This window comes from Phocoena sinus, chromosome 8, assembly GCF_008692025.1.
Source record: "Phocoena sinus isolate mPhoSin1 chromosome 8, mPhoSin1.pri, whole genome shotgun sequence".
Taxonomy (NCBI): domain Eukaryota; kingdom Metazoa; phylum Chordata; class Mammalia; order Artiodactyla; family Phocoenidae; genus Phocoena; species Phocoena sinus.
This window is the reverse complement of record NC_045770.1, coordinates 75,708,996-75,829,984: the sequence shown is the minus strand read 5'-3', so window position 1 is coordinate 75,829,984 and position 120,989 is coordinate 75,708,996. Positions and strand designations below refer to the sequence as shown.

Genomic DNA, 120,989 nt, shown 5'->3' with positions numbered 1-120,989 from the left:
CACTTAAGCCAATTGGAGTTGGAGTTTCCATTACTTACGACTCAGAGTATTTTGATTTATCACCTTAAAAGTATTTTATGAATGGATAAATGGATGAATGGAAAAAGGATGGATAGACAAATCCAAGGTTTAGAATATAAATTAAAAGTACTGGAAAGAGGGAAGGGTCATGTAAGAATAATTATAGAACAAAATATTAGAAAGGCAGAACAGGGTAAGACAAAAGGTAGCCTTAAATTTCAAGTTAATTCAATTAAATGTTTATTACCATTGCTAAGTCATAATTACATGCTTTTACTGGATACCAGGGAAGAAGAAATAAATAAGACACGTATCTTGTTCTCAGAGGCCTCAGATTTTAATTAAGAAATTTAGATTTTTTTCTTATGGATAATTGGAAAAAAATTTTTAATCATGAGAAAAGAAATGATTTTATCAAGCACAGTAATGTTCTTAGAATTTTATCAGGCAGCAGTGTGATAAACTGTGTGGAGAGAAGATGAAGGCAAAGGGGTCTCAATTCAGAAACTAGCTACTGTAACAGTCTGTGTGTGAGCCAATAAAATATTTTAAAATAATAGTCTCCTAAAAAAAAAAAATAGTCTCCTTTCCCCTATGATCATCAGACTTTTAAGTCATTCAGGAATTGGGGAAAAATTATCCACAGACATGTAGATAGTACAAAAGAGCCATCACTAGAACACTTGTTTAGATCAGTTTGAAAATTATGGACTCAAATGACATTGGGAGATTGCTTCTGTGAGATAACTTAATTTCTAATAAGTGTATTTTATTTCTCCCTAGCCCACTCTCCTGTTTTCATCACTGGCATGACCCCAGACATTCAAAGAGAAAAATTAGCACATTTTTTTAGTGAGTGGAGAAAAGGAAAATGTCAATGGCAAATGGCATCAATCAACAGCCCTTACTCTTCTACCCTTGGGCCCTTCACCATCTAAAAATTCCTCCTCGGGACAGATGCAGCTAACAATGGATCTGATGGGACTGACTCCTTTTAGACTGAGATGACTCAGGAGCAAATGAAACCCCCATTCTTTGGCCACTTGTATTTTCCTTCTAGGGATAGTCCTCAAGGTTGAAATGAGTCTTGAAACAATATCAGGACGTGCAAATTGTGTGCAAATCAACCCCGATATTTGCATGGATCTCAGCTTTCTTATAGTGCTTCCTATCCTGGAGGCTATAAGATCAGAAGAGGGTAGATGGGGAGAGGAGAGTAATTTTCAATAGTTCATGACTTCATATTCTCGGGAGGCAAAATTTTGGTAATAACAGAAATTAAAGAATTTTCTACCATAGCAAGTAAGACAATACAAACATATCTCTAATGCATTATACATTTTACATTTAGTTTAACTTTTATTTTATCAAAGTGATATATGAAACTAGATTTAGAAGTCAAATTTTTTTTTAACAGCAGCAGTCCTTTGACTCATTTAACCTACTGACAATTCTTGCTACTAAGAGGTACCACTTTTGTGGAGAAGATTAAATGAGTGTGTGTGTGTGTATGTGCATGTGTGTGTTAAAGGATAAGGGAGTTCCTGGCATAGAATAAGCACTATATGTGTCAGCTATTATAATCATTACACTGCTCTTGTCTGATGTTCAATTTTTGACATCTATTGACATCCTCCTTTGAAAGATGAGGAATTAATTTTAATTCTGCTTTACACTTCTCCCTCTCTCTCTCTCTCACACACACACACACACACACACACACACACACACTTGCTATCCCCCATTCTCTCACTAATTTTATTTAAATAAAAATGTAATGTTAATATACCAATCAAAATAATAATGACAAGCAACTCTCACAGGATCACACAGTTTAGTGGCAGAGTTAGAATTCCACCTCAAGCCATCCACCTCTCCCTGCTCACAGCCAAACTATAGGGCTACTTTGCTTTCATTTCCTTTCTGTTTTTTTTTTTTTTTTTTTTTTTTGCAGTATGCGGACCTCTCACTGTTGTGGCCTCTCCCGTCGCGGAGCACAGGCTCCGGACACCCAGGCCCAGCGGCCATGGCTCAACGGGCCCAGCCACTCCGCGGCATGTGGGATCCTCCCAGACCAGGGCACGAACCCGTGTCCCCTAGCATCGGCAGGCGAACTCTCAACCACTGCGCCACCAGGGAAGTCCCTCATTTCCTTTCTTATATACCATTTTCTTTTCCCTAGAGTCCATAACTGTATCCTGCTATGTGTTGATGTTGTTTTATTATGTTTCTATATTCCTGTCATTAATCCATCTCAAAACATACCAAGAGAACTAATTTCTCTTGATATAATCAAACTCATCAGGTAATCCATTAGTTTCTTTTTCTCCCCTGGATACATTTCTCCTGGAGCTTTCTGCCCTTCAGTCTACACTAGATGCTTTCTAGTTCTGTCATATAGATGCCAACCTGGAGTTCTCAGTCACCATCCTTCTGGGGGGCTTTCCATCTCTCTTCTGTGTCACCTCCTTGCTTTCTGGATCCTATATCCTTCCTGGATTACATACTCCCACAGTTTCCTAAACCAGGAGCCTGTTTATGTATATAAACAGGGGCCTGCTATTTATTTATTTATAACAAATCTTGTTATTTGAAACACTGCAAATGTGAAAACTGATTTTTTCTACCTTCACACTTGATTGATAGTTTGCTTCTATGAATTCTAAGTATTGATACAATATTTTTTGATGGTATTATCTCATTGTTTTCCATCTTCTAATGTTGCTATTGGGAAGACTAATACCATTCTGATTCCTGAAGCATTGTGTATGTTTTTTTAAAAAATCCTTCTCTGGAATCATTATGGTACTCTATCTCTAGTGTTCTGAAAATTTAATAAGGGACTTTTTGTTGTCTTTGTGCTTGTCACTAAGAGGCAGAGCCTTGTAAGTCCTTCAAATCAAGAAACATTCTTATTTAATCTTCCTGATAATTTCTCCTCTTCCTGTCTACAGGAGTTCTCCAAGGTTTTTCCTGAAGAAGATTAAACATCTGGTAACCAGCATTCTAGGAGCTGAACTGAGAAAGGAGCTGGGGATAGAGTCTTACTATTCAGTATGAAAACTTTCATTTTTCCTCCTGACTTCAGTAAGGCATCTCATCTCACCCCAGACCTCAGCTACACCTCTGTCCTTGAGGTCTGGGACTATATGATCACCCTGCAGAGATATATTTCCATATTCTTCCATGATAGGTGAGGTCCATTTGCTTGTCTGCTCGTCTGTGTAGGCTGGGGTGGGTCTAACTCCTCTTCATATACAATTGTGGCAAATCATCATTTTTTAACCCTCAGTCAACCATCCTGCTTTCAGAGTTACCTGGTCATTTCAATTTCCAAGCTTTTCTACAGTTAATGCATGAATTAGATGAGTTCCTTTTGGTTTCCACTGAAAGGCGTTTAGAAATCACCCTTCCCCACTCTCTAGGTCACTTTTCATTTTTCTATCAGCTTTCCATCGTCTAAAGGCTGGGTAACATCTTCTAAATATTGTTGCCTGGTGTCCCACTTTTTTTTTTCTTGGGGGTTTATAGCTTTTTAAAAAACTTTTTCACCATCATTTTAGTGAAACGTTTGGAGAAAATGAACACAAACTGTATGTTCAATTATCCAAATTTAACTGGAAATCTGTGTCCATTTTATATTTAAAAGAAAACTCAGCCGAAAACTTATGTCCACACAAAAACCTACACTTGAATGTTTTTAGCAGCTTTATTCATAATTACCAAAACTTGGAAGTAATCAAGATGTCCTTCAGTAGGTGAATGAATAAGCTGTGGAATATTATTTACATACAATGGAATATTATCTAGCGCTAAAAAAACATGAGCTATCAAGCCATGAAAAGACATGGAGGAATATTAAATGAATATTACTAAGTGAAAGAAGTCAGTCTGAAAAGGCTACATACTGTATGATTCCAATTATGTGAAACTATATGACATTCTGGAAAAGGCAAAATTATGAGACAGTAAAAACATCAGTGGTTGCCGTGGGTTATGGGTAGGGGTGGGTTTGTGGGGGAGGGATGAATAACTGAAGCACAGAGGATTTTTAGGACAGTGAAAACATATCATATTGTTGGATACATATAATTATACATTTGTCCAAACCTATAGAATATATAAGACCAAGAATGAACCCTAAAGTAAACCACAGACTTTGGGTGATTATGATGTGCCAATGTAGGTTCATCAATTGTAACAAATGTACCACTCTGGCGGGGGATGTGGATGATGGAGGAGGCTGTGCATGTGTGGAGGCAGGGGGTACATGGGAAATCTATATAATTCTCCTCAATTTTGCTGTGAACCTTAAACTCTTACAAAACGCCTCCATTTTTTTTAAAAAAGAAATCCCTACCTTCACTGTGTAAAACTCAAAAGAGGGCCCATGTTTCTCTCTTTTAGGCATAGATAAAACGTAACATTCATCACAGAAAAAATTCTAATGTCTGAGCCTACACCAGTTTTAAATTTCCTCATTGAGATCAGAGTTAGATGATCTCACGCAGAATGTTAAAGTATCTCCTCTCTAATGAAGCCTACTTCTCCATCTCCATCTTTTTTTTTTTTTTTTTTGCTGTACGCGGCCTCTCACTGCTGTGGCCTCTCCCGTTGCGGAGCACAGGCTCCGGACACGCAGGCTCAGCGGCCATGGCTCATGGGCCCAGCCGCTCCGCGGCATGTGGGGTCTTCCCGGACCGGGGCACGAACCCGTGTCCCTGCATCAGCAGACGGACTCTCAACCACTGTGCCACCAGGGAAGCCCTGCATCTCCATCTTAATGGTTCTCATTCTTGCTCTACACACACGAAGAACACAGCCAAGTGTGAGGGACTTTTCACTGGCTCACTATCATACTATCCTTTAAAATTTTTTCTTTGTTCTAGATCTTAATACTATCTAAAAATATCTTTTCTCCTGCTTATCTGTTTTAGTGTCCTGTTGCTGTGGTAACAAATGAACACAAGCTTAGTGGCTTAAAACAACACAAATAGAGTTCTGTAGGTTAGAAGTTGGACACAGTTCTCATGAAGCTAAAATCAAGATGCCAGCAGGGCTGCATTCTTCTAGATGCTCTAGGAGAGAATCTGGTCCTAGTTTTTTGTTGTTGTATGTTTATTTTAAAGAAACTGATGTTTATTTTCAGTCAATCGTATTCCATTTTTCTGTGGAGGAGCCCGTGGATGAACAGCTTAAGACCACTTAGTGGTCATTCCTCCTACCAATTCAGTGTCCTGACCAGTGGGAGCTGCAGACCAGTCCCCAGTGGCAGGCTGAGCCCTGCAGTCTTCCCTAGGGAACTGGTGAATAGGCACAGAGGGCACCCGTACCTTCAGATGCAGGGTCTGTAACCTCAGATGGAGTGGCAGTAAATTCAGCGGCTGGAGTGTTATAAACACACTTATAAACAGAGTGTTTCTTTTTTAGTGTACTACACATTCCAACAAATTGGAGCACTCTATTGCTAACAAAAGCCCCATTCTCTGTTTTTCTGCCTGTATGTTCACTGTTACTCTCACCCTGAAATTCCTCCTGGGTCACATCCTTTCCAGCAGCAGCCTACACTTCCTTTTCAATCTCTTCAGCATTCTGTACAAATAGAGATAAGGCATGACCTCTCATGGGTGCTCACGTGGTACCACACATGCACAGAACTTCCTGCGCCAGTGTCCACCACGTCCAACCCACTGTCGTTGCAGAGGATGGCATGTCCACATAGTGCAGAGAATGTTACACAGAGCCATGGCAGACAGGTTAGCATAAGACAGTTCTGTAAGAGGCTAGTGATCAGCCTTGGGGTCAATAACCACCAGAAGACGTGGTTCCTGGAAGGCTCCTTGGATCTGATTAAAGAAGGTTCCAGAAGCAAAGTGGCCAGCAATAGAAATGGCTCTGGTAGCAGCAGCAAACTTCAGCCCAGCCCTGTGGCTAGTGTTCCTGGAGGATATGACACTGGTATCAGCCAGATTTTCCATGGCAACAATGGTACAAGCAATCAGAAAAAGCTTCCCCCAGGTCCTCTTCAGATTTATGATGTAGATGTCATCACCTATTTCCTTTGTGGATGTATATTTATATGGAAGTCAACACTGGTGCCACCTAAGTACATTCCTGATGCAAGAAATTTGAGGACATCCTCCTCCTTCATTTGCAGGATAGCAAGGGCTCCAGACATTGTGAAAGTTTTCCTTTAAGTTATGATGTAAAACCAGGACATTTTCATATGAATCCCTGCTTGGGTAGCACAGAAAGGCTCAACAGGTTTTGTTTTGTTTTGTTTTAACATCTTTATTGGAGTATAATTGCTTTACAATGGTTAGTTTCTGTTTTATAAAAAAGTGAATCAGCTATACATAAACATATATCCCCATATCTCCTCACTCTTGCGTCTCCCTCCCACCCTCCCTATCCCACCCCTCTAGGTGGTCACAAAGCACCGAGCAGGTGGGGTTTGGACTACGATTTGTTTTCCGAGGAATGTGAATGGCTTTTGCCCCTCTCTCTTAGACTTTTGGCTCCTAAATGGATCTTTGCTTACCAGTCTGTGCCAGTCTCCAGTCCATTTTTCACACTCCGGTGGGATTCATCTCCGTGAAGCAACAATCGGATCATTCTACTTGCTTTAGCACAATCTTTCTGAACTTCAATCTCTTCAAAGAATAATTTCCCAGTTCTTCCTGACAGTTGTTCAAGGGTCAACAACTGGTCTGAATCTACCATTCCAAATCAGTTTCCCATGTTTCCTTTTTAGTGTACTACACATTTCAACAAATTTGAGCACTCTATCGCTAACAAAAGCCCCATTCTCTGTTTTTCTGCCTTTATGTTCACTGTTACTCTCACCCATAACATCCTTTTTCCTTGCCTTTCGCTCATCAATGCCCAACATTATTCATCATTCAAGACCCAGATCAAACGTATTCTCTTTAACTGAGTTCCTTCCTTTATCATCTCACTGGAAATTGAGATCCAGCCTTGACATTGGCAGAAATGTACAACCTTGAAGAAGGTAATTAGACTTCATCATGCTTCAGTTTCTTTATCTGTTAAATGTAATAAGTTATATCTACCTTTTGCATATTAAATTAAATAGTGTGTGTAAGCCATCACTCACAGTGCCTGTCATATAAATATTTAATATGTGAGAGTGATTATTATTATTAATCTATACTTTTATATGACACTTATCAGTTTCTGCCTTGCAGTCTTTGAAGGTGGATTCCATATTTGCATCATGTGCATTTTTCATGACTCTTGTCAAAATATCTGACAAACAGTATAAACAGCGAATAAAGTTGAATAAATAAATAAATCCTCCTAAACTTTATTACTAGGCTCCCCTGTGTCAAAGTGTACTGTATTATTTCCCTAGGGCTGCCATAACAGGTTACCGTGTACTGGGTGGCTTAAAGTAACAGAAACTGACCCTCTCACAGTGGAGGAGGCTAGCAGTCCAAACTCAAGGTGTCAGCAGGATTGGTTCCTTCTGTGAGGGGGAAATTGTCCCATATTTCTCCTAGTTTCTAGTGTTTGGTGGCAATTTTTATAGTTCCTTAGTGTGTAGATGTGTCCCTCAAATCTCTGCCTGTATCTTTACATTGCTTTTTTCTCTGTGTCTCCGTGTCCTCTCTTATTACAAAAAACTCAGTCATTGGATTTAGGGTTCACCCCAAATCCAGAATGATTTCATCTCAAGGCCCAAATAAGGTCACCTTCCAAAGTCTGGGTAGACAGGTTTTGTGGAAACACTGTTCAACACACAATGATTTCATCTCAAGGCCCAAATAAGGTCACCTTCCAAAGTTTGGGTAGACGAGTTTTGTGGAAACACTGTTCAACACACGACAAGTATGTACAAGGCTCCTTCCCATTTTCAACAAATTGTAATCAAGAACACAAATTCTAGCCTGACTGCTTAAGTCCAGGCCCTGTCCCACCATTACTGGATTGTGGCTTTGGTTACATTACTTAACTATACCCAGTTTCAGTTTCTGCATGAGTGAAATAAGGATAAATAATAATATCTACCTTAAAGAGTTTCTATGTAGATTAAAAGACATAAGCCTTATAAAGGACTTAGTATAGCCCAGTTGTTATTAATCAGTCAATAAGTCTTGGTTTCTTCTTTTATTTATTTATTTATTTTTATTGGGTAGGTCTGTCCACCTGGAAAGCTCACTTCCCCTCCCACTTTTTACTTGACTAACTCCTTCTAAATATTTGTGTCTCGGCTTAAGTGTCATTTCTTCAGGGAGGCATTCTCTGACGTCTCAATAGAATCTAATAGTCCTCAATCCCTTTTCTCATTCCTCATCACAATTGTGTAATGGCTGGTTAATGATTATGATCAAATAGTAATTGAATACACTTTAGCTAATTAACCTTTAGGGTCTGACTCCCCGTGGAGAACTCTCTTTAGTCCTGATACGGACTCAGATTGCCTGGGATTGAATCCTGGCTCCTTCCCTCTTCCTCCTTGGGTGAGTTCCTTAATCTACTCAAGTCTCAGTTTCCTCATATGAAATGGCTGTAATAACATTACTTACATCAAGCAATTGTACGAATCAAATGAGATCCTGTATGTAAAACATACAGCTCACAGTGCCTGGTACATCCAAGTGCTTAAAAATGGCTATTTAGTATTAATAATTTTTTTCAGTTTCTGGCATCTAGTTGAGGAAGTGAATGAATTAATACTGAATGAATGAGCCAAGTTTTTGGCCAAATCTAGGAATACAACCTGTGCAGCAGAATAGTGTGGCAATTTAATATGCTCCTACGACCTTGTCCTCATTAGAGATTTCCTCTAACCACAGGAGCTAGAAAGCCCAATGGAAGAGGTGCCTAACACCTCTGACCCAAATAATTTCCTCTGTTATAACCCTTACAATCCCATTAAAACCAGAATTTAAAACATAAAAGGTCCATAGAATCCAATTTGTTTCTAGCCCTAGGGTGGTCTTTTAGAGATGGACAAATACTTCTGGGAGGGCAGCGAAAAAGATCAGCTAAGGCAAGTCTGGGTCCTAAACAGGTGAAGTGTGTCTGGAGGCAACAATGCTTTAGTATGAGGAGGGATAGAAAGTCATCAGGACTTTGCAGCTTTTAATGTGATTCGCTACAGTCTAGGGGAAAAACAACACAATGCTATATGGACATTGAGAAAAGCAGCTTCAATATTTAAAAGAAAATTATTCACTATCCTAAGAATAAATTGGTGTTCTGGAATAAATATGTCCATTGGAAAGCAAGCAATATTTATTTCTGCATTGTCTACACAGCAGAAGAGACACAGCTTTGCAATCAGAATGAACTGGTTTGAAACTCTGGTGCAAATGTCACTTTCTTTTGAAAATGAGTCATGAATCACACAGGTTTTAAATTTACTTTGGGGTGGGGGGACCTGGCAGTTTGATTGCTGAAGTCATTTATATTTCCTTAAATAGAGGAAACTGAAACAATGACTTTTTTTTTTTTGGTTGAGACACATAATTTTAGAAATTAAAGATTATTTAGTTCAAAGATCTTAATTCACAAATGATAAAACTGAGGAGCAGAGAGATTAGGTGACTTGACTAGGGTCACACAGCAATTTGGTATTTTGGATTCAGAATTCAAAACTAAATCCTGATTCAAAACTAGATTCAAACTGATACCTGATGCCACAGGTTATCAGATCTCTTTCCCCCATGCTTGGCTCACCTACTAGAGGCAGCTGTTCCACTGAAGGATAAGATGCAGCACCATGCAAGTCCTGGACTAGAGGGGCATTGAAGATTTATTTCCTCTGCTCACTGAATTTCAAGTCCACACTTCTATTATCCTCCACAGGAAAGAGTGCAACCTTGGATTTTGTTTATATGGTGACCCAGGAAAGATGGAGTCTCTCTCTCTCTTTCAGTAACAAACTGTGCTTAATAACTGGGAAGGATATGTGAATACAGATAAAAACAATTTCATTTATAAATATACACTATATATTTTTAAATTATTTTTTATTTTTAAAGGATGCCCCTGACTTCCTTTGCTCCACCTCCCTTCTTGCTCCTCCCTCAAAAGAGACTTGATTCCCCAGATGAGATGTAAAACATCAGTTAGTCCACCTGTACTAATGGGTCAGGTGACTAGGTTAAAGCATCAAGCACCTCTTTGTGTTGTCCCTTTTATACCTCTTTCATTAATGCAACTGAGGGAGGATATTAAGGTTTGGCCTTCTTGTCTCTTCTGTTTTTCTTTCTTCATGTGTTTGTACAAAAGTTGGTACAGGGCTTCCCAGGTGGCACAGTGGTTGAGAGTCTGCCTGCCGATGCAGGGGACACGGGTCCGTGCCCCGGTCCGGGAAGATCCCACATGCCGCGGAGCGGCTAGACCCGTGAGCCATAGCCGCTGAGCCTGCGGTCCGGAGCCTGTGCTCCGCAATGGGAGAGGCCACAACAGTGAGAGGCCTGCGTACCGCAAAAAAAAAAAAAAAAAAAAAAAAAAAAAAAGTTGGTACAATTCCAATAACTAGATTGAGAGGAAAGGATAATTTCTCACTTAGTTCACAAGCTCCAGCTGCATGTTCCATCTCAGAGGTCTGCAGGGGTATACTTCTCATAAAACTTATAAGAATAATAAAACACAATAAAACTTATCATAAAGGAGTCTTTTGGTTCCTCTTTGGAATCCTTACATATAAAACCCCTTAGTGAGCTCACAGATGAGGAAAATCATGATCGTTAAGGCAAAATTAGGCATTTTGGGATCCTTCCATATATTTCCATCAAAATTCAACTCATTCATCTGCTCAAAAAATATTTAATAAGCATATGCTATGTATCAGACTATTTCAGACTCTGGGGATAAAGGGATGAACAAGACAATTTTCCATCCTAACGGAGTTTTGATTCTAGTTAGAAAGATAAAAACACATTGATATGCCATCCTACTTTCTAAAAGCATTACATATCATTGACCGTTTATCAAGCTCCAGACATTGTTTGAAATGCTTCATAAATTGTATTTCATTTCATCCTTATTGCAACCCTGTGAAGTAGGTATGTGATGTGATGATACAATATAATATTTCATAGCAGAATAATGCAATATATTGCAGATAGAAAAGTAAAAATACCCAAGGTCCCACCATGCTGAAGTGTTTGAGGTAGAATCTAAACTCAGATTCATCTGAGCAAAGGTACACTTATTTGTACCTATGTTTTTCATCCCTTTATTTACCAATATTATTAATCAATCATAGTGTCTTGGGTGCTATGCTAATGACTAGAAATATAAAGAGGAATAAGACTGTCTTTACCATCAAGAAACATCCAGCTGGTAGAGGAAAGAGACATAAAAATAAACTTCTGTAATGATGAGTTATGGGAACTGAGGCAGAGGACTGTAGAAGAGGCAGCGGGAAACCAAAGAGAGAAAGATCTGTCCCATCCAGACACTGACGTAAGTTTCAGGAGATGGTGTGTGAGCTGCATCCATCACTATGTAGAATTCCCTTTCCCTTTTTCCACTTTTTTTTAGATTCTTTTACCATAAAGGTCATTACAGATTATTGAGTAGAGTTCCCTGTGCTATACAGTAGGCCCTTATTAGTTATCTATTTTATATATAGTAGTGTGTATATGTCAATCCCAATCCTCCAGTTTAATCCCTCCCCCCCTTTCCCCGCTGGTAACCATAAGATTGTTACCATAGCTTATGGTATTTGTTTTTCTCTTTCTGACTTACTCCACTCTGTATGACTCCACTCTGACTCCACTCCACTCTATGACTCTAGGTCCATCCACCTCTCTCAATTTCATTCATCCAACTCAATTTCATTTCTATTTATGGCTGAGTAATATTCCATTGTATATAGGTGCCACATCTTCTTTATCCATTCATCTGTCGATGGACACTTAGATTGCTTCCATGTCCTGGCTATTGTAAATAGTGCTGCAATGAACATTGTGATACATGACTCTTTTTGAATTATGGTTTTCTCAGGATATATGCCCAGTAGTGGGATTGCTGGGTCATATGGTAGTTCTATTTGTAGTTTTTTAAGGAACCTCCATACTGTTCTCCATAGTGGCTGTATCAATTTACATTCCCACCAACAGTGCAAGAGGGTTCCCTTTTCTCCACACCCTCTCCAGCATTTATTGTTTCTAGATTTTTTGATGATGGCCATTCTGACGGGTATGAGGCGATACCTCTTTGTGGTTTTGATTTGCATTTCTCTAATGATTAATGATGTTGAGCATCCTTTCATGTGTTTGTTGGCAATCTGTATATTTTCTTTGGAGAAATGTCTATTTAGGTCTTCCACCCATTTTTGGATTAAATTACCATTTTCTCATTGTAAAATATATCAATCTCTAATACTACATCTTGCCTCACAATCTTCTTTTTCTGATATATGTATAAATCTGTTTTATTTTATTTCATTTACTTTAGTGTTTCCCTGGCATATCTTTTGTCCATTCTGTTACTTTCAACCTTTCTGTGTCCTTATATGGAATGTTTCAAAAGAAAGATCTGGGACTTTACCAGGGCTACTCATTCTTGGCAGAACCTTAACTTAACTATTTTTCCTAAGCCCTAAGTCTGTTGAATGTTCAGCTTAACTTCTTTTCTTTTCAGCTATTATTTTTGCTTTTGGAATCTCCAATTTCCTCAAGAGGAAATAATCACCATAAATGCCTTAACTCCCTCAGGCTGTTTTTTTCTTTCCTAGATACTGGTTCTGTAAGGCAAGTCCCCCTTCGCCTTGAAATTTTCTGAAGTTTTCAATTAATTTTTTAAACATTTTATCCAGCTTTTCTAGCTGTTCTCAGGGTTCAGTGGTCTGAATAAAACCCAGAATTTTATTATGGAAGTGTAATTTCTTGTTGCTGATTAAAAACAGGATGAATCTTACATGTTCCCATTAAGAATAATGTTTTCTGTATGCTTTTCATTAATTTTTCCTCTTAAATTGATTTTTTCTTCCTTTTCCTTTTCTTAAAAAAATTATATTGCTATTCTCTTCTTTTGATGCTTACTGTTTTTCTGTCTTTGTTCTTTTTAAGTAGCCCAATTAAAAGCTATACATTTTCCCTGAAAACCACCCACAAGAAGTATTTAGTGCACCCATAAAATTTCAGCTACACAGTATTTTCAATACCATGTAACTGAAATTATTTTCTAAATTCCATTTTATGATCTATGAGTTATTTCAAAATTTGTAATTTAATTTTCCTAGTTATCTTTTTATTATTGTTTTCTAGTTTCATTTTTATTGTGAACAGAGAAAATTATCTGATCAATTTTCCCCCACTGAAATTGCTGGGGTTTTTGGTTTGTTTGTTTGTTTGTTTGTTCTTAATGGCCTGGTATTTGGTCAGGTTTTGTAAATGTTTAGAATTTGCATGAAAAGAAATTCCTATTCTTCAGTTATTGAGTACAACATTTCATGAAGTTAAATTAAGGTTATTTTTTAATCACATTGTTCAAATGACCAATAGTTTTATTTTTATTTAAATATTTTTGTCCACATGGTAGTTTGTACTCTGTCAACTTGGTGAAGCTGCGTTTACCACCATTTACCAAAAGACCACCAAGTCTTTTCCTTATATGGCATCAGGTTAGAGTTACAAAAGAGGCAGACAGAAGGGAAGCCACAGCTATTTCTTTCTGAGTGTCTTTGAAGCCAGTTTTGGGGAGGGACACACAGAAGGGGGTCCAGTGGGCTCTACTTGTCCATACTCTCTTCCACTCCACATCCAGATCTTTCTGGCCAGGAGTGGCCCTGAGCCCCCGAGTGAAGCTTGGCTGAAAGCTCAGAGCAGTAGCTACACAGGAGCCACAGCTTTCCACAGACTCCTTCCTGAGCTTTCCTCCCTAGTCTCACTACAGCACCTGGATGTTTGTGCACACTCCAATGTGTCCACACATGGTGGTGTTTCAGGAGAGCTAAATGGTACCTTTCTTCTGACCCTCCAAAATCTCCCTCCCAGACCATTACTTCCCAGTTCCTTCCACAATTTCAAAAGGCCTATCTCTATAACAAATCCTCTATTCTACAATATTCACAGTACTTTTGCTGTCCTGATTATATCCTGTCTGAGAATCTATTTGCATTTTTAAAACTTACAATGGGATGCATTTAATTTCTCACCAGTATGCAGTTTTATTTTCCTGAATATATTCGTAAAATATATTTAAAATAAAAATATATTGGTAAATATATTTAAAATAAAATATATTTAATCTTATCTCCCCTCTTTTAAAAAGTATTTTCTGTAGTCATTTTACGTAATTATTTTCTTAACTACACAGGCTTAGGGTTCTGAGGGTGTAAGATTTCAATTACTTCTACACACTGCAGGATTAGAACAGTTTGACAAATTTGGAAATCCTGAGTCTACATATTTCTCTGATAGGTTGGAATGATAAATAAATGTTTGAGAGTTATTCCAAAAAATACTTCTGGCTAGGGAATTTGGCATTTTTATGAAATTCTCATCAGTCTTATATCCCACCCCCCAAAGTAACCCTGAAGATTTTTAAAAGCTCCTCTCCAAGAGACTCTGTTCCTTGGGATATGGGATAGGACCAAGGGATATGCATATCTCACAAGCGGCCCAGATAATTCCAAGGAAGCTGGTTGTGGATTTCTTTTGGGGAAAGGCGGACCTAGAAAAAATTTTGGAAAATAACACACTATTTTTCTCCTTGGGCCTTTTTGTTCATTTTAATCACCTTTCAAAGTAGAAAAGATAAAAAGGCAAAACAACAAAAAATTACCACCTTCTCCATTTTTTCTGGACCATCTAGACTCCTTCTTCAAGGAATGTGCATCTCTAAATGTGACAAATATGTAATTTTGTGAATTAAACATATTATACGTAATGTATTTTAATATTTCTAGACAACAAAAAATGACCTCAAAACCTCTTAGAGCACTCAAATTCAGAAAAAGCAGATCAATATTTTACTGTAAGAATAAGTTGAGCTCATGTCAAAATGTAGTTTAAAATTAAGTATTACTTTATTCATTGTGCATATTTGAATCTCTTGAGATTTATAGAAATTATGTATATGTAACTTAAGAGATACTTTTCTTGTGTACCTGCATACCACCCTCCTTGCATAAAAAAAAAAAAAAAAATGGAAGAAAGAAAGAAAGAGAAGAAAAGCAAGCACTTGTTTTCTTGGTTAACACCATGACACATAATCTTTCATAGGAAAGACACACCTAGTCAAACAGTTTTAGGAGAGGAAAGAATGTATTTAACACACATTGAACCACGTTTTAATATTCTCCTGAATTTTTACATAATCCTGGAATAACTGACATACTTGAATTATTACACATAAAGTAGTGGAGTAAAATACTGTCTAGAAAAAAAAAATAACATAACAGTAATAGGGATTCATGTGAGCAGACATCTAAGCCTGGCCAATGGTACTTCTTGCAATGCTATTTTCCTTAATAACATTCTTTGATAACATAATAACTGGTACTGATTAAAAACAAAAGAGAATATATTGTTCTTTCACAACAATATATTCACCTTTTGAATCAGCAGCACAAATTCCTCAGCCTCAACTGTTGTAATCAACAGAGACCCAGGGCTACACATGGCAGCTGACACTACAAAGTCACTTGGAAATCAAAGTTTTACTTTTGACATATAATAGTGTTCAACTTGAAATTTCTTTGGCTTTTCTCTCACCCTCATTAGATGTTTTAGGAAAGAGACATTCTTCTTAGCATCCACAGCTGCACAATGCACCTCACAACACCTCTCTCCCCATAGGAGAACACACAGGTTCATAAGGAGGGAACTCTTATCTCCTTCCTCTGTCCCTCCTCTTCTTTATCTTCTTTCCTTTTTCTTTTCCTTGATAATTTGCTTGATGGCTTAGTTAAAAGAAGACTGTTAGAGTCAAGAGGAGTCACAATAAGATAGCATTCCATTTAATTAAGACACCCCCCTCTTCTTGATGGGTTCCTCTAAAAGAAATGTTTTGAAGTGGATTCTGCTTCTTTTGTGCAAAGAAAAACTGATGAAGGTGAAAATTTGAGATGACATTTGAAAAGAGGTTTTTTTTTTCCTATGGATTTTATACTTCATATTATTTCAAAGAAAGTCTCAAATGATTTCTGGAACATTTCTGAAAAAAATAACTATGGATTTGATTGAATTATAAAAACATCTGCCATGCTGATAAATATCAACTTACATCTGGCAGTCAGGTGCTCAACTCAGCCCTCTTACAACAACTAATGGGTTTAACTAGACAAGACAAATCCATCTGAAGCGATTTGGCTTTCGGATTTGGTTCATCAAGCTTTTAGGAAAGTGAGAGATACTTGTATTTCCTTTTAAAATGTGAGAAACTTCTTGGTAGAAAACTGAAATGTGAATATAAAGTATCTGTCAACATTTTAAAAGGAAAATATCTACCCATCATAGGAACTATTGACTTATCTTAAAAACTATTTCTTCCCTTGCTAGTTTCTCCGTACATCCTAGAAACCCAACACTTGAGTTGTTTTGTTTTAAGATTGCAGTGTACAGATAACCATGTGAATTAAATTTGTCTTTATTTATCTTACAGTCTAGCTCTATAAACACTGTTAAGCCATAAAAAGTAAACCTTATATCTGAGAAACCATTTTCCATGCTCTTCCTTATTTTTATTAGCTCCCAGGAAGGAAGCAGTATGAGCTGTACAACATCAATAGTAACAGAGTTTGCTTTGACAAGCAAAAATACTGCATCTGTGGCTAATTTCATAGTAACACTAACTGGTTCTCTCAAAGAAAATAAACTCCTCCACATGTGAAATCATTCTTCAATAATGAGATCATTTCAAATTATGCAAAAATGTTCATAAAATCTACCCAGTGGATGATAAATTACTGCTAATACTGGGGTAACTGTCTCATGGTTTTATAAATTCATAATCCTCAGTTCTAAATGCTTAATATTGATCATTAGTTAATACTACCTGCCATACACTTAATACTGGCAATTCTATAAAATCGTATTAGGATCAAATAACGAAACACTACTTTTAAAAAAATCTTGTAATAAAATTTCTTCTTTTGTGTGCAATTAAAAGACACTATTCTTTTGAAAATGAAGTGTAATTTGAAACTAGAGATTCAAATGTTATAAAATTAAACTACATCTCTCTATAGTGTTTAAAATATATATTAAGTATTTTTTAAGGGAAAGAAGAACAAGAATTGGGGTACATGTGCCATAGGCTTAAGTATGAGAGAAATAATTCAACGAATATATTTTTTTTACTTAGCTATCAAATCCATCACCTCATTCTTATTTGGGTGATCCACATTTGGTGTTAAACTCTGTGATTGATGTTAAACTAACAATTTCTCTAAAAGAAGCTCACACCTGAGATGTTACATCACATTAAATCAACAGTACAACCACATCTTGTGGGGCAAAGGCATAGGAGCAAGGCACTGAGCATTGTACAGCAGTGCATCAATAGAAAAAATTGTAAACTCATTACAAGATTTGAGACTGCTTTAAATGAGATAGAATTTCATAAACAACTTGTACCTAACTTATACAAATAGTTAATGCTCAAACAGGCTTCATGATGCAAAATAGGTGTTGTGGAAGAAAAATTATTTTTAAAAATAATTCAATGATTTTTTAGATTGAAGTCAATAAATTAATTGATATACACTATCTTGCATTCATTAACTACTAAGAAGACACACTCACTTCTCTATATCTTTCATTTACTTAAAGACCTGAAACAATCTAAAACCTTCTTAATGCTGTTTCCCAGATAAGACAATCCAGTTTTAAAACTCCTGTTTCTGAAATGTTATATTTAAAGAAATTAGTTGTTAGTCTTTTGCTTAAACCCAAATGTTCAGTCTCTTGAAAAATCAATTTTGTATTTACCTGGAAGGACTATCTGGAATTCTGATGGAAGTTTACCTTATTCAGGATGATTTTGGGAACAAACCCCTGCCATGAGATTTACCCAATATTTTTAATATGTAAGTTTTCTTATCTCATCTGATATTGGTTTTACATCTGCATAGTCTAAAATGGCAGGATATATTTATGGCTCAGTAGACCTCTTCACATCTTTTTGTCCCAATACTTTTCTTGATGGGACAGAGATATAACACAACCCAACAGAATGAAGACCATGAAAATGTGCAGCTGCACTGGAAGGTGATGGGACAGCTCACGTCCAGTGTTTAATTCTAAACTGCAACATCCCATGATCTTCCAATATTCTGATTTCACACATCCATTTAACAATCATTTATAGAACCCCAGAAAACAATATCTGGGGTGGGCCCAGCCAATGAAGCAGACAAGTGGTATTCTTCCAGCCTCCACTAAGTTGGCCTCTATATGAGTGTACAGAAACTTTGAGTTAAGCAAAAAAGAAGAAAGGGTAAAATTGACACATGGCTTCTGGCTTCTGGCCCCAAACCCAGGGAAAACTGTGAAGTCAGACAGGCACCAGCCGCTTACTTGTTATGTTGATTAGGTTGCTGATTTAGCCAGCTGTACTTTGTTTTCCTGAATAATGAGATGCTTGGCAAAATCACTAGAATTCATTCTCAAGTTCTCTTTTAGTTTGTTAAGCTCAAAGTCATGGAGAATCTTGACAGTCATTAACTTTTCTCGCTTGATTCTTTCCACAACATCTTTTGGAACATCAGGGATCATCCACGCCAACAAAAATTTCATTAGAAACACAACATGCTAGAGGAAACAAAAGAAAATCAGACACACTGCTAGAGTTGTCAAATGTTCAGCAGATGTTCATACAAATTGTTTCATTCGTTCAACAAACTGTGCTCGATACAGTAGCTAGAAGGAAAAACAAAGAGATATAGTCCCTGTCCTGGAACTTTCCTACAAAGACCAACATTAAGCAAACAAATATATACTAAAATATGTGATTACAGAGATTCCAGTTGAACGTGGTTATTGAATATACTCTTCATCTACGCTTCCTCCTGAAAACCTAATAAAATATTTGTAAAGAAATTTAAAAATTGTATTGTTCACAAAGACACACAAAAAAGGGAGGAAACAGTGACAACAGACTCGAGACAGTGAAGAAAGCTGGCACTTAAATTTGCAGTTGGTGATACAGTGATGGTAGAAATCAAGACAAAGGCCAATTTTGTTTCAAATCATCAGAAAAGTTCAGAAAAGTTCAACTAAGGACTCTGAAGGTGTAGTGTGGGTGGAGTTAAAAATAAGAGGCTTATTTAAAAATTTGTATAAGGGGCAGATGAATTTTCAGAGCCTCTCTCTCAACCATGTTCAGGAACTACTTCTCTCCAATCCCACCCTGGCAGCAACTGAGTACCTTATTTTCTGCAGAAATTATATTTTCTGCAGAAATTAAGACAGAGAGCTGTGAACTCACAGGCAGCAGAGATTGCGAAAGATGGAGGTGTGGCACCATACTGGAAACAGGGCAACTCAATGCAATTCAGCATTCTGAACCATGAGATCTCTAGTCTCTCCTGCCTTTCTTGGCTCTCAACACAGTCATGAAATAGCTCAACAAACAGGAGGTTGGAGGATTTCTCTCTGGGAAAAATAACTAATCAGAGAAGTTAGAATTATAGATATCAAAATTTTGTAGGTCTCAAATGAAAAGGCCCCTTTATCACCCTACAGTGAAGCCCACCCAAGTGATGTCCTTCCTGTATGCACACAAAGCTTATAATCGGCTTTCCTTGCTTCGCTCTTAAATATGAGCAGATTGCCAAGAACAACCAAATACATAAGAAAGTCTCTAATATGAAAGGGTAAGACTGAAGCACACAAATGGGAACTAAGAGGATACCTAGATAATGATGAGAGCAAGAGAACAGTAGAATAAAAAGGTAAAGATATGAATCTGACTATTTATAGGAGAGAAAATAAATGATAAATATAACAGAATTTCAAAACATTTGTAACACCTGAATAACAGAAGTCCCAGAAAGATAGAACAGAGAAAAGAAGGAAATTATCAAAGAAATAGTACAAGTAGGGCTTCCCTGGTGGCACAGTGGTTGAGAGTCCACCTGCCGATGCAAGGGACACAGGTTCGTGCCCCGGTCTGGGAAGATCCCACATGCCATGGAGCGGCTGGGCCTGTAAGCCATGGCCGCTGAGCCTGCGCATCCGGAGCCTGTGCTCCGCAACGGGAGAGGCCACAACAGTGAGAGGCCTGCGTACCGCAAAAAAAAAAAAAAAAAAATAGTACAAGCAAATTTTCTCAACTTAAAGGGTAATTATATTTGCAGGTCAAAGGGGCTTAGTGAGTGTCCAGAACAATTAATATTAATAGTCCAACATCACATGACTGTCTTGTGAAGTTTCATAAAAGGACTAGTGAGAGAATCCTCAAAGCTTATTGATACATAAAAAATTCATAAACAAAGAATGGGAAATTAGAATGGTATTGTACTTCATAGCAACACTAGAAGCTGACAGAAAATAGAGCAATGTCTTGGAAAATTTCAGGAATACCTAAAAACAGTTGGTTCAAAAATTTTCAGGGAAAATGACTTTTAATCAAATTCTATACCAATTAATTATCTATGTGGAAAAAGAAGAAATTTTAATATTCAAGTTCTCAAAAATTGTCCATTATTTTCATCAGAAAATTAATGAAAGATGTGCTTTATCAAAATAAGCTAGTAATTCAAGAATGGGAGAAAAATAGATGGAAGAAAATATAGTATTCAGTATAAGAGAAGTTGAAGAGAAGTTCCAGAATGATGGTGAGTCGGAGCCTGGGATGATCAAAAAAAATAAACAGAAACAAAAATTCCAAAGAATTCCTTTTGTAATTTACCAGGCTGAAAGATGATCTAAACCGCTGATGGAAAATGTGGGAATGAAAGTGATAAATTCATAAGGAACTGAGAGGGGTGAGGATTTAAATTACTTACATGTATAACCTTGATAAAAATAAAACAAATTAAACAAAAACTGATAGGAATTTGTGTTTTCTTGCATTAGACTTATCTAGTCTATTATTGGCCTTTACTGTCGAGTGAAAAAATGCCTAACATTTATTTATCTCTCCCTTATCGGCCTTCATATCTTATGATTTGTAGCACTCAATTTGTAACTTAGCCAAATACCCCCTCTGTATTGGTTCTTTTGTATTGCATGTCTTATATCCATAATTACCCTAGATTTTCCACAAGGTAGGAAACATAATATAGTGGACAGAGCAGAGGCTTGGCAGTGAGACATCTGGCATTGAAACCCAGCTCGAATATTAGCCGATTATCTTTAAACCAACTAACTAATTTTGCGACTGTTGGATTCATTTGTCAAGGGTGAATAATAAAGCCGAACTTACAAAGTTATTATTATAGCCTCTGCAACCACTATTTATTAATAATAGGTATTCAGTAAAATAAGTGGGTCCTCTGCCCTCTGACTGACCTCAAAGACAGAGGTCTTATTTTTTCTTTTCTGTTACCTTGGTGTCTTCAACAAGAGTAAGTGAGTAATAGGCAATCCACTGTACTTAAAATATTCCTAACTTACTTTTTATGAGAACAAATACTTCCTTCAAAATAGTCTATTGAGATAATGCTAATTTTCTGCGGAACAAATATGCTTAGAAATATATGCCTAAAGGGAGAAAAGACACTAACTGGCATGAAAGTTAATAAAGGCTCACCTCCATAATTATGATGAAGGTCATCTTAGCAGCAAGGACGTGCCAGTACTGCATATTATGAAAATATTTCTCCTCGTGATCAGGAGGATTTCTGTAATCTCTGTACCTGAAAAAAATGGAAGTAAATGCAAAATATAAGCTATAACTTCAAACAAAGAGACCTAGTATAAATTCATATTATTTCTTGTAAGAGACCCTTTCAGTTGACAACAAAATCAAGTCAAAGGAAAATAATTGCTATTATGAAACATTTATCTTTCCTATACAGATAAAAAGAAGAGCCATATGTTACTTTTGTATAGTATATATGTAGCAAGAGACACAAGTGAAACTGCTCTCCTGTCCTTCAGAGACAAATTTCTCTAGAGAGTTATAGCAAAATTTGCTCTTTGCATTCCATTCCCTCTCTTCCTACTCCTTAACACACTTAGTTCTATCATCACTCCACTGACACCAACTGTCTCCTATCATTAAACTGAAGGAACATTTTCATCCAGATCTTATTTGACCTGTGAAGAACAGAACTTGACATTGTTGACCATTCTTATTTTCTTGAAACTCTATTTTCTCAGCTTATATGACACTGCATTATTTTTGTTTTCCTTATTAGCCTTCTGGGGTTTTCTTGGTGTTCAATTTGTGAGTTCATTTTTTTCTGCAAGTGTCTAGATATTAACGTTCAAAGATTTAGTTCAGGTAGGAAGTGATGACATCAAGAAATCTGACAGTTGCCCATGTTATGATTCCTCTCTATATAAATATAGAATATAACAATGCTTTTGTCTACCTGTGTTGCAACATTTTGCTGGATTTTTTTGTTGTTGTTGTTGGAATCCCAGATGAAGCACTTGGTTAAAGGTTTAAAAGACTTGACGTACCATATATATATATATATATATATATATATATATATATATACACACACATACATACATACACACACATACATAAATAAATATATATAACTTTAAATCCTAGAGTAAAAAGATCCTCACAATACGTGAGACACTGAGTGTGAAAGCAGCAGGTTTACAAATCCAAGTTCACACTCCCTACATGAAGAAACCTTTTAAATGGGATGGCTGGTGAACTAATCATATTATTTCTCTCTTCCTTACTCTGCCTCTTTTTGAGGACACATAGTTAAATTCAAGTAGGTTAAATGCACGTAAAATATGACCATGCTGTATGATTATAGATATTGCAACTTGGGACCAAGGAGGTATTTGTTGAAGAAAATTTTTCCAATAAACTTAGAAAATAAGAAACAATTCAAAATTGACATTATCTTTACCCATAATATTGTCTTACTTTTGGGCATTCTACTTTTTCAAATCAGAACCATACAATGTGTGAATTCTAGAATTCATGCACTTTATCCAGGATTTTTACTGCCCCAAGTAAAATTTTTTTTGTAAGACATGAAGGAAATGGAGAACTTAAGAAATACATTTAAAAAACAAAATGAAAACAAGAGAAAACCTGCAAGTGGTGAAGTCTCGTTTTTCCGAAGGCACAGTGTGGTTTGGAAAATCAGCTATCAGGAATATTGACAGGCTGTTATTGACATACCCTTTCATAGGCTGAATGGCATTTTTTGAGTAGGCATAGTAGTAAACTAAACGGGGGATCATGTCCGATGTAAATGCAACAATAAAAGCCTAAAGGACAAAACAAGAGGGAGATCGTGAGCTAACAATGCAGTTTTACAAATGTTTGATTTGTATATCTTTCAGTTCCATATGCCTTATGGATACAAAATGATTAGAATGTTATTATTAATCAAATTAATATATGAGTCTTTGACCTAGAACATAAAATAGCTCATTTACAGTGTATAATCAGTATTCCAAGATTTCATAGCTAGAAAGTGCTACATTGAAAATTTAACCTAAATGTATCTGTCCCCGAAAACACCATGCCTGTGTCTATCTCCTTCCATCATGGCTTGCTATTTCTTACATTTCTTAACCAAATTTACTGGCCTGGACATGTGTGTATGTGTGTGTGTGTGTGTGTGTGTGTGTGTGTGTGTGTGTGTGTGTGTGTAGGGAATGGAGAATGAAGAAATAGAAGACCATACTGGTAAATTTCCCACAGTTCAGTGCAATTAATTTCAGTATTTGATGCCACAGGAATGGTATTTTCCCATCCTTTCCTAAGCTCTGGAATACTATAAATGTCATGTTTCCTTTAGGTAAGATAAGTCAATTTAAAACCATTTGGCCCTGCCATCTACATTTTTAGTGGTAGATTTTTAAAATCTTTTAATATTGCTTCTATAGTTACTGGTCCATTTCATGTTTTATTATCACTTACTGAATATATTTTGGCAGTTTTATTTCTAAAAAAGTGACAATTTCAAATAGATTTAAAAATTATTAGAATAAATGTATACATAACATTCTTATAATTTTCTCACTTGTACCCTGTAATTCTTTTTTTGTTTGAGATCTTCAGTTTTGTTTATCTTTTCAATGAACCAACTCGACTTATTTAGCAATTATATTGCTTTTTGTTTGTTTTCTAATTTATTTCTGTTTATATCTTCATTAATTCTTTCTTACTACTTTCTATTGATTAGTTTTACATTTTTTCTTAGTTTCATAAGTTACATGTTCAGCTCATGGTTTCCTTCTTCTTTTTCAATAATAAAAGCATTTATTGGTATATAGTTTTTATAAATATGGTTCTGGCTGATTCCTAAAATCAGCTAGGAAAATTTTGATAGGCTTTCGTTTTAATTAAGCTTTCCTTATAACTTCAATTTTATTTCATCTTTGTACAATAAGCTTCCTTGGAAGCATGAACGTTAAGTGGTTTAATTTTCTTTTTTGGCTATCTTATTATCAACTTCATTTTTTATACCATTATTGTAGATGATATTCATTGTAAAATTTCTGCTTTTGGGAATTCAGTTTTGTTATCATTTTTAATAAGTGCTCCATAAAAATGACAGGTAAATGTTGTATATTCTGTTTGTAGTATACAATTTTATGTATAATCAAGCTTTAATTGTATTATTAAATCCTTTATATCATTACTTATTTTCTGTCTACTTTGTCACATGCTATGAAAATATATCATGGTATTTTAATAAGCATGTTTTTACAATCTTCCTTGTATATCTAAGAGTTTGCATGTCATAGAGTTGCCTATGTTGTTTAGCACATAAAAGTTTAGGGATGTTTTACCTTTATGGACCATGATGAAATCAATGTAAATAAAGATTGAGTTAAACATCTTTCCCATCTCCCCATCCTCAAGAAAAGAAAAAAAGTACAGTTATTCCACTGAAATAGGTCTACTTACATTAGTTGCAACAGAAAGGACAGCCATTCCATAAAGAATGTCTTGCCAAACACCTATGCTATGAGCCTTAGCAGCTACAGGTCTCCTGTACTGAGTAGTAAGCTTCCAGGCATCCACTCGAATCTCTATTATATTATTCAAGAGAGCAAGAAGAGGAGCCAAAGGAAAAGAGGCCACAAATAATGTAACAAATCCAAACTGGATAACTGCAGGGATAAAAGAAAAATTCACAAACTCATTATTGTGGAGGGGAAAACGGGGAACACTCTGCCTAACTCCTGCTACTTCCCTCATTTTGGAGGGATCTACATCAGCAAAACACTCCAGGTCTCTTTCCAGCTGTCCACATCCTCTTCCCTATAGGAAGCACAGTGACTTATTTGTTGAGCTGGTCATGCACAGCTCAGCTCCATCCCTGCTGTTTCTTTTGAGACCTGCTTGTCTGAAGAAAGCATTTATTCTTGTTAGATAAGATATTGCTATTATTCATAAAACACAGTCTTTTATTATGGTCTATGTTTAGGTCTATGCTACCCCAGCATTTACATGGGTATTGGCACATCAGTGGGGTAATCAAGTTTTCTATTTTGCTAATCTATGTATTTTTTAAGATCAGGGATAATGATCGACTCATTTGTATGTTTGGGGTATATAAAAACACTCAACTATAAGCCTTATGAACGAATGCATTATTTAAGATTTGAAGATGTTAACAGAGGAAAAGGTAGAACAAACAAGATATCTGACAACAAATCAGGAAATGAATCATATAAAGCATCAGAAATATATGTGGGCAAAGGAAATATACATATCCTGGAATGAGGTATTTGTTAAGGTCCTGATCCTCTGTACTAACTTGACATCTTTCTAAATAAGTTTTACTCTCTTTCCTCATTGAGGCTTAACACCTGTGTAAGCTGGCTTCTCTCTCCACTTTTCTTCTTTTGTTTCCATCAGTGCTTGGGGTGAAAGAATCCATGCAGCTGGCAAACTGGGCTTCCCACATGAGTGAAGAAAAAATAAGAAGAGATACAAAAAATGGCTTTCCATTGAAGGAAAAAAGAAGAAAAGAATCTTCCACTAGTCCTCTGTTTTTAGTTAGATCTTGAGTGTTTCTGGATTTCAGCTCTTCTCATAAGATTTCTCATTAGAATCAGTCTTGTCATCTACTAAAACAAGGGAACAAACTGCCTCCTTCCTGACTTCTCTACTGAACCAAGAGATAGAAAGTTAAGACAAAGCATTATGTAGAAACAGCTTGAATTTCTAGGTTCAAATCCCAGATCTTTACCTATAATCTCTGTGGCCCATGGCAAATTACTTAATCTATCCAAGTTTCAGTACCCTCTAAGATAAAATGACTATTTCCGTAGAATGTTTCAAGATTAGAGATAATGTATGTAAAATATCCAGAATAAACTAATTCTTAGTGGTGTCTCAATAAATGGTAGTTAATCTTGTCATGAAACCCTGATTTCATCTTTTAATTTTAGTTATAATCTCTGATACATTTATGTACAAATTCACTTGAAACATAAGCAATTAATTAAAAATTACAGCCTTATCACTCCATAAAGCAAGGACTACCTAATTTTATAACTGGAGACTTCTTCCTATTTGTCCTGATGTACCTATTTTAATCCAGGTATCATATGTATGTGTTACAGTGGAGAATCGGTAACAAATTCAGGTCATCTCCATTATTCTACCATGACTTTTATGGGCCATGAGAATAAGTTGGGAAAACGGTCCTCTTTAATTCCACCAAAGAAGCAGAGAAGGACATCTGAGAGGAAACACCCTGGATAAACTCCACAAGCAGTCCCCATTATTATTTCTCCTAAAATTTCATCTCAAGGTCTCTTCTCTTTTCAATCCTTAGAGTATTTTATGCATTTCTTGCGTTCAATTTGGGTTTCCCTTGCATAACTGCTTTTTGCCTTCTTTTCAGCTTGAAACAAGGGACATACACTAAATGTATGTCAGGCTCTGTAAATGTTTTTCAACATATTCTTTCTATGAGCAGTCACTGAGACAAATGAAAGGAGAAAGCTACTTAAACTAATTTGAGACAGGTATTAAAAACTGATCCTTACTTATAACAGAATTCCAGAGATTAGCCTTACAAAATGCAAGTCTTCATAGTTAACAAAAAGAGACTCAGAAAAGATATGGCAACATTCCCTTTCTCCTGTGGACATGGAGGGAGAGACAGTGTTCTGCCTTACAAAACGAAGCCAAGGGGAATTCCCTGGTGGTCCAGTGGTTAGGACTCTGCCACAAAACAAAACAAAACAAAACAAAAACCTAAGCCAAATAATCTAGTTGGACAAGGTATTAAATTAAGATCTTTATCAAGAATTGATATTGGAGATTTGTATGAATGTTTGTAACTGGCACTCATTTCTTCTGTTTTAGGTTAAAACAAAGCTGCCCTTGTTAAGTGTTATTTGAAGCGGGGGGAGGGTTTCCATTTCCTCCTCCCCCCCCCCCCCACCCCGGCAACCTCCATTCTATCTCTGCTTCTATGTGTTTGGCTATTTTAAGTACTTCATGTGAGTAGGAGTGGAATCACACAGTTGACTGGCTTATTTGATTTAGCATAATGTCCTCAAGGTTCATCCATGTTGTCACGTAGAGCAGGATTTGGTTTTTTTAAGGCTGAATAAAATAAAAATCCATTATATGTATATTTATACCACATTTTTTATCCATTCATCTGTCAATAAATATTTTGATTATTTCCACAAAAAAAAGTGATCCTTACTTTATTTGGTTCAACAGTATTAACATTAAATTGATAGGAAAAATATCTCTGAGATTGGTGTTTTGAAATTAATTTCATTCTGCATTCTATTTGGTGTGAAATAGAAATACTGAACCAATCTTTTCCATACCCACCCATCTATCTTTTCATCCACTAGCCAATGATTTACTGAACACCTACTATGTGCAAGGTAGGAAGAAATATTAAGAGCTGAAAAATACTTATTTTACTCAGCCTATTCCATGTTTCAAGGCAGTGGTTGAAAATTACCTGTTTCCAAGTACTCATAGAATAGCCCGAGAGAACCAAAAGTTTCAAGGTCATGGTCCTGCTCCCATCGACTGTATAGCTTTTCAGAGTTGGTTCGAGCTTTTCGGCGTCTCCACCAATTCAGAACCAAGCTGTTGGAAGTGATAAAAGTAAATACATGAAATAGGGTTTAAAAGAAAGGGGTCAGAGAATCAGTCTTAGATCTAAAAAATGGCGGTAAGGGAGGGTAAGTAAGTTTAGATCACAGAACATGTAGAGGTAAGACTACAGCTAAAGTCCAAGTCAGAACCTTGTGTTCTGTTCACAGTACTTGATGAGGCAAAAGATCTTTACTTGGGTGATTGAGAAAGTAAGACAACCCTGACTCTCTGCAGGGAAGTGTATTTACTCAGAGACAGTTCTGTTAAAGAGCATGTGGAGGAGAGGATCACTACAGGATGGTTTTTATCTATTTAATTCACTATCCTTTATGTTGCCATGATACTCAGAAGGCCACTTGGGGAAATGAGAAGTGGGTTACAATAGAAAATGTATGACTAGGGAACGAAGAGGTTATCTAACACATGAAAATAAATGCAATAATCCTAAATAAAATATTACCTAACTAAATTCTATATACTATATAAAATATATCATGATAATATTGGATTACTTAAGGAACAAAAAGATTATTTTTATCAGAAACACAATCAATGTAAGAGACCATATTAACAAATTTAAGGAGAAAAATATAAAATCATGTTGATTGATGAAGAAAAATGTATTTGATGTATTTCAATCACCTACTAAAACCTATTTATGACTGAAAAGTAGGAAAAGAAGATAATTACCTCAATCTGACCAAAAGCATCTACCAAAATCCTGGGGTTAACATCACTCTTAATAGGGAAAAGTGAGAAGCATTCCCTTTACAATCAAGAACAAAATAAGGGTGTGTATGATCACATTCAAGACTTTATTGGAGATCTTAGCCAGAACAATAAAATGAAAAAGAAAAAGGCAAAAGAATTGGAAATAGAAGAGACATCTATAATTACTAACAGTAATGTGAATGGATTATCTGCATAGAAAACCCCAATGAAGTTAGATAAAAATTATTAGAAATAATAATAGATTTATCAATATATTGCATTCCTATATACCCACAAAACACAGGTAGAAAATATAATTTTTAGAAAGATACCATTTACAATAGCAATTAAAATGAAAAGTACCTAGAAATGGATTTGACCAAAGATTTATAAGACCTGTATGCTGAAGTTTAAATATTTATTTGAAGTCATTAAAGTCCAAACTAAATGTTCATGAATAAAAAGACCTGGCATAATAAAATGTCAGTTGTCTTATTGAAACAACTGGAATGTAATTTCAATCAAAAAAACCAAAATACTTTCCCAAGTGAAATCTGACAAGATGTTTCTAAAATTTACACAGAAAGACAAAAGACAAAGGATAGCCAAGATATTCTATAGATGAGGAATAAGTTGGTAAAACCTGTCCCAGAAAATATGAAGAGTTATAAAGCTGTATTAAGAGAGTGTAGTATTGGTGTAGGGATAGACAAATCCTGGAACAGAATGGAGGCCTAGTAATAGCCTTGTACTTGCTATTTGGCATACATGGTATTGCAGATCATGGAGAGTGGGGAAGAGGGACTTCTCAACAAATGGTAACATGATATATATTATATATATGTAATATATATGTATATATGTATATATGTGTGTGTGTGTGTAAGAAATTAAATTTGACCTTCATATCAAACACAAAAAGCTTTTCCATGTATATTAAGAATTTAAAAGAGAAAGGCAACAATAATGTTAAAATGCTAAAAATATTTAGATGTAATTATATGAGAATAGGTTTTTGATTTTAAGGTAGGAAAGGGTGTATTAAACGAGACTTTAAAAATACTAAACCATAAAAGAAAAGATTGATAAAAATTTTGCTATATTAAAAGTATCTACTTTTGTCCATCTACAGCAGTGGTTCCCAAATGGAAGTGATTTAGCCCACAAGGGGACTTTTGCAGTAACTGGAGGCATTTTTGGCTGTCACAACTGGGGAGAAGGTGGGCTACTGGCATATAGCAGGTAGAGTTCAAGGATGCTGCAAAACACCTTACAACGCAAAGGACAGCACCTCACACCAAACAATTATCTGGTCCAAAAAGATACTAGTAATGGGCTTCCCTGGTGGCACAGTGGTTGAGAGTCTGCCTGCCGATGCAGGGGACACGGGTTTGTGCCCCGGTCTGGGAGGATCCCACATGCTGCGGAGCAGCTAGGCCTGTAGGCCATGGCCGATAAGCCTGCACGTCTGGAGCCTGTGCTCCGCAATGGGAGAGGCCACAGCAGTGAGAGGCCCGCGTACCGCAAGAAAAAAAAAAAAAAAAAAAAAAGATACTATTAAGAAATAAAAAAACAAAAATTGTGCTGGGATAAAATATTTGCAACACATATAACCAAAAAACAAACAAACAAAAACACAGTAACCAGAGTTATACAGTATTTCTACAAATCAGTTAGAAAAAGATAAACATACAAGTAGAAGGATGATTAAACAACACAAATAAGCACTTCATTGAAGAGAAAACACATATGGTCAAAAGAGACTCATTCATTGTTCTTAATCAGGGAAATGAAAAATAAGACCAAAATGAGATATCATTTACACTCTCCAAATTGGCAAAAATTAACAAATAAGACAATATGAAATACTGTAGCAAATGTGTGAATTAAAAGGAAAACATATTCTGCTTATATCGAAACCAAAATACAAAGAAAAAAGGAATGCTAAAAAGGGAAAAGAACACCTGAGATTTTTGAGACAATATCAGAAAGATGGGCATGCATGTAACTGGAATCACAAAGGAAAAGAGACCACCCAGTTCAAGAAGGAGAACTTTGCTAGGAATCACAGAAGCACTTCTATGTGTTCCATTCCAATTACAAACCCCTTGATCCCCACATAGTAACCCTCATGTTGAATTTTGTAATCACTTCCTTGCTTTCTCAAAAAAAAAATGGTTTTATCATCTATGCTCCATTTTGAATTAACTTTTGAACTAACTCATGGAGTTTTGTTATTTTGCATATGGATGTCCAGTTGTTCCAGCACCAGCTATTGAAAAGACTGTTGTTTCTTCAATGAATTATTTCTGCACCTCTGTCAAAAATAAAATGGCCATATTTGTGTGGATTTATTTCTTCAGTCTCTGTTCCACTTGACCTACATGTCTATCCCTTCAACAATCCCATGTTGATTTAAATGGTTTTATAGTAAGTCATAAAATTGAATAGTGTAATTCCTCCAAATTTATTCTTCTTTATCAAATTTGTTTTGACTATTCTAGTTCATTTGCCTTCAATATAAATTTTAGCATCTACTTATCTATATCTACTAAAATCCTACTGATATTTTGATTGGAATAACAAATCTGTTTATCAATTTGGGGGATAATTGGCATCTTTATTAAGTTGAGTCTACCAATCCATCAACACGTTTCTCTCCACTCACATAGATGTAATTTTTCTTTCAACAGGACTTGTAGTTTTCAGCATACAAATCTCATATATTTTAAAGATTTATACCAAAGTACTACATTTTTCTTTGAGCTACCAATTGCTGTACTAACCAATGTTTCTTGCATTACACACTTTCATTTCTTTTTTCAGTAGTTCTTCCAATGAGGGTCTATGAATGTAAACTCTTAGTTTTTTCATGTCTAAAAATGCCTTTATTTCACCTGTACTTTATATAATAGTTAAAATGCTTCTAGAAATCTAAGGTGAACATTTTATTTCACTAAGAATCTTGAAAATACTTTCGCATCTCATGTTATTAGTGAGAAATCTATTGAATGTAGATGGCATTCCTTTTTCTTCTGAAAGATTTTAAGATTATTTATCTCTGATGTTCTATAGATTGACCATAACATATCTGGGTGTGAATTTAATTTTATTTATTTTGCTTCATACTCAGGATCCATTTTCATCTCTGGAACTCATGTTTTTCTTCATTTCTAGAAATTTTTCAGCAATTACCTATTCAAAGGATTTTTTCCACTGTTTACTCAATTTTCTTTTTCTGAAACTACTAGCAGATTAATGTAGAAGCCACTATATAGCCTCCTGTCACTTTAATATTTTTAACCTCATTGTCTCTCTGTTGCACTGTACAATGTGGGAATTTCTCAGTACTATTTTCCAATTAACTAATTCATTTTTCAATTGTGTCTGATCTGTAATTGATACCATCTATTGTTCTGTTTATTTAAAGTATGATTTTACATTTAATAATTCTTTTTCAAATTCATTTGTTCTCTTTTTAAAATTTATTTATTATTTTATTCTATTTATTTTTTTTGGCCATGTTGGGTCTTCGTTGCTGCACGTGGGCTTTTTCTCTGGTTGCGGTGAGCAGGGGTTACTCTTCATTGTGGTGCGCAGGCTTCCCATTGCGGTGGCTTCTCTTGTTGCGGAGCATGGGCTCTAGGCACGCTGACTTCAGTAGTTGTGGCACATGGGCTCAGTAGTCGTGGCTCATGGGCTCTAGAGCGCAGGCTCAGTAGTTGTGGTGCATGGGCTAAGTTGCTTCGCAGCATGTGGGATCTTCCTGGACCAGGGTTCGAACCTGCGTCCCCTGCATTGGCAGGTGGATTCTTAACAACTGCACCACCAGGGAAACCCATATTCATTTGTTCCTGTTTCATTTATATGTTTTAATTTAAATTATTTCCTTATCCTTTTTATTGACAGTATCACCTCCTTTTATGTTTTTAGGCTTTGCCAGAATCTCCTACCTAGAGTAAGTTCACTTTCTAAGAATTGATTTTGTTAGTGGCCTTTGTAGCATTAAATCTTGTAAGATTTTGAATCTTGGTCTGTAGTCTTAAATTTACTTGTTTCTTTTTTCTTTTACTGTCCTGTCTCTTTTCCTCTCTGTGCATATTTATTTATTTTCCCTCTTGTGTTTGGTTTAGGGGTTACCTCCATTCTGCCTCCAGGTTCTCAATCTAGAGCTAGGATTTAAAATAACAGTTTGGTATTATTTCTCTGTGGCAATATTAGGGATGTGGTGTATCAAATACCATTTGAAAGTATACATCTATGTTCTTCCTTTGTCAGCACATGAAACAGCACCCCAGGAATACTATGAAACTGTGGCAGTGGGTGAGAGAGGGGGAGGGTGTTTTCAACCACCTTTCATGAGTAAGTAAGAATACACCCAGTCCCTGGCTTTAAGTACAGTTAAACTGGCTAGTCCCCTGTCTTAAGTGGTGCACTTTTGGTCCACTTCATCCTATAGGTGTTACACCCTGACACTATAATTTCCTAACTCAGAGCCCCACAAGATTACAGGCTTATAATTCTTCCTCTTTTTTTTTTTTTTCCCGGTACGCGGGCCTCTCACTGTTGTGGCCCCTCCCGTTGAGGAGCACAGGCTCCGGACACGCAGGCTCAGCAGCCATGGCTCACGGGCCCAGCCGCTCCGCGGCATGTGGGATCCTCCTGGGGCACGAACCCGTGTCCCCTGCATCGGCAGGCAGCCTCTCAACCACTGCACCACCCGGGAGGCCCCTAATTCTTCCTCTTTTTATACATGGGAATTTTCACCTTATATTTCAGATCTACTGTCATTTTGGTTTTCTTTTTTTATAATGTATTCATTATTGCTATGCTTTGGGGACAGAGAGTGATTCCTTCACGTGCCAGAATTTCATTCATAAACAGTTTCTGTGCCTAGATGTGTAACTGAGAAGGACCCTATGGGGCCTTCCTGGGACAGACTCCTCCGCATATCTTCTGCTTTAGCTCCTCTAGAAAGTAATAGAGAATAGTATCTGATGCACATTTCCTGAGTTGTTTCACAGATGTGAAAACCCCCACCAAATGGAAGATGTTAACTACTTGATGACCATGAGCACATAGGCCCCAGACCTACTAGCACCTAATGTTAACCCCTGTGACCCCCGTTACCTCATCATCAACCAATCAGATATTTGTGCATGAGCTGATCACATACCCTGTACCCCCCACTCCCTCACCTGGACTTTGAAAATGCTTTTCTGAAACCCATCAGGCACTAGCTGTCCCAGACTATTTGTATGGTGAGTTACAATAAACACTGCAATTTCCTTCACCATAACCCGGTGTCAGTAGATTGGATTTACTGCAGGCAGGTGAGTGGACCCGAGTTTGGTTCAGTAACAGATGTGTCCATGACACACAGATATTTTTAAAGAATTCAACTTTTAGTAATTTTGAGAAATAAAATGGAACATGTAGAATAACCAATGGAGCATATAACAGATTTCCCAGTGGAAACTTCACAGGAGACAGAGATAACTACCTTTCCCTAAACTTTCTCAAGCAACAGATGTATATTTAAAAGTCTGTATTACCTTAATATATTCTTTTTAAATTAACTAATTAATTTATTTTTATTTTTTAGCTGCATTGGGTCTTCGTTGCTGAATGCGGGCTTTCTCTAGTTGTGGCAAGTGGGAACTACTCTTTGTTGCGGTGCGCGGGCTTCTCATTGCGGTGACTTCTCATTGCGGTGACTTCTCGTTGCGGAGCACGGGCTTCTAGGCACACAGGCTTCAGTAGTTGCAGCACATGGGCTCAGTAGTTGTGGCTCGTGGGCTCTAGAGCACAAGCTCAGTAGTTTTGGTGCATGGGCTTAGTTGCTCCATGGCATGTGGGATCTTCCCGGACCAGGGATCGAAACTGTATCCCCTGCATTGGCAAGCAGATTCTTAACCACTGTGCCACCAGGGAAGTCCCAATATATTCTTGACTGCTGATTAAAAGTGAAGTTTTTTTGTTGCTGTTGACTTAAACATTAGCTAATAAAGGCACAATGATAATCAAAGAATTCCATTTTTTCCAGAGGAAATCTCTCATGCTTACTTAAAAAAAAGCAAAAACTTGTAAGTCATACATACGGATAAATGGCTTCTTTAATGTTTCCAAAGACCTGTTTCCCAGTCATTATGATGGTCAACTGGGTTGTCAATTCTACTAGACAGCCTCCAGGATCACACTAGTAAGAAGAAAAAGGAGAAAAATAAAGTAAAGGATGAAAGATGGACTTCTGCAACAAAAGAAATCCCAAACCAGAGGGTGAGAATCTGAAGATTTGCATTGGAACAGATATTAAAGAAATATAAATGGATATTTAGTTCCAAGTTCCAAGCTTGATCACCAGTCTAGCTACATTAGATTCAGCTGTGAAATATGTTAAAAACAGATTTCTGGGCCTTAGAAAATTCTGAATCTTTATATCTGGATTAGGGCTGGAAGTTGTTATTTTCTCCATGTGATCTGGATGCACAGCCAGCTTTGGAAAGCACTGAACTGTTCTAACTCTGTACCCGTGGTAGAGCCCTTTTTGCTGTACCTCTAGAAAGTTATTCATCCTTTGATGGAAGTCTTCAGAATACAGAACTTACTTATTCCAGTTCATAGTTCATATTTTATACCAAACAATAGGTACAATATAACTTCTTGCCCAGAACGAACTGGAAAGTCTATCAGACAGCAGGATTCTAAGACCAATATGCTCTGTGGACAGTCAGTGTCTTTGACTTTTCCTGCAGCTTGATAAAATCTGAGTTAGTGCTGGGCACACCTAAAGGTATTTAGTTAACACTGAGTTACTGAAGCCACAAACCTCACCTCTCTAGAGAATTCTTACCTCTTCACTTCTCCACACATTAAACAAATATGTGTATTTTCCAGGATAGCCCACGAACTTCCCTTTAAAGAAAGCTACATAGAAGCAGGACGAGTAAAAATTTACAAACTGAAACAGGAACATTTTCAAGGTAAGACTGCTCTCATACTCCTGGTGAGTCCGAGGAATTTCTGGTAAATAAAAAACACCAAGGTTTAATAATGCACCTTCCTGCTTCTCCTTATTTTTTTTTTACTCCCTGGGATAAGTGGATATCTAGTCATATTATTCTGAGAGTCTGTTGAAATCTTCCCCACTCTGGTCATAACTGACCAATATTAAGTAGCTATGGATGTGCACCAGGCTTTCAATTAGCGACTGTGTATTAATCTAATCAACAGAGAAGGCTGAGAAGCCGTCATTAGTACATTTAGAGGGATGAAGTACTTGCCTGGGGTCACACAGTCACAATATGGAATTCAGGCGCCTATTAGACTGAAGAAGAGCCTCATGCTCATCCCCGTAACACTATATGATGCCCTGTAAACACATCAGATCTCGCGCCTCTGTTTCTAATCAGGTGTAAACAAAGTGAATCTCATGAAGGGCAGAGGATGATTTCAAACTGAATTGTGCTTTCCTCTCATGAATTAACCGGCTTTATCAGTTTTGAAAACAACGTCATGCAAACGGTGGCAGTAATAGTACGTATTTTCCCTCTCCTTTACTTAAAATGCATGATCATGATCTATCATTTTATGAATTCCAAAGATAAGAAAATGTTAGAGCCTCTTCACACCACAGTAAAAAAACGTGAGGCATGAAAGAGTAAGGGGCCATGCTTTTCTGAACTGATGATCTCCCAAGAGCACAAGCTGATCCAGCCAAATCCATGACATTTTCAGCAACACTGAAATAGTGGCACATATTCTAAAGACACAGATAACGCTTCCATTTTACTGAAATTTAGCTGCATTCCTACAAAATCTCTAATGTGAATACAAGAGATTTTTCTCATTGACGAAAGCTGAGATATTTTTTAGGTGCTTTGTTTGTAGGTGCTACTTGCTGTAATTGTTTAGTTTTTGGCTGTTGCTAGCAGAAAAAATAAGTAAAACTGAGAGAGAAGAACTCCAAATTTGAAAATAGATTTAATGACAGCTGCTTGCCAGTGCTTACTCTAGTGCTGAGTAAATACCATGCTGCCTTTTTGGTTACCACTGGGCACACTGTCAGTGTACAGATTTAGGGGAGGGGGGCATGAGCTCCTGTAGAGAGCAGTCCCAGAAGAAGCTGAGGCCTGGAGTTGAGTCTCTGATCTCATCTCCAAATTGCTGGGGGCAAGGCCAGGAGCAACTGTGCTCTGTGCTAGTCTTCCTGACTGAACCTACCACTCCACCTGTGACCCCTTCACCTTCCCTCATGGCTTTAGGAGAAATTTTTAAAAGAACATAATCCAGGTTCTAACACATGACAACTGAAAAGAGAAGCACTAACTTTTAGATTTATTCAGGAGGACCTGATTGTTCTGTTTTCCTCACAATGGTTTTCAAAATCCAATACCTTCTAAATACCATACACATAAAATAAAAATTATCTGTGTCTTCAGAAACGTGTGAGGATTTTATTTAGGCTTCAACTAACCCCATCAAGGAAGGATTAAGGTAAGAATACTCAGAAAGATCTACAGAGTCCTAATTCTTTTTAGTTATTTTTCCTGCTTCCACTATAATAGGCCTGAATGTAGCTGTTAGGGGATTCTGAAGTACCAGGCTATGGGTCTACCTGTAGAGCAAACTGCCTTAAAATGTGCCTTTAAAAAATGAACTCCCAGCGCGCGGAGACCCTCTGCACCCCTGCGAACATGGCGCTGCGAGTGGCGCAGAGCGTGCGGGCCGCGGTCTGCAGCCTGCGTGCCATCTCTGCGCCCAACGCGCCCTGCCCGCTGCAGCCCTGGGGACTGCGGGCGGGCACCGTCCGGGTGCTATCCGGCGCTGCGCACCGGCCCCACTCTGCTGTCAGGTCGTAAATTCACAGACAAACATGAATGGGCAACATCAGAAAATGGTGTTGGAACAGTGGGAATCAGCAATTTTGCACAGGAAGTTTTGGGAGGTGTTGTTTACTGTAGTCTGCCTGAAGTTGGGACAAAATTGAACAAACAAGAGGAATTTGGTGCTTTGGAAAGTGTGAAAGCTGCTAGTGAACTCTATTCTCCTCTATCAGGAGAAGTAACTGAAATTAATGAAGCTCTAACAGAAAATGCAGGACTTGTCAACAAATCTTGTTGTGAAGATGGTTGGCTGATCAAGACGACACTCAGTAACCCTTCAGAACTAGATGAACTAATGAGTGAAGACGCATATGAGAAATACATAAAATCTATTGAGGACTGAAAATGGAACCCCTAAATAAACTAGTTTGAAACAAAAACAAACAAAGAACTCCCTTGGGGATTATCCAGAATGGAGGTATAGCATTGATAGGAACCCTTTTTCAGAGTCATACTAATGATTTGGCCGGCTTACCCATTTTTGTAATCCAGGCAGATATCCTTTCATAAAAGAAATTCAAGATCAAGATGACAATAAAGTTCAAGCACGATCCAGTGAGAGATGTGGTTATCTGGGGAGTGAGGAAACTTCTGACATGCTTTAAGGATGCTTCACTTTCCATGAAGCTAGCAAATGTAGCAAAGACCGATAGGCGGTATACAATCACAGCTACCATACACGCGATGACCAGAGACATCTGGGGAAGGGAAACAAAAACTGGTTACTCTGGTCTCTGAATCCCTGTGATGCATATATATCTGAAACATACTCTTCTCTTCAATTCATATATTAAGTTTAGCTGATCTGACATGGAAAGCAAGCCAAGTCAGTCCCTCTCACCATAGATGGCAGGAAATGAAAACTAGGAACGTAAAAGGGTTAGCAATAAGTGTATGGTAGCAGCTGAGTAAACTGAAAATAGAAAAGTATTCATTGACCATCCTCTAGGTCTATCGTTTAGAATGAGTTGGAAAACTACCAGCAAGCCAGAGTCTGCTTGTGGCCTTACCTGTTCTTGCGTGGCCCTTAAGGTAAGAATATTTTTTGTTTGTTTGTTTGCATTTTTAAAGGTTGTAAAGAAAAATAAAGACAATTATATGTCAGAGACGATTTGTGGCCTACAAAGCCTATAATATATCTTTTACAGCAAATGTTTGGTAACCTCTGCTCTAGGTTGTAGTTAAATGTGTAGTGTGAAGATCACTTACTTTCTGAAGAAAAATACGTTTAAAGATTCGATTTCATTTCCCCTCAGAATACTGCCATTAGTAGTCTGATATGCCTGGTAGTTTAGATATTTGTATAAATTTTATACCTTTACATATTACAAAATCACAAAGATCTTTATATCAATGATTGGAGAATTTTATTGTGAAAGTTGAGGAACTGAATCAAATTGAATGAGTACTAGAAATAAATGACAGTGATCTTTCTGGAACCACACTCTAGAATATTTTTCAAGGAGTGTCCCAAATTGATTATCACCCCCTTTTATTCTATCACCTCTCCTAAAATGATTGTTATATCATCTAGGAAAACACACATTTAAAATAGAAAAGCCAATACCTTTATCAAAAAAGGTTAAAGATAAAATATTATAGGACAATATGGAATGGTGAGGTTAAAATACAGTCTACAACTGCTAATTATTCATACTTCAACAGGCTAACTTCTCAGAGGGTAACCTTGCCTGTTTTCCTAAAACTAAAGGTCAACTGTAAGAGGACATACATTTTGAAAGGGGAGGGCAGGAAATAGATTATGATGATGGAGAAATCTATCGGGTAAAAGGCATGGAAAAAATCTGACTCCCTAACAATGGGATATGCTAATTAAATTCTTCATGTAGAAGATGTAACATTTTCTTCCATTTATCTTGGCAAGAGAACGAACCTTAATGGTATAAAGTTTTTCATTTTGTATAAGTATTTTAAATGGATAAAAGAAGATTAATAATTTTTTTTAAAAAACTAAACAAATAGTCTGTAATCAAATTATTTATTTTACTGTTCTGGTTTCAAGTTATCACCAAATTAACAAAGAGTTGGGGGAGGGAGAGGGACGGGCTTTAAGATAAAGTACCTCTCTCTCCCCCCAACTCTTTATGCAAGGTTTAATCATGGCACATCCATGCAAATTACAGTTTATTCTATATAAGAGCTCCATTCAAGATAAAAAAAATACTGTGGAGTGGGAGGGAAGAGAGGGACTCAAGCCATTGCAGACAAAACTATTGAGGTAATCCCAGTATGATCTTACATCAATAGATGATAATAGTTTTTAAACAATGCTCACCCATAAAGTCACTGTGGCTCCCGATAAAAAGTACCATGGAATACGACTACACAAAGGCAAGTAAGGTTCCACCTCCTGTAATTTTGAAGAAATCACAGCAAAATTCAAAATCTACAAAGTTGGGAATCCAAGCAGTAGTCAAAATCACAAAGGCATGTTAAAGTAGAAACCTCCTCAATGGGTTCACCACAGTTCATGGAATGCTACATTCTAGTAGTGGTTCCTTACGTTTAGGTAGAAACCTTTAGGGCTCCCAGATGAAATATTTTACAAATGATATGAGATATAAAGGATACACATTATTTCCTGAGTGCTGAATTAGAGTTGTATTTAGGGAGAGGGAGACAGGAAAAACAAAGTCAAAACCTGAGGGCTGCTGCTTAAGTGGACATGCCTTAATGATGTTAAAATTTTCTAATTGAGTTAAATTGAATTGAGTTGAATGCACTGCTCTGTAATTGCTCTGTATGATATTAAGTAGGGTGCCTTCTTTATATTTATAGGATTAATTGTCTTCTTCCACACGGTTCAGGGGCCCAGACTTTTCTACAATTATGGTTTTTTAAGTCATTAATGGAAGATATTAATTATACCAGCTGATATTTTTAGCTATATCGAGAGGCAGTTAGATCTTACGGCCAAAATACTGTCATACAGTAAAAAATAGTTGTCAGCAGAAATCTAAATCATGTAATTCTATTTAACATATAAGATTTTACATCTGTACAGTCTCAAGGATTTTTCAGAAAGGACTGAATGCAAACAGAACACAGCAGTCAGGGTAGGCTGCCCAAGAGCTCTATTGAACCCCAGGATGTGTGTGGATACATCTGATTATGTACATGTGTATGCATGTGTGTATCCAATGTGTCAGTGTGTTCGTGTGTGTGTGCATATTTGTGTGTGCACGTGTGTGTCCATTCCTGCATGTATGTGTTCCCAACAGACTCAAATGTAAGAATTCTTGTTGTGCTTAACCACTGAAGAAGCACTGCAATGAAGTAAAAAACAAAACATAACCAAAAAAACCTCTCATTTCCAAAGCCATTAAAGCTAAGTGAAGTAGACGATTCACAGTGAATCAATACATATTGTTTTTCAACTGGTTTCAAATGTAAACATTCAGTACATCTTGCTTTTGGTCAACGGTGTTTGGCAAAGCCAATAGACCTGCTTTTATTTTCTTCTTTATCCCATTAAGTAGGAACAAATACACATCATGTCATTACTATGAAAAAATCTCTTTTAATATATTTTTTATTAATTTCAAATAGCCACCCAAACTGTTAATGTATTTTTCTGAGGTGATTTTTCTCTTCATTCATTTACTGAATATTCTGTAATGTTTCAAGGCAATTTAATAAACGTTTAGTGAATGCCTGTACTAGGAGAAGAATGTTGAGTATTATACGCAAGAACAGTGTCCTGAACAGAGTAGGGAATTCTACTGAAGAGATTTTTAGACACATATTCTATTCTCTCTTTAATAGCATCAGGTAACATGGTGATTATAGATTATGGAAAGGTGGAGACTCTACGAATATGCAGCCAAGAGTCTGCAAAGTATCTTCCGTTTTCAAGTGAAACAAAGATGAGGTACCAAGAAGTCAAATAACTCAGTCAACAACATACAGCCAGTTTGCCAGTTATCCCAAAATCTAGACTCTCCTTTCAGGCACCAGTGCAATGATCTTCCCATTATAATTAATTAGAATGGACTAGGTGAATAACCTTTGGTTGAATAAAGCAATCACTCGTAAGCCCACTACCTTAATACAATACTGTTTTAATTTTCACGCATTAACTTAGCATCATTTCCATGTCTATATATTTATATACAAAGCCCACAGCATGCACACTATTTTCCATTTCCTTTTATTTCACTTAGTATTAAAACTATGTATTTCATGATATGATGACTTGGATTTGCTTCAAAATAATCTAGTGGCAGGGAGGGGTAGGTGTATAAATGAAAAAAGATTGCCCATGAAATAATAATAATTGAAGCTGGGTGATGATTCCATCCCGGGGCTCATTATACTTTACTACCTACTTGTGCATGCGCTCAAAATGTATATTAGAAGTGAGTAAACAAGTTTATATGATTTATATGTTGTAGAGTATTTTAAAGGCAAATTGAAATACACAGCATTACTTGAGAGGCCACCCACAGCTTGGTGTCCATTGGAATATACTGCCTATTTCAGTCTCCTAATATACCTTAGTCACTGCATTCACTTTCCTATGTGTACACATAGCTTCAAATTCAGGTCTCAGCTGGAGCTGCTGTTGCTCCTCCTCAAAGTCCACCAGGTCCCACTCATATTCCAGTCTGGCTTGTCGCTGTTTCCAAAACTCCAAAAACAATGTGACTATGGGCAAAGAAATGCATAAGAACAAATATAATAAAGAGATGGAGGAATAAGTGAATAAGGAGATAATAACTAGATTTTTCTTTACTTTAAAAAATCATTTTGGTTGTATGATGGTTCTTCTGTCGCTGTTTGATGATAAAATTATAAATTTTGGCATAATACTATGTAATAGTATTGAAATAACTCATATATAGAAATACAAATTCGTTTCTTAGACAGCAGTCCATGCAAGAAAAATTTTTTTCAGGCACGCTACTCTCTCTCTCTTCATTCAGGTAATTTGAAATAATATTTAAACTTGACTTTTTACTAACACCTAGATTTTGTTTGCATGTCTTTGACTGAAATCATCCAAGCAATTGTATCACATTCTCAGGCTTAGGGAAATTTAAGGAAAACATAGGAGCCATTTCATAACACAGTATGTCTCTCTCTCTCTCTCTCTGTCTCTCTTTGTCTCTCTCCCTGTCTCTGTCTTTCTCTCTATATATATATGTATGTATAATATATAATATTATATAGTATAATATACAATATATATAATTTTTAAACAAACTTTCCCTTAAAGAATAACATATTTACAGAAAAGTATATAAAACATTACCAACACCCCCAGAAAAACCTTCCTTTATAACCCTTCTAAGGCATAGATGTAACTAGTTTACACATATACACACACACATATATATATAAATACATATATATATATAAACACACACACACCAACACACACACACCAGTTTCTTTACCCATTCATCTGTCAATGGACATTTAGATTGTTTCCACATCTTGGTTAATGTGGAGAGAGTTACAATGAACACAAGAGTGCTAACATCTTTTTGAGATCCTGATTTCAATTATTTTGGGTAAATACCCAGAAGTGGGATTGCTAGATTATATGACAGTTCTATTTTAATTTTTTGAGGCACTTCCACACTGTTTTCTGGTTGTACCATTTAGCATTCCCACCAGTAGTATGCAAGAGTTCATTATAATTCTTCACATCCTCATCATTTTGGTAATAGCCATCCTGACAGGTGTGAGATAACATCTCATTGTGGTCTGATTTGCATTTCTCTGATAACTAATTACATTATGTATTTTTTCATATATCTGTTGGCCATTTGTATAACTTCTTCGGGGAAATGTCTATTCAAGTCCTTTGTCCATTTTTAATCAGGTTAGGTTTTGTTATTTTTTTAAAACTATTGAGCTACAGGTGTTCCTTATATATATTTTGGAGGTTAACCCTTTATCAGATAGATGGTTTGCAAATATTTTCTGCCTTTCAATGGGTTGCCTTTGCACTCTGTTCATTGTTGTCTCTGCTGTGCAGAGCATTTTAGTTTGAGGTAGTCTAGCTTATTTTGTTTGTTTTTGTTGCCTGGGCTTTGGTGCCATCTGCATGAAATCATTGCCAAGACCAATGTCATAAGGATTTTCCTTAGACTCTCTTCTAGGATTTTTACAGTTTCAGGTCTTATGTTTAAGTCTTTAATCCATTTTGAATTGATTTTTGTGATGGTGTAAGATGTGAATGAAAAATGTTGCCTGCCATATCGGTAAACAAAGGATGTTGCAGCCATCAAGCCACTACAGCCCAGATGGTGAGCCCTGAGGGAACCCAAGATGGGAAAGAACAGGATACTGGCCCCAGATAGCTAAGGTGCATATCAAAGGAATGATTTCAATTAGCCCAGATTCTTGCATCTTCCCATACAAAGAAAAGCGCTAATTCATTAACTTAAGGTATCTGGTTTTCTTTAATTAACAGTAATCTTTTGATGTTCTGACTACCTGGTCTTTGTTGCAAAACTCCTATGTATCCTGGCTCCTCCCTTACCTCTTCAGAGCAGATCCTCAGAGCTATCTGAGAGGCTGCCTCCTGGGCTTGAAGTCCTCAGAAAGTCTGCCAAATAAAACATAATTCTCAACTTTCAGGTTGTGGATTTTTTTTCAGTTGACAAAGATAAGGATCCAATTTCATTCTTTTGCATGTCGCCGTCCAGATTTCCACAGCACCATTTGTTGAAGAGACTATCCTTTCCCCATTTTGTTTTCTTGGAAATCCTGTTGAAGATTAATTTACCATATACATGTGGATTTATTTCTAGGCTCTATTCTGTTTCATTGGTCTGCATGTCTATCTTAATGCCAGTACCATACTGTTTTGATTGCTGCAGCAAATAAACAGTTCCTAACTGGTTTTCTCCCCAGGGCTAAAAGTAGAGGCAGCAGACACAAATGCCCATCTTCCAATCTTTCTTTGAAAGAGATCTACTTGCAGACTTTAAAAGCTGCTGCCTGAGGGTCCAGCTTCCAAACAGCCTGCATCTAGGTGCTGACTGAGATCTTCCCATTTGGGATACTGATGGGTTTTGGCACACCCCCCAAATACTGGGAACCACTAAGAACAAAGAAGGCAGCTTGAACAATCACAGGCCACACTTTCAAGGCTGGGAGAGGTAGCTGTTTTACCTAATGAACAGAAATCAACACAGGGAGGCAAGGTAAATGAAGAAACAAAGGAAAATATGTTCCAAATAGAAGAACAAGATAAACTGCAGAAAAAGACCTTAATGAAATGAAAACAAGCAATTTACCTGATAAAGAGCTCAAAATAATGGTCATAAAGATGCTTACTGAGGTCTGGAGAACAATGCATGAATAAAGTGAGAATTTGAACAAAGAGACAGAAAATATAAGAAAGTAATAAACAGAGATCATAGAGCTGAAGAATACAATGATTTTATTGTAAAATTCAATAGAAGGGTTCAGCACATACTACATAAAATGAAGAAAGGATCAGTAAACCCCAAGAAAGGGAAGTGGAATTCATTCAGTCAGAGGAGAAAAAATGAATGAAATGAAAATGAAAAATGAGTGTAAAAAAGTGAAGTCAGCTTAAGGGAGTTATGGGACAATATCAAGCAGACCAACATTTGCATTATAGGGGGTCCCAGAAGGAGAAGAGAGAGAGACAGAGACAGCATATTCAAATAATGGGTAAAAACTTCTCTAACATGGGGATAAAAACAAATATTATATCTAGGAAACCCACTGAGTTCCAAAAAAGATGAAAACAAAGAGAACCACACTGAGACACATTATATTTAAAAGGTCACGAGTTAAAGACAAAGAGAGAATCTTATAAGCAAGAAGAGAAAAACAACTTATGTATAAGGGAACCCTCATAAGACTATCAGCAGATTTTTCAGCAGAAACTGCAGGCCAGAAGGGAGTAGCATATAGTCAAAGTACTGAAAAAAATTTGAGAACCAAGAATACTCTACCTGGAAAGTTTTCCAGACAAGTAAAAGTGGAAAGGGTTTATCACAACTAGAATGGCTTTTCAAGAAATGTTAAAGGGACCTCTTTAAACTGAAATTAAAACATATAAATGTACAAATCTCATTAGTATAGGTAAATGCATAGTTAAATTTAAAATACTCATGTTACAATGGTGGTAGGTAACACACTTGTAAATCTATTATGAAGGTTAAAAGACAAAAGTAGTAAAAATAACTACAATAAAATTGTATAACTATAATAATTGGTTAAAGGATACACAAGCTAAGAAGATATAAACTGTGACATCAAAAACATAAAACATGGGAAGGAAAGTAAAAATATAGAGCGTTAGTATGCATTTGGAATTAATTTGCTTTGCTTGCAATAGAATGTTATAACTATAAGATGTTTTATAAAAGCCTCACTATAATCACAGAGCAAAAACCTATAAAAGACATGCAAAAGATAAAGAAAAAGGAATCTAAGCATACCATTACAGAAAATTATCATACCCCAAAAGAAGGCAAGAGAGGAAGAAAGGAACAAATGAATTACAAAACAATTAACAAAATGGCAATAGTAAGTCCATATCCGTCAATAATTACTTTAATGTAATTAACTAAATTCTCCAATCAAAAGTCACAGAGTGGTTGAATGGATAAAAAAACAAGACTCAACTATGTGCTGCCTACAAGAAACTCACTTCAGCTGAAAGGACACATATATACTAAAAGTGAAAGGATGGAAAAAGATATTCCATACAAACTGAAACCAAAAGAAAGCAATATTAACTATACTTATATAAGACAAAATAGACTTTAAGACAAAGATCACAATAAGGGGAAAAGAAGATCTTTCTATAATGATAGAGAGATCCATCAAAGAAGAAGATATAACACTTATAAATACTTATGCACTCAATAGAGGAGCACCTAAAATATATACAGCAAATGTTAACAGACCTGAAGACAGGAATTGTCAGCAACATAATAATAGTAGGGAACTTCAACACCCCATTTTCAACAATGGATAGATCATCCTGACAGAAAATCAATAAAGAATCATTGGACTTAAACTACATGTTAGAACAGAGGGACTTAAGGGGCATTGACAGCACTTTCCATCTAACAGCAGCAGAATACACATTCTTCTAAGTGCACATGGAATGTTCTCCAGGAAAGGTCATATATTAGCACCACAAAACAAGTCAATAGATTTCAAAAGTTTGAAATCATATCAAGCATCTTTTCTGACCACAATGGTATGAAAATAGAATTACAGGAAAAGTTAAAACTGGAAAATTCACAAATATGTGGAGAATAAAGGACATGCTACTGAACAAACTTAGAAAAATCAACAGAGAAATTAAACAATATCTTGAGACAAATGAAACTGGAAATACAATATACCAAAACTTACGGGATGCAGCAGAAGCAGTTCTAGGAAGGAAGTTCATAGTGATAAATGCCCACATTAAGAACCAAGAAAAAGCTAAAATAAACAACCTAACTTTAGACATTAAGGAACCAGAAAAAGAGCAAAGTAAGCCAAAGGTAGTAGAAGGAAGAAAATAACAAAGATCAGAGGGTAAATAAATAAAAGAGACAAAAAGACAATAGAAAAGATCAACGAAACTATTTTATTTTGAAAAGATAAACAATAGAAAACCTTTAGCCATAATTACCAAGAAAAAAAGATAAGCCTCAAATAAATAAAATTAGAAACTAAATAAGAGACATGACAACTGATAGCACAGAAATACAAAGGATCATGAGACTACTATGAACAATTATGTGCCAACACAGTGGATAACCTAGAAGAAATGGATAAAGTCCTAGAAACATACAACCTACCTAAAGTGAACCATGAAGAAATAGAAAATCTCAACAGACCAATTACCAGTAAGGATATTGAATCAGTAATCAAAAACGTCCCCACCAACAAAAGTCCAGATCAGATAGCTTTACTGGTGAATTCTATCATACATGTAAAGAAGAATTAATCCTTCTCAAACTCTTCCAAAGACTAGAAGAGGAAAGAAAACTTCCAAACTCATTTTATGAGGCCGTCATTATCCTGACACCAAAGTCAGACAAAGACACTACAAGTAAAGAAGTTATACTTGATGAACATAGATGCAAAGAACCTGAACAAAAGAGTAGCAAATCAAATTCAGCAATATATTAAAAGAATTACACACAATGATCAAGTGGGATTTACTAAAGGGATACAAGGATAGTTCAACATCCACAAATCAATCAACATGGTATACCACATTAACAAAATAAATGATAAAAGAAAATCATTTCAACAGATGCAGAAAAAGCATTTAACAGAATTGAACATCCTTCATGATAAAAACTCTCAAAAATATAGGTATAAATGGAATGTATCTCAATATAATAAGAGCTATACATGACAGGCCCATAGCTACCATCATAGTCAGTGGTGAAAAGCTGAAAGCTTTTCCTCTATGATCAGGGACAAGACAAGAATGCCTATTCTTGCCTCTTCTATTCAATAGAGTACTGGACATCCTAGCCAGAGCAATTAGTCAAAAATAAATAAATAAATAAAAGACATATAAATTAGAAAGAAAGAAGGAAAGAAGTAAAACTGTCTCTGTTTGCAAATAACATGAAATTATAAAAAACATCCTGAAGACACCACCAAAAAACTGTTAGAACTAATAAATAAATTTAGTCAAGTTCCAGGATAAAAATAAATATATAGAAGCCCACTGTGTTTCTATATACTACCCACGTACTAACAGAAAGAGAAATTAAGAAAATAATCCCATTTACAATAACATCAAAAAGAACAAAATACCCAGGAATAAATTTAACCAAGGAAATGAAAGATACGTACACTGTATACTACTAGACACTGATGAAAGAAACTGAAGAAGACACAAATAAATGGAAATAAATTTGAGGAATTAATATAAAAATGTCCATACTACCCAAGCAATCTCCAGATTTAATGCAATCCCTATCAAAATTCCAATGCTATTTTTCATAGAAATAGAGAAAACAATCTTAAAATTTGTATGGGGCCACAAAAGACTCCAAATAGCCAAAGCAATCCTGAGAAAGAAGAACAAAGCAGTAGGCATCATATTCCTGATCTCAAACTATATTACAAAGTTATAGTAATCAAAATAGCATGGTACTTTTGACATGGCATAAAGAGAAACACAGAGACCTATGGAACACAATCAAGAGCTCAGAAAATAATCCCATATATTATGGTCAATTAATATTTGACAAAGGAGCCAAGAATACTCAATGGGGAAAGAATAGTTTCTTCTATAAATGGTTTTGGGAAGATTGGATATTCCTTTGCAAAAGAACAAAACTGATAAAAAAGGGAACCCTCGTGCACTGTCAGTGGGAATGTAAATTGGTGTAGCTGTTATGGAAAACAATATGACGGTTCCTTGAGAAATTAAAAATATAAATATAATAGGATGAAGCAATTCCACTTTTAGGTATATATCCAAAGGAAACAAAATCATTATCTTGAAGTGATATCTTTACCCCCATGTTCACTGCAGCTGCTGGGTGTTCTATGCATAATTGCTCCTCTATTTGTTATGACATATAAGGTTAGTGTTGGTGTACAATCTCTGTCAATGGAAAGAATTGAAAACTACTACAATTGTTGTAATTTGTGTACCTATCATCCATTTCTGATTCCAAAAAATGACAGGCAGGATTTGGTAGCCACATAATGAAGAGATGTCCATATACTAACTTAACCAGAGGAGGCTGCTGGAGAATTGTGGGTAAGACTTCTCTGTCTCCCATTCTCTCTTTGAATCTGGCCTTTTCTCTTCAGACCGTAGCAGTCAAGCAGAAGTAACAGAAACCCATAAGAACATCTGCTTCATGTACACACCCCCACAAATGTTGGTGTCCTATTGCCTGAATCAAGCTACCTTGTTCCCTTGGCCAGTATTTTTCTTTTTTTAATTAATTAATTTTTCATTGCGTTGGGTCTCTGTTGTTGCATGCGGGCTTTCTCTAGTTGTGGCGAGCAGGGGCTACTCTTTGTTGTGGTGCGTGGGTTTCTAATTGCGGTGGCTTCTCTTGCTGCAGAGCATGGGCTCTAGGCACAAAGGCTTCAGTAGTTGTGGCACATGGGCTTGCAGGCTCTAGAGCGCAGGCTCAGTAGCTGTGGCGCACAGGCTTAGTTGCTCCGTGGCATGTGGGATCTTCCTGGACCAGGGCTCAAACCCGTGACCCCTGCATTGGCACCTGGATTCTTAACCTCTGTGCCACCAGGGAAGTCCCTCCTTGGCCAGTTTTTAAATGCACACACTTGTGCTTCTTAAAGACTTTTTTTGTTAAATTGGAGAGAAAAAAGTCTATCTTTCACCAGAGTCCCCCAAATTTTTAGACATGCTTTAGAAGTCTTTGGGCCTCCTCTTGCCAAGTTACTCTTACAGAAAATACTTTCCTCACTGATGGTGGGAATAACTTCATAACACTTCTACTTCCCACGTGATACAAAAGAGAAGAGATACTGGGACATTTCCAAAATTAAGGGAAATTCCACCTTACATGGGAGATTTTTACCAAATGGAACTGGAAGCTGGAACTAGAATTTGACACAGGAAATTTAAATTCAAATGCTGAGTATTAGCTCTCAACAATTTTTTTTTTTTTTTTTTCGCGGTATGCGGGCCTCTCACTGTTGCAGCCTCTCCCATTGCGGAGCACAGGCTCCGACGCGCAGGCTCAGCGGCCATGGCTCACAGGCCCAGCCGCTCCGCGGCATGTGGGATCTTCCCGGACCAGGGCACAAACCCATGTCCCCCTGCACTGGCGGGCAGATTCTCAACCACTGCGCCACCAGGGAAGCCCAGCTCTCAACAATTTTTGAGTCTTGTTCCAGTTTGTATCCATGACTCAATATCCTCCAGCCACCAAATACTTATGTTTATTTCTCCTGAATTAAGCACTTACTGAGCCTGTTTTTACCACAGTTCTGACAGTGTAATCTGAATACATATGAAGTTTCAAAAATTATAGTGTTTTTCAGAGAAATTAGCAGATGACTAATAGAGACCTTTCTGGACCAAGGATCAAGACGAATGACCATTGATGTGGACTCCATCAGTGTACTGATGCTAGCAAAGACATAAAGATGTAAAATCACCTTTGGTTTATAAGGTATGCCAAATGTATATGTTATATGAATGGCCATAAAACAGATAACATGGAGAAAGCTGTTTTTATGTAATTATTTACTCACCCCAAATTCCCATGAATATTGCAAAGAACACTGTTGACTCATTGTCAAATAAATGGGAGAACTGTAAAACAATAACAACATCACAAAGACTACTTAGTATCAAATGAGGGAGGGAAATTGCAAGTCTTTTCAACATACCACAATACATACATACCTTTGAAGCCCAACAGGTAGAATTTAGTCTCCAATAGTCACACATTACATCACAGAGTGGGCACATGATAATCTGACCCCCGATCTCAGGGTCACAGATCTCAGTGCTGCAGAGGGAAGAGGAGAGTTTTTGTTTTGTTTTGTTTTGTTTTTGTCTTGTTTTGTTTTGTCCACACGGCATGGCATGTGGGATCTTAGTTCCCCGACCAGGGATGGAACCCATGCCGCCGTAAGTGGAAGTGTGGAGTCCTAACCACTGGACTGCCAGAGATTCCCAAGAGCAAAGTTATATTAAAAGTGACGTGTTTGGGTGAAAGTCCAAAGCTGCTTTTATTGGAACAACTTTATACAGCTTCTTACATATGGCACAAGGGGAAATGAACTAGCAATTTTTGTAGATCAAATCATGCTTTGAGGAACAGAATCTTTAGAGCCCATCATTAAAAACAAATTTTCCATAAAGCACCAGGTGAGGGGTAGCTGCTATGTTTGGGTCTTTTTCAGAAATATCAATTATCTGCTGCCATAGGAAACATTCTGACACAAATTCCAGAAAAATAATAGCAACAGTTTCAGTTAGCATAGATTCTCTATTGGGGCAACTCAGTTGCACTTACCTGCTTGAGTTATCATGCATCGATAATAAGCCGTAAATAAAACAAGCTAAGCCAACTATAGCTGCAAAAAGCAGCATTTCTGTGTAAAATCCGAGAAAGACAAAATAGATGCCAATTTTTTCTCCGTAATAATCCCTATGAAAGAGGGTAAAAAGAGAATCAGAGGTTGTAAGAATGATACAGTCCTGAGAGTCTTGGTTTTGTATTCAGACAAACTTGAATTCTAATTTTGGCTCCATTGCTTTCCAGCTGTGAAATTTTGATAAAGTTACTAAACTTCCTAAACCTTAGTTTCGACATCATAAAATGCAGGATAATGCTTAGCCATAGAATTGGTGTGAGGATTAAAAGAGACAACACATGTAAGTAAGAAGCCAACTGAGTGGAAGTTAAGATTTACTTTTGAAATAATCAGGTAATTTGAAAAGCTTTTAAATTTTAAAGAGAGTTTAAATGTTTTGAAATAAAGTGCAGAACATTCTTCTAGCAATTAACAAATCAAAATCACATTCACAATCTGTGCATGGACTTTTGCTTTATCTCTCTCTAAAATTGAAGAATGTACTCAGACCACAACAGATGAGAGTGGTTGTATGTATGAACTTCCATCTTCCTCTAAATTTGGAGCTCTGATGGATGCTTATAGAATTGTAAGACAAGGAGCAAACCAAGGAATCAAAAATGAGTGTTTAATAAAGTTCCATAAAATATACAGTTCAGCACTTGCTTTACAAAGAGTTAAAAAGTGACAGCATTAGTTGGCATAAATGTTCAAGTCTTATAACCAAGTTTTGGGGTTTTTTTTCTGTTGTTTTTTAAACCGACTCTCTCCTTAAGGAATCTCTCAAAGAACCAGAGAACAAGGTTTTCTCTGCCTCATAAAACCAGGTTTTTTATAAAAACAACACAAAATAGGTTAATCTTCTCCCTTATTCACGTAGAGCTCAGCTCACCAAATCTGTGAAGTCTTACCACAGTTTCCTAGACAGAGATGTAATCCCTTTTGGGCTCTAATAGCATGATATATATAAATCTATTACAGCACTATTTATTAAATTGTAATTTCCACACATGCTCAAAAAACAGGCAAATCTAAACATAAAGGGTTTAAATTTTACATAACATAAACTTATTTAACATAAACTTAATTTCCCAATGAGAAGGTTTTTAATTTTTTTCACTCAATATTAATTTTATTGAATATCCCATTCTTCAGTTTTCAAAATTTCTAATCTTTTCTAATGAAACAGGCATCTCTCTGCTTGTACCATCTTTCATTCTTTCATTTTTTCATTATTTTCAGTGATAATAAACATTTTTACATTGTTGTTTTCCCTTGTTCTGCTTTTCAAATTACTATAAACTTGAAATTAAATTATAATTCCATTGTATTCCCTTGTTAATTTACCATTTACAACTTCCTTAGGTTCACTCACATAGGATGAGTAAACTTGCTTTTTCTCTTTTTTTGTTTTTGCTGAAAAACAGCAATTATTATAATACTGCATAACATCAAAATCTAAAAAAAAGAATAAAAATATTTGATTTGGGAAAATTTTTTTTTTTTTTTGCGGTACGCGGGCCTCTCACTGTTGTGGCCTCTCCCGTTGTGGAGCACAGGCTCTGGACGCGCAGGCTCAGCGGCCATGGCTCACGGGCCCAGCCGCCCCGCGGCACGTGGGATCTTCCCAGACCGGGGCACGAACCCACGTCCCCTGCATCGGCAGGCGGACTCAACCACTGCGCCACCAGGGAAGCCCTGATTTGGGAAAATTTACTATTCATCGTGTCTATTTCCATTTGATGTTTTAAAAATTATAGAATCAATCATTTTTAAGGTAAAACATCAATATTACTGCTATATGCTTAACCAAAAAGTTATTTGGGAATTCATAAAGAAACTGGATATTTCAAAGAACTACATTTTTCTTCCTTTCAAATTTCAAGAATCTTATTCCTTGAGAATTAAAAAAAAAGTCCTCAAGAACTCCAGACCTTTAATTAGTATTTAAAATATTCTCAAAAAGAGAAATTCCCAAATGAACATTTATTATGTATGGAATTATAGAAATAATTTTACTAAACTTTGGATGTGAGGAGCTTAATAATAGATTAACAACTAAACAATCTCTTAAGAATGCAAAAAGCAAGAGACATGTCTTAGATTTGTATTATGGTAAATACGTATATATTATTTACATATTATTGAAATAACGTTTAAGATGTTAAATTCTTATTATTCAAAACAAAGAAAATGAGAAAAAGCCAATAATATGAGATACTCTGTGAAGTATCAAACATAAGGAGAATAAATACTTCTTTTGAGTATTAATTTTTTAGAAAAATTTGCCTTTTATTTACACTTACGGTATTTCTTTTTTTTTTTTTTTTTGCGGTACGCGGGCCTCTCACTGTTGTGGCCTCTCCCGTTGTGGAGAACAGGCTCCGGATGCACAGGGTCAGTGGCCATGGCTCACGGGCCCAGGCGCTCCGCGGCATGTGGGATCTTCCCGGACCGGGGCACGAACCCGTGTCCCCTGCATCGGCAGGCAGACTCTCAACCACTGAGCCACCAGGGAAGCCCCTCTTACGGTATTTCTTAACCTGTCCATTTTACTTGCTAGATTTTGCACTCATCTGTGGCCCCATAACATTTAACAGGGCATCTCATAGGTAGAAGACATTCAATAGTCTTCGTTGTGAGATCTTGTGAGAAGGCACTGGTCTAATTTTGTATTCCCAGGACTTAGTCTGAGACATAGCAAATAATCAAAACAATGATGATGGAACTGAAATAAATATAGGCTTGAGGAATGAATGAACAAAATGCAAACATTTGGTCTAAAGAGATTCATTTTTACCATGAATTCATGGACATCTGAGAAACTTAGCTTAGCGATTACACTATCTTGGCTTTTAATAGCACCATTATAGTCACTGTAAACATATTTGTTCTAACCTATTTGCTATATAGCAGTATATCAATTTTATTTATAAGCATTAAACCATCCCAACAGATGATATCAGAAAAATCATCTGGAGCTCTTAAATTGGAAAGAAAAATTGGGATCAGAAGGCATATAATATTGAAGACTGAAAAACCAATGATGGTAACCTTTGTATTCCCAGTTCTCCCTGAAAAAATATAATCTAATATGACAAAATGATCAGTACCCAAAAGGCAGTAAAAATATTTACAAATATTTGGACATGGAACTTAAGTTTGGTGTAGAGATAACATGAAATATGTGAAATCTAGGAATTCAAATCCTATATTCTAAATCTCTTTCCAGGCACCCCTAGTCATCATTTTTTTTTAACCTTCTATATCCAATCCACTAGGTCCAATAAATTCTGTCATAAAAGTCTTTTTCTTTTTTTTCTTTCTTTCTAATTTTTTTTTTTTTTTTTTTTTTTTGGCTTTATCATGAGGCATGTGGGATCTTAGTTCCTCAACCAGGGATTGAACCTGCAATCCCTGCATTGGAAGCGCAGAGTCTTAACCATTGGGACCACCAGGGAAGTCCCATAAAAGCCTTTTTCTAATCCATAGTCCCCTCTTTCCTGTTACCAGTGCCTTGGATATGACCTTCAATATCTCTTACTGGAAAATTTTTTTTTTTTTTTTTTTGTGGTACGCGGGCCTCTCACTGTTGTGGCCTCTCCCGCTGCGGAGCACAGGCTCCGGACGCGCAGGCTCAGCGGCCATGGCTCACGGGCCCAGCTGCTCCGTGGCATGTGGGATCTTCCCGGACCGGGGCACGAACCCGCGTCCCCTGCATCAGCAGGCGGACTCTCAACCACTGCCCCACAAGGGAAGCCCTATTACTGGAAAATTTTAACAGCCTCCTTACTTCCCTGACTTCAGTCTTGCATCCTTCTACTATCTGTCCTGTTTCCAAGAGAGTAATGTTTCTAAAGCACAAGATTAAACAATGACCGTTTCCTCCTTTAAAGGTTTTCTCCTTTCATCTTAGCAGTGTTCTTCATGATTTTTTACTGATAAACATTCAAATCTTACCAGCCACGCCTCCTAAATGAAGAACTAAATGCACAATGCTCTTCTTTAGCCCAGTGCTCTGTACTGGTTCTCTCTACCTGGGATATTCTTAACTAACTTGTTTACCTAGCAACCTGCTACTTCTCTCAAGACACACTCAAGAATAATCACTGTGAAACTTTCCCTGAGGTTGTCATAAAGGTAGGTGCTCTTTCCTCTGTGCTCTGTTCTTTCATGAGAATCACTCTGCTGTAATTATTATGCACTTGTGTGCCTTCCTGCAAATATCTTTGTGTTAGGAAACCACGTTCTGATTACCTTTATAGCCCTAGCCTCTTGCTGATATCTAGCGATGCTAAATAAATGCTCATTAAAGGAATGTGGGCATTGTAATTATGCATCTATAGACAATTCCTTTCTACTTTTTTTTTTTTTTTTTTTTTTTTTTTTTTTTTTTTTTTTTGCGTTACGCGGGCCTCTCAATGTTGTGGCCTCTCCCGTTGCGGAGCACAGGCTCCGGACGCGCAGGCTCAGCGGCCATGGCTCACGGGCCTAGCCACTCCGCGGCATGTGGGATCTTCCCGGACCGGGGCACGAACCCGTGTCCCCTGCATCGGCAGGCGGACTCTCAACCACTGCGCCACCAGGGAAGCCCTCTACTTTTAAGGATATTTTTATTTTTAACAAGTCTTCCCATAAAAAACTTTCATAAAACCATAAAATCAACAGGGAGAGGAAATAAAACCATACCTGATATAGGCCTTCAAGCATCATGACAGAGAACACCATGATCTTCAAATTACTCGTAAGTAAAGAAATAAACCCAGTTCCAACTGAGTACCTATTACCAGCTGCCATACCTGAGGTACAGAGAGCAGTGAAGAAGATGCTTAAGAAATTCTAGGGAAAACATGTAAAGTAGGGTGGGACATTAGACAAACACAGACAAAATAATCCCTGGGAAAAAGTCTAACTAAATGCCATAATACTGAACACATGTTGGGACTTGGTAATTCGTAGTACTAGCTAAAAGAAAGGGATCTGAAAATGAGTAAGCCTGGAAGTGGCAGCCTCAGAAAAGCAATGTTTCTGGGGAAGAATCAGATATAAAGTGTGGTACTTCTTAAAAGTGGCAGAAAAGAGAGAGAGTTAGGATTCTATAGAAATGAAAGAAAAGGCGCATGACAAGCACAGGATATCATCCATGAAAGAAACTGCATGGAATAGGAAAAAAAACTAACAGAAGAGTGTACTCTAATGCTAGAAACTCCATGAATTAAACACAAACAGAAAAAAGCAGAGCATACTATACAAAATTATGTTTAAAAAACCCTGAAAATGTGAAACAAAGAGCTTCAGCTAATGAAAATTCTCCCAAAAGAACATGAGGAACACTGTAAAAAAGAAGTACAAACTGAATTAAGTATTCTCAAATAAATAACTGGAAATGTAAGAAAATATCAGAAATATAAAAATAAGAAGTGGGAAAAAACAGGAACAAATAAAACAAGAGATGAAGGAAACCAAAAAACAGAGGAAAGAGAAGAACCCTATAAGATCATGTCAGAACTGATGATGAAATTATGAGGTATTCAAGAGAATAAATGGATACCAAGTGAAAATCTAGTAAAAGATGATAAGAAAAACAGGATACCTATCAAAAGAATGAAAATGACATAGAGAAGTAAAAAGGGTCTCAGGAAAATTGTTTGATATGAAGACAGGCTAAAAAGACCAAACATACAGATAACTGGAGTCCAAAGAAAATAATCAAAGCACTGGAAAATAATTATATTTTAAAACTATAACGCAAGAACACTTTCCAGAAAAACAAACAAACAAAAAAAAAACAAACAAAATAAAAGATACATAGTTAAAGAATCCACCAGGAACAGGGAAAACTGACTTAGAACAACCAATTCCAAGACATAATGTGTTAAAACAATCAGATTTTAAAACAAACAAACAAGCAAACAAAACTCTCCAAGGCCCCAGGCAAGATGATAAATTAATGTACAAAGGCAAAGAACTTCCTACTAAATGAGGACACACCAGAGGCATTTCCAGTAAGATCAGGAACAAGGCAAAGACACCAACTATTATTCAATATTGTTCTGTAATTATCAGCCAATTAATTGAATAAAAGAAAATAATTATAGACATAAGAATTGGTAAAGAAAAGTAAAATATTTCTATTTAAAGATTACATGATAATATACCTCGATAGCCTTAATGAATCAATAAAACTAATTCAATAAAGAATTCATCAGGGCATTAGAATATAAAACTAACACTCAGAAGACAATAACATATAACATGTAAGTAAATACATAATTTATAATAGCAACAAAAATATAAAATACTTAGGATTAAACTTAAGAAAGTTTTATAACTCTATAGCACTCCTGAAAAACCCCAAAGTAGGCTTAAACTAAGACATACATTTCCCTTGACAACTTTTCCTTGATTAGAATGTCTCATCATCAAAATACCAGCCTAGGGCTTCCCTGGTGGCGCAGTGGTTGAGAGTCCGCCTGCCGATGCAGGGCACACGGGACTGGGACATGATGCCCCAGTCCAGAAAGATCCCACTTGCTGCAGAGCGGCTGGGCCCGTGAGCCATGGCCTCTGAGCCTGTGCGACCGGAGCCTGTGCTCCGCAACGGGAGAGGCCACAACAGTGAGAGGCCCGCGTACCGCAAAAAATACAACAACAACAAAAAGTACCAGCCTACCTAAGTTAATTTATAAACTTAATTTGATACCTATAAAAATATCAACCATCTTTTTTAGTAACAAGCTAGACAAGTTGATACTAAAGTTTATATGGAAGAATAAACATGTAGAATGTACAAGGAAACACTGAGAGTAAGAGCTATGATGAGGTATTAGCCCAACTAGATATTAAAACATACTAGAGGTAAGCCACTACAATTAAAAGAGCCTTCTGAATCACTTTGCTGCACACGTGAAACTAACACAACATTGCAAATCAACTATACTCTAATATAAAATAAAAATTAAATTAAATAAATAGCCTGCATGGATAGTTAGCTAGATCAACAGAATAGGCAGAACATCCAGAAAGCAACTCAACTGCATATAGAAATCTAGCATATGATAAAGGTGGTACCTCAAATCACTGAGGCAATGATAAACATTTTAATAATAGATTTGGGACAAGTAGAATAGAAAGTGCATATTTAACTTTATAAGAGACTGTCAAAGTTGTTTTTTTAAAGTTGCTATACCATTTTGCATTCCCACCACCAATGTTTGAGATTTCAAGTTGTTCCATATCCCTGATAGCACTTATTGTTGCCAATCTTTTAGATTTTAGCTATTCTAGTGTGTGTGTGGTGGCATCTTAATGAAATTTTAATTTTTATCCCCTTAGTGAATAAAGATGTTGTACATCTTTTGATGTACTTATTGGCAATCCATAATTATATTCCTTTGGTGATGAATCTTTTATCTTTTGTCCATTTTAAATTTTGTCTTATTATTGAGTTGCAAAATTCCTTAAATAAAAGTCCTTTATTGATATGTGTGTTGCAAATATTTTCTCCAGTCTGTGTTTTGCCTTTTTATTTTTGTAACTGTCTTTTAAAGAGCATACATTTTTAATTTTAATGAAGTTAAATTTATACATTTTTTTAAATTGTGCTTTTTGCATTTGATCTGAAAAGTCCATGCCTAACTCCAAACCACATACGATTTTCTCCTATATGTTCTCCTAGAAGTTTTATAGTTGTAACGCTTACAATTAGTTCTCTCATCCATTACAAGTTAGTTTAAATTTTTGTACAGGAAAGAAGCAAGATTCACATTTTTCATGTAGAGAGCCACTTGTTCTAGCATCATATGTTGAAAGGACTATCCTTTCCCCAATGAATGACCAGGCACTGTTGTTGAAAATCAATTGACTATATATATGTGGATCTATTTCTGGACTCTCCTTTTATTAAAGATTTTTCTTTGGAATAATTTCAAATATATAAAAAATTTACAAGAATAATTCAAATAATACCCATATATCCTTTAATTCTTTTATTGTAAAAATATTGCTGCATTTGCATTTTATCTCACTTCATATATTATATTTCCCCATATATACATGCCTTTTTCTGAACCACTTGCAAGTAAGTTGGTTGAATATGTACATCATGGTCCTTTACCCTTAAAAACTTTATTGTCTATTACTAATAATAAGGATATTATCCTACATAATCACTGAGAAGAAACCTTAGGAATAAGAGCTGTTTTCTGCAGTTCCTCCCTCTGTGATAATATAGTGTTTTCTTTCTTGTCTTTTCGATTACCTAGTTAAAAATTTTACACCTAGCTATCAATTCTTTACATTAAATTGTGTTAAAAATTTAAGTTTATTTAAAAACTTATTTCATTACTGAAATGGAAAAGCAGTATAATTTGCTATAAATGAAAAGTTATAATAATAGGATGAAAAGGTTTAAAATGTTATTAAATTTAAGCTAGATACTGCCATCTGATGGAAAAATCTGAGCTTCCACTTTGTTGTAAAAGAAAATCAGCAAGTGCTAACAAGGTACTGACCTGAGGTGTAATGCATTTGTCTAGATCAAGGGTTATAAGTACAAACCTTTGGGGAATATTTATAGCAGAAACATCTGTAGACAGCCAAATACTCTCAATATATTTTGAACAATGTAAAATATGTAAACCTCATTCTGACAACTTTGCTTTTTTGAAAACATACCATGAAAATATTCTCCAAGGGCACTAATTGTAATAGTGAAAAGTTTGAAACAGCCTAATCTTTTTCAATAGAAGAATAGACAAATAAGTTATGCAAAATTTATAATATGGTACCCTGTGTTGTGTTAAAAAGCACAAGATAGATCTGTGTGTACTCAAAGGGAAGTATGCCAATAATATACTATTTAGTGATAAAAGAAAATCTTAGCAAAAAAGTAAATAAAGATTCCATTGCTCCAGGAAAAAAAAAAAAGTGTATGTATTTTACTTCACATGCACATAAAAATAAGACTGAATGGCTATTACCAAATAGCCATAGTTACTTCTGTGGAATTCAATGGAGGTGTAATTTCACTTAAAACTTTGCACATCTCTTTATTGCTTGGAATTTTTTAGATACATGTCCTACTTTTATAATTAAAAAAATTAAATGGCCATTAATCAGAACAATTAAAATATCCATCCAATCAAGAGTTTATATAAAGATTTACGGAAACCACAGTTTATATGCTAGTTGCCTTCTATTTATTCTTAAAAATGTCGCCTCTCATTTGCCTTAAATGAAACTGTTGGAATAACATTTCACTTGGTTTGGATGTAGACATCAAAATCAGTCTCATAAAAAGGAGGCTGTGATGCTGTGCAAGCAGAGCAGTAAAAGCATACCTCACTGAGTAAAAATACTGCTACTAGCAACCAGGGGTCTGTAATCTGATTGTTTCTTTATTGAAATCATAGCAGGAGTCTCCTAACATCCTGTATGCATGTAATATTGTCATGGTTCAAAGCAAGAACCTGCAACCATAGTCTTCTTGCATAGCTAATGAAACTGTCTAAAGAATTGAGATAATAGAACAATTGCCTTCACAGCTTTCTGAGATCAACACACACACAAACATCCATACATGACCTTTCTGCTATCCTCTAAATTCCTAGATGCAGAGGAAAACAAACAAACAAAAAATTACTGTGTTAAACACTAAGTGCTAACCCCATGCTAAGAAAATATACATATCATTTAATTATCAAATAACCCCATAAGGAAAGTACTATTGCTATTCCTATTTTACAGATATAAGTCTCATAGAGGTTAAATAACCTGACCATATTTATATGCTTCTAAGAGAAAGAGCTTGGATTTGAACCCCATGTACCTAAATGCTAAGGCCCAACTTCTGAACCATCAAGCTATCTCTGCACTGTGGTTAAGACCATTCTGACAACAGCATTTTGCTCACAAATGAATGACTAAATGGTAGCATAGATACAAAACTGGGAAGATGGGAAATGTAGTGGGTGAGAATAGTAGTAAAAAGAATGGAATACGATGCCATTGTGAATAAAAACCACGTAATCAAGTTTTAATCAGTTTGATTCTGTGTAAGAAACTTACCTAATCAAATTAAAAGGCTGCTCCTTGTAAAAATAGGAAAACCGAGCCCAGTTCTGGCAAAGTGTGTACCTTTCATTGACAGGATTCGGAGGTTCTGATGGCTTCCAATATTGACCCTACAGACACGCAAGAAGAAATTACTGAATGACAAAGCAAAAGACAAGGGTGAATAAAGGAACACTGCTTTTATAAAAAGCCTAGTGAATGAAGCAAATGTTTTCTTTCACTTTTCGATTTGGATTTTCATATTCTATTGATGTAAATTACTAAATCATTTAGTGTATTGTAGAGTGTAGTACATTTGCTACACTCTACAATAAATGAAAATAATAGTGCTTTATTTATTAAATTTTCACAGCCAGCTATCTAAAAACACAAGTTAAAGTCTGAGACTTTGGCTTTACTCAAGCTGCTCCTTTGACCTGGAGTCCTCCTTTCATCTCTACTCAAATTCCAACAGTCACAGCTCAGGGATTCCCACAACTGTATAACTGGCTGGGACTTTGGAAATAGGCTGACATTTTTATATTATAGATGGAAAAACTGAACCCCAAGCAAAATTAAGTGAATGATCCAAAGTCACACAGCTATGACTGGAATCTCCTCTAGGCAACCTGTCTTGTCCTCACTGGCCATCGCTGATATGTTTCCCAAAGGACTTAAAATATACAACAGACTTTAGCACTTAAAAGCCTCAATATTGTTTCACGTGTAAGTTCCTTCCCCATTTTTAATATAAAGTTAATTAGGGCCTAGCAGAGCACTGTCTACACATAGCTGTTCCATATTTTCTCTTGAACTGTTTGCCTAGACAAGTAAACTACTGAAGACAACACTGAGCAAACACCCAATCTAAACTTAAGCACATATGAAAATCTCTGTATGACAAGGTATAAGATTTTATATCATCCAGATTCCAAATTTTGTCTTCTTCTATAGGTTGTCCAACTGAATCTTGAGAAATGAAATAGAAAAAAAGAAAAATGCTGCCTATTTGCGTATCTTTAAAAAAAAAAAAAAAGGTTCTTTAAAGTACATAAGAGAAAAATCCAGTACCTAAATCTGTATTCAGGAGAGAAGAAAGGAAAAAAGGTAAAATTAATAGTAAATGATAGTTCTCTGTAGGAAGAGCTCAGTAACACTGATTTTCTAGTGACCGTGGAGGACTCTGCTGGAAGGCTAGATATATGGAATAAAATTGCTGGTGACTGAGGACAGTTTGGCTTTATGACCTGGTGAGAGTAAGAAAAGAATCAATGCCCTAAAAATAAACAAACAAACAAAATAATCCTCAAAATCTTCAAAAGAAGAATGAGCCCTTTTGTGAAGAATGATTAACAAAGAATGTGTTGCAAAGTGTTTATTAACCTGCTATAGATCTCTCTACTTGATCAAACGCTGTGGCATTATTTAGAATCCATAATCCCCTAGAAGTTCTTTTGCCCCAGGGAAAAGTGTGTGTATGTGTGTATGCGGGGTGGGGTAGTTTCTCTAACACAAGTTAAATTCACCTGAATTGATACTAGTGTTGAGAACTGCCACTCATTTTGAAAAATTCCGCTAACATACCAAAGATAATCAACTAACCAATGTTGAACAGACCTAGAGTCAACAGTTAACATACTGTTGAATAAATATTGACAGAGGAAAGCTGGAAAAGAGAGAGATTGGCTTTGGGCTGTTGGAAACCATGACAGCAACATCATTTTCAAAAACATGGGCAGGACTTCCCTGGTGGCACAGTGGTTAAGAATCCACCTGCCAATGCAGGGGACACAGGTTCGATCCGTGGTCTGGGAAAATCCCACGTGCAGAGGAGCAACTAAGCCTGTGTGCCAGAACTACTGAGCCTGCACTCTAGAGCCGGGAGCCACAACTACTGAGCCTGTGTACTGCAACTACTGAAGCCTGCACGCCTAGAAACCCGTGCTCCACAAGAAGAAGCCACCGCAATGAGAAACCTACACACTGCAATGAAGAGTAGCCCCTGCTTGCTATAACTAGAGGAAGCCCACGCGCATCAGTGAAGACCCAATGCAGCCAATAAGTAAATAATAAAATAAAAATTAAAATTAAAAAAAGGGCAATGATTTAGATGCTACTTGTTTAAATAGAAATACCTAGTTCTTTTATATTCCAAAGGAATGTGTTTCTCGAAAAGAGGTCATCATCAAAAAGTCTTTACAAGTATAGCAGAGTTAAACAGGAAAAAAGGAAACCAAGGTTCCAGGAGATGATCCAAACTAGTTTATATGTGTTCAACAGGTGATGAAATTTAAACACTGAATATCCAAAAGGAAAGGTTTCTCTCAGAAACCCCCAGAAACTAGGCTATCTCAGTTGACAAGCCAAGTTTTAGGTTTGGTTGAATGGGTGCACCTTATAAAATGTCACTTCTTTGTTGAACTCAGTATTTTTGTACATGATCTGCCAGCCTCAATCCTACTCCAGAATCTCGGTTGTTTGTCTGAATCTTTCTTATGGACTGAAGTCTTTAGCTTTTTTTGCAGTTGTACTTATGCTTTATTTCCCAGAAATTCCTAGTCTGTGAGCTTGGATTCATAGTTGTGTTCCAGTAATACCTAACAGAATACTTTACATATAATTAAAACCAACTATACATTTGACGAATGAATACATGAATGCATGCAATTTAAGTCCTTTACAACTTAACTTTATAAATAAGAAAAGATTTGATGGATAGAAATTTCCAAAAGTTATGTCCTAAAATGTTCTTTTAATATAACTGCTATTTTCAATATGTGTTCTAAAGAAAATTCATGTGCAAATGTAATAATTTTTAAATGAATTTCCACCGAAATCTCAATGTAGAGAGGTAATAACTATGTGTTTCAGCATAGTTCTCAGCTTGGACCTAGGGAGTCTGTGGGGATTTTCCCAACATGAGCGAGATTAAGCAACCCGTCATAAAACAGGAAGCAAATGGAAGATTCCTTCTCCCAACAAGGCAGCCTCTGAATGTGGGAAAGGGAAAATGGGCTCAGTATTTCAAGACCAAGCACATACTTACATCATGGAGTGGAAAGGCAGATGAATAAGTGTGAGAATTTAGCAGTCTTTCAATCCCAAACCTTTTCTTCCCATCCTCTATGCCAAAAGGACACCGTGAGAGAATATAATAAACCTATAAGGTAAGCATAAAGAAACACACATTTCAGAACTTTATGCTTTCTATAGTTTTTTCAAGTCACAATTTAACAGAGTCTACTTTGCCTCAGTACAGGCTCTGATTATGGAAGGAACCTTCCCCTTTCTGTTTGGGGGAAGATGTAGAGGTTGGGGTTGTATGGAGTCACAGGTATTTCACCTCCTGGGTATGAGAGCTCCTTATTCCCTTGGGGAGAGGGGGAATGGGTCATATAAGTTATTTTTCTTCTCCTGTCCCAAGCTCCCCTGCGAGTCCTTTGTACCAGAATTCATACTATAATCAGGGTTTCAAGTTAGAGTCCAATACCACTGCTACTAATAGTTCAGGTAGGATAATATGGAGTAGAATTGACACTTGGCCAAGCTGTCTTGAATACTTTTCATTAATTACTCTGATGTTTTGAATAGGGCCTTTTCTTGATATCAGAATTTATTAACTCAAGATTATCACACCTCTGCAACTACTTTGCAATCATTTACATATCTTTATCAGTTTTTTCCTCCATATAATTTGGGCTTTGTGTCCTCTGCTTTTGTATATTTCTCAATTCAATCTCATCTGTTTTTTGTCTTGCAGGAACTTTCCAGTATTTCTGCTTTTCTGACTGCTGACTTTGGCCATTTTAGCACTGTTCTATTTTTTTTCTATTTTTTTTAATCTCAAAAAAAAAGTTTATTTCTACGGCAGGAGAGAATAGAGGTTAAAAGAATCTTCCCAAGCTGACCATAACTTTTTTTTTTTTTTACATTTTTGGTTCCATAAACTTTATTTTTCCTTTTTTAAAAATATCTTTATTGGAGTATAATTGCCCCACAATGTTGTTAGATTCTGCGTATAACAAAGTGAGTCAGCCATACATACACATATATCCCCATATCCCTTCCCTCTTGCATCTCCCTCCCACCCTCCCCATCCCACCCCTCTGGGTGGTCACAAAGTACTGAGCTGATCTCCCTGTGTCATAGGCTGCTTCCCACTAGCTATCTAGTCTACATTTGTATATATGTAAATGCCACTCTCTCACTTCTTCTCAGCTTACCCTTCCCCCACCCCGTGTCCTCAAGTCCACTCTCTATGTCCATGTCTTTATTCCTGTCCTGCCCCTAGACTCCTCAGAAAAATTTTTTTTCTTTTAGATTCCATATATATGTGTTAGCATATGGTATTTGTTTTTCTTTCTGAATTATTCACTCTGTAGGACAGACTGTAGGTCCATCCACCTCACTATAAATAACTCAATTTCGTTTCTCTTTATGACTTAGTAATATTCCATTGTATATATGTGCCACATTTCTTTATCCATTCATCTGTCAATGGACACTTAGGTTGCTTCCATGTCCTGGCTATTGTAAATAGAGCTGCAGTGAACATTGTGGTACATGAATCTTTTTGAATTATGGTTTTCTCAGGGTATATGCCCAGTAGTGGGATTGCTGGGTCATATGGTAGTTGTATTTTTAGTTTTTTAAGGAACCTCCATACTGTTCTCCACAGTGGCTGTATCAATTTACATTCTCACCAACAGTGCAAGAGGGTTCCCTTTTCTCCACAGCCTCTCTAGCATTTGTTGCTTGTAGATTTTTTGATGATGGCCATTCTGACCTGTGTGAGGTGATACCTCATTGTGGTTTTAATTTGTACTCCTCTAATGATTAGTGATGTTCAGCATCCTTTCATGTGTTTGTTGGCAATCTGTATATTTTCTTTGGAGAAATGTCTATTTAGGTCTTCTGCCCATTTTTGGATTGCATTGTTTGTTTTATTGATATTGAGCAGCATGAGCTGTTTGTATATTTTGGAGATTAATCCTTTGTCAGTTGCTTCATTAGCAATTATTTTCTCCCATTCTGAGGGTTGTATTTTTGTCTTGTTTATGGCTTGCTTTGCTGTGCAAAAGATTTTAAGTTTCATTAGGTCCCATTCGTTTACTTTTGTTTTTATTTCCATTTCTCTAGAAGGTGTGTCCAAAAGGATATTGCTGTGATTTATGTCATAGAGTGTTCGGCCTATGTTTTCCTGTAAGAGTTTTAGTGTCTCGCCTTAAATTTAGGTCTTTAATACATTTTGAGTTTATTTTTTTGTATGGTGTTAAGGAGTGTTCTAATTTCATTCTCTTACATGTAGCTGTCCAGTTTTCCCAGCAACATTTATTGAAGAGGCTGTCTTTTCTCCATTGTATATTCTTGCCTCCTTTATCAAAGATAAGGGGACCATATGTGTGTGAGTTCATCTCCAGGCTTTCTATCCTGTTCCATTGATCTATATTTCTGTTTTTGTGCCAGTACCATACTGTCTTGACTACTGTAGCTTTGTAGTATAGTCTGAAGTCCAGGAGCCTGATTCATCCAGCTCCGTTTTTCGTTCTCAACATTGCTTTAGCTATTCGGGGTCTTTTGTGTTTCCATACAAATTGTGAAATTTTTTGTTATAGTTCTGTGAAAAATGAAATTGGTAGCTTGATAGGGATTGCACTGAATCTGCAGATTGGTTTGGGTTTTTTTCACAATGTTGATTCTTCCAATCCAAGAACATGGTATATCTCTCCACCTGTTTGTATCATCTTTCTTTCATCAGTGTCATAGTTTTCTGCATACAGGTCTTTTGTCTCCTTAGGTACGTTTATTCCTAGGTATTTTATTCTTTTTGTTGCAATGGTAAATGGCAGCATTTCCTTAATTTCTCTTTCAGATTTTTCATCATTAGTGTATAGGAATGCAAGAGATTTCTGTGCATTAATTTTGTATCCTGCTACTTTACAAAATTCATTGATTAGATCTAGTGGTTTTCTGGTAGCATCTTTAGGATTCAGTATACATACTATCAAGTCATCTGAAAACAGTGACATTTTAACTACTTCTTTTCCGATTTGGATTCCTTTTACTTCTTTTTCTTCTCTGACTGCTGTGGCTAAAACTTCCAAAACTATGTGGAAAAATAGTGGTGAGAGTGGGCAACCTTGTCTTGTTCCTGCTCTTAGTGGAAATGGTTTCAATTTTTCACCATTGAGAACAATGTTGGCTGTGGGTTTGTCATATATGGCCTTTACTATGTTGAGGTAAGTTCTCTCTATGCCTACTTTCTGGAGAGTTTTTATAATAAATGGGTGTTGAATCTTGTTGAAAACTTTTCTGCATCAATTAAGATTATCATATGGCTTTTATCCTTCAGTTGGTTTATATGGTGTATCATTTTGATTGATTTGTGTATATTGAAGAATCCTTGCATTCCTGGGATAAACCCCACCTGATCATGGTGTATGATCCTTTTAATGTGCTGTTGCATTCTGTTTGTTAGTATTTTGTTGAAGATTTTTGCATTTATGTTCATCAGGGATATTGGCCTGTAGTCTTCTTTTTTTGCCACATCTTTGTCTGGTTTTGGTATCAGGGTGATGGTGGCCTCACAGAATGAGTTTGGGAGTGTTCCTCCCTCTGCTATATTTCGGAAGAGTTTGAGGATAGGTGTAGCTCTTCTCTAAATGTTTGATAGAATTCGCCTGTGAAGCCATCTTGTCCTGGGCTTTTGTTTGTTGGAAGATTATTAATCACAGTTTCAATTTCAGTGCTTGTGATTGGTCTGTTTATATTTTCTATTTCTTCCTGGTTCAGTCACAGAAGGTTGTGCTTTTCTAAGAATTTGTCCATTTCTTCCAGGTTGTCCATTTTATTGGCATATAGTTGCTTGTAGTAATCTCTCAGGATCCTTTGTATTTCTTCAGTGTCAGTTGTTACGTCTCCTTTTCCATTTCTAATTCTATTGATTTGAGTCTTCCTTTTTTCTTGATGAGTCTGGCTAATGGTTATCAATTTTGTTTATCTTCTCAAAGAATCAGATTTTAGTTTTATTGATCTTTGCTATTGTTTCCTTCATTTCTTTTTCATTTATTTCTGATACGATCTTTATGATTTCTTTCCATCTGCTAACTTTGGAGGTTTTTTGTTCTTCTTTCTCTAATTGCTTTAGGTGTAAGGTTAGGTTGTTTATTTGAGATGTTTCTTGTCTCTTGAGGTAGCATTGTATTGCTATAAACCTCCCTCTTAGAACTGCTTTTGCTGCATCCCATAGGTTTTGGGTTGTCATGTCATGTTTTCATTGTCATTTGTTTCTAGGTATTTTGATTTCCTCTTTGATTTCTTCAGTGATCTCTTGGTTATTTAGTAGCTTTTTTCCTGTAATTGATATCGAGTCTCATAGCATTGTGGTCAGAAAAGATACTTGATACAATTTCAATTTTCTTAAATTTACCAAGGCTTGATTTGTGACCCAAGATATGATCTATCCTGGAGAATGTTCCATGAGCACTTGAGAAGTAAGTGTATTCTGTTGTTTTTGGATGGAATGTCCTATAAATATCATTTAAGTCCGTCTTGTTTAATGTGTCATTTAAATTTTGTGTTTCCTTATTTATTTTCATTTTGGATGATCTGTTCATTGGTGAAAGTGGGGTGTTAAAGTCCCCTACTATGATTGTGTTACTGTCGATTTCCCCTTTTATGACTGTTAGCACTTGCCTTATGTATTGAGGTGCTCCTATTTGGGTGCATAAATATTTACAATTGTTATATCTTCTTCTTGGATTGATCCTTTGATCATTATGTAGTGTCCTTCTTTGTCTCTTGTAATAGTCTTTATTTTAAAGTCATTTATGTCTGATATGAGAATTGCTACTGCAGCTTTCTTATGATTTCCATTTGCATGGAATACCTTTTTCCATCCCCACACTTTCAGTTTCTATGTGTCCCTAGGTCTGAAGTGAGTCTCTTGTAGACAGCATATATATGGGTCTTGTTTTTATATCCATTCAGCCAGTCTATGTCTTTTGGCTGGAGCATTTAATCCATTTACATTTAAGATAATTATCAATATGCATGTTCCTATTACCATTTTCTTAATTGTTTTGGGTTTGTTATTGTAGGTCTTTTCCTTGTCCTGTGTCTCCTGCCTAGAGAATCTCCTTTAGCATTTGTTGTAAAGCTGGTTTGGTGGTGTTGAATTCTCTTAGATTTTGCTTGTCTGTAAAGGTTTTAATTTCTCCTTTGAATCTGAATGAGTTCCTTGCAGGGTAGATGAATCTTGGTTGTAGTTTTTTCCCTTTCACCACTTTAAATATGTCCTGCCACTCCCTTCTGGCTTGCAGAGTTTCTGCTGAAAGATCAGCTGTTAACCTTATGGGGATTCCCTTGTGTGTTATTTGTTGCTTTTCCCTTGCTGCTTTTAATATTTTTCCTTTGTATTTAATTTTTGATAGTTTGATTAATATGTGTCTTGGTGTGTTTCTCCTTGGTTTTATCCTGTATGGGACTCTCTGTGCTTCCTGGACTTGACTGAGTATTTCCTTTCCCATATTAGGGAAGTTTTCAACTATAATCTCTTCAAATATTTTCTCAGTCCCTTTCTTTTTGTCTTCTTCTTCTGGGACCCCTATAATTCGAATGTTGTTGTGTTTAATGTTGTCCCAGAGGTTTCTGAAACTCTCCTCAATTCTTTTCATTCTGTTTGTTTATTCTGCTCTGCAGTAGCTATTTCCACTATTTTATCTTCCAGGTCACTTATCCATTCTTCTGCCTCAGTTATTCTGCTATTGATTTCTTCTAGAGAATTTTTTTTTTTTTTTTTGGCTGCATTGGGTCTTTGTTGCTGTGCACACGTTTTCTCTAGTTGCAGTGAGTGGGGACTACTCTTCGTTGCGGTGCATGGGTTTCTCATTACGGTGGCTTCTCTTGTTGTGGAGCATGGGCTCCAGACGCGCGGGCTTCAGTAGTTGCAGCAAACGGGCTCAGTAGTTGTGGCTCGCGGGCTCTAGAGCACAGGCTCAGTAGTTGTGGCGCACTGGCTTAGTTGCTCCGCGGCATGTGGGATCTTCCCGGACCAGGGCTCGAACCCGTGTCCCCTACATTGGCAGGCGGATTCTTAACCACTGTGCCACCAGGGAAGCCCCCCTTCTAGAGAAATTTTTATTTCATTTATTGTGTTGTTCATCATTGTTTGTTTGCTCTCTAGTTCTTCTAGGTCCTTGTCAAACATTTCTTGTATTTTCTCCATTCTATTTCCAAGATTTTGGATCATCTTTACTATCATTACTCTGAATTCTTCTTCAGGTAGACTGCCTATATCCTCTTCATTTGTTTGGTTTGATAGGTTCTTATCTTGCTCCTTCATCTGCTGTGTGCTTCTCTGTCTTCTGATTTTGCTTAACTTACTGTGTTTGGGGTTTCTTTTTTGCAGGCTGCAGGTTTGTAGTTCCCATTATTTTTGGTGTCTGCCCGGAGGGGACTGGTGCATGCGTTCTGGTGGATGAGGCTGGATCTTGTCTTTCTGGTGGGCAGGACTGTGTCCAGTGGTGTTTTGGAGTGTCTGTGAACTTATTATTTTAGGCAGCCTCTCTGCTTATGGGTGGGGTTGTGTTCCTGTCTTGCTCGTTGTTTGGCGTGCAGTGTCCAGCACTGGAGCTTGCTCATCATTGAGTGGAGTTAGGTCTTAGCGTTGAAACAGAGATCTCTGGGACATGTCTCGCCAATTGATATTATGAGGTCTCTGGTGGTCCAATGTCCTGCACTCGGCTCTCCCACCTCAGAGTCTCAGGCCTGACACCCGGCCAGAGTACCAAGACCCTGTCAGCCACACGGCCAGGTACATGTAGAGTTTCATGCCTTTTGGAAAGTCTGAGGTCTTCTGCCAGTGTTCAGTAGGTGTTCTGTAGGAGCTGTTCCACATGTAGATGTGTTTGATGTATTTGTGGGGAGGACGGTGATCTCCACATCTTACTCCTCCACCATCTTGAAGGTCCTTCTTCTTAGCACTGTTTTAGGTATACTTCTCTTCACCCCTCCTTTTAAATATTTTATTGTTTAAGGAATTGTTGATTGCAATGTTTGTCACCCTTGACAAACATTAGATAATCATCATTATTTAATCTGGTTATTCATTTTAAGGGCAGTTTAATATTATGTCTTGGCAAATAAATGATACTTTATGCAAAATCGTTTTGATTTTTATAAATAATGTGATAAATATTAACTATTTTACATACTTTGGATTATTTCTCTAGGAAAGATTCACCAAAAAGATTCTCCAAAAATAACTCTGCACTGGGGAGCTAACAAAGTGGAAAATTTTACTCTTCCAAATATTAAGACTTATTATAAAGCTATGGTAATAAATACAGCATGGTGTTGTCAAACAAAAACAAATCCAAACTTAGGAAAGATTTTAACGATTACTGCAAGAGGATGAGGGGGACTGTTGCAATAGAGAGATCTGGGAACATCTGAAAAGCCAAGCATAAAATGACTTCTTTTATAGGGAGAAGTAAGCCAAGTTCAGGAAGTGTCTTTCTTTGTGTTAAGGAAGGGCTAGTCTACATGCCAACATTGGCTACGGTTGAGGGTGCAGCAAAGTTTAGGGTCTTTTGGGGAAGTAAGTTCAACTGAATTTTGGTTAATTTACCTAACAGTCCTTTGTTTCAAGGGATCAATGAGGATACATAGTTCAGCTAACCATTTATGAAACAAAGAATGGGAATGTGTCTAACGTTTATCACTATAAAGTAATAACGAAAGGAAGAAATTGTAAGGGTAAATATAGATCTAAAATACTACTCAGCCACAAAAAAAGAAGTCAATTTTGCCATTCACAACAACATGGATGGACCTGGGGGTTATTATTCTTAGTGAAATAAGTCAGAGAAAGACAAATACTGTAAGTTATCACTTACAGTAGAATGTGATATGTAGAAACTAAAAAATAAAATAAATGAATGAACATAACAAAACAGAAACAGATTCACAAAGATAGAGAACAAACTAGTGGTTACCAGTGCGGAGAGGGATGGAGGGAGGGGTGAGATAGGGATAGGGAATAAGAGGTACAAACTACTATGAATAAAATAAATAGGATACATGGATATATTGTACAGCACAGGGACTATAGCCAGTATTTTATAACTTTAAATGGAGCATAATCTGCAAAATTATTGAATCACTATGTTGTACAAAAAAAAATGCCTAGTACATAGTAAGTGCTATTTAAGTGTTTGCTATTATTAACAGTAAGGGTATTTTAAGTGATCTCAAAATTATTTTGCACATTTGCAGGGTCACTGGATTAAGTATATACTTCCAAATATGATTACTTTAAGATGAATACAAATTTGGATACATGGGTTTGGTATATGTTATAATATATCAATAAGAAAGAAAGAAAGAAAGAAAGAGAGAGAAAGAAAGAAAGAAAGAAAGAGAGAGAGAGAGAGGGAGGGAGGGAGGGAGGAAGGAAAGAAGGAAGGAAGGGAGAAAGAGAAAGAAGAAAGAGAGTAAAGAAAGATGGAGGGACGGAGGAAGGAAGGAAAGAACTGAAATTTCCCTGGTGCCAAACCTTAGAGCATTTCCTTTAGAGAACTTGTAATTATAAATTCTTTTTCTCTTCTCTTTGAGATGTATGTAAATATTTTTAAAAGCTAAATAAGCCTCTTGCCAGTTTCATAACTCAGGAGTGTTTTTCTTAAGTTTTCCAGGAACCATCTCTTTTAAATGTAAACATCAAGAAAGATAACATCCCTGTTTCCTTGGCTCTATGGGAGTGTGGTCTAGGCACCTGGTTCTAAGCTGTAACTACCTGCTCCACATAGATATATGAGAAGTTTTTATTTTTATTATTATTATTTGGGATAGAGACAACTAATACTGATGAACACTTCAATTAGCAGATGAATTTAGAATAAATTATGTGGCAAACAGTGCTGTCAAGTCAAACAGGGGGGTTATCTATGAATATTCTTTAAGTCATATAGGGAAGGGTGGTTCTTTGCAGTAAGCGGTTTTACAGAACAAGAAGAGTGGGAGATTTTTTTAAATTGTCCCGATTTTCTGGGAACAGAACTCAGTCAAAGTTCAACATTGTCGGTATGGATACAAAAACAGACATAGGTCAAAGGAGCAGAATAAAATCCAGAAGTGGATCTATGAATATCTAGACACATGAGTTATGACAAAGAGGGAACTGTAAAACAATATGAAAAGTTGAATGTTTTCAATAATTGGTGTAAGTCAAATGACTATACATATGGGGGAGAAAAGGCCTCTATTTTGTACCATGAAGAAAAATTAATTCCAAATGGACAGTAGTTCTCAATGTGAAGAGTAAAATAATACAACTTCTAGAATACAGGAAATAACTTCATGATCTTGGTGGTAGTTAAAGGTTAACAGCTTTATTCATAAAGTAAAGGCTCAAGAACGTAGACTACAGTTGACCCTTGAACAACATTGGGGTAGGGGCACTGACCCTTTGGGCAGCCAAAAATGTGAGTATAATATATAGTTTGCCTTCTGTACACAAGGTCCCTCCATATCTGCGGTTCCACATCTAAGAATTCAACCAACCATGGATCATGTAGTAGTGTAGTATTTACTATTGAAAAAAATCCATGCATAAGTGGACGCTTGCATTTCAAACCCATGTTGTTCAAGAGTCAAGTGTGCATTAAAATTAAAAACATCTGTTTATGAAAAGAAACCATAAAAAGGATGAAAAAGGAAGGACAAAGTAAGAAAATATCAGTAAAATATATAATGAATAAAGGGTTCAAATAAAGAATATATAAACTGTTCCTACAAATCAACAAGGGAAGACCTAACTGAAAAACAAAATCAAGAGACATTAGCAGGGACTTAACAAAAGTGCATATCTAGGGCTTCCCTGGTGGTGCAGTGGTTGAGAGTCTGCCTGCCGATGCAGGGTACACGGGTTCGTGCCCCGGTCCGGGAAGATCCCACATGCCACGGAGCGGCTGGGCCCATGAGCCATGGCCACTGAGCCTGCGCATCCGGAGCCTGTGCTCCACAACGGGAGAGGCCACAACAGTGAGAGGCCCGCGTACCGCAAAAAAAAAAAAAAAAAGTGCATATCTAAATGCCCAATAAACATAAACAAGGAGCTAAATCTCATTTGATATTGTAAATTAAACCATAATGATACATACACAAATAAGTTTCCATAGAAAGTAATGAAAATTAATGAATAAAATTAACCAATCACAGCTAATTTAATCAACCAGATAAATGTTGAGCCAAAGAAGCCAGACTCAAAAGAACACATACCGTATGACTCCATTTTTTATAAATTTTATAAAAAAACAGATTATGTTAATCTCTGCTGTTAAAAGTGAAACTCTACCTCTGCTGAGAGGGACAGGAATAGTGACTGGAAGGAGGCACTAGGGCTTCTGGAGGGCTAGGAAAGTTTTCTCTTTTGATCTGGGTGGTGGTTACATAGCTGTGTTCATTTTGTGATTGAATTCAAAGAGCAGTGCACACTTGTGTGCCTATCTCTATTTATGTTATGCTACAGTTTAAAAAGAAAGAAAAAGAAAGATTGATACTTTTTAGTGTTGAGAAAGATATGTGGAAAACAGCATTCTCCTATGTTGTTAATAGGACTCTAAATTAGTACAAAATTTTGTAAAGGGTGATAGTGTAACACATACACATTTTTTTTTCCTTGTCAATGGGAAGTTTCAAGACCCTAGGAGTACAAATGGAGAGGAAATATTATTATTCAAAAGACTGAAAACACAAATTAAAAAAAAAATTAAAAAAAAGAAAGACTGAAAACAGTTTTAAATGGAAGGAAAAAGTTCTGATGTTTCTCAAATGCTATCTATTGTGAACAAAGTAATATGGCACCTGCCATGTCAGTAAACAAGGAATATTGCCTGCCACCAAGCCGTCAGCCACTGTAGCCTCCCCACAACAGGGAATTCAGGATGGAGAAAAACAGGATACACGTCCTACATAGTTAAGAGGCATATCAAAGGAATAATTTCGATGAGCCCAGACTCTTGTATCTTCCCATGCATAGAAAAGCACTAAAATCATTAACTTGAGATATCTGGTTTTTGTGATTAGCAGTAATCTTTTAATGTCCCACTACATGTATTTTTTCCAGCAACAAGTCCTATGTACCCTGGCTCCTCCCTTACCTGTTATAACAGTTCCTCAGAGTTCGCAGTAATGTCCTTGAATAAAACATAATTCTCAACTTTTAGGTTGTGTATTTTTTTCAGTCAACACCATATACAAAGAAATTAAAACATTCCATTTCCAGTTGGAATGACCAATATTCTTTCTGCTATGCACTGAATTTATAAAACCTAACTATAAGTTTATAAAACCATTTTACAAAAATCTTACAAAACCGAAGTCCTCTGGCTCTCAATTAAGTGATTTCCCCAATATTGCAAGAGGCCTCTCTTTGCTGTGTCCACACTGTCAACCACTCATTTTTAAACGACAGCTGGAGAAGTAGGGAGGTTAACAGCGTTAAGCGGTCCAAGTAGCCTTTCAAACCTGCCCAGTACCACCGAACACTTATCAAAATTTAAACAGAAACATCTTGTAGACATAGTATCACACATGCACACATATAAAAGCACACACAGGCACACATCCCTTACGCCAAGGGATGTGCCCAAAGGTCTTCTCTACCTACAATTCTGTTTCTTGATGAGGATGGAAAGAAGCTTGACTCATCTTCAATGAGGAAGAGCTCCTGCCGATGTCTGGTGAATTGGGCAGTGAAATATTCAGCATGAGGATGCTTCACATTCCTTGGGAGCTTCAGAGGTCCAAGCATACAGCTAAAAGGGGTTTTGTCAGCTCGAGGAATATCACTCTCCTTAATAGGCATTTTGATTCCCAACACTTCAGCGTAAGTAACTAATACCTCCCAAGGGGCATGGATCTTGACAAAATAAGTTTTCCCATCTTCGGAGTTCTGTATAAGATGGAGGCAAAATAACAGAAAGATTACTGAGTTGATTAAAGAAAGAAAATTTTACAAAATCTCAAACAAATTAAAGACATCAAGTATTTTCAATTTATTGAAAAATTTCAGCAAAACTTTGCAAATGCTCAAAACAGTTATATATATTATACTTACATATATATGTATATATGTGTATACTATATGTGTGTGTGTGTGTGTGTGTGTGACAGAGAGACATAGAGACAGACAGAGACAAAGAATACTTTAAAAAATATATTTCAGGGTCAATGTACACTAGTCTGAAGTCCATAGAAACACATGTGGTTCTGGGAAATCTCTTAAGTTTTTAGCAACTAGCTATAAGCTTAGAACTGTGTTTAGGGTATATGAGAAATACATACAAAGTATAAGATATACTCCCTCTTCTTACCCAGTTTTGATGTATCACCTACACCTAAAGGAGGAACTTTAGGTAATAAGGGTTCATTACACAGGAGAATAATTAAGTTACACATAGAATATGTGGTATAATTCATATTTACTAGTTCAGTAAAATACAGGGATAAATAAGAAGTAGAGACTATTAATTTAGAAGTAGAGAGTATTAGAGTTTCATGGACAGGGTGGGATCTGAAATAGGTCTTTAAAAGTAATTTTGAAGAAAATTCTAGAAAACCAGTAAATGGTAGGAGGTTAAAAAAAAAAAACTTGGCATATTCATAAGCACAAAAAATGTCTTGGCTTAACTAGAAGGTTGTGTTGCAAGATAGCCAGGTTAACTAGTTAGGGTGCTAGATTATAGGCTGCCTTCAACATGACACAGATGTGAAACAAAAACCATGTCTTTACTTTCTCTGGATACTGAGTAGAACTATTTATGCCTATTTTTAAAGTGTTCCACTCATCCCTTATCATCTCAAATTCAGAGCACTGACCTACTTATTTACCTGGAAGACCACAGGCCCTACCATCCTCAGTTACATGTCAGTAGCCAAAAAAGCTATTGTTTTACTCCCAAACACAAAGTCTAGCCAGTCAAAGGTCAGAGGAGAAGAAAACAAAACTAAAAAAACTAAGACTCTGATATAGATTAACAATTACATTTACCATTTTATCTTCAATTTCCAACTCAAGACCTGTTTTTCTGAGATTTTGTTCAAACTCTTTTCTTCTTTCCTATGGAAAAACAAATTAGTAGTATTATGTAAAACCCTTTTATTTTCCCAGTGATAAACAGACTTGTTACACAATGACTGTGCCTCCAGATGGTCCCTTGGTTGTATAAAAAAGTACTCTATGTATCACCCCCATCTGACTGCCATGGCCTGCTTTTCACCTATATTATAAATCACAGTATAACTATAAAAATCCAATACATCTAGGAATAATCTCCAGGAAATATGCAGGACCTCTATCTGAAAAAAATGCAGAAAACTATCCTAATTAACATAAAAAATTTGATAAACAGAGAGACATATTATACTCCTAGTTGGGAAGATTCAGTACTACAAAGATATTAGTATTCTTCAAATAAAGGACATATTTAATGCAATTTTAAGCCAAAATATCATCATGACTTTTTAATCATGAAGAATAATTTCACTTAGAAAAAGTAAAATTAAATTTAATTCAATTAAATGCAAATAATCATTACTGAGGGCTTTAAAACAATGATTGTCAAAAAATCTTTTGGCTTTATGATTTAAGTGTGAAAAAATTGTAACAGTGATTCAAGTATGATTTAACTCTTATGTAAGTGTGAAAAAGTGTAAATGTGACTTAAGTGTGAAAAACTGTAAATGTGACTTAAATGTAAAAAATTATGATTTAAGTGTGAAAAATAGTAACTGAAATTTTAAAAGGTTTCACTAGGATGTTACAGGACACATCTTCAAATGGATATGTCCACCTTGAGAGATCTTCAAACTTTACAAGGAATAAAATATAATTTTAATGGGTTCTTTTTCTCCATTTCCAAAGTTTACTACATGTGAGAATATGTCTATGAATAATTCTCCTCTCTCTGATACCCTTTCACAATTGCCCTTCTCCTAGGTTACCAAAGAAAAGGCAGGCTGTGAACATCCAGGAAGGCAAAAACAAAACAAAACAACAAGGGGCAGAGAGGGACATTCAAAATATTGTTATCAGTATTAAAAAAAAGTGAATCTTCTCACTGTAGTAACAAATGGTTTTGCAAGTCATGTGGACACCAATTCTCTGAGCTCAGTAAAACTGAAGGCTGAGCTAAGAGGATTATTAGGTGACAGACCATTAAACATTACTTTTATGATAAATCACTTTGTAATTTGGGACTATAATTCAGGAGCTCAAAAAAGATTCAAACTGCTAAAACAGTACATTTTCTATTCCAACCTACTTATTTATCTGAACAAGCTTAATTTATACAAACATATATAAAAATAGAATATACTTGAAGCTGAACCATCTCATTCTAGGAATAATTCTCATTCATTTACAAATAAGGAAAATATTGTTTTTTGGGTTTTTTTTAACATCTTTATTGCACTATAATTGCTTTACAATGGTGTGTTAGTTTCTGCTTTATAACAAAGTGAATCAGCTATACATATATATCTATCCCCATACCTCTTTCCTCTTGCGTCTCCCTCCCACCCTTCCTATCCCACCCCTCTAGGTGGTCACAAAGCACCGAGCTGATCTCCCTGTGCTATGTGTCTGCTTCCCACTAGATGGTGGAGGAGTAAGATATGGAAAATATTGTTTAAAGCCCCCGTGTTCATTTCATTATTTGACGCATTTAGGATGACTTTAGTTTTGATGTTTGATAACTACTTGTCAAATATTGTAGTATATTCATGATGTTTTATCAATTATGCACTTGTACAGTTGTAAAAAAAAAAAACCTCAAAACAAAAGAAGAAGTTTAAGGCTTAGACTGTTCTGGTGAAAGGAAATAAAAACATTTCAAGGTATATACACATTTGTTGTAGCAAACTTAAGACTGAACAAACAATAAAAGACTCCCAAAGATAAAACACTTAAATTAGGAAAAAATTATGTGGACAGAGTGGAAGGAAAATTTTAGGTGGAGAAAAATAAATGATGTAAAATTCAAAGTGTTAAAAAAGATTTTCTTCATATAACTCATTTTTTAAAATAAATGATGGTGAGTGTCAAATTTCCATGGTATATATGCTAAAAACTGGACCATTTACAAAACATTATAGATTATATCCTTTGCAACTACTGAAATGTATGATAAATAATTGTAGTTGGGGAAGACTTGTAGATGAATCAGGCTTTCAGGGGAAGTCCAGGAGTTCATTTTAGACCTGCTGAGTCTGAGATTCTCTAAGACTTCCAAGTAGAGATGCAGAATAGTCACAGGGGAAAGAAGTACCAACTGGAAAGGTAAACGTTGGAATTAGCACAAACATGGTTTTAAATTTTAAAACTGTGAGACAGAAAGCATCATCAAAGAAATCAATGTAGGCTGAGAAAAGAAGAGGATTAAGGACTGAACCTGAGGCACTACAGTAACAAGAAATCAGGGAGAAGAAAAGATTGAGAAGGAGCGGCTAGTGAAATAAGAAGAAAACTAAGAGAATGTGGAGACCTGGAAGTTGAGTGAAGAACATAAACTGTAGAGAAGGGAATGGTAATCAGTGGCAAATGCTGCTAACAGGTCAAGCAAGATGAGGGTTGAGACTTGATCACTGGATTCATTTATCTGAAGATGAGCAGATTGGGTGATGTTAAGGCCTGATAGGAATGGGTTTAAGAGAAAACTGGGCAAAAAGGAAATTGAGAAGTCGACATTAGCTGGCAGGGAAATTGAGATTAAGAGGAGGTCTTTGTGCTTGCTTTTTAATTTGTTTTTAACATGGAAGAATTAACAGCACATTTATTTGTTGAAAGAAATGATCCGGTAAAGAACACCACAAAATGCAATTTTAAGAGAGAGGAAAGAATCGTAAAAGCAATATCCCTAAGTAGGTATACAGAAAAGAGTTAATGTAACAGGCTTGAAACTGCTATCCTTAGAAAGGCCTGCCTGCAAGGTTGGTTCCGGTGTCTGGGAACTTGGTTTTTGTGAGGGTTCCCACCATTCCCAGAACTAAGAGTGGCTCACTTTACCTCAACTGTTTGTACAAACTATGTAGTTCATACTGAACGTCTGCTTTCTTCTGGGACTACGGAATGTTGGTATGAGACAGGCAGAACGTTACAAGGACCAGCCCCCAATAACATCCTACAGCACTGAGTCTTTAATGAGCTTCCTTAGTAAACAGTACTTCCAATGTGGTGTCATACATTGTTACTGGAGGAATTAACTGCATCCCGTGTGACTCCACTGGGAGAGAACTCTTATAAGCTTGCTCCTGGTTTTCTCTGGACTTTGCCCCATGCATCTTTTCCTTTTGCTGATTTTGCTTTTATTATTTAATTGCAATAAAACATAGCCATTGAGTATGGCTACATGCTGTGTTCTGTGAGTCCTTTTAGTGAGTCAGCAAACCTGGGGGTAGTCTTGTTGACTCCTAAACGGTAGGCAAGAAGAAAGGGATCCAGAACACAAGCAAATGTGTTGGCTTTAGATAGAAGGATAAATAGTACATCTATGGTAAAAGGAAGAAAGGTAGATTATACAAGTGGAAGATGCTGGTAGATGGACAAATGTGGTAATAAAAATTAAGAATTTCTCTTCTACTTGTTTCAGTTTTCTCAGTGACTTAGAAAAGTGGTCAGCTAAGCTTGAAAATGGGGAGGATACATAGGTGTGAGAGAGAAAAAGTTATAAAACAGTCACCCAGGAGAGTGGGAAACTGAATAAATTAAGGAAGTATGACTGCCAGATAGCATTAAGGACCGAGTTGAGGTCTATCAGCACAAATATGAGATAAAACCAGTAAGTGAAATGTATGTCTGTCTTTCTGCATGGTTCTAGCATTAGCAGGTGGAAAGTTGGGTTTAACTAAAATTGTTTTCCAAAGTTAAGTACAATTGAGAGATGGGCAAGGGATCTGATGGCACATGCAATAGAGTATAATGTGATATGAGATTTAAACTGAATAAGCATAAAGAAGAGCATAAAGATAAGGAGCAGCAGTAAAAAGGAGTCAAGATAATTGCATCTTATCTGGTCCTGGTGCAGCTGAAGGAAGAAGAGTATTGGTCAGACATATTCGAGGGATTGGTCAGACAGCTGGATACTTTGAAGGAGATTATAAAGAGTTGTAGTTATTAGTAATAACAAGTTCTAGGGGAGTGAATGGCTGAGTTAGAGACTAAGATACTTGCAAAAGGGAGTTCAAGGAACAGAGAGGCTAGGATGCCAAAATAATCATCTAGATAACCATTGAGATAATCAATACTTAAAAAGGGAGTATTTGTGGAGACAGTGATGGTGATCCAGGAGCTAAAATTGTTGAGAAATAGAACAGAAGGCCAGGGACAGATTAATGACAGCAACAATGCAGGGTAGCGATAACTCCGATGAGATTTAAAACTCAGGAGCTTCAAGGCTGAGCGAGGGAGGATAGACTGTAATCAACAATACGATAAAAGGAGAGCAGGCATTCATCCATTTCCAGAAAAACGTAAGGGAAAAACCACCACCGCTTGAGAGGACTGCTGTGGAAGGCACCAAACCCACACGAGGAGCTAGGCTTGAAGGGGACATTCAGAGCAGAGCTGAATATGGTGATAGTGAATGAATTTTAGAGGCCTGGTGGAAGAGTTTCCAGGCAAAGGGTGGAAGAAATGGACAGAAATGGCTATGTACAGGGCCTTATGGGGATAATAGCTACAGTTTTTTACTTTATGTGACATTTATTTCCTATGTAAGTATGTTAGCAAATGTGTGTTTATATGCTTACCCATATGAATTAATATATTAATTCATTATTTCAAATATCTAATATTTATTAAGCATCCATTATGCTCTAACTGCTGTTCTAAGCATTTGAGTATACAGTAATGAACAAGACAAAGTCCTTGGTTTTGTGAACTTACAAGTAAAAAAAATGAATAAATAATGTAAGTTCAGAAAGTGATAAGGTCAGAAAGAACATAATATCAAGGCTACTCAGATAAAATGGATTAATGAAAGTCAAAATGAAAATTAAACACAAAAGATAAATATTATATTCAGATATACACCTCAAATTCTGGAGGTCACATTTAATATCAAAGGTGAGCTATATAAAAAATATATCAGTCACTTGGGAGAAGAAAAAGAAGTCACTGTCCAAAATATCCAAAAAATAAAATTGACTTTACACATCCATTCTTAGGCTGCGTATTTTGTAGTCTTTTCACTCAGTTTCAGCTTTCAGTAACACTCTGGGGCTGCTAACTTTTACAACATAATTCAGAGGAAACATCCCTGTCAAAGTATAGAACGTGCTTCTTCTTATTATTCCCATCTCTCTTACATAAGTACTTACTGCCTTCAGTTCAGCTTCTTTCTTTATGTCATCAACATAGGAAAGCACAAAATCAATTTGCCTAATCCCATCTCTGAAGAAGATAGAATCTTTGCTTTGTTCATCTTTTTTAAACTGCAGGAGACATGAATGACACAACTTTAAATTATAGTTTTACTTTCACATGGCAAAAACATGAAAGGGATCAGCTAAAATTTGGTCAGCATATATTTTTTTTCAGTCCTGAAATGACAGATGAAGACAACCAGAGTTTTCATCAACAGAAGATCATGCTTATTTTAGAAAGTGAAATGCCATAAAGTTACATATTAAACAACAAAGACTCAAGATGAAGCTAAGCATATTTACTACATGCACACACAATAAAAATGCTACAATTATACCAAAACACAAAATGAATACATGTATACATTGATCCCAAAATGCATATTCAGAGAGACTTGTTATCTTCATTAAACAACGTACCAATTAGTCCAACAAATAATTCATGGTCACACACTACTTTGGGGGTATAATTAATTATAGACCAATTAATGAATCTCACTGCAAGAACATAAACTTATGATTAATGCTTATATGTATGTTTTCATAAAGTTGCTACTTTCTAATTCAACTTTTGAAGGGTTAAAATGAAATCAACATGCAGTTAAAAATTAGAAAGCAAGTAAGCGTGCCAGCTGGCTTCACTACAAGTAAACTCATGCAAATCTCCTTTCAACATCAACATCCTAAGTGAGCTAAATGCAATCCGCTGTTTAAATTTGTGTTATCAATTCTCTCAGTATAATCGTCAAACTTACAAATTCAGCTTTCACATGTGTAGTTCATTAATTCCTCCCCTTTCAAAACTGCAAAAACACTAGAGAGCTTCAGAAAGAAGAGATTTCATGTTTGACTGATTTGGTCTTCTTTATAGTTTATATATAACATGTAATACTTAATATTTGGAATAGGAGACATATAATACCTAGAATGATGTAAATAGATGACGCAGTGCATGTCAGTGATCTCTCTAACCCTGTGATGCAAATTTATAACATAGGCAACTTTCCGACTGCTTTAGCTAACCTGTGATTGGGGAACTGGGTTTTTATTTTCATAACTGACATTTATATTAGTTTATGAGTTTCTTTTATGGTACTCTATGCTGTTTTTCATTCAAGTCAGGCCAGGCAGATCACCCATAAAAAGGATTGGTTGTAGATCAGTCAAGTAAGAATAAGACAAAAATCTCATGTTTGATCTGTGGTCTGTGAACAGAATAACTGTATTTTATCTATGTGAATGCATAACTGATGTGTCTCAGAAAGAACTAGCTCCCAGTGCACAGGAGGAAATGAGTGGAAAAAAGAATGAAGAAACAAAAAATATTCAGGGAGTCTAGAGATTACATATCAAAATACAGTAATTCAAATGTTATGTCTGAGTTCTCTACACCCCAGTCAAAGGATACATAATCATCTCTCTTTTCCTAAAAGAAAGTAAAACGAAAAGAAAACCCTGAAAAAATTCAAACGGTTATCATGTTATATCTTGATTATAAATCATTAAAAAAAGGTGAACAAAACAAAAAAATTATTTGAGCTCTTGTAAATCATCACAGTATTAGCATATCTTATGAAATTCACCAAAATTTGTGGAGCCAACTGGGGAAGGAAAAAAGATACTAATTAGATTAAATATAATCAAAGCAAAAAATTAGAGGGAAAAAACAATAATCTTTTTGCTCTAAATCTGGGACAGTCATATTCTGTATGATAGAGGTTTTTTTTAAACACCATATATTTATAAGCGGTCATATTGTTTGAACAAGCTAAATTTAGGTCCACAGAGAGAAGTTCTGGTGATAGAAGATGTGCACATAGAAATCAACAAAAATCACACTCAAGAGTTCTTGTCTATTAGGGAATAAACAAAGTAACTAGAATAGTGAATCTAATTATTTCCTGAATGTTCAGTCAAAATGGGTGTATGTAATTCCCTTCTCCTGAAAGGTAGCCAAGGTAGCCTTTGGCTACATAGAAAAACCCAAATACCTATTATTATGTCATATCCTAACTATAAACTGTAAAAAAATTTTTAAATACAGAGAAATCACTGGTAGCCTTGTAAATCACCATGAGGTACATATCTTAGGACTGTTAACAAAAACAGGTTGAAGCTAACTGGGGCAGAAAAACCTGATAATTTTGTTACATATAATTGTACACTATTAAAACACATCACTTTTGTTTTGCTCAGGACATGACATTAAGATCATTTTTTGCAGTGTGTATGAGGTTTGTATTTGTATTTGTGTTTGATTTGTTCTTGGAAATGCCTGTTTATAGTGAGGCAAATATCTGGGTGGCTATTGAATGAGGTCGTTTTTCTGAGGTTTATAAACTTGGATTCTTGCTGGGGATTCGTAAACTTCTGAAACTATGTAAACTGCATGTGTGTATATGTGTATGTGCGTGTGTGTGTATTTATGTGTGTATGTAATTACATTTTTTTAGGAAAAGTTTCCAAAGCTTGAATCAGACCCAAGAAAGATTAAGAATCACCATTCTAAAACCCCAGTTGCCTGGGGAATAGGAATCAGTGACAAAGTCCCCCAAATCAATAGTATTCATTGCAACAAAAATGGCTTGGGCTAGCTCTGCAGCACTAGCAATGCATCCAAAGCATAAGCAGCATCATTCAGCACTGGTTACCATAAGACGCCGCCTCAGGAACAAATTGTATCGCTTTGCAGACTGTGAAGCAATCAACAGAGAGTTAGCAAATCCTGCCCAGGATTAAAGAAAAGATCCCCTGCAAAAACAGACACGCAAACAAACAAGACCCTCAGTATGATCACTCATGTGAATATGCATGTGTATGTGTAATAATTAAATTGGAGGGTGGGAGAAGACAGAAGAAAAGAACAAAAAAAAAAAAAAAAAAGGAAGAAAACAATAAAAAATAAATGAAAGAAAAAAAAGGAGACTTCAAAGCAAATTTCCCTAAATCCCTTTACAATAACTTTAAATAATACACATTTGTGGACCTGGATTAAGAAGAAAACAAAAAAGAAAGAGAAAAAAGAATAATGAAGGAAAACATGAGAATGGAAATGTAAAGTAAAATAGGTATAATAGGTATTCTGTTAAGTATGCCTATACACATCTGACAAAGAAAGCAAAATTACTACAGTTATTCTGGGACCATGTATGGTATGAAAATTTACCCAATAGTGTAAAATACTTCATTACTGAAAAAACACTGAAATTACCATTATCATGTACATGTGTGTGTAATTACTTTTTTTTTAGGAAGAGGTTCCAAAGCTTTAATCAGATCCAAAAAAGATTAAGAATCTTTCATTACCATTAAAATATTTCACTACCAAAATACTGAAGGAAAAAAGGAAAAGTCATTTGATTATTTAAATGCTGAGTTGTCTTCAGTCTTCAATTACCATGACCATTATTTTTAAAATACCAAAGCAATTAATTAAAAACATCTGTGATAATCAATATTTGAAAGAAAACCTATGGCACAAAAAAGGCAAGTATTGTATTTTATAGTATAATGAAATGATAAATTATCTAATAAAATTATCAATAAAGAGCTTCAGTTCTTGTCATGCAAAGTTTTGTTTAAACTGTTGTTTTCCTGGAATAGGCTAAAGAGACCTAAGCAACTGGTGACTAAGGCGGGAAACTCCCTGCTCTGTAAACTGATGAGCCTACTACGTATAGATGAGTTAATATTGCTGTTATTTAAAAACAACAGGGCTTTTCTGGTGGCGCAGTGGTTGAGAGTCCACCTGCCGATGCAGGGGACGCGGGTTCGTGCCCCGGTCTGGGAAGATCCCACGTGCCGCGGAGCGGCTGGGCCCGTGAGCCATGGCCGCTGAGCCTGCGCGTCTGGAGACTGTGCTCCGCAACAGGAGAGGGCACAGCAGTGAGAGGCCCGCGTACCACAAAAAAAAAAGACATATGATGGGACAGAATACAGAGTTTAGAAATAAACTCACACATACTCAGTCAGTTTCCACAAAGCTTCTAAAGTAATTTATGAGGAAAAGACAGTCATTTCAATAGGTAGTGCTAAATATGCATATTTAAAAAGTAAATAAATTTAATTCTCACCATAAGTCATCTACAAAAGTTAACTCAAAATGAATCCTAGACCAAAAGTAAAAGTTAAAACTATAAAACTGAAGAAAATCTGAGAAAATCTCCCCTACTTTGGTGCAGATAAATATTTCTTAGATAAAGCACAAGAAACATGGATCATAAAAGAAAAAGTATGAGAAATTGAACTTTGAAACTTTGTATTTTTAAAAACAGTGTTAAGTAAAAGAAAAGGAAAGTCACAGATTGGGAGAAAATGTTTGCAATAAAGACAACTGACAAAGGTTTTGCATTCAGAATACATAAAAGCTTCTTACAAGTCAATAGAAAGATAATCCAATTTCTAAAAATACAGAAAAGATTTGAACATATAGTTAACAGAAGAAGATGTATGAATGGCCAATAAGCCCATGAAAAGATGTGTAACATTATCATTCATCAGGAAAATGAGAACTGAAACCATGAGATAACCTCCATTCAATCACTAAAGTTAAAAAGTTGACAATATCAAGTGCTGGTGAGGATGTAGAGCAACTAGAATTCTCATGCATTACTGGTAGGAATGAAAAATATACTACCACGTTTTAAAATAGTTTATCAGTTTCATATAAAGTTACACATACATTTTTCATATGATCCAGAAATTTTACACCTAGGAAATTAATGAAAAGAAATGAAAATATATGTCTATACAAACACTTCTTACACAAATGTTCCTAACAGCTTTATTTATAATGGTCCCCAAACTGAAAACAATTCAAATATCCATCAACAGGTGAATGGATAAACAAATTTTGGTATATCCATACAATGGAATACTACTTAGCAATAAAACAAAATAAAAGAAACCAAAAAACTACAGATATATTCAACAAGATTCAATTTATCAGTATCGTTTGAAATTTTGGATGAGTCTCTGAACAAAAAAAGCCAGTAGCCAGACACAAAATAGTATATATTATTACATACATCATATAGTATGATTCCATTAACATACTACTTTAGAAAAAAAATTAAAAAAACAAATCAGCAATTGCCTAGGGCAGAGGTGAAACAGAAAAAGGAAGTTTTTTTGAGGTAATGGAAATCTATATCTTGATTGTTGTGATTTGTTAAAATTTGTCAAACCGTACACTTAAAATGGGTACATTTCGTTGTATGTAATGTATAAACAATAAAGATGATAATTTTTAACTTGAACAACTAGAAGAATAGATTGTATGTAGCTAAGATATGAAAGACTTCAAAAGAGCATTTTTTTGTCTAGGAAAAAATTACATTTTAGACATGTAAATCTTGAGATGTCTTTAGATATTTAAATGCATATGATGGGGAAATGGCTTGGATATTTAAGTCTGAAGGTCTTAATATTTAAGTCTGATGTCTATACTAGAAACTTAAATTTAAGTGTTACAACATATCATTGGTATTTAATGCCATGAGACTGAATAAGATCTCTAGGAGACAAATGTCTGAGTCCTAGAGCAATCATATCTAAATACATACATAGATCAATTATAAATACTAATTTATATTCATACTTATTGCTTCTGGTTTATTTATACATTCTGGCTGGTTTGTGCCTATGTCAAGCATATCATTAAATATTTGGAATATCATCCCTGAGGTGAACAAGATCTACACCCCTTCAAAACCTGTTAACAGCATGTTGATTGTTATTAAGGCATGCCTCTAGTGTGCCTTTCCAATTTCCACTCCTCCTTCTTTAAACACTAAGTACTTTTCAAATTATTCCTCCCAAGACAAATGGCACTCACTCTGAGACAGGTTTTTTTAGGTATAATTTTCTCCATTTTTGTGTGTTTCATTTAATGGTTTTAGCATCCTTCTAGCAATTTAGCTAGCCATTTAGGTACTCAATCAAATCCACTGTTGACTACTTTATTCAAAATAAAAGGTTAAATTATGTGAATTCCTCTGTATTTATAGAATCATTAGTAGTGAAGTTCTATCATAATAATGGTAGGATTACATTTTTTTCCAAAAGGAAAATATATCCAATGATATCCTGCTGGATATCTTTGGATTGTCTCAGCAGAACCCTTCTCTATCCATCTCTACCTTGCTTTTTTTCTTGGGAGGGCGACTGGTTATACTGATAGGTATCAAAGAGCTCCTTTGACTTCTGGCTTCCCACAAATGATTGGAAGGAGGGAAAAGAGTGTAAATCTCTTCCTTTCTGAGGCTGGATTCAGGAAGGCTGTATCCTTCCACTGAAGGTCATTAAGCCTCTCAAGAATGTCTCAAGTACATGACTCTCTCCTGGGATCTAATAAGTGTTCCCTCCCAATTCCCTTCAGTTCTATGGATGATAATAGAGTCACGGTTACTAAATCTATACACACTGGGCTTTTCTGGCACCCCCTATTTGTAAAAGTTTTTTTTTTAAGCCCTCCTCAAATTATCCTATTTTGAGTATGCCTAATAGGACCCTGATTGATACAGATTTTTCTTTTGTGATATTTCTATAACATTAAAAGAAAATTTCCCTGGAAAAATGGTTGATTCTGGGACTGACACAGGAAAAGTACAAGGACGAGATGAGCTTAGAGCATCTTGTAATGCCAGAAAGTAAGAAAAGCTAAAAACAAAGCAAAATCAATAGGGTTCTATCAAAGGGATACAGGGATCAATCAAAAAGCTCTTAGTAATCAAAGCAAGGCCAATTTGAGCAACGAAGTAAATGAAGTAGTACTGAGTCTATAATACAAAATATAAAATAAATATCTCTGAGCCCAAACTGATATAAATAAATAGACAATGTATAAATAAACTGATGAATAAATAAATGAGACCTATTTCTCATACAGAAGAATTCCAAATAATTCATTTACCCTTAAGGAAGTGGAGCATAATCCCCCAATTCTTGAGTGGGCTGCACACAGTGACTTTCTTCTACAGTATAAAAAGGGAGAATAGAAAGAAAAACTTCACAGTAGAGCAAGCTGACAAATATGACTTCAAGCCAGGCAATCAAGGTTAACATCACGAATGATAAGTCACGTGGGTAGGCAATGTACCCTTCATATAATGTGATGAAAAAAGCATTTTACTCCTATTGTCTTCCTCCCAAAAATGTACTACCCCAGTCTAATTATGAGAAAATAATTGAGGGACATTCTACAAAATACTTGACGAGTATGCCTCAAAACTGTGAAGGTCATTGAAAACAAGAAAAGTCTGAGACACTGTCACAGCCAAAAGGAGCCTGAAGAGACATGACAACTAAATGCAATGTGGTGTCCTGGATGGGATCCTGGAATAGAAAAAGAACACCAGGGAAAAACTAAGGGAATGTGAACAAAGTATGGACTTTAATTAATAATGATGTACCAATATTGGTTCATTATTTGCAACAAATATATCATATTAATGCAAGATGTAAATAGGGAAAAATGTACATGACGTATAAGGAACTTTATGTACTATGTTCATAATAAATCTGTAAGTCTAAAACTATACTAAAATACAAAGTCGATTAAAAAAGGAAAACCTACTGTTTAATTTTAATAACTTACTGTTTGACCAAAGACAACGTCATCATAAAGAATGAAATACCATAAACCACTTTAAAATCATTTGGAATTTAAAACTTCAATTGTTAGTATATGACTTAATTGGGGAAATTATTTGCAACATATCACAGACAAGGGGCTAATAATAAATATGTGACCAGCTCCAAAAAAATCAAGAAAAAAAAACCTAATAGCTTGACAGGAAAATAGACAAAGAAATATACACAGAATGATCCAGCAAAATTAATTAAAATGACCATCAATGTAGAAAAAGATAAAATGTCTCACTCATATTGAGAGAAATTAAAGTTTAAACTATCCTAGGATACAGAGCTAACTGAAAAAGCTCTCAACTGAAAAAGGTCCACTATCTATCTCTCTAACAGACAGGCAAACATCTAAACTTATTAATACACTGTTAATGAAGCTATGGAGAAATAGGACTCTCATATATTTCTTATAAATGCAAAACGGAGGGGAATTTGGCAATATATGGTAAAATTACATATGCCTTTATTTATTGATACTTAAATCCTACTTAGAAAGATACATTTGGCCAAAATATTATAAAACTGATTCCCAAGGGTTAAAGACTAAAAAGAGAAAAGATTTCCAAGATTAAAAACAACCTAAACATCCATCAGTAAAGGGACTGTATGAATACACTATCCTAAACCCACACAATAGAATACTATGCCACATACTAACAAATCAGAGTGAAATTGACACAGTATAGAGTATAGAGTGAACTCCAGGATATGTTTTTTTGTTTTGTTTTGTTTTGCGGTACGCGGGCCTCTCACTGTTGTGGCCTCTCCCGTTGCGGAGCACAGGCTCCGGATGCGCAGGCCCAGCGGCCATGGCTCACAGGCCTAGCTGCTCCGCGGCATGTGGGATCTTCCCGGACCGGGGCACGAACCCGTGTCCCCTGTGTCGGCAGGCGGACTCTCAACCATTGCGCCACCACGGAAGCCCCAGGATATGTTTTTAAGTGAAAACCAAAGAACAGTTCAGTATATACAGTATGCTGCCTTTAAAGAAGCAGGAAGAATATAAATATACATATGTATGTAGACACACACACACACACACACACACACACACACACACAGAAAAGTAAAGGATACATTGGAAAGATAAACTAAATAAAAATGGTTACTACAGAAGGTTTAAGAGGAAAAACAAGGAAGAAATTTTCCTCTGAAATGATTTGTTTCATAGTTTCAAACTGAGATACATTTACCTTCAAGCTAATAAAGTCTAAGCTTCAGGGTCCCTTACTTGCACCAGTCCCATTCTAGCAATGTGTTCTCACAGTCAAACATTTTTGTAAAAATTTTAAAGTAAATTATTGTCCCATTATTCTTCTTGAAAAGTGACACCAAGGGCTTCCCTGGTGGCGCAGTGGTTGAGAGTCTGCCTGCCAATGCAGGGGAAACGGGTTCGTGCCCTAGTCGGGTAAGATCCCACATGCCGCGGAGCAGCTGGGTCCGTGAGCCATGGCCCCTGGGCCTGCGCGTCCGGAGCCTGTACTCTGCAACGGGAGAGACCACAGCAGTGAGAGGCCCACATACCGAAAAAAAAAAAGAAAAGTGACACCAAAATGGCATAAGCTTTAGGCTTCACTAAACTTTATTTGATTTACAGTTTTCAACTTTGGAATTGTGAATGTTTTACATGGTCAAAAAATAAACATAAATTAAAAAGAAAAACAATAAAATTTCAAGTATTATAATCTGATCAATCCTATAACCTTCATTCTGGAACATAAAGATCAGTACTCTAGTGAAAAGGGAAACATCTGTACCAAAACTGTCAGTATAACTCTATTTCCCCATCTTCCCAAACAGCATCTTTTATTTACTACGCAACTAACAAAAAATTCTGAATCTCTTTATTAACCTCTTAATTGATATTCGAATTTGATTTTTAAATAAACTGTACTTCTTCATGATTATTCTTAGGCATGTACTTACAGGTAAGAAGAAAGATGTATGGAGAGAGAATACTAAATTAGGCCTCAGAAACCTGAGTTCTAGTCTAGTCCAGGATCTGCCCCCCTAAACAAATGGATAATTTTGGTCAAGTCATTAAACTTCTCAGATCCTTCATTTTCTCATCTGTAAAACTGAGAAAGTAAAATGCTAGCAAAGTGCTATGCTTTATGTGTCATTCTCATTAATGTGTCTAACGACATTTTTTTCCCCATAAGAAACTGATTTTTTTCCAAAGTAATAAATTCTCTAATATCATGTATAAGAACCTGAAAAACTGTGAACTGAGAAATAGTCACGATTGCTGACTACAAAAAAAACACCCCGTCATGTCCATGCAAGAAAGTACAGTACAGATGGCTGCTTACCCTTGGTTCTTCACTGATGAGAAAACTGGACTCTCTGCTGTTCAGGTCCTGCTAATAGCGTCATGGAGAAGATAGAATGCTATTAATAATAATAATGCAAGTGGGGAGTATATAACTTTTAACAATAAAAACTCTAGGTTCTCTGTGCAGAAGTACTAAACCTACAACTCAGGGGAGCTATGAAGCACCTGAAATTGGATGCAAAACTGTGTGTATACATGTGCATGTGTGGGTGTATAATGTGTGTGTATGTTTATGCGGGGAGAGAGAGAGAGAGAGAGGGCGCTTGAGAAAGAATGAGAAATTTGGAGGTAGCTTTAACGAATCATAAAAAAAAATCTGAGATACAAGAAATGATTAAGAAGTACTACATTGCAGAAAAATAACAAGGAGCTCCAATCTTTTAATGATGCTGAATCCTGAACGGCACCAAAAGGAAGGACAGAATTGGCTATTTTAGGCCTTTCACCATTTGTTTGAAATTATTAAAGTGAATACCCTAGAAAATGCATCACCAGAATTCTTAAGGATTTATACTTATAACCCAAGAGAAAAGCCATACATAGATATAAATACACAAAAACCACTTGTAGTTAAAGTAATAGTGATGCCTCCCTTGGTGTACGGTGGATTTAAATCTTCACGCTCCATGATAGCCCGCACACCACAGCACATACTCCTGAGATCACTCAAATATTTCGCTTTCTCTCCCTCCCTCTCTCTCTTTCCTCTTTTTGTCAGTCTAGCTAGAGGTTTGCCAATTTTATTATCTATCAAAGAGCTAACTTTTTGTTTTAATGCTTTTCTCTAATATTTTTCTGTTTTCAACTTACTGATTACTGCTCTTATCTTTATTATTACCTTCCTTCTGTTTTGTCTGGGTTTATTTTGCTCTTATTTCTTGAAAGGGAAGCTTATTGTTGATTTAAGACTTTTCCTCCCTACTAATATAAATGTTCAGTGCTACAAATTTGCTACAAATTTCGTTTCAGCATTACTCTTGCTAGATCCTTCAAATGTTAATATGTTGCATTTTCACTTTTATTCAGGTCACTTTTTTTTTTTGTCTGTTTGTTTTCATTTTGTTTTTTCCTTTAGGTTTTCTTTGACCCTTGGATTGTTTAGAAGTATGCTGTTCAGTTTCCAATAGTTGGAGATGTTCCTGTTAACAATGGTTACTGATTTCTAGTTTGATTACATTGTGGTTCAAGAACACATTCCATTATTTCAATTATTTTAAATTTGTTGAGGTTTGTTTTATTGCCCAGAATATAGTCTGTCTTGGCATGTGTTCCATCATTACTTGAAACAGATGTGCATTTTGCTGCTATCAGGTGGAATACTATATAAATGTTGGCTACATCCTGTTAGTTGATATGAGTTCATCTATATCTTACTGATTTTCTATTCAGTTGTTCCATCTATTATTGAAGAGTGAAATCTCCAGTTATAATTATAGATTTGTGTATTACTCCTTCCCATTTATTAGCTTTTGCTTCACATATTATGATGCTATTATTTTGTGCATGCAAATTTAGCACTGCTATGTTTCATTGTTGGATGGATTCCTTTTATCATTATGTCATGTCCTGCTCTGTCCATGGTAATTTTCTTTACTCCAATGTGTAATCGACATTAATGATGTGATATTAATATAACACTCATGCTTTCTTTTTGTTAGTGTTTGCATTTATTTTCATCCATAATGTATATTTTTAATCCTTTTACTTGCATTTTTTAATCCACTTTGCCAAACTCTTTTTTCTTTTCAATTTGTGTGTTTAGACTATTTACACTTCATGTAATTACTAGTGTATTAGGAATTAAAAGTTCTGCCATTTTATTTTTGTGTTTTCTGTTTGTTTCTTCTGTATTATGTTTCCCTGTTTTATTTTTCATGACTTCCCATGGGTTATTGGAAATATTTTTATAATTCCATTTTGATTTATCTAAACCGTTTTTGAGTATATCTCTTTGTATAGTTTAAGTGGTTGCTTTGATATTAATTACATTACATATACATTATTTATCACACTTTACAGTATACATGTTTTACTTGTCAAATGAAGTATAAAACCCTTACTTCCCTTTACAATCCCAAACCTTCTTTGTTTATAATTGTCGTAACTATTTCTCTGCATATATTGAGAACCACATCAGAGACGTTGTAAAGTTTTTACTTCAACTTTCAAAACATAATTTTGAAAACTTGAGACAGAAAGTCTATTGCATTTACTCATGCTTTTACTCTTTCTGTTGATTTTTTCCTTCATCTCCATGCTACAAAATTCCTTATTTTATCATTTTCTTTCTGTTAGAGAACTTCCTTTGGCCAATCTTTTAGAATAGATGTGCTGGTGAAAATTTTTTTAGCCTTCCTTCCTTTGTGAATGTCTTGATTTCTCTGTTCATTCCTGAAGGGTATTTTCACTGGCTACAGAATTCTGATTTGGCACTGAGCTCTTGAAAAAATCTGTATTGCTTCCTTTAGCCTCCATGGTTTCTAATGTGAAATCTGTTGTCATTTTAATGGCTTTCCCCCTAGAGTTAAGTCCCTAGCCAGTTTGTCTTCTTCTCTAACATTCACAGTCTTATTATGTTTGTTTTACATATAATATCCAGGGTTTTTAGCTATACTTAGAAAAAGAAATAGAGAAAATTTTATCTACTCCATCTTTCTAGAATTAAGAGCAACAGTCACTTTGGAGCTAATTCAATAATATACCCATTTAATAACTCTAAACCTTATCAGCCATTCTTCATCTTTGTTTCGGAGAAGTGCTGTTTTTATTCCAACATACTTTATATTAAAAATATATATATGCTAGACCTAACTATAGGTTAAGTCTAAAGGGAGTTTGGTATGATAGTGCTATTCTCATAGGGTTGAACATTTCCCTGTCACTTACTGCCTTCGTATAAAAGTAACACTAAAAAAAACTAAAAATTATGACATATGCTATTTCTAAAATACTATGGTTGCTCTTGAAATGTGCAGAGGTAAGGAACAGTATAAATATGACTTGAGAATGTTTTTTGTTACAGAAGTTTAAGTTTGGAATATACATATAAATACACAAAGAAGCAAAGAATATGAAGTAATTCATAATTACTTGAAGTTAACTTGAGCAATACATACAAAGATCTGTAAGAAGTATATTATTGCTATGTCAGTATGAACAAAATGAAAATGACAATATTATTATCATTCAAGTTGCATCAGTCAATCTCATAAATCTTTCCTCAGTCTGCTCCAAAGACATGTAAGCTTTAATTTTTGATGTTCTTTATTTTCTAGATAATTGTCTTAATTCACTAACTCACTCAATAAATATGTTCTGGGCTTCCCTGGTGGTGCAGCGGTTGAGAGTCTGCCTGCCAATGCAGGGGACACGGGTTCGTGCCCTGGTCCAGGAAGATCCCACGTGCCGCGGGGCGGCTGGGCCCGTGAACCACGGCCTCTGAGCCTGCGCATCCAGAGCCTGTGCTCTGCAATGGGAGAGGCCACAACAGTGAGAGGCCCGCATATCGCAAAATAAATATGTTCTCTGTGCCACATTACATCACTTTAGTTGCGGGGCCTATGCTTTATGACCGTGGTTTCCAAACTTTAATGGCAATATGAATAACCTGGGATGCTCTTTTTAAATCATGACTCCCTAACCTTATCCCCCAAAATATTGATTAGTAGTCTGAGGTTGGTCCCAGGAGTCTGCATTTTTAAGAAATTCTTTATATAATCCTTATTCAGGTGGTCTACAAATTACACTGTAAAAATAACTGGACCAACTGATTTTCATAGTTTATTCAATTCTCATATTCTATTTTTCTTAGTATTTTGGTCATTGAGCTTCTAAAGGATCGCAGAACTTCTAGAAATCTTAAGTCAACCAGCTAAATGAGCCAGTTTATCCAGCTAACTAGCACACAGCCAACCTATTCTGGTAAGTTGTGTTTCCCAGGGTGGGAATTCCAGTCACTCCTAAAAAGCTATTTTTAAAGAGACATTTTCTATTTGGCTGTTCATCCCTAACCCAATTCAAGGACATCCAACTCTATGAGTATGGCTCTGGGTCAACTAGAGCCTAACAGAAAGATTATTTTATCTGAAATACTTTTAGAATGCTTACACTCTGTATACAAAAAAAAAAAAAAAAAAAGTTGTTAGTATCTATTTGCAAGTTTACATAAATAAAATAAGGACTTTGCTTAAGAGAATCCTATATTTTTGCAAATTGTATTTAACTTTATTATTTATAATTTTATTTAATATATTTACTTAATTCAGGTTGAGTAACTTAAACCCTGGCATAGTCATCAATAAGCACTTATCAGGTTCAAAATGCCAGTATAAGGAGATCCTGAATTCACCTCCTCCCACGGACACACCAAATCTCTAGCTAAAAATGGAACAATTCCCTCTAAAAAATGAAAACTATCTGACTAGCACCTCTAAAACAAAGGATAAAAGGGCCACAATGATGAGGGTGGGAAAAACAGAGATGCAATCCCACCAAAAATCCCACTCTTGGGTGAGGCTCACCCATAATCAGGAAGGACCTCACAAATATGGAGCTTCTTCCTGAGAAATGAGGGGTTTGTGCCCCACATCAGGCACCCCAACCCTTGGGACCTGCACTGGAGGGACAAGCCCCCAAAATGAATGGTTTGAAAACCAACAGGGCTTATGTTCAGGAGACCCAAAGGGCTATAGGGAACTAAGATTTTACTCTTAAAGGGCTCATTTCTAGACTCACTCACCCTGGGACCCACCACAAAAGACGCAGTTTGAAAAGCACCTAAACTATACGTGAAAAAGATTCATTTGCCAATCTTAAAGCATCTATCAGAGGGGCAGGGCCTGTTAGGACTCTCTCTAGGGATAGAGGTGTTGGTGGGGGCCATTTTTGCCCTCTCCCACTACCTTGCTAGCACCAGTGGGTGCACACAGTGATAGCACTCTCCCACTGTCCAGCTAAAGCCAGTGGGAGTGCCTCGTCCCTGCACTCTCCTGCTCCATCACTAAAAGCAGTGGGTGTGACCCAGCCCTGTGCTCTCCTGCCGCCTCTAAAGCCTTACCACTAAACTGGACTTACACAAAATGTTAAAGGGGCTTCTTTAAGCTGAAAAAACATGAGCACTAATAACAAGAAAACATATGTAAGTAAAAATCTCACTGGTGAAGATAAATATATAGTAAACGTAGTGGATTATTATAAAGCTAGTATGAAGGATAAAAAACAAAAGTAGTAAAAATAACTATAACTACAATATTTAGTTAAGGAATACACAAAATAAAAAGATGTAAAATGTGACCTCAGAAACATAAAACATGTGAGGGAGTAAAAATGTGGAGTTTTAAAATGCATTCAAACAACTAGCTATCAATTTAATATGAACTGTATGTGTGTACACACACACACACACACACACACACACACACACAGTCTAATATATGTGAATTTCATGGTAACCACAAAGCAAAAATCTATAGTAGACACAAAAAAGATAATGAGAAAGGAATCCAATCATATCACTACAGAAACTCATCAAACCACAAGGGGAGAGAGCAAGAGATGAAGAAAGGAACAGAGAGGAAAACAACCAGAAAACAATGAACAAAATGGCAATAAGTACAATTAATATAAATGTAAGCAGACTCAGTGATTATTATGAACAATTATATGTCAACAAATTGGACAACATAGAAGAGTTGGAAAAATTCCTAGAAACATACAATCTTTCAAGACTGAATCAGAAAGAAATAGAAAGTCTGAACAGACTGATTACTAATAAGGAAATTGAATAAGTGATCAAAAACTTCTCAACAAACAAAATTCCAGGACCAGATGGCTTCACTGGAGAATTCTACCAAACATTCAAAGAAAATTTAATATCTATCATTCTTAAACTCTTCCAAAAAATTGAAGAAGAGGAAACACTTTCAAACTCATTTTATGAGGCCAGCATTAGCCTGATAGCAAAACCAGACAAGGACACCACAAAAAAAAAAAAAGAAAATTACAGGCTAATACACCTCTTGAACACAGATGAAGACATCCTCAACAAAATATTAGCAAGCAAAATTCAAAAATACATTAAAAGGATCATGTACCATGATCAAGAGGAAATTGATTCAAGGGATGCAAGGATGGTTCAACATCAGCAAATCAATCAACATAATACAGCACATTGACAAAACAAAAGATAAAAGTCATATGATCATATCAAAGATAAAAATAATAAGATACAGAAAAACCATTTGACAAAATTCAACATCCATTTATGATTAAAAACTCTCAACAAAGTGGGTATAGAGGGAACATATATCACCATAATAAAGGCTATATATGACAAGCCCCCAGCTAACATCATACTAAACAGCTTTCAGCTTTTCCTGCAAGATCAGGAACAAGAAAAGGATGCCCACTCTTGCCACTTTCAGCCAACATAGTATTGGAAGTCCTAGCCAGATCAATTAGGCAAGAAAAATAAATAAAAGGCCTACAAATTGGAAAGGAAAAGTAAAACTGTCACTATTCACAGATGACATGAGTTTATATAACCAAAACCCTGAAGACTCCACCAAAAAACTGTTAGAACTAATTATTAAATTTAGTAAAGTTGCAGGATATAAAATCAATACACATGACTCATGTACCACAATGTTCACTGCAGCTCTATTTACAATAGCCAGGACATGGAAGCAACCTAAATGTCCATCGACAGATGAATGGATAAAGAAGATGTGGCACATATATACAATGGAATATTACTCAGCCATAAAAGGAAACAAAATTGAGTTATTTGTAGTGAGGTGGATGGACGTAGAGTCTGTCATACAGAGTGAAGTAAGTCAGAAAGAGAAAAACAAATACCATATGCTAACACATATACATGGAACATAAAAAAAAACGGTTATGAAGAACCTAGGGGCAGGATGGGAATAAAGACACAGACCTACTAGAGAATGGACTTGAGGACATGGGGAGGGGGAAGGGTAAGCTGGGACAAAGTGAGAGAGTGGCATGGACTTACATACACTACCAAATGTAAAATCGATAGCTAGTGGGAAGCAGCCACATAACACAGGGAGATCAGCTCGGTGCTTTGTGACCACCTAGAGGGGTGGGATAGTGAGGGTGGGAGGGAGGGAAATGCAAGAGGGAAGAGATATGGGGATATATGTATATATATAGCTGATTCACTTTGTTATAAAGCAGAAACTAACACACCATTGTAAAGCCATTATACTCCAATAAAGATGTTAAAAAAATCAATACACAAATATTAGTTGCATTTCTATACAATAACAATGAGTTCTCATAAAGAGAAGTTAAGAAAGTAATCCCATTTACAATTGCATCAAAAAGAATAAAATACTTAGGAATAAATTTAACCAAGGAGGTGAAAGACCTGTAACACACTGATGAAAGAAATTGAAGAGAATACAAAACAATGGAAAGATATTCATGTTCATGGATTGGAAGATTAATATTGTTAAAATGTCCATATTACCCAAAGCAATCTACAGATTAATTCAATCCATCATAATTCCAATGGCATATTTCAAAGAACTGAACAAATAATCCTAAAATTTGTCTGGAACCACAAAAAACCCTGAATAACCAAACCAATCTTGAGAAAGAAGACCAAATCTGGAGGCATCATGCTTCCTGATTTCAAACTATATTATAAAGATATAGTAATCAAAACATAATGGTATTGGTATAAATACAGAAACATAGATGAATAGAACAGAATAGAGAGCCCAAAAATAAACCCACGTATATGGTCAATTAATTTATGACAAAGGAGCCAAGAAAATACAATGTGGAGAGGATAGCGTCTCCTTCAATAAGGGCTGTTGGGGACACTGGACAGTCACATGCAAAATAATGTAACTAAATCACTATCTTACACCATACACAAAAATAAATGCAAAATGGATTAAAGAATTAAATGTAAGACCTTAAACCATAAAACCCTAGAAAAAAAATATAGGTGGTAAGCTCCTTGACATCAGTCTTAGAGATAATTTTTGGATCTGACTCCAAAAGCAAATGCAATAAAAGCAAAAATAAATAAGCAGGATTACAACAAACTAAAACGTTTCTGCATATCAAAGGAAATCATTAACAAAATGAAAATGCAGCTTACTGAATGTGAGAAAATATTTGCAAGTCATATAACTAATAAGAGGTTAATACCCAAAATATATAAGGAACCCATACAACTCAACAGCAAAAAAATAAATAATACAATTTTTAAAAATGAGCAGAGGATCTGAATAAACATTTTTCCAAAGAAATACAGATGGCCAACAGGCACATGAAAAGACGTTTGGCATCATTAATCATCAGAGAAATGCAAATGAAAACCACAATGAGATATGAACTCACACTTGTCAGAATGGCTATCATCAGAAAGACAAGAAATAACAAGTGTTGGCAAGGATGTAAAGAAAAGGGAACCCCTGTCCACTGCGGATGGGAATATAAATTGGTACAGATACTACGGGAAAGAGTATGGAGATTCTTCAAAAAATTAAAAACAGAACTACCACAGGATGTGACAATTCTACTTCTGGTTATTTATCCAAAGAATATGAAAACACTAATTTGAAAAGATACATGCACCCATACGTTCACTGCAGCATTATTTACAATAGCCAAAATATGGAAACAACCTTAAGTATACATGAATGGATGATTAATAAATAAAATGTATATATATATATATTATATATATATGCAATGGAATACTTCTTAGTCATAAAAAAAGAATAAAATCTTGCCAATTGCTACCATCAATGGACCTTGAGGGTATTACATTAAGTGAAATAAGTCAGACAGAGAAAGACAAAAGACTGTATGATTTCACTTGTATGTTGAGTCTAAAAAACAAAACAAATGAACAAATAGAACAAAACTTACAAAGAACAGACTGGCGGTTGCCAGAGGAGAGGTGGCTGGAGGTAGGCAAAATGGGTGAAAGGTGTCAAGAGGTACAAACTTTCAGTTACAAATAAGTCATGGGGATGTAATTTATAGCAAAGTGACTATAGTCAATAGTATGGTATTGCATATTTGAAAGTTGCTAAGAGAATAAATCTTAAAAGCTATCATCACAAGGGACTTCCCTGAGGGTCCACTGGTTAAGACTTCACCTTCCAATGCAGGGGGTGCGGGTTCGATCCCTGGGGGGAAGCTAAGATCCCACATGCCTCGGGGCCAAAAAACCAAACCATAAAACAGAAGCAATATTGTAACAAATTCAATAAAGACTTTATAAAAATATAGGAGGCTTCACTGAAGCTGTTTTAAAAAAAGCTGTCATCACAAGAAAAAAAAATCTGTGACTTTGTATGATGATGGATGGTAATTAGACTTACTGTGGTGATATTTCACAGTGTATACAGATATGAATCATTATGTGTATACTTGAAATTAATATAATATGTCAATTATACCTCAGTAAAAATGCACTAATCACATACTACTAATAACTTTAACAAAAAAGCTAGCAAATATTATACCTGCATTATAGTCAAGCAAAGTATTAAGCCAAATACTATTATCTTGCATATCAAGTCTCAGCATTTCTGAGTTTATATCACAGAAAGCCTCAAAACAAATCCAAACTTATGGCTGCTCCCTTATAACATCCAGAAAGATTCAGTATTAAATCTGCATGAAACATGGAACTTGCTTTACTTACTTAAAAATGAACAGGTTGGAGGACAAAACATTAAGAATGTAGTATAAGTAAATAACTGGAGTACAAAGACCTAAGTATTCATATGAAGTGCATTTCTAACCTTGGCTCAATTTTTTGTTCTGACTTATAGGAGGCTAACACATATATTTACCTTACCTCATTTACTTCAAAAAAACGTTCTTCTCTACTGGCTCTTCTCTCTAAATTAAACAACAACAACAACAAAATCATGTTAAAATGGCCAACCAATCACAGTATGTTAAAAGTCTGCATAAGGAGAAAATAGGAATTCAAAATTTAAACAAAAGAAGTCCAAAGAAAATAATGTTGGAAGAAAACATCCAAGATCTTCCTGGAGCTAAGTTGTTCAAAACAAACTCAAAAGAATTCAGCACCAAAAACTGTCTATAATATAGAGGAAAATCATCAAATACTAATGTGTAGGTTATAATCTCACCCACTAAGAAATAAACTTAACTCTGATGAATACAGTTGTAATTCCATAGCCACACAACTGCTGAGAGGAAAACGTTCAGTAGGGATGTCCATCCCTATCTCTTTGTTCTCACCATGTGAGATTTATTATTCTATCAGTGTGTTTTCCTGGAACTGAACCACACTGGTTACAAGTAAAGTACTAACAGAGGACTACCAGTTTTAAATAGGCCAAATTACTTTCCTGACACAGATATCTTCATGATGGTTATGTGCTGAGTCATTTGGACTGAAATACATCTTCAAATAAGTTTCTGACGCTAAAAACTGTTAAATATAGAATTCTGATTCTTATTCTCTAGGGACTCCAATTTGCAAAACACTGAGAAATATTTCACAAGTCAAAAACTTGGGGGAGAAAATCACAATGGGAATGGAATAAAATATTGCTACCACTTAAGAGCCATCCACAGTAACTGTAATTTTAGGAAGTGTTAGTATATATTCTGAAAATACAGAAAATATAAACCTACCATTTGTATAGTTTTTTTTCTTTCCCAATTTTGTTTATTGTGATAAAATACACATAATATGAAATTTACCATATTAACCATTAACAAGCATACAGTCCAACAGTATTAAATTCATTCATAATATTGAGCAACCATCACCAACATCCATCTCAGAACTCTTTTCATCTTGTAAAACTGAAACACTATACCCATTACCAACTCCTCATTCTCCCCTTTCCCAGCCCCAGGCAACCACCATTCTACTTTCTGTCTCTATGATTTTGACTACCCTAAGTACCACATATAAGTGGAATCATGTAGTATTTTTCATTGTGTGAGTGGTTTATTTCACATAGCATGTCCTCAGGTTTCATCAATGCTATAGCATATGTCAGAATTTCCTGCCTTTTAAGGCTGAATAATATTCCATTGTATATGTATGCCACATTTTGCTTACCCATTCATCCACTGATGGACACTTCTGTTGCTTCCACATTTAGCTGCTGTGAATAATGCTGCTATCTACATGGGTGTACAAATATCTCCAAGATCCTGCTTTCAATTCTTTTGGGTATATACACAAGGTGGAATTGCTAGATCATATGGTAATTCTTTTTTTAATTTTTTAAGGAATCACCATACTGTACCATTTTACATTTCCACCAAGAGTGCACCAGATTTCCAATTACTCCACATCCTCTCCAACTTTTGTATTTTTTTCTTTTTGATAGTAGGCATCCTAGTGGATTTGAGGTGGTACCTCTTTGTAGTTTTGATTTGCATTCCCCTAATGATTATGATGTTGAGTATCTTTTCATGTTCTTCTTGGCCATTTTTATATCTTCTTTATAGAAATGCCTATTCAAGTCCTTTGCCCATTTTTAAATCAAGTTGTTTGGTTTTTTATCATTGAGTTTTAGGAGTTCTCTAACTGGATCAGATATATGATTTGCTCACATTTTATCCCATTCTGTGGTTTGCCTTTTTACTTTACTTGCAGTGCCTTTTTTTTTTTTTTTTTTTTTTTTGCAGTGTCTTTTGAGGCACAATTTTTTTTCATATTTGTGAGGTCAATTTGTCTATTTTTCTTTTCTTGCCTGTGCCTTTGGTGTCATATCCAAGAAACCACTGTCAAATCCAATGTCATGAAATTTTGTCCTATGTTTCCTTCTAAGAGTTTTATAGTTTTATGCTTACATTTAGGTCTTTGATCCATTCTGAGTTAATTTTTGTATATGGTGTTAGGTAAGGACCCAACTTCACTTTTTTGCACGTGGATATCCAAATTTCCCAGCATCATTTATTGAAAAGACTGACCTTTCCCCATTTAATGGCCTTGTCATCCTTGTAAAAAATAATTTGACCATATACATGCAAGAGTTTATTTCTGGGCTCTCTATTCTAGTCCATTGGTCTATATATCTGTCTTTATGCCAGTACCATACAACTTTGATAACTGTAGCTTTGTAGTTAATTTTGAAATCAGTGGGTCATTCAGCTTTGTTCTTTTTCAAGATTGATTGGCTATTTGGGGTCCCTTGAGAGTCCATATGAATTTTAGGATGGATTTTCCTATTTCTACAAAAAAACATAATTAAAATTTTGATAGGGATAGCACTGAATCTATAAATCACTTTGGTGGTATTGACATCTCAACAATATTAAGTCTTCTAATCCATGAACAAGAGATGTGTTTGCATGTATTTATGACTTTTAAAATTTCTCTCAGCAATGTTTTGTAGTCTTATTTGTACAAGTCATCACATTCTTGGTTAATTTATTCTTAAGTATCTAATTATTTTTGATACTAATGTAAAAAAATTTCCTTAATTTCCTCTTCAGATTGTTCATTGTTTATATACAAAAATGCAGCTGATTTTTGTATGTTGACTTCATATTATGATACTTTATAAATGTTGACTGCATTTATAGTTCTAACAGGTTTTTTATGGAATTTTTTAGGGTTTGCTAAATAAAAGATCATATCATCTGTGAACAGAGGCAATTTTAATTCTTCCTTTCCAATTTGGATGTCTTTTATTCCTTTTTCTTGCCTAACTGTTCTGGGTAGAACTTCCAGTACTATGTCAAATAGAAGTGGAAAAGTGGATATCCTTGGTAAATACCAATAAACTTAACTCACATACACAAAAGCTCTTTGAAGTTTCTAATGATTGTTAAGAGTATAAAGGGGTTCTGAGATCAAAAAGTTTAAAAATGCTATCTTAGGTATAAACTCAGTAGAAATACATGCACTATGGGAACGTACAAGAATGTTCATAACAGTATTATTGGGGTTAACTAGAAAATCAACATCACCTCAAATATCCAGAAATAGTAAAATGGATCAATACAATGTGGTATAATCATACCACGTTTTATAGTTAGCAACAAAAGTGAATTAATTACATGCAAAAACATAGATAAATCTCCCAAAAATAGTTCAGCAAAAAAGGCAGAAATATTTAGTAATATTTCAGTTATATAAAGTTAGCTATGCAAAACCAAAGTATGTAACTTAGGGATGAACAGTTAAGGGTAGATGTTGTTGGGATACAATTCTCCTTGAGTCTTTCAAGTTTCTGCACATCTTGCAAATGAGACACGGACTGCCCTTTGTTCTAGATTATCTTTTCAAGGATCTTTGCTGAGATAGTGATAGAGACTCCTTCAGGAGCAAAGCACACATTTGCTTACAGTCTTGGAAGACTGGATCAGTGTCTCCCTCCAGAGCAAAGGGAAGGCAAATTACTGACCAATAAAAAAGACTCAAGCTCCCTAAGCTCAGATTGCTCTCCTGTACTGCAAACCACCCACCGAATGTGCAGGCCCTCTCTGCATTGATCTGTGGCAACTTGGGCTCAAGAAACTGGAACACGCTGCTACTCACCCTATTGTTAATGCTGTGAATAGTAAACTGTCCTTTGTCTCTGATCCAGGTGTCTCATATCTTCTACCAGTAACCATGAAATTGTAACAGATTACTTGGTTAACTTCCATGTGCGGTAAAATCTCAGACTTTTCACAGCTCTTGACATTGATCATCAGTATAATATTGATAATGACAGTGGTGATAATGGCTAACATGTATTGATTTTCTGTTGTTTAAGAAATTTACAGTACAGTAGAGGAGACAGGCCAAAAATTGTGATAAATGCTATAAAAAAGACAAAAAGAGCAAAGAGAGAGGGAGAGAGAAACAGGGAGGGGTGCAAGTTAGACATGAGAAAATCTCTCTGAGGGAGTAAAGTTTATACTGAGATGTGAAAATTGAGAGGATACAAGTCATATAAGAACACATAAAGGCTATGAGACAGGAACAGTTTTAGGTGTTGAAAGAAACGAAGGTCAAGCTAGAGATGAGTAGGTAAATGGCAGAGAGGCCTGAGAAGATGTTGGACAGGCATGGAGTGGGAGACAGTTTGTGGAGGGCCTTGTATGCCTGTATTTTTTTCTAAGAGAAATAGTAAGCCACAAAAAAAGCTTTTAAATAGAATTTACATTTCAATTTTATGAAAAGCACTAGTTGCTGACTGGAGAATGGGTTAAAAGAAAGTAAGAACGGAGAAAGGAAACAAATTATGAGGTTGCTGCAATGAATCACAAGAGATGATGGCAGTCTGGCCTGGAGTTGCAACAGTGCAAATGAAGGCACATAAATGGATTTTAGATATTTGAGTAAAAATTGGAAACAAACTGCTATCAAATTTCAGATGTGCAGGTGGAGAGACAAAGAAGATTAAAGACTCCTAGGCTTGAGCAATTTGAGATTTCATTTAATGAAATAGGGAAGATTATTAATGGTGGGCAATTAACACAGCAGATGCTGGCTCCCCACAAATATCCTTTCTCTTCCTTGTTCTTTACTAACAAAATACTAATTATATGGTACAGCAAAGAGCTCTAGCAAAAAAAGAACAAAAACCAAAAAACGAAAAAACACATTTCCTAGCCTCATTGCAACTTAAGAATATGACATAAATTCAGAGTTACCAAATATCACATAAATGGCATTAATGTCTATCTCCTAAGATATGTGCAAGCATCAAATGAAAAATATGCGTGTAAATTGCTTCACGCAGTCATTGGCACAGAAGTGATCAATGAATATTAGTTATTCTTGTTGATATTGCTATTATTATTAGGATATATTCTATTCTTTCATTAATTTTCATAACTGTTTAAAATTCTTTGGGATGAGTTTTAGAGTGTCAGAATAAAGATGAAAGAATATCTTTTGTTTTTTGTTGCAAGGTCTATTAAAAAGTTAATAGCTAGCAAAGCTTGAAAACTAACAAACTGTAGCTACAGCCATATCACAACTTTTCTGAGTACAGGTTTTCTCATCTAAAAGATTAAAAATATAAGTAAAAATTATTTGAAAAATATAAAATATTATACAGTACCATCATCGAAGGGTTTTACCCATGAATACTGTCTAGATGTACAGCTCAAAATTCCATAATGTCTTGACCACCTCTCATTGGACTTTCCAATAAAAAGGAAAGCAATCTAGCAAACTCTTATAATGAGTTGATAAAGAACAGGATTCTAAGGAATACATGCTTTGTCTCTCAACGTATTGTACTTGCACACTGACGTAAGGAGGCTTTTATTTTCTTGAGGGCAAAAACAGTCACTATTGTGCATAGAACTAAATATAGTTCCAAGCACAGAGCAAACTAACGCACACCTTAAGCTAGAGTTACAGAGTATTTTATAATTCTGTATTTTAGAAAATAAAGTAGAAAAACTGGAAGCATTAACCCCTCCTTCCTCTAATTATTTTTGCTGCATTTAACATAAAACACCTACTTAAAAAATATTTTCAAACTGCTATCAGAACTTGATGCAATGCGTTTATTCGAGAATGTGGAAAGGGGTCAATACAGTTCCTCCAGATTATCTCCTGTCCATACTAGTTCTCTCTTACGCTTTCACCTTTCAACTTGCTGCTTCCTCGCCCTGGATCTAACAACAGTGTCTTTTTAGTCTAATTCTTGCTTATTTTTCACTTTATATCAGTTTTGACATCCTCCTTTCAAGCCTTGCCTGAAACCTCCTCATCTGCCTCACAGTTAGCCTCTTCCCTGCCCCCATACCACCCTGAACTTAAGCCCTTTGTGGGTACCTAGCCCAATTATACCTTCCTCCACAAGACTGCAAGCTCCCTGAGAGCCATGTAGAGCACACTTTGTAAACCGTATCCCTTTCTGAAAGCAGAAAGATTAAAGAAGATAGATGTATTTCCTCACACACCATGCTCCCTCTGACACATAGTGCTCACTAACTCACTCTCTCACATACACACGCAATCAGATGTTCACACATGCCATAGACTCAGATACACTTTCACACTCACTCAGAGTATAAAGATGAAGAAACTGTGCATAATCTCCAAACCTCTGTCAAAACAGAGGCCTATCTGAAGAGGCAAGATTTGGAGCCAACAACTCTAGATCGGCTTCTCATTATTCCTGCAACTTCCTCTAAAGTCAATAGAATTGACTGTACTTTTCCTGTGGGCTAGAAACCAGAACTACCAAGGGTTTAATATCAATCACTATGAAGAATCATAAAATAGGAGCTAAAATTTAAGCCAGCCCAAAGACAGCTTGGAGTTTTCACTGAAAGCACATTACTAAGAATACACACTGCAACAAACCCAGAACCCAAAAATAGCCCTTGCATTTACCAAATGGTCTTCTCAGTTTACACTTCTTCCAGCAGCATAAAATAACATATATGCAATCAAATATTCATATTACTAAAGGATAGGTGGTTTGGTTAAATACGATGCTTGATGTAGATGTAAAGATGCAAGCAATTTTATATTAAATTTTAAAACTGCCTTTTCCAATGTTAAACCCTTAAACTTTCTTTTCCAATGCTGAATGTGTCATAAATCAGCCAAAGAAAGAATATTTCAAATCAGAACTTCCTTACAATGTCAACCAGTCAATAGTTCAATTTCAGCAACATTGATATTTTACTAGCAGTGTTTCTTTACATAACTATTTAAATGGTCTATTACACATTGCCCTTATAATTTCATTTTAAAAATTATTAGATTGTGGGAAAACAGCTAATTGGAGATCACTGATTGCTTAAATGTTCAACTGTTAAGAAAATAAACTGATAGAATATGACAAATCCTAGAAACATCTATTATGTCTGAAATACACAATGTTAACATTCTCTCTCCCGGAAGAAATTTTATCACATGTAAATCAATTGTTTAACTTCCTCATATTTACTCTTCAAAGGTGATTTAGGAACTACATAATACACAGATCCAGGTTTACCTATATTGGGGAGTTTACTCTAAGAAATCCATTTATATTTTAAAACACAGGAATAAAAGTAGCTCTTAAAAATTCATGCTGTGGAACCTAGTATTGTTCAGCCTTCTGCAACCAACACTTTTGTTTTCATAACTGTGTCATTAAACTCCAGAAACATATATTTAGAACTGGGTTTCCAAAAATCCACGTGACTGTCAATGTTAAAAAATATATCCTCATTGCAATGCACTTTTCATATAACCCTTGAAGTAACAGAAATCCTAATAATGGGCAATAAAACCAACTCAGCAAATTAATCAACATATTGAAAGACATTTAGAAAAGTAAGAGTCATCTGAGTGGGCTGGACCACCCTGCTCCTTAGGCTCTGCTTGTACCAATGCCACTGTCTTCTGCTATTTGGATTCTGGATCTATGAACAAAACAGGTTATAGGAATTTGGGCAGGATGCATTCATGAGACCCAACCATCAAATACATGTATTCCACATTAATATCCTTTTCTCCTACCTCCACCCAAATCAGAGGCAAAGCTTTTATCACAACAAGAGGAAATATAAATCAATTACAAAAGTCTTTGCCAAGAAAAGGGGAACTGAAATTACTTCAGGAAAAGTTCTAAAACCTTCCTGGGATGGACTGATACTTCAGTATGACCTCAAGCTGAAGTAACACTGATTTACGTATACATTCTAGTAAGCAAAATTATCCTGAGGCTAAAGTAGATCTTCTAACATCTGAGAGAGAGTAATGGTCAATCTCTGTAATGCAATATTGATATATTTTTTCCTTCATTATATGTATAAAGTTACATACTCCACATTTTTTCCCTCCACTCTTCCTTCAATGAAGAATATATTTCTCATAGCTTTACTTCAGAAGGACTGATAAGTAAATACTGAATGCTTCAAATGAAAAAAAAATCTATTGCTTCAGGTTACTGAAATTACAATAGGAAATAATTCTCTGCAAAGGAGTAAATCACTGAATAAGTACAGAATAGGACTTCTAATCTTATTTGTCTAAAAGACATTTGACTTCTTCTGCACACTGAACATCAATCATTTTCCCTAACAAGTTTACTGCATTATTTAGCAGAGCCGTTAGTCAAAGTTTAAAGTTTTCAATAGTTGTATTTCCCTCTATCTTTAAATTATTTTTTGTTTAAAAAAGGGGGAGTTGCTTCAAGTGACACCATCAAGAACATGGAGAGAGAACCCACCAAATGGAAGAAAATATTTGCAAATCATATACACTGAATATATAAAGAACACTTACAACACAATAATTAAAAGGCAAATAACTCAACTTTTTAAATGGGCAAAGGATCTGAAGACATTTCTCCAATGAAGATATATGAATGGTCAATAAGCACTGAAAAATGTACTTAACACATTTAGTCACTGAAACAAAGGAAATCAAAACCACATTGAGATAGCATTTCACAACCACTAGGGTTGCTATAAATAAAAAAGACAGACAATAACAAATGTTAGTGAAGATGTGGAGAAATTGGAACTGTTATATATTACTGGCGAAAATATGAAAAGTGATGCAGACGCTTGGAAAACAGTTTGGCAGTTTCTCAAAATATTTTATATACAGCTACCATATGATTCAGCAATTCCACTCCTAGGTGTATACCCAAGAAAGATAGAAACATATTTTCATACAAAATCTTGCAATAAATCTTCATAGCAGCATTATTCACAGTAGCCAAGAAAGTGGAAATAATCCAAATGTGCACCAATTGATGAATGGATAAAATGTGGATATATCTATACAATGGAAAATTATTTGGCAATAAAAAGGAATAATGCACTGATACAAGTTACAACATGGACGAACTTCAAAAACACTATGCTAAGAGAAAGAAGCCAGTTACAAAGACCACATATTGTATGAGTCTGTTTACATGAAGTGTCCAGAATAGGCAAATCTAGAGAGACAGTAAATAGACTAGAGGCTGCCTAGAGCTGAGGGTAGGGGAAGGGGGGGTGGGGGGAGGAGGAATGACTACTAAGAGGTTTCTATTTGGGGTGATGAGAATGTTCTAAAATTAGATTATGGTGATCACAAAATTGTAAATATACCAAAATTTGAATTGTACGTTTTAAATGGGTGACTTTAATTGTATGTAAATAAAGTATATCTCAAGCTGTTAAGAAAGGGGAGGAGGATGCAATAACGCACTTTATTTCTTGGTGTCTTTGAAGACTAAATAGTATGACTTCTTAGATCATTCATCACTTAAAAAAAACCGTTTCCATGTTTAGATCTAACACTAAACAAGACATGAAAGTAGAGTGTCATTGAGAGAACTGAGTATCATTGAGGGCCCTGGAGATAGACCCAGAAAAATACATGCATTTTCAGGAAAATGCGTGTACTAAAACAGACCCACAGAATACAGGTCCGGGGTGACCACACGGGAGTTTCCAGGGGTTGGCCTTCTCTCTGTTCCGTCCTGTCCCAGAGGGCTTGGTATTTCCCTGGACCCACACCTGTTTAGCTTCTGGCCGGTTCCTGGGGCCTCAGGCATGGCTCAGGAAGAAAGTCCAAGTATCATGGGTACTGGGAGACGGGAAACCCCGAAGCAAACAATGGGCAAACATTTTTCAACGGAACTAAAGATTCAATGAAAGCTCGTAAAACAACATCATCCCCAAGTGCATAAGAATCTCAAACTGATGGACCTTAGGGTTCGGTCTGCCCTTCCATAATTAACGATAATCTCAAAGCTTGAGCAGTAATCGGCGAATAGAAAGGGGCAACAAGACTCGAGGGCCAGCTCCGCACACAGGGAACTGCTGTCATGCGCCCTAAGCTTAGGCTCTCTCGATGGGAGACTCCTTCTTTCCTCCGCCTGGGTGCAGAGGCCCGAGCACCTCAGTTCACTCGCCCGGCGTGCTCGCCTCGCCTCCCTGCACTGTGCGACCGCTCCGCGGCGTCCAGAGGAGCAAGGAGGGCGGTCTCGAAACCGCACGGGTGTCTCTGCACAGGTGCTGGCCTCGCGGGAGCAGCCCGAAAAAATCCCCGGCCCGGGCAGGGAGTGTTCGCCTGCAGTCCCTGTCTCGCGCAGAGCAAGCCGCTACGCGAACATCCCCGGGATCCGGGCCGCAGGGCCGCCAACGTCCCCCAGGGTCCCCGCGCCTAGACTGGCGCGGTCCACTCACGGAGCCCGACCCGCCACCCCGCCGGCTCCTACCTTCCTCCTGCACCATTTCCAGGACATTCGGGTCACCCATCTTCGTCAGCTCGTTGATGACACTGTTCGACCGCTGCGACTGGAAGCGAGATGTGGCCTGGAGACTGAATCTGACCACGGGCCGCCGCACTTGCGCCGGGATCAAGAGATCCTCTTTATAACCCTCATTCTCCTCGGATTCCACCAGCGTCGGGGGCTTCAGCCAGCTGGGCTTCTTCTCCAGCCGGTACCTCCAGTCGACCTGGCCCTTGACCCTCGGCTTCACCGCCCTCTCCCAGTACGTTTCCTGGGACGTGCCGGCCTGCTGGTCTCCCGGCTTCCACGAGCCCTGTCTCCTCTGGCTCCCTGGCCGCTCCTCTTTTGAGTCCGCCAGGGCGCTCTCTCCCCGCCTCTCTCTACTCCTCCCCAAGTCCTCCACCGGGGCCTCTATCTCCCCGCCCCCCGGCCCGCCGGGCTCCAGGCCAGCCCGCCCCTCTTCGCTCCTGCCCTCTGACTCACTCGGCCCCGGCTCCGCCGCCTCCTGTCCCGCTTTGGGGCCCGCTGTCCCCCGAGCCCCTCGGCCTGGCAGCTCCCTTCTCAACAGGCCTTGCTGGTCCCATCCCACTGGGTTGGCCCTCGTCCCGGGCTCCTGGTTCTCCCGGTTCTCCCGGGCTGCCGCCTCCCCTCTCTCTGAACTATCCTCCGGTGCCAGCCGACGGGCCAGCTGCGTCCTCAGCCAGTTGGCCTGGTCCTCTTCCATCTGCCCAGCCCTCCGCCTAGAATAGACGGCACTCGAAGAGAACCCTTTTCCAGTTGAGGAGTTATTTTTTGTCGGGTGAGAAAAACCCCTCCTTCCTTAAGGCGACCCCCACCCCCTTAAGGCCCGCGCGTAGCCAGGTCTCCAAGGTTCTAGCAACCCCTTCCCTCCCGAGTCCTGCGCGTGGGTATTAACTTCGCAGCTGAAAGGGCCCGCTTCCGGGGCGCAAACGCGATTTCTAACACAGTTGGTGGAAAGTCAAACATGTTTGTCGTGAATTCGAATTCAGTCTCTGCTCATTAAAAGTTGGATGGCATTGGTCAAGTTTCTATAAGCCTAACAGTAGCCACCTAAGGGACTTTTAAGGGTCACATTATACAGTGCGGGCATAATGTGTTAAAATTTTAGCTGCTATCAAGACTAACCCATTTTCCATTGAGCCCTGCTCAAAGTGTGTCTTAGTGCCTTGAGAACTTCAACCTCAGGCAGAGCGAATGGTCACACTCTTCACAGGCTCCTCTGAATTGGTTCTAGATTTTTGAGACCTTATCAATTGCCACCTCCCCAATAATTGGGAGATAAGAAGAATTACCCTCTAACAAGGGAAAAATAGATAAGTGATGATGAACTAAGGGTGATGTAGAGGTCTGAGCTGAGGGCCTTGAGAGTGCTAAGGAGGGCATGACTTTGAGTTTGGGGCAAGCATGGGATGATTTAAGAATAAGGAGGACATAACCAAAGAAGCCTTGACCTTTCTTAATTTTCATGTTCCTCTATTTTTCCCCCCTTCTATTGACGTTTTAGAACCAAGAATTACCTTTTACAGATGAGAAAATAGGCCTTGAGACGTGTTTTGGTGAAGGTCATGGTTAACTGTGGAAATGGAAATCACCTTTTTTTTCCTATACATTGCTATCTGTTCTCTATTTAAACCTCTAGGAATATATCAGTTCTGGTCAAGTGATTTCAGACTATAGGCAGTTCCTTACTTGATGCATTCTGGAATTGTGTTTGAAATGTGAATATACATAAGTCAAGCAATAGACTTACATGTAATTATAATAAATTGCTAGTTATGATACAAGCGTTTGGTTTTTTCTTCTTGATTAATCATTGTTTGAGTCTAATAAAAGGTTTATGATGTGATTTGCTTCATATTATTCCCATATACCAGGTACTCTGCTAGGTGCTGTAGATATTGTGATTTAACAGATGGTACAATCTTTGCTTTATGTAGATTGAATAAAAACAATAAAATTATTGTTCTATAATTTTATATAATTATGTTTTCTATTCTTGATTCTGTACCATATTTGAAGTGATATATGAAAAGACATTTAATGATGATTTTGTGCAAAATTAAATATTTTGATGCCAAATTTGCTAATATTTTATCAACTTCTCTAAACTTTGTTAACAAAAAGTTGGCTCCTCTTTGTGTTCTTTTGATAAAGGTATGTATCTTATTCATAACTCTTGAGATCTTGAGAAATTTTCTCTGAATTCTTATCACTGAAATACTTTATTTTGCTTATCCATTCATCATTTTAGGATCTGTCAGTTTCCTCCATTGCTACACCCTGCCTCTTTAGACACAATCTTTAACCATACATTTCCAGAATTACGTTATGAATAATGAATACATGTTCTTTTAATGTAATTGAACACACAGTTTTGTATTGAGACCAAAAAGTTATCTTTTTTAGCCCTCCAAATAATTTCAGCCTTTGTTTCCAGATTATTCAGCCTTTGTTTCAATGTTATTGCATCATCTGGTAGTGCCTTTTTTTTAAAATTTGCCTCTTGTGTCCTACACTAAGGGTGGTATGCAAAAGTGTTTAAATGACAATAGAAACACAGCTGCAGATATAAAAATGGTGATACTTTGGTAACTAAACTGTCAAATGATTGCTTAAAATACTTGTTTGCCAACTGGTAAGTAAAAGTATGAATTCTCGGGCTTCCCTGGTGGCACAGTGGTTGAGAGTCCGCCTGCCGATGCAGGGAACATGGGTTCGTACCCCGGTCCGGGAGGATCCCACATGCCGCGGAGCGGCTGGGCCTGTGAGCCATGGCTGCTGAGCCTGCACGTCCGGAGCCTGTGCTCCGCAATGGGAGAGGCCACAACAGTAAGAGGCCCGCGTACCGCAAAAAAAAAAAAAAGTATGAATTCTCTTTAGGAAAGCACTTCAGGGGTGTCAGTATATAATGCATGAAAGCCTGAGCTGTATGAAAGTTAAGTGTATAAAATTGAGCAACACCTGCATGTGAACATTTTTTATTCTAGCAGCCTGATTAAATAGATGGATTTAACTCTGAAGAGGACAAGTTCACGAGCTACACTATGGAGGCCAGAAAAGACCTTGGAAAGTCATCTAATGAGTCCTTCTCCCTGCTGGTATCTAAAGCAAGGGTATGGCAGCTCCAGTCTGTCGTTTGGATCAGTCGGCTTTCTCGATTTCTCTACATGCCAAGGCTTTAACTCTTACAGTAAGTATCTCCTTTTGGGCTACTTGGCAATCATTTACTTTTTAACCCCTAAAAGTTTCATTTATTCCATGTATTTTCAACATCATTACAATCCATATAAAATAGCATGCTCTGAGTTATGGATCTTTGAATCAGGAGTCAAAAGACGTGCATTTTATCTTTGTCTCTGTCCCTTAATGAGCTAAAAGGCACAATGACCTTGAACAGATGACTTTGCATCCTTCCTTCCTCATCTGTGAATATTAAGGCTCTTAACTTGTTCCACCCATCTCCCAAGGTTGTTGGGAAAGTCAAACAAATCATATGCATGAAAGGACTTTGGAAAAAATAAAAATGTAACAAATATGAGACAGTTTTATTGACTAGCAGAGGTAGTTATAGATTTACCAGTTGGTAAGGATATAGTTGTGGGATATTGTTTCCCCTGCAACAAAATGCTGCTTCAACCATTTCTCTGGGATTTGCTGGCATTTTCTCACTCCACACAGACTCCTCACTCACTACATACTGGTTTCAGAGGAGGGGGCTAAGTCTCCTTATTTGCAATATTTATTTCTTTGAATCCTGACTTATTTAGGCCCTGGACTTTTACAATAAGCCCTAGTCCTGTTTACTAGGACCTTCATCACTCCTACCATCTGACATTCTTCCCTTTCCTAAAAAAATGCTCACTTTACAGGCTGGCCTCTGGAACTATTGTGGTCATCAGAAAAGCCAGTACAATTCTGAGCACTTGGGTGGCATGTCTACTATGCCTTGTAACTAGAAAAATGCAGTTGGTTCCCAGACTGAAGAGATGGGGGACTGTCTCAGCAGAAGGCCAGGAACAGGAATGTTTTCATCTCTCTCATGCCTGTTTGCAATAGCCACTGAGATTACAAATGACGCCCTTCTTCCTGCAGTCTGCCAATTACTTTCTGTCACATATAAGGGAAAATCTAAACACCTTTCTTGTCAGTAGGAGTGCCACACTATATTTACGTGATCTAAGTCCATTTCCCACCTCTCCCATCACGTTCTAGCCATGCTGTCTTGTTGCTGTTCCTCAAACCGAATGAGCACTTTCCCATCATCTCCTGAGCATTTTGCACTGACTGTTCTCCCCATAAAGATCTTCACACGGATGCTTGGTGGTTCGTTGTCTTCCATCATTTAGTTTTCTATGCAAATGTCACTTCCTTGGGAAGAACTTTGCTGACCACCCTAAGACAATAACCTTACATCACTATCCTCTTAGCTGGCATTTTTCTTCATAGCTGCTATCTCTTTCTGACTTTCCATATTTAATTGCTGATGCATATTTATTTTTGTATAAGATCCATGGAGCCTGAGGTTTTCTCAGTTCTCTTCTCTGTTGTACCTGTGGCACTTAGAATGGTGCCTGGCATAGAAAGGTTCTCATAAATATTTGTTGAAACAATGATACGTCAAAGGTCTATCATCACATTTCCTATTCCCTGAGTCAGTGGCTGACTCCTCCCTTGCTTTCCTGAATCTGGGAGAATAATTGGATTACATACTTGCAGCAGCTTGTGGCTCAGTGCCATTCTGAGAAATAATTTTCTAATTCTGAAAAAAAACATAAAATTTACCTAAAGAAACAACTAGAATCAGCAGAGATAGAGAGAGTAAATCAGGACTTTGCCTCACCATCTGAGCACCAGTCTCTTGGCTTCTCTTTGAAGACATATTCTAGACCTTTGGCAAGCAGTGGCAGCAGATGACAAGAGGTAAGAAAGACCCATCTGTGCTTTAGTGCTACTATATTCTTGTAATAACAAGTGTCCTTTGGTATAAAGCAGTCACGTCCTCTTGTTTAAATGCCAGATGCTTAGGATTGTTAATTTTCTTTGGCATACACATAAACAGGAGATAAAAAAACAAATGAACCCATATGGTCTACACTGGCTGCATCAAATAAGAATCTGGATCTTGGGCCTTGAGTGGAGATACCTATATTACTATATTTCCCTTTCATCTTTCACAGATAAAGTTTTCCATCAGAGAAACTACACCCACTGGGTCTAGATTTTCTTTACCATTGTATCTTTTTTGAACCTTGTCATGCAGCTGAAAGAAGCTGTTGCCTTAAAGGTTATCCTTCACTGCCTTGTATCAGCCATTATTATATCCAGTGCCTCTTTCCAGATCTTCACAATGGGCCTGTGCCAGTCTGAGTCTCCATCCATAATTCTGACTCTCCCACTCTTTGGGAAGTATGATATGGAAGAAAGAGCATGCATGTTAAAGTCAGGTTCTGAATCAGGCAGACCTGTCCAAGTTCGAAGTGGCTGCATAAACTTTAGCTAGTGGGCTAACCTCTCTAAACCTTAATTTCCTAACCTGTATAATGGAGACAGTCATATCCAGCAAACAGTGTGTTTATGAAAATTAAATAATAATGCTAAGTCCTTGGCACATAGTATACATTAAAAGAATGCTAGTTTTCATCTTTGTTTTCTACATTCAATGATTTCCTTGCCTCTTTCATCTTCTTTCAGCAAAATCTCCCTTGTTATTCTCATTTACTCTTTTTTTTTCATTAACTCTCTCTTCTTTGAGGTGCCCAGTCAAATATCCAGCTCCACACTAACTGCTTATTGAACATTTCTAAAGTCTTAAGTCACTTGTATGTTTTAATATTACTCTAATTTGAACAGATACAAGGCTAAATCAGTTTCCTCCAAACTAGTTCAACTGTCCCACTTATTTCAAAGTCACCAGGATTATCTCAAGTTGGTGATTAGTAATTATAATAGCTACTATTATTCAAATATGTATTAATTAATGTGCTTTGCATATATTACTACATTTATTCCTCATGATGATGTGAGGTAGGTACTTATTATCAGACACCTCTGTATGTACTACACATCTTGGCTCACCCTCTTTTTTTTTTTTTTTTTGGTACGCGGGCCTCTCTCTGCTGTGGCCTCTCCCGTTGCGGAGCACAGGCTCCAGACGCACAGGCCCAGCCGCTCCGCGGCATGTGGGATCTTCCCGGACCGGGGCGCGAACCCGAGTCCCCTGCATCGGCAGGCGGACTCTCAACCGCTGCGCCACCAGGGAAGCCCCTCACCCTCTTTTAAAATTAACTTTATTGAGGCATAATGTACATTAGTAATTATAATTATATTAATAATTAAAATCACTAATTTTAAGTGTGCAATTAGATATATTTGTGACATGTATATAGTTATGTAACAATCACCACATTCACAATATAGAACATTTCCCAAAAGTATTCCACACATTTGTAGTCAATCCTTTATCCAATCTACTAGCCTCTGGCAATTGCTGATATCCTTTCTATCACTAACTTTTTGGCTCACCTTTATATGCCAGTTTTTACTATAGCAATTAGTTATGCACATGTGCAGTTTGAAAGAATCTTGCTTTGACTCTACTGAGTATCTCATACTTCCTGACCGAGGGTTTTTCCATCACCATGAAGTGGGTTTCCTGTGCTTGTCCACTCCACACTATTCTGACACACACGCACACCTTTAAGTAGGAGAATGTTAACACAACATAAAGCTACTCTGACCAACTGGGAATGAGGGATACATATTCCCCTTTTTTATTTCTTGGAGGGGCAATTCTGAGATGCATTTAACACAGCTCTTCAAGAGTTCATCAGAGGGATCTACCCCCTTTAGCCCTTGGATTGGCTTGTCTTCCTTTCATGTTTGTGTATGTTTGACTCTTCCCACCCTCAAACCACCCCCAAACCTTCCTTAAGATCAATTCCCAAAATAATCATCCTGTATATAAGTCTTACCTTGGGCTCTGCTATTAGGGGAAATCCAGGCTAAGACGAAATTATTATTTTTATCCCTATTTTAAAAAATGATTTAGTAAACTAAGGCTTAAAAAGGTTAACTGCCCACAGTTGCATAGCTATTAAAAGAGCGAGAGCTTGGACCCATCATATCCTGATTCCACAATTCGTGTTCTTCATTACCACATAGCTTTTCAAGGTGGAAACTAAAATCACCTTTGATTTTATGCAATATTTTTTAAATGTATATCTAAATTACCAATTTTCTGTTATTTCTTCTTTTGAAATGTGTCACTCTTCAGTTATTGAAAATTATTTCATCCAGCTGGAAGTCACACTGGGTAATCTCCTACTGCTTTCACTTTATAGCCCCCATCTTTGATTACTATGATAGCCTGATAGTCTATTTTCTTCCTTCCCATCAAGCAATACTGTTTATGGATAAGTATGTCGGCTTTGGGGTTTGATGAAACTGATCTTAAATCTTAGCTCTCTCAGTTCTTAACCATATGATATTTGGTGAGAC

At 36.4% G+C, this 120,989-nt stretch overlaps 1 protein-coding gene and 2 pseudogenes across 1 annotated transcript; 1 reads left to right on the top strand and 2 right to left on the bottom strand.

The window, feature by feature from the left end:
- Positions 1 to 5,216: 5,216 nt before the first annotated feature.
- On the bottom strand, positions 5,217 to 6,199 carry LOC116758183 (annotated as a pseudogene).
- Positions 6,200 to 15,010: 8,811 nt separating this feature from the next.
- On the bottom strand, positions 15,011 to 113,849 carry ANO5 (anoctamin 5). Its single transcript, XM_032640866.1, has 22 exons — positions 113,457 to 113,849; positions 103,154 to 103,197; positions 93,278 to 93,328; positions 85,973 to 86,014; positions 83,277 to 83,390; positions 77,950 to 78,018; positions 76,567 to 76,851; positions 64,942 to 65,055; positions 61,911 to 62,026; positions 51,782 to 51,916; positions 51,166 to 51,271; positions 51,012 to 51,072; positions 42,307 to 42,458; positions 40,087 to 40,161; positions 38,266 to 38,488; positions 35,759 to 35,928; positions 35,007 to 35,104; positions 28,055 to 28,185; positions 25,018 to 25,223; positions 23,188 to 23,366; positions 21,706 to 21,811; positions 15,011 to 18,761 (listed from the first exon to the last, which is right to left on the bottom strand). The coding sequence occupies exons 1-22, from the start codon at positions 113,494 to 113,496 to the stop codon at positions 18,540 to 18,542; spliced, it is 2,739 nt and encodes a 912-aa protein (XP_032496757.1). The 5' UTR covers positions 113,497 to 113,849; the 3' UTR covers positions 15,011 to 18,539.
- On the top strand, positions 37,602 to 38,164 carry LOC116758148 (annotated as a pseudogene).
- Positions 113,850 to 120,989: the final 7,140 nt, after the last annotated feature.

Excerpts from the sequence above, each read along its gene's own strand:
- ANO5 (XM_032640866.1), bottom strand. The coding sequence starts at position 113,496 with ATGGGTGACCCGAATGTCCTGGAAATGGTGCAGGAGGAAG. Across the intron at positions 51,917-61,910 it reads CAGCCTTTTAATTTGATTAG|GGATTATTACGGAGAAAAAA; the intron begins GTAAGTTTCTTA and ends CCTCTTTCATAG. Across the intron at positions 28,186-35,006 it reads ATTAAAGAAGCCATTTATCC|CTTGGTTCTGAATTGGTGGA; the intron begins GTATGTATGACT and ends CACTTCCAACAG.